Consider the following 143,075-nt stretch of genomic DNA (forward strand, 5'->3'; position numbering starts at 1 on the left):
TTAGCTGTCAAAATGTTTTCTCACTGAATTTCTACCTTTGCATGTTTTGGTTTTTTATATATAACTTGAGAGCTACGTTTTTGCATCTTCTTTCTCTTTTAAGATGGATTCTTTACTCCTCAGAACATTAAGCAATAAACAGGACAATGAAATAAAGTAGAAACAAGCTTTCAGAAGGTTGATGTGGCTCTTTGACTACTCCCTAAGGCTCCTTTATAGAAAATGCTGTTTACTAAAGTGTATTTCGGTTAAATTTGCATTTTTAAAAAGAGCACAATTTATATATTTTTGCAATTTAGACTATATTTTAATGCATTATTATTCATGCAGTTTTCTTTGTTGGATCAAATAAACCAAATATATGTGATTTTCTAAGTGGCCTGCTGTGATTTTCAGGCAAATAAGGGGCCAATTCGTAAAACAGGAAGACAAGCACTGTGATTTAGAGAAGAACCAAGTATGAAAGTATCTCAAGTGTGGGTAAAAATAGGTTATTGTGTAGAAGCCCAACAAGGGCATCACAAAAGCCCATGTCCGAAAGCTGGACTTTCCTCCCAGGGGTGTGTGTGGAGTGACTCATTGAGACATTGTGGAAAATTTCTTTTTTTCTAACACCCTTCCCACGAGGATATTCATTCATATAGAGAAGAACTGAGCACAGAGGTCCTATTCTCAAGGGAATAAATGGTGTTAATGTACCAGACTTGTGTTTTACTTGTTGTGGGGGGGGGAGGGAGGAAAAGAGAAAGAAACCTGTCTTGTTGAAAGATAAAAGCCCTCTCTACTGCTCTTCATCTGCACTTTGTATCAGTGAGTAAGATCTAACATGTGAAGTTGCTTTGAATTCTGTTCTTTGTCTTCCCCCATTTTCTTCCATCCATCCATCCTTCGAACAATATTTCAAAATATCCCTGTTCACCAAAAAGAAGAGAAATAATAACCATGCCTGACGTTCTAGGCAAACTAGATCTACCTCTTGAAAAAAGAAATTGCGACTTATCTTTATTATTGCCTAACTTGGTTCTACAGCATTGCTTATTAAAGTCTAGAATATAGTCTTGTTAAATCTTCATATTATCCATTTTGTTTACAATTAAGAGATGGGAAAAGTATATTTTAGCTAAGTTGCACTATCAGATACTTCTAAACTACAATAGATCACAACAGTCAACTTTTCCAATGTTCACATATTGCCAGAGCTAAAATAAATACATGAGAGAAGGGGGGGAAATTACCAGTATTTTTTTCAAAATCTAGAATTGCTAATTATAAAGAAATGTGAGTTACAACAAGTGGATTTTAGTCAGTGGTGGGATGCAAGAAGAAAGAAGATTATTATGTATGGTAAAGACCTTTACCATCAGTGGTAATGATATCAACCCAACTAAGATCTTGTTAACCTTGTCTCAACTTAAAAAACAAAACAAGATCTGGCTTGAGAAATATTGGGATGGGAGACCGTTAAGAAATCCCAGGAGCAAATGCTAGTCTGGAGGGTGTAAAAGGCACCTTAGTAGAAGACAGTGACAAACCTTCCCAGCATTATTACCAAAAGAAGTACATTACAAAGTCATTCACAGCTGAGTTCAACCTGGACATTCATCAACCATCTGTGAGTAGCCGCTGGATTCTAGAAACGGTTACTTCCTATAAATTGCTGTAGAGCTCTTTCCCCACTTGACTAATAATCTAAAGGCAAAGTAAAAGTGTAGATTGTCACTAAATCTGAAAGTAAGGCTAAATAATAGTTTGGCTTGAGTGTTGCATCTTACTAATGCCAAATGGTGCTATGTTTTCAAAATGCCTCACTAGCATAACTAATTATTAAGACCCCGTGGTGGCACAGTGGTTAGAATGCAGAATTGCAAGATTGACTCAACAAGGACCCAGACTGTTGGGGCTATATGCTGACTCTGCTTAGATAGTGCTGAAAAGCACTATGAAATGGCATATAGTCTAAATGCTATTGCTATTAAGGACTCTAAATACAGGTTAAACAGTAGCTTCTCCATTTTCTTTTGATGAGAGAAGGGATAATCCTCTTGATTTAAAATGGAAAATTTTCCACAGTTTTTGCAATCAGCTATAGTGAGATAATAGGTCTTGTCAAACCCGAAGACTGAATCAGATTTGGATATGTTTTCCATATTTATATCCCATAGGCCATGTTCTACAGCAGTTTCCCTAAATTAATCTCCAATTAATGGACTTCAACTCCCAGAATTCTCAGCAATGACCAAGCAAGGTGAAACATTCTGGGAGTTGAACTCTGCATATCCAGAGGGCATCCAGGTTGAAGAAGGTTGTCCCACAGGAGATAGACCTAAAAGAGCAGATGCTGGGAAATAGCAAATGCTTACATCTAACAGGCAGTGCTTGCCCCTCCACATTTCTGACTGCAATGACTTCCTGAAGAAGTGCAAGGTAGAAGTGTATCTACCTTAAATGCCATTGCAACTTCTGTGCTTTTTAATGAGCTGTTGCAAGAAAGAAGGTCAATCTGCATACCATGCCAGCAGGATCATTTCTGATTTATTTTTACATTACTGATTTGGGCATGATGTGGCAGTACAAGACACAAAAGGCACAGAACAAAAAATATGACATATATGGTTATTTACAGGTCTTATCTATAGCGTCACCATGTTGCCAATTTGGGATTTGCACATTTTCTCAAAGGTTGTCCACATAGCTTTAATCAAACTTTCAACGTGAATAAGATTGCCCATAGTAATGTTACAATCTCTTTCCAGCTTTTTAAACAACATTTAATGACAACTTTCTTCCGTGTGCTCAAATTCACCCTAATCCACCCATTTTTTAAACCCGTAACTTGCCAGCTGACTACATACAACAGTAGGACACCCTTGGAATCAATTTGGGTGATGGGTGCCCTTGAGCCAATCTGCATGTGACCATCGCTCTTAAACTCCAGAGCTGCTGTCACCACTTGATGTCAAAGGCAGCCATCCAGAGAGATCAGTGATCTGGCCCAGGATAGGGCAACTGCCAATATTCCTAATCAAATGGCAAGCAGAGACTTTTTGACCCTGATTTTGCATCCAACTCCTGAGTAGAGAGAAAGACAGTAGAAATTTGTTTAGGATTATAAATTGCTTGTAGTAAGAGGTGAGTAAAAGCCCAGAGCAAAGCTTGTTAGGATACAGTAATCTCAAACCTTGGACCCAATCAGCATGACTAATGGCCATATCAGAATTTCAGGACTTATAGGTAAAAGGCATGAAGCCACTAAACTGGTTGTTTTTCCTGCTCTGGCTGGAGTGTATCCTCCATTTCAGGCAGGAGGCCATAAACAGGATTATTAGATATCAGACATGTCTTCTCTCCCTCTATCTTGCTAAACTCCCTTTTCTTGTATCTCTTACATACACGGACAACTAGTCCGATTAAAATGGCCAAGCCAGCAGTGGCTGCAATGGTGATCCCTGCTGCTTCTCCATTTGATAGACTCCCACCAGCATCCCCACCTCTCTTCAGGTAGTGGAGCACATCCTCCGAGTTGGCCAACTTCCATCGCTGAGTCTGTGGATCCTTGATCCAGGTCTGATCTCCATTGCTGCTTGTAACGAGGATTATATCAGTAGCAAGGAAGCTGATGGCTGGCTTGTGGGTGAAGGGGGGCAGCCGGGCTTGAGGTAGAGACTTATCTGTAAAACGGCCAGCTTGGACACAGTATTCCACTTGACACCCATCGCTGATCAGAGCCAGGTGCTGGCTGAATCCTGCCGGACACCCTTTGAGGTATGAGTCATTTTCAGTCCCATTAGGCAATCTGGACAGGGGGTTTCCAATTTGGCAACTAAAGAACCCCCCAAAGGGCACCGAATGTCGCTTTCCCCTCTCATCACTACTCACACAAACTTTGAGCTGGTCAAAAAGCTTCACTGAGTAGTACCTGGATGGACAGGACTTAGCATTAGTGACAGGATTGGTACTCTTGGCACTGAAGAGCCCTCCAAAGAGAAATGCGGAGGTTTCAGGGACTGGGCCCCTTGCTGCACACCAGTAGGAGCTAAACTGCACTTTGGAGAGTGTGAAAATGTCATTGCAAATCCACTTGCAGAAGAGTTTCCAAAGAAAGCAATCTCGGTGGCAATCTAAGTGGCTGAATCCTTCCTCACGTTGTTGAGTTTGCAGTTTGACGGAGGTGTAACCCACAGGGCAGGAGAAGTCTCCAGTGAGGGGGTTCTTCTGCTCCAGGGCTTTGCAGAGCCCATCAGCATCAGGGCCTTCTAATCGAGCACACACTTGGTAGACTCCTCCAAAGGTAAAATTGGTTGCTGTCCCTTCACAAGTGCCATCATCCACGTTGGCATGGAAGTTGAAGTTGGGTGAGGCTGGATTTATGCAGCCAGGATAAGTGTTGAATGTATAATAGCGGTCAATGGCAGATTCTATAGTCTTGGATAATTTCGTCAGGATGGGGATGGGAAGTCCTGGCAAATTATTTGGGGTGATGAAGAATGGCAAAGGCAAGCCTGAACGGTCAAGAGCCACCAGCTGGTTGGTGATGCTTTCTTGCCAGGTTTTCAGGGTAATCCCAGGATAAAAAGGCAGACCCCCAAAGCTCTCCACTCTAGAACTAGTACGATTGCCTTGGTATTGCTTGTTTAAATTGTCTTCTGTGCCCACTGAAACACCCATATTAAAGTTGATGATGTTTTGGAAAGAGATACCAGCTGCAGCAGTGATAGCACTTCTCCTGGATTGACCATCTTTCAGAAAGGTAGCTTTGATATAGTCCTCCTGAACAAGGCTGGCTCCAACATCTACTCCAGTGAGAACATGAGTGCCATAGTTCAACACTAAGATTTCTGCCAAGTAGTTAGCCATTTGAGTTTTGTTTTTCTCCAGGTGGTTAGCAATGGTGACAAGCTGTTGATGGAAGCCTTCATCTAACTTTGCAGTAGGGTCCATTTTTACAGAGTACATCACATTCCTGACCTGAACTTTTGTGGACACAGACTTATCTCTCACTTGGTGAGTTTTTGCCCTGCGGAAGTCACTGGAGAACCTGCCGTTGATATGGGAAAAAGACAGCCCTGCATTGATGGAAACAGCAGTGGTACATTGATAATCCATCCAAGACTCAATGATCTCCGAGTTCATCTCCAGCAAAGTTTGTTTAAGAGCAATGGTGAAGACGTCATTGGGGATGATGTAAGCCCCATCTTTTGTAGTTTTACAGAAAGAGTAATTGAGGTTCATCACTCTACCCATATCCAAGTTCCTCAGGTTATCCCAGCCACCTCCAGGAAGAACTCCCAACATAGGACGCTTGAAGGCTTCTTGGCACTTCTGAAATCCAGTAGGAGGAGGATGCCACTCTGGTTGTTCTTGTGCACAGCATGTCCACATTATGAACATCAAGGAGAGAGAGATTGCTGTAGAAGGACTCATGGATGCAGCCGTGCAGAGGACTAACCATTTGAATGGTTTAATCTGCCTTTTTGAGTGTGGCTACCCTAGCAGGGACTTCCTTCTTATGCTAAGATTAGGAATTGAAACATGAAACAGATGATACTTCTTTGGAATTAATTCCCTCTACCCAGCTCAGAGGCAGCTGTTAATACCTTCACTTTCAAATGGAAAAAAGGCACCAAATGGAGGCTTAGAAATCCTTGTCATTTATTTATTTAAAAAGTTAGAGAAACTATTACAGGCGTAGATATAAAAAAAAAAAAACAAGAGAATTCTATTTGATCCCAGGTAGTTTCAATACCTCTAAAATTTAGTATGTTACATTTCCTGAAGCTTTTAACAGATTTCAAATGCAGACTGTTTTCTTCCTCTTTTCTTGGCTCCGTATCCCATATTCTAAGTAACTTATTTTCACAACCTCTAACCCAGTGTTTCTCAACCATGGCAACTTGAAGATGTCCAGACTTCAACTCCCCAGCATTCGCTGGCTGGGGAATTCTGGGAGTTGAAGTCCGGACATCTTCAAGTTGCCAAGGTTGAGAAACACTGCTCTAACCATATGAGAACTGACATCCGAATGCATAGATCAGTCCAGGGGTGGGTTGCTGCCAGCATTACTGCTGGTTTGCTTCATGCGCCCTTTGCATGTGCACTGCTCACTTTGTGCATGCGCCCCCCGCATGTTGCTTGCTCATGTGCAGTTGTCTATAAATTATTCTGCGCATGCACAGAACATTATAAAATGACTAAAAAAACATGCCGGCAACAGCATGGGCGACCAGGGAACCGGTTCAGGGGCATGGCCAGCCTGCCATCCCTACTGATTCAGTGACCCAGTCGCAATTTCCACTACCAGTTCACCCGAACTGGAGCAATCCACGTCTGGCTCAGCCATTCAGTTGCCTCTATTTCCTGCACATAGCAATACTAACAATAGTATTTGAAATGCAGGACAGAGAAGGTCATTGTCATGAGAGAATATGGGGAATTGAGACAAAGACCATGTTCACCCACCCCCTTTTCTCCCTCACAAAAGGATGCATGGTTGCCATTTCTTGGTGCCTAATACTTTTTTTTTAATTCACAAATTATGATAAATTAATTGACTACTGAAAAAAACGAGAAACTAAGCTGAAATGGCTAGATTTTTCAAAGGAAGGACAGTAAGGATAGATGGTGGACAAGACTCTATCGTATATGATTTCCACCTTGTGTCACAAAGCAACTCAGATCATTCACTATAATTATGAATAATTTAATTCTTCTGGCATAAACATATTTCCGAAAACTTGAATGGTAACCCCAGCTTCCTCTTCATAAAGAAGGATGTGTTGTTATTCTCCACAGACTGTTCAATGCCAAAAGTTAGAAAAATCAAAGAAATATCATGGACATTGGAAAAAATGTAGTAGCCAGAAACTCCCCGTTGAGATCTGGACCCTTACTACCCTCCCGGCCATCCGTAAAGCTACTAAGTCCTGGCTGCTCCGGCAGGCCTGGGGCTGTTGAAGTATCCAGCCCCACTTTAATTGTGTATGTTGTTGTATTTTAAATTGTTGTTTTGTCTTATTTATCCCCCTCCCCTTTTTATTGTAAGACGCCCGGAGTCCCCCGGGAGTGGGCGGCGTACAAACCCAATAAACTAAACTAACTAGTTTGGCATCTTAGCTTCTAATGTAGGTCACTTGCATCCTGCCAAATCTAAATATTTGAAACAAGGGCTGGAGATGTCTTAATTTAGATCAAGATGGCTGATTAGTCCCACTCTGTCTATATAATGATCAGTAAGGCTATAATAAGTGCTAGGCTAGGATATTTGTTCTGTATTGGTAAGCTGATGATGTACATCTAGAAGAAGATGGATGATACATGCAAACGCTAGCCCAAATGTTTCTTTCGTTTTGATTGCTTGCAAACTATTCACAGTCCCAGCACAAAATAACTTTCTATTCCACTCCCTGTTCAGTTGGAGGAAATGCTGTTCTGTTTTGATAGATGTAAACTCAGACAGACGAGAAATTCCACCATCAGCTGGAAAAGAACACATCTCAGGTCATCAGACTTTTCGATCATAAACAACATCTGTCTGAGCATCCTCCTCCTGATGTGTGCTGGCAGCAAAATGGGATGGAATGAGGGAGGAGAATCATGTGCTTTGAGTGAGATGGAGAGAATCCTGTGCACAAGGGAAACTTGAATTAAATGGCTTGGCAAACAATGAATTGTAACATAATGAGATTGCCAGATCCTGTTTTGATTTTTAAAAAAGACAAAAAAAGACATCTCCTCCCCTGAACTTTTGGTGACTTCTCCTATCTCAGCGTTGCAAGAATTTTGAGAGGCTGTTCTTCTTCCTTACCACATAGATTCTGATGGGCCAGGGTAGCTTTGCATAATGGCCCACTTTCCAACACAGTCTTAAATCGATGGCACTTGGAGCCAATAGATTTAAGGGTATTGACATCAACGCTTTGTTACTCTATTATCCTTGTGTGATGTAATCTGTGCATGCAGCAAATAGATTCACAGGCACATGCAGTGCAGCAGAGGTTCTTAACCTATTTGTGCCATAGACCCCTTCTCAGAAGTATGCCTTTAAATGCACCAAATAATATATATTGTATTACAAAAGAAACCAATTCTGCTCTCAATGCAGTTAGCAAACTTATTTTAAAAAGCAGCATATCTGCGCTACAGCTATTGCTCATATTTACACTTTACTGCAATGATAGGCAGACATTTGCCAGCTCTCCTAAAAGCAGTTCTTTGTAAAACCATTAAATCAGTTAGTAAAGTTCACAAAAAAAAAAGTGAAAATGAAGTAATTTTATTTGAGACCAAGTTTGCAGTGGCTCTGAAGTTGTGGATTTCCAACAGTAGGTCCCAGGTTAGATTATGGCATTAGAACTATCTGTTGAGACACATGGCTATTGTGTCACTTGTGAACTGACTCTTTCCATGACCTGAAGTCTGATGCAATGTGGGGCCTAACAAAGCCCATTTTGTTTTCTCATTTAGAATAAAGTGCTACTCATAGCTTTATATGGCGTCCCTTAGTCTGCCTTTTTAATATTTTCATATTCATGTTTTAATATCAAGACTTAATAAAGAGAAAAAATAAGAGCAAATACTATTCCCTTCTAGCATTGATGATGTTACGTAATTTGGTAATGAAATGTCTGCAAGAAAACTACCAAGCTCAGAGAGCACCAAGGACCCCACAGTTTTTAATAATCCTGATGTAGTCACCTGCTCTCCGCCCACGAAATTTATCCGTCTCGCTCATGCGCCACTTATGAGAGAGTGAAAAATACTTTGGCTTAATGTCATAAATTATCTCGGGATTTCAGTTCTCTTTCTATGTTTGCACCTGATCTGAGTGCACAGAGGAGACTGTGTACAAAGGTGGAAGTGAAGGCAGAAATGAAATTATAAATTAATTTCAGTTCACAGCCTAAATATGTACAGTGGATGGAGTGTTCAGTGGGAGGAAATGGGTGGGGTGGGACAATAACCTGTTCCATAAATGGCCTTTGTGTTTGCCATTTAATCCCTAATTCAATTAGAATGGGCTTTTGAGGGGGAGGGCGGTTAAACATGACATCTGCTCAGATTTTTAGAGAAGAAAAAGTTGACACCGGCTTTCAGCATTACTCATTGAACTTGTCATGTTAATTTCACAAATAAGAACAATACTTTTGTTTCCTCAGGTGTCTTTCATGACTTCCTTGTTCCCAACTTCTTCTTTTTTTTTCAGAACAAATTCAGCTGAGAAAGATTCTGAAGGGGAAATTCTGAAAGGCAGGCCAGTCCTCACAGCTGGTAACTTAAAGAGTTAGAAACATGGGTCAAACCTAATTAACAAACACAGGCACACAAGAAAAATGGCCAAATTTGGATTTTGTGAAATAAAAACCAGGAACCTTGGGGAAGCATATAAATTTATCCTGCCGAGCTAAACACTTTAGTGGAGATGCAGAGGGTTTGCAAGGCACAATAAAAAATCTTCTGATAACAGAATCAGCACCATTCTCATTTAACTTTTGTTCTGCATTCCTACGTTTTTTAGCAACTGGAAATAACATGACTCAGATTTTCCCGACATAGCAGCCTGATGTGTTGAAATACAACATCCCAATCAGCAATAAATGCAGGGTTTCTGGGAGTGCAGGCTGGTCCGTTTTTTGCCCTTTGAATTGGAGAAGGCTAATCTAGGTCACTCTGCTCTGTATGTCCTTTAAACGACAGCAGCTCTTGCTTTTTAAAAGATATCCTTCAAATGAAAGTTGAATTCTGATGTGTCCTAATATATCATTTGTATGCAACCTTCCCTTTGTTTCTTGAGTTCATTAATGAGACAAAATAACACTGTTATTTCAGTTCATTTATCAAAGAGACTTCGCAAACAAAACGAAATGTCCTGTTCCTTACTAGAAGTCTGGTGTTTTTATGGCAATGACATCTCCTGGAGAAGCAAATGTTTATTTTTGTCCTGAAGGAGGTCTAGTCTTGGGCTTATTTTCATAAATCTCTATTACAATTTTTAATAGAAATGAATAATTAGGTGGGAAATTCCAAGCATATACTTGAAATGTCTATTGGGTTGGCAACAAGGGTATATATATAGGAATTTATTTTTTGGAAAGTAGATATTGGGGGGGGGGGGTAATTTATATCCCACCTTTATTATTTTTACAAATAACTCAAAGCACATATCAACATACCTTCTTCCTCTTATTTTCCCCACAACAACCTAACCCACAACAACAACCCTGTGATGTGAGTTGAACTGAGAGAGAGTTCCTGGCCCAAAGTCACCCAGCTGGCTTTCATGTCTAAGGCAGGAGTTGAACTCATGGTTTCTTTCTTTCTAGCCTGGTGCCTTAACCAACAGATCAAACTGGCTCTATTTTATTACTGCTGTCACGAAGAGCGATGGAATGTGACCACTTATTCCAAGAAATGTATTGCCTCTGTAGCAATTCATTTGACTCTCTTCCAAAGTAATGGGTGGCAAAATGTGCAGATTTTACACAGTATGTAGCTGTCTTTGAATGATATTCAAATAAAGAAGGAAAACACCAATACAGTTCACATTTTAAGTTAAACCTACCCCATTCATGTGTTGGGAACAGATATTGTATTTTATGGAGTATAAGACACACCTTTTCCCCCTCAAAAAGAGGCTGAAAATCTGGGTGCATCTTATACAATGAATACAGCATTTTTTGCCTCCTGAAACCCCTCCCTCTTCACCAAAATGGCCGTGCATAGCCTTTAGGAGGCTTTCAGAGTGCTCCTGGGGGCTGAAGAGGGCAGAAATAAGCAGAAAACGGGCTATTTTTTGCCCCCTCCAGCCCCCAGGAGCACTCTACAGGCCTCCTAAAGGCTATGCATGGCCTTTTTTGTGACCAAAAAAAGGAGCCAATTTTTGTGAAAAATGGGCCATTTTTTGCTCATTTTGTGGGGGGCACCCCCCCCAGGAGCACTCTACAAGTCTCCTAAAGGCTATTCATGCCCCCTTTTTTAAAAAAAACGGGCCCGTTTTTGCGAGGTCTGTAGAGTGGAAAAACTTTTTTTTTTAATTTGCCTCTTCAAAATCTTGGTGAGTCTTATACTCTAAAAAATACAGTAAGTAACATCACAGCAGAACAATATTTTGTCAGGGCTTGTTTCTGACACAATTAGATACAAGTGGAAAAAGTCCCTAAATTTTGGTTCCTGTGATCTAAGGTAATTTAGGACATCAACTTTTATTTCTTTTCATGACATCTATATGATTGTTTGTTCTCTTTTATCCTGTATATTAATAACATTTCTTAATGTGGAATCTGAAGTTTGAGTACATACTTTTGATAACTCAGAAAGTCCCCGCCTTATCCAGAAGGCTAATTTTTCATGCAATGCGCTGAAATCAAAGCAAAATCAGGGTAAGCAGTGAAATATAGGATTTAGACAGGAGCAGGTCTATCCCAAGGTGAAAATAGCAGATCCTCTCTCACTATTCAAGTTTCATTTTAAATTCCTGTAAGAAATAGTGGAAGCAAATAAGAAAAAATGTGTCACATGCCGAAATCTTGGTTGGGTTTTTTCCCATATTCTTCCACAAAATATTAGGTACACTGAACTAAGGAAGACTGTATATATTTTTTTCTAACCATGTATTTACATTTCACATGAGGTAACACTTTGAAAGCATAAGCATTACTTCCTGATTAAATTTTATAGATATTATAGGTAGATATAAATAGATTGTATAGATATAAATTTGTTTGTGTGCATGGGTGTGTGTATAAAATAATGTATGTATGAAAATGGAAGTGCAGAATCCTTTGAAAAATCTATTTTGATCTTTGTTTTAGTATGGTTTTAACCTATTACAGTTGGTTGTGTAATTACACAATTTAATTCTCCAACCCCGCAGAAGTTGGGGTGACACTGAAGTCCAGTGGTGTCTTTAACCAATTTTCATGGAAGGATTCTCAGGATCAAAATCTAAAACAATTCTTTGTAGTGTAGGCTTTTTGTAGTTCAATGTTTTGATTCACTTTTAAAGTATCATGAAATTTCTTTTTTTTGCTACAGTAGATTTAACCCAAGACCCCTTCAGGAAGCTGTGTTGAGTTTGTATTCCATTTGCAGTTTTGAGATGCACCATGAGACTTTATATACATAATTTACTAAGTTAAACAAAAACTATTTGGTCTTTGTCTGGTCAAGTTTATTTTCTGTATTTTTTTAATTTTAAAAATATTTTATTGCCTCCGGTAGAAACACATGCATAAGCCTTCATTTAAGAGTCTCAACAATGATATAATATGAAAAGGTAATAAAAGAAAAAAAATCTGCCTTAAACAAACTGACCAAATTGCTCAAAAATCCCTTTCAGCACAGTCTTGTGGAATACAGACTTAAAAATTGACAAATAGCATACTATATCAACAAGCCATTGTTAAAATGAATATCTTGCTGATTGATCAATACATTCTCTCACCCATGCACAGACACATATATTGAACCAAGCCAATCAATTACAAAGAAGAAAACGGATGAGGGCTGAAAAAAGGGAGCCACTGTTGTAATGAAGTCTGCAGTTTATAGTTTGTTTCCTATAGCTCCCAAGATGAAAACAGGCACCAGGTAAATTCTAATTAGCAACTGGAAATTAAAAGAGTAACACCTTTATATTGGAAGCAAACCAGAAAATAGGAGAATGTCTTTTATTAAATATGATTTAATCCTCTTAAGAAGCTTCAAAGGGAACTTAAAAGATGCAAGACATCGCTAACTTCCATAGCAGCATGAAAGAATATGTGCGTGCCACAGATGTTATATTTACAAAAAATGGTTGGAAATTTGATAAAATATTCATAATGCCTCTCATGAGCCACATTTCTCACTTTAGAAAAGGCTTCTCATATTTTTGCACCTTCTTAGGGTAGCCTGGAAAAAATTGCTTATCTTCTTCTCCCCACAACTTTCAACTACGTAATGTCAGGCCTGCAGTCATATTCCTTTTAGGATCTTTGGCCTGCCGCACACTCTCTCTTTCTTTACTATGGTGTTTCATTAGTGGGGAATTGTGAGGGGGAATAGTAAGGAGTAGAATGTGTGTTGCCAAAATAAAACATTCCTTTCTAGAAGTCCAAGGTCATTCTTTGCCTCCGCACCTCTGCACCTAACCGGAACTAGATGGGTGAAAATGCCAGCATGGCAGAGGAAGATTGGACCATGTGATGGACTTGTGGGTGTGTGGACAAGATCATGAACTTTCAACTGGGTGGGAACCCCAGGAAGCTTTTAGATTCAGGTTTCCCGCGGATGTGTCAACATGTCTCTCTTATTAAATTGAAACTTTGATGAAAGGCTAGCTAAACCTATTTGGAACGCTGACACGTAAGAGATTCTGTTCTCAGCTATATCCAATCTAGCACTTAAGATCAGTGTTTCTCAATCTTGGCCACTTTAAGATGGGTGAACTTCAACTCCCAGGATTCCTCAGTCAACCCTGATGGCTAGAAAATTCTGAGGGTTGAATCCCACCCATGTTATAGTGACCAAGGTTGAGAAACAATCATTTAGATTGTTTAAACAATCTCATGTCATCCAGACTTTCCTTAGAATTAGAGGTCATGCTATTGTTCTGAACATCTGACACAACAATTATTTGGAGGGGTCAGGACTGGCCAAACCTCCTTAGGCATCATCTAAAGTATCCATCACTTAGTTGCACTGTCTTGAAATTCTGGGAATTTTCATTTGAACATATCTGGAAGTTTTCAAGTTAAGGAAAACAGAATGAATCACACAAACAAACCAGTTAACTCTATCTTCTATTGCTCTCTCACTGGCCCTGTGTGGCATCCTCAAGAGTTACTGGAATATTGCACAAAACTCTTGGCTGATTCACATATTTTCTAACACCGAATTCCTAGTAGTTGAATTTGGGACATCACAGCCTGAATGAGAGTCTCTTTTCTTCAGAATCCCTTAGCCTCACCCTTTGTCAATTTTCCCATGTGGGGAAAGGCCATGTTTATAAACAAGCTTTTTAGAAATGTATAAACCTAAATAAATCTGTATCAGCTTTGCTGTTGTCCCATGGTAGTAGTGATATTGCCAGCTTCCTAAGTGGACCAAGCAGGAAACACAAAATGAGCTAATTCTACCTTATTATAAAGCTACGTTAACAGAATCTTACAAGTCTGAAAGTAAAAAACTCCTGCTGTCTCTTTTTAATTCTTTTTTTTTTAACCTGATGTTAGGACAGAACCTTCCTAAGTTTCTTTCTCTGCCTGTTGTTCAGCTATAGACTCCTCTCTCTTTTATCTATGTTCCCTAAGTATCTCTTCCCCAGCTCCCAAGGTCATTCCCAAATACCGTTACATGTACCCACAAGCTCTTGCTAACTTCAGAATGATGAAAGCAATGCTGTGTTACTGTTTGCATCGTTCCCCACCATACCCCCTGCAGGCACCTCTGCAGTATGGAGTAATGGTTACACTGTTATACTTGGTCAGGGGAGACCAAGCTTCAAATCTGTCTTCAACCACAGAAGCTTCCTGGATATTTTGGGGCCAGGTTACCTTTCAGTCCAGTTTACCTCACAGGATTGTAACTGTTATCTGCAAAAAAAATGCACTGGTGAGAATGTGGCCTTGAACTACTGGAAGGAAGGTAGGGTTACATCACACCAACACCCCCCACCCCAGTGGTTGGATACGACTGGTATGCCCCAGTATGGGCGTACTGGAGCCTGTTGGGACCACCAGGTACTGTTCCGGTATGGTGCTCCAGAGGGCCCACTCACCCGCCTGCTCTCCTTACTTCTATTCTCTACCAGGGCATTTGCGCACATGCACGGGGCATACGGCACCTGTGCGATGCTGCGCCGAGCAGCTGGAGCGTCGTGGGTGGTGGGTACACATGTGTGCGCTGCACCCGTGCACATGGTGGTCCCATTGCAGCGTACCGGTTGCAGTGGGAGCCAGAACCCACCACTGTCCCACCCATAAGAATTATGATTTGGGGAGATGCCAAACTGGGTTTCAATTCTTTATTGCACTGCAAAATAAAGTCTTACAAAAGGCCAGCAATGCTTTGGCCTCATAAATCTCATTTAAACTGAAAACCAATTCAACACTTACTAAGATAAATTTGTAGAAGGAGGATCCATTTCAAGCAGCACAATATTTTTCACCCTGTACAACTTAGAAATGAATTTGAACTTAGTCCTAAAGACCAGTTTCTAAAGAAGAGAACCCTCCCCTTCCCCAGCCTTATTCTCCAAGTTGGAAGCAGTTTGGAAATACCCTTTTAGATCATCAACTAATTTGCAGAAAGTTTGGTAATTGGTGGTGGGAACAGGCTTGGGAGAATGAGAGCCAGTCCAGACAGCAGTCTGATAAAAAGAGATCAGAGTCCAACCCCCCCCCGCCCCCCAAAAAAGGTCCAGTTGTCTTTTGAAAAGCACTGTTGGGATTTTAGAAAGGTACCATCCCTAGTTTTCTGAAAAGCAAGAGGAAGGGAGGAGAGGAAGGATTTCAGACTTGCAAGATTCTGTAATCTTTTAATAACAGTAGTGTTAACGCTTATGGTTTGTACTTCTTGCTTGGACTATCTTGAAGGGCTAACAGGTTTAAAGTGCTTCCTGCATGGATCTGAAGCCACTTCTGGCGATGCTCTCTGTTGCCTTTTTCTCTCAGCAAGATACTTCTGATGCATTTGGTGCGAGACGGTTTCTAAAACAACAGCGAGGAAAACAAGGACATCCATTTCCCCTGCAAAATGTCATCCTTTGCCCAGGAGGACCACAGCTGCTTGGGTCGTCACCTCAAGCCATTCTGTAGTAAAGAGAGGTTCCTTCAGCTACAGGAAACAGGTGTTGGGCTTGTGAAAAGAAACAGCTGAGGACTTTAAAAGTAGAGAGAAGTGGGGGCTAATGGGGGGTACCTCCTGACCTGCCACAAAAAGGGGAATCACAATAAGAATATGGTTACAGATGACTTCTGCTACCTTGCCGTACACTTCCAGGCATTGTTCCCATGTCATTCAGGTGGTAGCATTGTTTGGTTGCAATGCTCCCTCTTCCCTCTTCTCTCTCTGATGTCAGCAGTCCCCACCACCACTCAGTTTCTACTGAGCAAATTCCTGCCTGAAAGTGACAATGTGTTTCAACCAGTGGTAGGTTGCCGGTGGTACGCCCCGGTACAGGCGTACTGGAGCCAGCCCAGAGCACTGGATACTGTTCCAGTACGGTGCTCCGGAGGGCCCACTTGCCTGCCCACGCTCCTTACCTGTGTTTTAAAGTTTCTGTGCTGCCATGCACGTGCATGGTGTGTACAGCGCCTGTGCGATGCTCCGCGGAGCAGCTGGAGTGTCCCGGAGGCGCTAGAATGCATGCGCACGCTGCACGTGTCCATGAGGACGCCCCCGTTCCCGTTCCAACTGTACCAGTTGGAACGGGATTTGAAATCCACTACTGGTTTCAACTGAAAACAATCCTTTCTTCAATTTGGTAATTCAAAGAAAATAAGTTTTGATCCTAAAGTTAGCTTTTCCCAACTGTTTTCTTCAGAATTATTAGGCTGCTTCCTTTAGTGCCGAGATGTCATTGGCTGTTCTCAGAACTATAGGACTTAGATCAGTGATGGCTAACCTTTTCCCCATCACATGCCCAAACCGTGGGAGGTTGGGGGGGGGTCATGCACATGTGTGTCCATGCTTATAATTTTATGCGTGCAACTTTAGGGAAGCCTCCAGAGGGCAAAAACCGGCCAAAAATGAAGACTGAAGTCAGCTGGCCTGCACGCACATGCGTGTTGGAGCTGACAGGGCAACTCCTTGTGTTCCCTAACAAATGGCTCCGCGTGCCACCTGTGGCACGCGTGCCATATGTTCGTCATCACAGACTTAGATTATGGGACTTAAAGTCCAATGTAATAGACTGAGGTGGCTTAGTGGTTAGATTGCAGTACTGCATGCTATTGCTAGCTACAGTTCAGCAGTTCAAATCTCACCAGCTCAAGGTTGACTCAGCCTTCCATCCTTCCAAGGTGGGTAAAATGGGGACCCAAATTGTTGGAGGCAATATGCTGACACTGTAAACCACTTAGAGAGGGCTGTAAAAGCACTATGAAGCAGTATATAAGTCTAAGAGCTAATGCTATCTGGAGGGCAGTACCTTGGTAATTGCAGATGTGGTCCATTAACCTTAAAATCTAGAGTGAGAGATTTTAGTTTAAGATTCTGTTCACCTCTGACATTGGTCAAATTACTCCTTTTCCAGCATCAGTGCTTGGATATATCTGTTGGTCAAACTTACCTGTGATAGAGCTGGTTTGGCGACTGTTATTCAAGATAAAAATCTGGAAACTGGCATGCTTCAGTTCCTTCAAAAATATTTCTGTATTGCTATCGGTTCATCACAGTGATTTCCTCAATGAATGGCCATCCCACTTGCTTACCACATTCCATGGGAAGAAATGTCATCCTTCATGTGTATTGTGACTTCTTTGTTTTGATCTGTCCTCCCACTGTTCAGTTTTCCTGGTTGACCCCAGATTTTAGCTACTAGTATTAGCTACTATTGCTGGAATCATCAGAAAAGAGGATAAAATACAGTACTAAATTGCATGGATTAAGTTATATTCCATTATTGCAACTTATCTAGATTCATCTCATCATGCTTAATCAGGAGCAACACCTAGCAGATCTTGAGATTAGCAGATCTCAAAAACTATCCAGAGTCAGACCTGGCTAATATTTGGATGGGATGCTACAAGGAAAAAAAATGAAACGTTAAAACAATTCTATTTAGTCTTCAGAAAAACAACCAAGCTCAGAAAGCACCCAGAATGCAACCAGTTAAAAATTGCTGTGTGAGGAAAATAAAGTTCTTAGCAATAGCAATAGCAGTTAGACTTATATACCGCTTCATAGGGCTTTCAGCCCTCTCTAAGCGGTTTACAGAGTCAGCATATTGTCCCCACAGTCTGGGTCCTCGGAAAGATGGAAGGCTGAGTCAACCTTGAGCCAGTGAGATTTGAACCGCCAAATTGCAGCTAACAGTCAGCTGAAGTGGCTGCAGTACTGCACTCTAACCACTGCGCCACTTTGGCTCAGTGCCTTCACCTTAGAGTGAGAATACCTTACCTAAGATTAGAAAGACCAGTCATTTAAAACCTATAGTCAATTATTTCTTGTATCTTACTGAAAATATATTAATATATATAAATGCAGAGCAAATTAAATGAATCAATCCCATAAGTTATTTCAGACGTTATCTCAGAAAGGGACCTCTGGTCATTAGGATCAGAACTAATTTACAGCTCTAACACCAGCCATTTCATCAGGAAGAGTAAGAAATGTTTCTAAATAGCACACATAACACTAAAGATGGATTACTCAGTGATTATTTCTTAAAATATCATCTGGGTAAGCTAAAAGGTCATTCATACAAAAAGGAGGCAAGAGAAAAAGTCAGCAATTGTGGGTTGTAAGTAGCCTACTTCCATTGTTGTTGTTGGGTGTGCATGGGTATGCACACACAATTTTTAAAATACACTGCAGTGACCTTTAGATTTTCTCAATCAATTTGGATCCCTTAGGAGAGAAGGCAATCATCAGTTCAAAGAAATCAGGGAGTTTGGGTTTTCACTGACAATGCTACAGTGAATAAATAACACTCATTTTCCATAGCTCAACTATGTATTTTGCTCTGAGGGCCCTGGGGGCGTGGGGGATGATTTTTACTTATCCACTTCTACTTCTCTGTTCCATGATGTGATGGATAACTTCCTGGCTCTTTTTCTTCCATCTTATAATTCTTCATTTTCATTTCATTACACTTTGATCTGAAGGTGCTTCAAAGACCAAATTCTTCTCTACAGAATAAGCTATCTATAGCCAAAGCCAAATTGTTCTGCTGCAATTTTCAGGGGTGACCACCTTTTATAGCTCAGACCTGATGCGCCACCTAGTGTTGTGTACCATGATTACTAACACTCCAGTGTGTGTGTGTGTGTGTGTGTGTGTGTGTGTGTGTGTGTGTGCTCCCTATCCTTCAGACAACAAAACAGGCTCACTGTTGGTTTCACTACAAAGTGTGTAAACTACCCAGTTGTATCTGTTTAAGAGATAATCCTTAGATTCTTTGCATGTGTAAAGGCTATTAGGACATAACTGCAAGTTGTACTACGGTAATAGTAACTGGCCTATTGGCACTTCTTTACAACCACATGAATGTGCTTTTCCTCTGATTCATGAGTCAAGAGGAATGTATTTAAATAGAAAGAGCACTGCCACATGGCCTACCTTTACTGCATCTCATCAAAGAGCTGGTCAGGATTGCTATATAATTGTATAGCTTAGTGCAGGATAGTTTCGGAGCAGTGACTGATAAGTTTCACCCTCTCCTTCCCGCTCTCAACAAACATGTCTGCCTCGCCCCCCTCTTAATGAAGAGGAAACTGAACCCCAATTACTATCCTGATTGTGTAAGGGGTGGAATGGGGCAGGACAGGGGTAGTATCTCCAGGAATCTTTCCCCCTGCGAGAGATTGTAGGGAGGCTGGCAAATATAAAGAATGTTCATCATAAAGAACTATAAGGTTAGAAAAAAGTTCTTGAATTGTTTAGATCAGGGGTGTTGAACCTTAACAACTTTAAGACCTGTGGACTTCAACTCCCAGGATTCTGCTGGGAAGGAAATGCTGAATTCATGCTGACTGGCGAATTTTTGGAAGTGAAGTCCACAATTCAAGTTGATGAAGCTGGACATCCTTGGTCCATATATCATAAATGGCAGCTGGGTTGAAGTTGCACAAAGTCCTGGAACTACTGATTCAAAACATTCAGAGAAACTCCACCTTAATTAATTCTATGAAACATGAGCTGGGGGTTCCTCTTGCCATTGCCAAGATTCTGCCCTTTGCTCCTAAAAACTTTTGATGACGTCCACTTGATCTTTACTGTCTTAATTATGCATGACTGTAACTTTGTTGCTTGTATCCTTATGATTTATATTGATGTTGATTGTTTCCTGATTGCTTATTTGTACCCTATGACTATCATTAAGTGCTGTACCTTCTGATTCTTGATGAATGTATCTTGTCATTTTATGTACACTGAGAGCATAGGCACCAAAGACAAATTCCTTGTGTGTCCAATCATCCTTGGCCAATAAAGAATTCTATTCTATTCTATTCTGTTCCTGTTCCTGTTCCTGTTCCTGTTCCTGTTCCTGTTCCAGTTCCAATTCCAATTCCATTTCTTATTCTATTCTATTCTATTCTATTCTGCCAGATTCTATGAAGCTTGGAAGAGCCCCTCTGAGGGCCAGTCTCCTAATACTCAAGCTAAACAGTTGCAGTATTTTCCAATTTGGTTTTGTTTTGTTTTCTGGCAGCTCAGGGTCAATATTAATTTTTTTGTATTTATGTATTGCCCGGGAATATTGATTTCCTGGAAAATGGAGAGATCAATATTCCCTTAACAAAAATACCCTGTAGTTTTTGTAATTGTCACATTGAAGCCCCCAAGAGATAGCTTTGGGGCTTTGCTGCTCCTTCTCATGCCCACTTTGGAGTTGAGCCACCTGTCTCAGTGGATACCTGTCCCAGCTTGCCTTATTGGCTTACCCCACCTGTCCATTCAGCTTGCAGTTGCCACCAACTTGGGAACCTCCTAGCAGCAGGTCTTCATCGAGCAGGCCAATCCCCCTACCTTTTCACACCTTCTGCTGCTTCTTTCAGAAAACTTTAGCATCTAAGCAGTGTTGGGCATTTGGCCCCTAAGCTGAAGTCTTTCTGATCCTGCTCTCAGAGATAAAAACCATGACATGGATTTTCAATGTTCTAGCCATAAGAGCCCTTCCTTCGGTTGGAGTATTTTTTTAAAAAAAAACATGGTGCAATTTTCAGCTCTAGAAGAAGGGATGTGCACAATGAAAGTCAGTTCTTTGGTACAATGGGGAAAGAGAGCTGCCTCATAAGTCGTGTGAAACATTTATTTTTGACAGCGCTAGTAATATTGATCTCCCAGAACACACACATTGCCATGCTCAAACCATAAAAAACAGGAAAGCTGTGTTGGTGAGGCAGTCTGAGAGCTGCAACATCAACAACCAGACTGGTAGCGCCAGCCATGAGCCTAGAAAAGTGGTCCCTGGAAGACCTACCAGGAATACATTTGTTGGCAACATTAAGAAGTATCTAGAATCTAGGTACACTCCAGCTTGCTGGGAAGCCGTAAAAATATGATTGAAAGTATTTTGCAATAGAATTTTTTGTCCATACCGCATAATCTTACTCCCAAGATGCGGCTTCCTTAATTGCTGTAGAGAAGGGAGAATTTCACCAGATACTTCTTTACTCATTTCTCCAGGGACCCCTTCACGTAAGGGGAAAAAAAATGTAAATTCTAGTAGCAAATTCACACTGTAAAGCATTCTGCAGCTCACAGTAACTTCCTCCAAATACAATCATGCGGGCACGGTTTCCATGTCCCTCTGACTAGTTTGAAAGAGATTTGCAAGGCCAGGATTCTTTCAGGAAACCACACATCTGCATTTTGTTGAGCTATCACTTGAATGGTGCAACAAAAGGAAAAATCTTTCTGCAAAAGAAAATGTAAAAAGGCATTGTGCAACATCCATGTAATGTGTTCCTTCTGCGATAATGATTTGTTATCTCTTATTTGTTAGGTTCATGTTTTGCTGCAACAAAAATTACTCTTGACACTTTATAAAATACTAAAATATTGTGACTTTCAAGATGTGCCCTTCTGTCAAGAGACAAGACTGGTGTCAACAGTGATGGACAATGGCACTGCCATTTTACTTCAGCTTCTTCTATTCCATCCAGACTCATGACAGCCTCCTAGATGAGCCATCAATTGCATCTCTATCACAGTCTGGGATAATGATACACTGTAAAGCTAGGTGTCGTGTCATGAGAATGGCTGATGGTCGGATCCTGAAAGATCTCCTGTATGGAGAATTAGTGCAGAGAAAGCACCAGAGGGAGACCACAGCTGTAATACAAGGATATCTGCTAGAGTGATTTAAAGGCCATGGGAATAGACATTAACAGCTGGTAAACCTTGACCTCTGATCATTCAGCTTGGAGGCTAAAGATGCAGCATGGCATTCTCCAATTCAAACAGACACTTCTTCATCAGGCCAAGACAAAGAGGCAGTCCCGAAACCAGTAAAATTAGGGGTGGGGCTGGGCAGGGGACAGAATGTATCTTCCCTCATTGTGGAAGGGATTGCCACTCTTGAATTGCCCTTTTTATTCACACCAGATGCTGTTTTAGGAACTCTTTCCAGAGCACGATACCATAGTCTTTCGAGACTGAAGGATGCCAATGAAAGTTAGGGGTTATTGCACATATCTTAACCATTGAATGACCTTTCCCAGTAACAGCAAATCATTGCAACATATTGCCTCCAATCTCTAAGCCGTGTAAGCAGCCCAGGAGGGTAAACGTCAATGAAAGGTCTTGTTGTGACCCAGGTTGCCTAGGCAGAGGCAGGCTTCAACAGAGACCTTTATTGTTCTGCTAATTCCCACAACAAATGGGCCAAATGCTGGTAAAGCTAAACCCCAAACATCCGTGAAGGCAAACAAAGTTCCACAAATAAAGCCAATAATCACCAGACCCAAACCACAAAGGCACAGAAGAAGTCCAAAAACAAGGTACAAGTCCACACAGCAAGGTAAGTAAGTAAGTAAGTAAGTAAGTAAGTAAGTAAGTAAGTAAGTAAGTAAGTAAGTCGTACACAAGAGTCCAGGCCCACAGAGCAAGGTCAAGAGTCTATAAGCGAGGATCAAAATCCACAGGCAGAAACACAATAACAAGGCAGAGTTTTTCCAAGGCCAGGGAAATGCATGCCAAAGCAAAATAATTGTTCCCAACAAAGACAATCTCCCCTGGTTTTTGCTTAAGTCAACCTAGCCAGGTGTTCTTGTGAGGAGAGGTAGGGCAATCTTCTCCCAAGCAGCCTCCCAGACCTCCTTTGAGCTTGCCTTCGCTCTACTCTCTGTGCCCTCGGATTGAATGGGGAAGGCAGCTGTTCATCATCAGAGAGGCTCTGCTGCCTCTCTGCACCACTGCTTGTCTGCAGCCAACCCTCTGTGTCTGTGAGGGCAGGCAATTCCCCATCTGGTCAGCCACCCTTTCCCCTAATGCCTGAGGGGCTGGGGACAACATTGTCCTCAGTCCCTGTCCTCTCCAAATATTCCAGGGGAGACATGCCATCTCCGTGGGACAATCCCGTAGGATGACCCAACTCCTCTCCCTCCTCTGAACCAGGATCCGATGGATTTACATGCCTATGCTATAGTTCCATTAAAAATTAGGAAGAGTGTCTGAGTTCCTTTCTTACAGCAGATGATCTTTGGCTGGTGTCTAATGCCTTTTTATATAAAGTTCTAAGATTATTGATTTTGCAGACTACCTTTTAACTCTCCTTGCCTTTGAAGTTACTCCAAAGTTCAATTACTTATTGTCCCTAAATATTCATTTTTCTGTGCTTCAGGAGAATAAGAGCCATAAAGGACCTTGGGTTTTCTTCTCCTCCATAATTGTGAAGCTGATTTGTTCTTGAAGGGCTAAGGTTAGAGGCAAGATTTCTCAAAACTAGAAACCTGAGCCCTTCAAAGTAGCTGTAGGAGAACTATTAGAAAAGCCCTGCAGCTCTCAGTGAGATGAATCCAAAGTAAGAGATTTAGATATGTCTATGTAGCATAAACTTTCTTTTTGATAATTTGGCTTTAATATGGATTCCTCCACCACTGTTGCAAAATATTATTTTCTAACTAACAGATAAATAGCATTTGTAAGGTTGCATCAGAGAATTTCTGTCTAGCATGTCAATAACATCAGGAAATCAAATCTTACATATACAGTAACCTTCAATTTAACAGGCGAGGGAAAGGCATCAATTACTAGGAATCTCTGTTAAATCCAGATGGAATTCTCTGCAATGCATTTTACAAATGTTATGCATATTTAAGAGAATGGGAATTTATCCTTGCATAAAATGACTAATAGTTTTTGTTTACTGCATCCAAAAACTTTCAGATCTTCTTAATTCAAACATTCTTCAGAATCCAGAAAGACAACAAATTTGCTTTTGCTTTTTAAAATGCCAGGCAAAGGCAAAAGCAAATTAAAACAAATTTAATTAAAGGAAAAGTCCAGTGAAAAAAGATTTTGTCTGATTTCAGGCTGTTTTTTAATGGGAATATCTGCAAATGAAGTGGGAGGCAGGGCCCCCAAAAATCAAGATGGTAGGTAGGTATGGCTGTGCAATTGAAGCCATGAAATGCACATTTAAACGTTTGGGAGTGGGGTTCCACTTGATGGCAACAGCAGAGGAAGACATCTTTGATTAATGTGTTTAGTAATTAGGAAGTTTTCTGATTAATGTTACTAGGAGATTAATATGTCTTTGAAGTAACAAAGCAAGCTGTCCATGAAGAATGTAGCATTTGATAATAGCTGGGTCAAGATGTTGACTTGTCAAAGATGTTGATTTGTAAAAAGAGTTTACTTGCAAACTCTTTATACCTCATTATAATGTAAAAACCATACCTCCTGAATATGTGAATGAACATTAATAAAATAATGCCAATAATATTGTGGGATGCTATGGAACATTACATGCTACATATTAGAGTTAGTATGCAGATGTATTGTGTCAGACAATACGGTGTTAACTATGAAAGAACTCATCCCAAACCCAATACAATTGAATTGTATATAAAATGATTCCTTGCCTTTCTAGAGTGCTCCGCTTCTCTGGGTGAAGTGCCTCACCTTACTTATGTACACAAATAAAGACATTTTAATCTACATTTCCAGCTCAGGTTCTGTTTGAGAAAGGCACATCTGGTTAACATTGTTAAGCCATAAACTTTTTTGACCCACCCTCTTTCCCCTTAGAAACACATCTTCCTCGTTTCCTTTTAAAACATTTTCAGATTGTAATCTTATATAATACATATTAATATGGGTTTATAAGCCTTTTCCCACCTGGATCTAACCACAGCACAAACATTCTTTGTTCACAAGCTACCATGTCCCCATGGTCATTCCTAGCCCATGAACACAAAGGGTTCAATGATCTTTAGTTGGATCAGTGTTAAAGTAAGCAACTCCATACAACTCCATCTAAAGACCATTAAAACAACATGTTCTGGAGGTTGGGTGGAGATTCAAAATCGGCAAGATGGTGGATGGCTTCATGATGCCCTATCTATGTTTAATAGTCAGAGGGGTGGGACTTGTATCCCAATCCTCCACCCACCACCTTGCTGATTCTGAACTCCCCATGAGGAGTCACTCTATGCAATAGTGGGTCAAATGGTTAAACTTTGTCACTACTACATTGCTCTGAAATCAAAGCACTGGCAGTTATTGGGAACAGCCTTGTCAATCTTGAAGAAGATTACAAGAAAATGCAAGAACTAAATATAAGTAATATTTATTGAAGAAAGTCGAAAAACAGTACTAAAAGAATATCAACAACTGGAATTAATTGCAGTAATCCTACTAATACAGACAAGGTTTAATCTTTTGTGGGGGAGGGCTTGATTTTTCATCCTATCCTACCTAACGCATTACTTGATCTCTTCATTTGGTTAGGTTTGTTTCCATCTATCCTTGGTTTTTTACAATGGTCAGATTTGTTTTCATTTGGTTTCTCAATAACTCTGAAAATTAACTCTCACCAGACTCTTGACAGAGTTGGGCTATGGATTGGCAACAAGGAGAACAAATTGCATGCTAGTATAGTTTTCTGGAGACTCAAGGAAGGGTGGAGAACAAGAAAAGGGAAGAAAAGTCCTAAGTCAGGGCATCTTGATAGGAATGCTTACTAGATGTCTGTAGAAAAATAAAATTAAAAATTCTTTTTTGGTGTTGTTGTTGTTTTTTTTTGCAAAAGCTGTCCACATCCATCACAGAGAAATATGGAGAGACTGGCAGTGGCATGTACATCATGATTTTTCTCAATTTATTTATTAAATTTATATGCTGACCGTCTCACTATTCAAAGCGACTCTGAGCATTCAAAGAGCTTTCTTGTGCCAGACAGCAAGATGCAACTGGAATCTGCATCATGACATCCCAGTGTGTGTATGCCCTTCTGACATAATCTCTTTTTGCAAAAGTTTTCTAGAACTTGGTAAAAACTGCCCTTGTCACATATGTTCATTTACTCATACGTTCATTTAAAATGTATGCACTTTTTGCATACAGAAGCCATTGTTTCTGGTCAGAGAAAAGTAATAACAAAGCACAAGTGACCTTCATCATAATCACAACTCTAGGAAGAGCATTGGGAAATAAGAATTATTTCAGACAATTATCTGAGAAGCAGGCGTAGCCACCGGCAGAACCACTTCAATAGCAGCACTTCTATGAAATGGCTCTTATGGAATGAGAATTTGAAGGGGTTTCCCCCGCACCCCCTTCACAATTCCATACCGATTTATCTGAAACAAAATACCGTGAAGCTTTTTTTTTATTTTTCCAATGCTGCAGATCTGAAGAGCTTTTAGTTAGTTCATTCTCACAGTACAGTAGTGAAATGAATAGTTCGCTGTCATAATAGTAGAAACATTTTTTTACTTGCCTCCTGGCACTTGAGTTTTCATCTTTCAAAGGAAAATGTGAGGTTGTGGATGTGCAGTTCCCTATAAGCAACCATATTTTATTTAGTTATGGCAAATACTAAACAGAACCCATCTAACAAGAAGTAAGAAAAAGGAACAATTATTTTTTCTCCTTTTTGTGGTGGGGGGGAATGACTGATTTTGTTCCTCTTTCTTTTTAAAGAACCTGTGGCAATTTGTGGTTCTAAAAAGAATGTTTGATGTTCTTTATTCATTATTCCCAGCCTTTTGAAACTAGTGGGAGTAAAAATAATTGTAAATCATCTCAAAACTGCTTTTGAAGGGTGGAAGGGGTAGAGCTAGTGCTAGTACAATATCATAGAGTTTATCACTGGAATATCTTAGCTAAGATAAATCACATGTATACATGTTATGCATATATTATATATGTAAGTTCATTTGTCAGCATCTGAATGGAGTTCTGGCAACAAGGTGCTAACCAAGACATCAGAGGTTACAAACTTGGGTATTGATTCCTATTCCCCTATTCAAGGTCTATTTCGCTTAATCACATTTTAATGGTTAACACGCCACTTTGAAGTTTTACCTTTTCTTATTTGAATGCAGTATTGCGGGCTAACTCTGCCCACAGCCAAGGGTTCGATCCATTACTGGCTCAAGGTTGACTCAGCCTTCCATCCTTCTGAGGTCAATAAAATTAGCAACCAGATAGTTTGGGGCAGTGGTGGGATTCAGCCAGTTCTCACTTATTCGGGAGAACTGGTTGTTAACTTTCTAAGCAGTTTGGAGAACCGGTTGTTGGAAGAAATCTCATTTTGTTTTTTTCCACTTTACAGGTCTGATCCTGTAAGGAAGGCAGGAAGGAAACATTCTGGTGTTGTTTCTAGCCTAATCCTTATTGCCCTGCTTACAGAAACTGCCTTTACGGTTAACCCTTAGTACATTGTAACAGCTAAGGCGAAGCGCCCATCAACCTGCGTGGCATTGAGTTGGCCACACCCACACGGTCACACGCCTACCCAGCTGGTCAGTAGGGCAGAGAACCGGTTGTTAAATTATTTGAATCCCATCACTGGTTATGGGCAATATGCTGACTCTGTAAACCTCTCAGAGAAGGCTGTAAAGCACTATGGGGCAATATATAAGTCTAAATGCTGTTGCTATTTACATTGGCACATCTGTTATGAGTCTTTTCTAGCATGGCTGCTTTTGGTATCAGGAAAGAATACTTCTGAGAGCAAACAGAAGTATGTGCCTTCTGTCTCAACATGCTTCAAATTTTATGGGTGGGGGATGTTTATCATATTATTTTATTACCTTTTGTTTGCATCACTTTTAATCATTTTTATTGCCAGGCTGCAATAAACTTGCTCATTTTCCCTGCAAAGGGTTAGGCAGCAGGCTTAGTTAATGAGTGGGAATTAAGCCCTGAGGATTTTCTCATAAGTAATATGCACCATGATTTATGAGTCATAATGCACTCTAAATTTAGACTGATTCTGACAATTCTAATATGTAGGTAGCACATTTTAATCCTAGCCTAAAGTTGCAACAATTTTCCGTGTACATTTAACTTGCAACACAGACATGTGAACCAAGTGCCTTACTGCCAGACATAAGTCTATTTCCCACAGCTCTTTGGAAAGGAGGTGTGAGGCTCTGAGCAACTGCTGCCTAAGGACATACAACATGCTCACTACGTTCCTGAAGCCATTTTGCTAGAAAATGTTTTCAGTTTTATTTCTTACTCGGCTTAAGAATTCATATATTTAATGTTCCAAGATTTTGCCTTTGACGTGACTTCATGTTCTGCCTTCTGAGCAGCGGTGGGTTTCACATTTTGTTATCACCGGTTCGTGGCCTCACGCACCCACGCATATGTCTAGCCTCAAAGACATGCCTAAATAGGACGTCAGAGAGCTGGGGCAGGTGGCCGGGGCCACCTGTGACTTCCGCTACTGATTTGGGTGAACCGGTCCGAATTGGCTGAATAACACCTCGGCTTCTGAGTTGCTTCTCAGAAAAGATGCAAGTCTTCCTTTACTCTTAAGCAGGTGTCCATAAGAATCCTACTATCTGGCCAGTTTACCAACAAAGTCAGCTTTTTAAAAAAGCCAAATACTTGACAATATAGTCCATGAGGGTTTTTCGCTTGTATGGGCCACATTGAGTAGAATTATCTTGGGTTGCTTATAAAATATATAATATTACTAATGTATATAAGTAACAAACTTCCTTCTTTATATTTTTATTTTAATCTTGTAAGGCTGCTGTCTAGAGCCATACATGACCTCCAGGCCGTGGGTTGGAAATGCCTGATGTAGTTCATTAAGTCAGCCCTGATTCTTGTTGACTGTAGGGACAAGTCCCTCCTTGGCCATACTTTTTCAGAACTGGCTTGTTAGTACCTTCCTCCTATGACTGAGAGACAGTAACTGGCCCCAAATCACCAGCTTACTCTGTGCCTAAGGCAGGATTAGAATTCAGCACCCCTCTCCCATGTTTCTAAACCAGTGCCTTTACTACCACATCAAATACTGTATTGCTTTAGAGATAAAATGCACGAAAACGAAACAAATAGCACAGTATTTGAAACTGGAAATGTATTTTGAAAGTGATATTTTAGCTCATAGGCTGTTCTGTAAAATGGTTACTTGTGCGATTTCACTATGCTTCAAAATTACCGTACATGAAAGCTTCTTGACCACCATAATTAAGCAAAAATGATGCATTTCATTCAAACAGCCAATTTGATTTGATTTGTTGAGCGATTCAAAATGCACCTGGACAATATGCAGGGATTTTATGACAGAGGGCAAGCAATTTAGCATGTTTCAGCTATAGTCAGAAGAACCAGCTTATGGTTTCTTTATTAAACTATCTTTATGAAAATGAGTATGGCCTTGACGCAAAGCACACTCTCCTAAAAAAAAAAAAGCCTGAATCCAATTTGACAGTAATTCAGAGATCATATGGCCTCATGCATAATACTTGTGGGTCAATCAGAAAATCCCTGCAGAGGAATCAGCATAGGACCTTTGAGGCAGAAAGAGCTCAAATGAAAATTCATTGAACATGACAGATTTATTTTGGAAATCAATTTATGATTTGCCCTGCAGTTGTCATTGTAGGGGATTCCAAAAGATTTGCAGAACAAGGAAAATCTCCAGATGGTTAATCTAGAGAATAGGATTAGATATATGGTAAGAGCTGGCAAAGCGATCTATTTTACTGCAAGAGAGCTGGAGAAATTCCCACCAATAGAAAGATATTGTTTGTTGAATACAAGACAGCATAGCTTCTCACCTATTATCTTTTCCTGTTTTTACTTTTTTTCAGGCTGTTTATGACTTTAGCACTGTTAATCTTTTTCAATTATCAGTAGAACTCCCTATATTTGGTTTGTCAAAGCATTTTCGCTCACAAAATATTCTGAAGTTAATTTGTAGTAATTTTCACTTCATTTGGCTTCAAACATTAAGGACATGCAGAATTTGTCATAAGCCTATTATCTTTCCCTGCAGTTGACCAATAGGACTGTAAAATACCCATTCTGCTCTGCTTTGATTGGAAGTATTGCCAAGGAAAGGGAGGGACTGTTGAATGTTGTGTGATCTCACAGCCCAAAGCTGGTTCTGCCACAGAATCCTCATATCAAAGCCAGTGGTGGGTTTCTATTTATTTTACTATTGGTTCAATTGTATGCGTATGTGCAGAAGCATCCGGGCAGGTAGGCGGAACTTCCCGCCGCTGCCACTACCGGTTCACCCGATCCGGGGTAAACCTGCAGAAAGTCACCTCTGATTGATAAGTATCCTTAATTATTTTAAATATTATTTTCAGGTAAGAATTTCACGGACATATCTTTGTAGAAATTCTGTGCCAAATCCCCTCGCTAAAAGTCTCTGAACTTAACAATTCTTTTCTGTTCTCCCCACTTTGCTTTGATCCTAATGTTCTTCTTAAGAGCCTAGCAAAGTATCTTGCACTTATCTTACACTCTGATCCTCTTGCTTTCTTTTACGTAGCTTTCCCAAACTGGTGGGGAAAAAACTCTGGTTTTTTTGAGCTACAGTCGCAGAATCTTTAGCCAGGTTTATGTTTCAGTTGTCATTCAATACATTTGTGGAGGGCCAGATAGGAAAAAATTTATGTAGTAAGCAAATAATTTCCTACAAATGAGCCTGATAGCAATAATTTAACAGAATAGCAGAGTTGGAAGGGACCTTTGAGGTATTCTAGTCCAACTCCGTGCCTTGGCAGGAAACCCTACACCATTTCAGACAAATGGTTATCCAATATCTTCTTAAAAACTTACAGTGTTGAAGCATTCACAACATCTGGAGGCAAGTTGTTCCACTGATTAATTGTTCTAACTGTCAGGAAATTTCTCCTCAGTTCTAAGTTGCTTCTCTCCTTGATTAGTTTCCACCCATTGCTTCTTGTTCTACCCTCAGGTACTTTGGAGAATAGCTTGATTCCCTCTTCTTTGTGGCAGCCCTTGAGATATTGGAACACTGCTATCATGACTCCCCTGGTCCTTCTTTTCATTAAATTAGATATACTCAGTTCCTGCAACCGTTCTTCATATGTTTTAGCCTCCAGTCCCTTAATCATCTTTGCTGCTCTTCTCTGCACTTTTTCTAGAGTCTCCATATATTTTTTACATCGTGGTGACCAATACTGAATGCAGTATTTCAAGTGTGGCCTTACCAAGGAATTGGTATTAATACTTCATGTGATCTTGACTCTATCCCTCTGTTTATGCAGTCTAGAACTGTGTTGGCTTTTTTGGCGGCTACTGCACACTGCTGGCTCATATTTAAATGGTTGTCCACTAGGGCTCCAAGATCCTTCTCACAGGTACTACTATTGAGTGAGGTACCACATATACTGTATCTGTGCATTTTGTTTTCCTTGCCTAAATGTAGTAATAACTACAATAATAACTACCTTTGTTCTGAAACAGATTAAAAATAAAAAATTTATTTTCCTATACATCGTTAAATCCCAGTGTTTCGTCAAATGTATACTAAGCAGAGAAATGTCTTCTTTCTGATCATGGAAAATGGAAAGAGGTCATCTATTTTTGTGTAAGAATGGGAGGGCTGAAGCAAACAAGTAGAAAGAAACAAGATATGAGAGAAAAATCAGGAGGAGTCTGATAGCATCTTCTCCAATTAACACATTTTATTAAAAGGCATGACCTTTTGTGAGCTATGGCTCATTTCACCGATTGCATGAAGTGGACAGACTGATGTGGAATTTAAATTGGAATGAGACAGGGAGGAGGAAGGGGGGGAAATATGAAAACAGGGTGGTTTTTTAAATTGTTTTTTTATTAATTTATAGTATGACATACAAAGAGAATACAAAAGTAAATATTAAGGAAATTAGGTAAGGAAAAGGGGGAAGTGGATAGTGAGGGAAGCAAGGGGGAAAAAGCATTGATTTCTGACTCCTTTGATGCAGTAAAATAAGGCATTAACATCTACCCTCAACTTTTTACTTTTTCATAATCATAGAAACTAGGCATTTATATAACAATTCTATCTAATCGGTAAAATCCAATATCAAAATTTCATTTTTTCCCACCTCAAGCAAAAAGTGCAGAAGTGGTTTCCAAGTAGAAATAAAAGTATTTGTATTTTTCTTCTTTAATCAAAACAGTCAGTTTAGTTATCTCTGCTAACTCCATCAGTTTTTGCAGCCATTCATCCATTGTGGGGATCTTCCATTTCCATGCCTAGAGTAGTCTTGCTGCCGTCACCATTTCTTTTCTTTAAAGCTTCCTGTGGAGAAACCCAAACACAGGGTGGTTATGTTGTTGTGGGTTGCATGTGAGACAGATTGCAAGTACATTACCAATTAACAATTATAACCTGTTAAAACCCCACTGTATTTGTGGCAACCCGCATAGATAGCCTGAAACCTTGTGATGTACGTATGTGACCCCACGGGACATTTCTGGCAGATGTTGGCACTAGAGGAAGAGCATGTGAAGACCCTCTCTAATCTTGCCATTTGATGATGCAATGGGTGTAAAAGTGGCGGCACTGTTGCAGGATTGTTCTACTGTTCCTAGTGAAAATATGCTTTAAGTCATGTGGTGAAACTCTGGCTGATCGTCAGAGCTACCTGTTCACCCAAACTAGTCCAAATTGGCTGAATACCAACTCTGGTGTATTGTGGAGCTGAACATGAGCCCACAAATGTACCACTAACATGCAAGTATAAATTATTGCCAAAGATGATGCAGTGATGGGAGAGCTAACATTGTAAAATATGTCAGATGCACATATTATGAAGCAGATAAACCAACACTTGGGAGGCAGAACCCGCCGAGAAAGCTACTGCTGGAATGGAGTGACACCAGTTTCTATATGCTATACTTCCTACCACCACAGTAACCACCCAAAACAAGCTGAGAAAGGTATTGAATGCTGCCACAGCAGTATTCATTTATTTATTTATTTATTTATTTATTTATTTTAACATTTTTTTTTGCTGCCCATCTCGTATCTAATGATTCTGGGCATTGGATGACATCTTGTGTAAAATAGTACTAGAGAAAAAATGCCATAGTCCAGTTTCACAAAGCATGCTCAATTCCATAGATCATAGCAAAAAAAAAAAAAAAAAAAAGGAATCTGGATCAAATGGAAGCTGAAATGATTCAAAATAATTGACTGTAAATTATGGTCCATAACTGGGCTACTAGCCAAAAACAGCTGAAGTTGTCAGAGTTTTAAAGTCAAGGTTAATCAAGCTTGACGGAAGCTGAGCTGTGCCTTTTCCTAGAATTGAGGACATTTCAACAGAACAGGCCTACTGGAATCTCATTAATTGATGGAAATAAGAAAGATTCCCAGGTGTTTTCTCAGCATAAATACATACATCAGGTTCACCGACAAAAGGGCGAACGACAAAACTGCACCCCACTAAACCGTGGTGACAAAACTGCGAGTTCTAAACCACGCCGACGAATGAGCGCTGAATTGCGCCGACAACAGCGCAGTGAGAGAAGTGCGCTGTAAACCTAAACCTAACCCAAAACCTAACCCTAAACCTAACGTTAACCCTAACGCTAATCCTAACCCTAAACCTAACCCTAAACGTAACGCTAACGCTAACGCTAACCCTAACCCTAACCCTAACCCTAAACCTAACCCTAACCCTAACCCTAACCCTAACTCTAAACCTAACCCTAAACCTAACCCTTACCTTAACTTAAATCGCCCTTCTGTCGACGCGCTGTTGGCGCGTTGATGACATCACAGTTTTAGCGACGCGGTTTTGTCGTGCATGCTTTTGTTGGGTCATGCATACATCATTATAACAGTTTTCGGCATATTATTTGCATCAGTGCTTCGGCAGGGAACCATAGACCAAGTGTTCCAAAACTATTTCTATGACATCACTGTCACTGCAGAAAGTAATGAGGGGCTTCTGCAAATCCTCAAGACAGCATTGCAGAGTTAGGAAGACTTCAGCTTTTGAGTCTGATGGTACAAATGTGAGTTCTTTAAATCCGAGATTCCATATTCAAGCCATACCACTAACACACAAGGCCCATGTAAGCGTGTGAACCTGGTAGCTTTTGCGTTGCACATTCTTACAGCTGCATAGAAAAAAATACAGGAAGTGATGAGTTTAGTTTAAGGAATGAAATATTTGAAAGATTATCTATATGGAAAGCTGTCCACATGACTGATCATCAGCTCCTGCTACTGTCTTCGACCCTCACAAAGGGATTCTGCTTACAACAGATGCTTATCGTAACATGTTGAACAACTTCCTTGCAGGGCAAAATGAAAATCATATGGTCAGGTAATCACCCAAATGTGGGCAGATTGCCTTTCTTACTTTCCAGATTAAACAGTTATAGAAATAATCCACATCAGATGGGTGTTAGGGTTCCAAGTAATAAATCCATTGTAAGCAAAACTCCGAGGCAGGTGAATTCCTCAAAGAATAGCTTTATTGGAAATATCATATTGGCACATATCTGGTGAAAACCAACTCTGAAAGGCCCCTTGATTTTCACCTAAATAAAAAGTAAACGTTTTTCCCTGGACCCCCAACAATAAGTCACATGGCCCAATCACTGCAGCGTCTGCTGGTCTGGTGACATCACTCCTCCTTCTCTCAGCCAGGTATGAGAATGTCCTTGGTTCCCAGGAGAAAGTCTTGAGAAAGTATTTTATTTTGACTATACAAGCCCAGCTATCTCTAATCTCCCCTCCTTATCACATGCTCCAGTGTGGCAACACTGAAGCTCCAAGATGGCTTCACCCAGGTCAGCTTCAGGGTTGACAATGGGAATTCTTTTGCCATATCATCTCTCAGGGGATCAAGAATCTTCCCATCATTGCTGAGATGATTCAGAGAGAGAGAAAAGGAGAAATCCAACTTTGTTTCATGTCTACTCAAGAAACCAGGAACACTGAAAAACAGTGAAGTTAATGGGATTTTATCAACATTGTTATGAATGTACACTTAACAGTGGTTGTATTTTGTAGGAGTTAAGAAACATCACAGCACCCAAACTGAGACCTCAAGTGTTGCAGGAGCTGTGCTGAACAACTCACAAAGGCAAAGCCACTAGGTTTCGAGTGACTAGGTTAGAAGTAGACCACCATGTTGGGCATCTTGTAATGAGTTGCTATAAAAATGGCAACATGAAGTTAACATGGTGCTGCCTTTCTTAAGTCCATAACATTTGATGGCATCCATGAACTCTATCTGCAATCCTTATCTTCCCACTAGACTGAAAGTGAATACAGATTATCAGTAGTGGGTTTGATCAGAGTAGCACTTATTCATTACTCATCGCATTGCAATAGCAATAGCAATAGCAGTAGACTTATATACCGCTTCATAGGCCTTTCAGGCCTCTCTAAGCGGTTTACAGAGAGTCAGCATATTGCCCCCAACAATCTGGGTCCTCATTTTACCCACCTCGGAAGGATGGAAGGCTGAGTCAACCCTGAGCCGGTGAGATTTGAACCACTGACCTGCATTGATCTTCTGCTCCACTCTCTGGACAGCCTTGTCTGCTGCAATTCAGCTATTTTTACTCTAAAGAGTTAAAGACGGGAACACTGTCCTTGTGGTCTGTCAGAATTACACAATTGTTGATTGTTCTCTAAATACTTGAACTCATATCCTTCCTCCTTTAATGGAAAAGATAGTGTGGTGAAGCAAGAGAATGTTGTAAAAATGACCTCAATCTGTTCCTGACCTATAATGATATTATCAATGTATTGAATTTGTGTAGATTTTTTTTTTAATTTAGACTTTTAGAATTAGAAGGTCACGACCTGAGGTTTGAATGACATGAATATTTATGGTATGGTAAAGCTAAATTAATATGGATTTTAAAAGTCATTTTATTAGATGTGCCATAGTGAGAGTATGAAATATATATAACCCCATGTTATGCCCCAAAATACCCTTATGGATCTTAGCCCTAGAAGCATATCGCAGAGGAGAAACAGCAGGCAAGGACAAATGATTGATGTAACAGGAATTATTGGAAAATCAACGAACAGAATTTAAAATTAAATCAAGTGAACAATTAATATTAGAAAGATATAAACGTGAAACTCAAAAAATTAGAATATTGTGCAAAAGTTTATTTATTTCAGGAATGCAACTTAAAAGGTGAAACTAATATATGAGATAGACTCATTACATGCAAAGCAAGATAGTTCAAGCTGTGATTTGTCATAATTGTGATGATTATGGCTTACAGCTCATGAAAACCCCAAATACACAATCTCAGAAAATTAGAATATTACATGCAATCAATAAAAGAAGGATTGTACATAGAACAATATCGGACCTCTGAAAAGTATAAGCATGCATATATACTCAGTACATGGTTTGGGCCCCTTTTGCAGCAATTACTGCCTCATTGGGGTGTGGCATGGAAGCTATCAGCCTATGGCACTGCTGAGGTGTTATGGAAGACCAGGATGCTTCAATAGCGGCCTTCAGCTCTTCTGCATTGTTCGGTCTCATGTCTCTCATCTTTCTCTTGGCAATGCCCCATAGATTCTCTATGGGGTTCAGGTCAGGCGAGTTTGCTGGCCAATCAAGCACAGTAATCCCACGGTCATTGAGCCAGGTTCTGGTGCTTTTGGCAGTGTGGGCAGGTGCCAAGTCCTGTTGGAAAATGAAGTCAGCATCCCCATAAAGCTCGTCTGTGGAAAGAAGCATGAAGTGCTCCAAAATCTCCTAGTAGACGGCTGCATTCACCCTGGACTTAATGAAGCACAGTGGACCAACACCAGCAGATGACATGGCTCCCCAAATCAACACAGACTGTGGGAAACTTCACACTGGACTTCAAGCATCTTGCAGTGTGTGCTTCTCCATTCTTCCTCCATACTCTGGGTCCTTGGTTTCCAAATGAGATGCAAAAGTTGCTCTCATCAGAAAAGAGGACTTTGGACCACTGAGCAACAGACCAGATCTGTTTTTCTTTAGCCCAGGTAAGATTCTTCTGACGTTGTTTGTTGTTTAGGAGCCGCTTGACAAGAGGAATACAACATTTGAAGCCCATGTCCAGGATCCACCTGTGTGTGGTGGCTCTTGATGCACTGACTCCAGCCTCAGTCCATTCCTTGTGAAAGTCCCCAACACTTTTGAATAGCCTTTTCCTGACAATCCTCTCCAGGCTGCGGTCATCCCTGCTGCTTGTGCACCTTTTTCTTCCACACGTTCCCCTTCCCACACATAACTTTCTATTAATGTGCTTTGATACAGCATTTTGGGAATATCCAACTTCTTTTGCAATTACCTTTTGAGCCTTTCTCTCCTTATGAAGGGTGTCAATGATGGTTTTCTGCACAACTGTCAAGTCAGCAGTCTTTTCCATGATTGTGATTCCTACTTAACCAGACTGAGAGACAATTTAAAGGCTCAGGAACCCTTTGCAGCTGTTATGGCTTAATTAGCTGATTAGAGTGGGACACTTTGAGCGTAGAATATTGCACCTTTTCACAATATTCTACTTTTCTGAGATTGTGGATTTTGGGTTTTCATGAGCTATAAACCATAATCATCACAATTATGACAAATCACAGCTTGAACTATCTTGCTTTGCATGTAACGAGTATATCTTATATATTAGCTTCATCTTTTAAGTTGCATTACTGAAATAAATGAACTTTTGCACGATATTCTAATTTTTCGAGTTTCACCTGTACATTGTCCATGGTTTTCCCGTTTACAATTATCAGAAATATTCAAAATGGTCATACTAAATACGATATTTTGGTTTAGAGCAAAGAAAGAAAGAATTTGAAGTATAATTCTGGACCGAAGATGAACAAGTAATTGCTAAAATGTATAAACTTTTGTTGATGTTTGAAACAGAGGAAAAACAAGTTAAAGAATGCATGATAGAATGGGCCAAGAATTTTGGTTATAATGTACAGATGAACCAATGGGAAAACATGTGGCTGAAAGAATTGAGATTTATATTGTATTAAGATATGAAAGAGAGTTTTGATAAAATCATGTGATGTTAGTATATTATGCCAGTTTCTCATATGGTATGGTATATGAGAAATTATCTAGAATGGATCAAGGCAGTTCAAATGTAAGTTGGAAATGTGAACAACATGAAGGGACATTTTATTATGCTTGGTAGACATGTCAAAAAGCTAAAAACAATGGACTGAAAAATGAATCAATATTTAATTGAAGCCAAAACCTTTCCTTTTAGGACTAATCAATAAACAGAAAAAAAAGCCATGGAAGATTATTTCAGGATATGATTATTACAGCATTATACGCACAGATGTGAAAAAATTCAACACAATCCACTATAGAGAAATAGTGAAATGACAGATCTTTCTGAGATGCATAGATTAATTTCTTTGATTAAGAGAAGACACCATCTATCTTTATTGGTGAATGGAAATCTCTTATGGATTTTTTGGCTAAAAATAAAGAAAGGAACTTCTGATGTATGGCTTTGATGATTGGATAGGATGGCTTATAGAAAAAGAGCATTATGATGTAACTTTAGAGAGAGAAACTAAATTATAATTCTTATAACAGCTGTGAAGAATATCAGAAGTTAATTTTTAATATTTTTTTCTTTTTTTCTATTTGTTTTCAACTTTAGAGAGGAGTGTTTTGAACTTTGATTTTTCTGGTCAGTATTGTGTGTTCAGATTTCTTTTTCAAACAAGGAAGAAGATCTTCAACCAAGATATTGTGTACACTTGCCCAACTTATGCAAATTCGGCAAATTAGTTACACAATAATATTTTTTACATACTGTTCTTCTCCCATAAATACAAGGGGAAACTTCAGCTCCTCAGGCGTTCTCCTGTTCATCTGCTGACTGACAGCTTGGGCTGCTTCTGCTCAATGAGAATGTGGTCCTGGCTATTTATCTGCACCGTTCTGGGCATCACTTCCATGCATGGTGAGTTACACTAGTTGAAAGGAGAAAAGAGGAAAGTAAGAATCTGAGAACTAAATTAACTGACAGGTAGCATTATTATTATTATTATTATTATTATTATTATTATTATTATTGTACAATTGTATCACAGTGGCCAGTTGTTTCGCCGGATTTGGCATTGGTTACTAGTCGGGCCCCACCCAGGGGCCTAGGACGTCGTAACGTATTTTCGTAATATGCGTGCAGATCCAAGCAGTGCAGCTTTTTGCATTTGACTGAAGGTGATTTTGTCAATTTTTAACTGTTTTAAATGTAATTCCAGTGCTTTTGGAATAGCACCCAGTGTGCCAATTACCACTGGAATAATAATAATAATAATAATAATAATAATAATAATAATAATAATAATTAGTAGTAGTAGTAGTAGTAATAGTAATAGTAATAGTAATAGTAGCAGTAGTAGCATTCGTCAGACTGCAAGAGAAAAATAGAAGCAGGATAAAAACAGGAAGAAGAAAGGGAGCCAATATCTATGCTGCAGTTTATTTTTATGCATTCCTATCCAGAGGTATGGGCCACAAGATTCAGGCACTGGTCTGACTTTGGGTGGAAGAATGCCTGGGATTGCAGTCTTTAAGAGTTTATAGTATCTCCTGGACAGTATCAATGCCTCCTTTTAATTATAACAAAACCCCAAAGTCCATAATGTGTAAATGTGTCCAGAAAGGGATGGCATGACCTTGGGATACAGCAACAGTCATAAGTGTGAACCAGTTGCCCAGCATTTGAATTTTGATCACATGACCATGGGAATGCTACAAAGGTCGTGTGAAAAATGGTCATAAGTCACTTTTTTCATGTGCTGTTGTAACTTTGAACAGCCACTAAATGAACTGTTGTAAGTCGAGGGCTACCTAGATTGGATTGCTGTGACTCCTCTGTAGATAAAGGCTGCAGGATTAAATAGCAATTCTTGATTGGGTGGATATAATTTATTCCATGGAGGAATCTAAGAAAGAATAAACCGGATTGTTTTAATTATATCTTAAGGCTTAAAACTAACTCCGAGTAGGAGATAACAGAGTAAAAGGGCATAGAAATACACAATTTCTGTAACAGCCCCTTCACATATCTTCTCTTCCCCATACTACTGGTAGATCGATTCCACTTGGATCATATAAATGGGGATTATATAAGGTTCCACTTGGATTGTATAAGTGGGGATGAATAAAATGAGCTGAAATATGTAGTGACCAAAACCTTGTTTTTACTTCTCTTTGGATCAGATGTCTCTGCCCAGAACTGCCTTTGTGCCCAGGGTTTGTGTGCCAGTGGCTGGGTCCAATATAAGTCTGCCTGCTACAAGGCTGTGAGGCAGCGATACAGCTGGACTGAGGCTGAGGCAAGTGATGGGGATGCACGGGGAGGGGGGGAGCAGAGCAGACCCTGGGAGCAAGAACATTTGTGACCAAACCTATGGGAGGTTCCCCCCACCCCCGACTCCTACGTTTGAATGGCTTATTATAATTAATTGTAAGAGAAAATTTACAGCCAGTTGAAGTCAACCTGAGTGACAAGAGGGAGAAGACTCAGTCAGGAATTTCTCTTGTGGCCCAGGAAAAAAATTTAATGTTTTAGCGTGTTTAGTTTTATAGTTTTAATAGGATTTTATGTGCTGTTTTAACTTTTGATTGGGAGCTACCCAGTGTTGGTTAGAAGATAAGTGGCTACATAAACATTTTCAATGAAGGAAGGAAGGAAAGAATAGTTTCTAATTATTTACCTTGTCTCAGAGCTAGTATGCTGATGGAATAGTTAGGGGTAAATACATTAATAATAAAGTCACCCAGATGTTTTTTTTTTTAAAAATCCAATGTTACATAAGAATTTCCACTGTACTTGCCTTTTCCCTTGTCTTGCCTTTGATTTATTGATTTTTTAAAAAATTATCTGGCTTCCCTTTTTAAGCAATTCTGGGTACGTTCAACAACAACATTGCCATTTGGAGCCCAACATGCCTTGCAATATAGTGGGCCAAAAGTCTATAAGCTTTGATTCTGCCTTTGCTCCCAGCTGCTTAGCCAAGAATCAAAGCTTTGCTGCGGCTCCAGTATATGCTATGGTATATTATTTTTGGCATGTTAATAAAATTGTTTTGTGTCCTCAAAGTGATTTAGTTGCTTTAAGTGAGCAAGATTTTGACCATGACCAAGAACCACAGACATGCATCTAACTCTCTTCCCATATCTTGCCAAGAATAGTTTAGTGCTTTTCCTACAGTAATGCAATTTAGGTAATCTACCATTTATGTCCCCATCTTCTCAAAGATGCAAAGTGCCATAATGCATGGTTTAGTTAGTTTTATCTAGATACGCACAAGCCAATATATTTGCATGTCACATTTTGTTTGGGATCATTGTCCTTTTCCTAGTTTCTAGTCTTATGCTAGCTATATTGCTTCTGGGAATAAATAGCAGCACTCTATAGAACACTTTAAAGGATGCAGTAGCTCAGTGGTTAAGATGCTGAGCTTGTCAATCAAAAAGGCCAGCAGTTTGGTGGTTCAAATCCCTAGAGCTGCGTAATGGAGTGAGCTCCTGTCACTTGTCCCAGCTTCTGCCAACCTATCAGTTCGAAAGCATGTAAAAATGCAAGTAGAAAAATAGGAACCACCTTTGGTGGGAAGGTAACAATGCCTTCAGCATTTAGTCATGCCGGCCTCATGACCACAGAGACGTCTTCGGACAACGCGGGCTCTTCAGCTTGGAAATAAAGATGAGTACTGCCCCCTAGAGTTGGGAATGACTAGCACATATGTGCGAGGGGAACCTTTACCTTTACCTTTATAGAACACTTTAGATTTAGTGAGCTTATAGCAACCTCCTCTTTTCTCCTCGACATGATAGCAGATGATATTTGCTTCAAGATATAACAAGCCAACCAGTCTGCCTATTGCATTTGGTGGCACCTCCTGCTTGTTCTAATCAATGGACCTTCTCCTGAAAGCATGGCACTGCCACTTAGGATTCTAAATAATCCGCTAAATGGATCTACTGAATAATTTGCTTTTGAATCAAAAATAATGATTAAAATTAGATCTATCTGCAGAATTCCGAGCAAAGGGTTAACATTTTTTTTAGCTCTTTGCTGTCCTTCACATTTTGCAGTCTGGATATGGTAGCTTTACTGAAAGATGATTTTTCAACCTGCCCCACTTTATGAATGCAGAATAGGTTTTCACTAAAGCAACAACATACAGGCTGTTCTGATATCTTCAAATGTTTGATTGAATCGCTGCATCTGGTTTCAAGCAGTTATCTTGACCTTGTAACACAGTTTTTGAGTTTTCTAGTGGCACACAAACTTATGAAAAGCTCAGTTCAAATACTTCAAAAACATATAATTACATTGATTGGAAAAGCTCGAGTGAAGTATTTGATGAGGACATTTGCATAAGGTTCTTGTGAAACTGATATTCTGGGATAGTTAAAAAGTGGATGTGCTTCACTGTGAATTCTTCTTAGATATCTTGTCAGCGTTTCACTCCGACCTCCCACTTGGCCTCCATCCATAGCACAGAAGAAAATGATTTCATTTTTCATATGATGGGCAAACCAGTGGACTACAACCGAGGAGAGGCCTACTGGATTGGTGCACATGACACCTTCAAGGTAATATTTTAATATCTTAAAAAAGGTAACACCAATGATTAATCACTTATCTGGAAAGGCATCAAGTTTTACCTCCCCCTCCCCCCACTCTCTGGGAGAACCAGTTCTTAACTTTCTAAGAGGTTCAGAGAACCGGTTGTTGGAAGAAATCTTCTTTTGTTTTTTTTTCCGCTTTACAGGGCTAATCCTGCAGGAAGGAAACATTCTGGTGTTGTTTCTAGCTTAATCTTTATTGCCCTGCTTACAGAAACTACCTCTCCGATTAACCCTTATTACATTGTAACAGCTAAGCCAAAGTGCCCATCGACCTGAGTAATGTTGAGTGGGCCACGCCCACACGGTCACATGACCACTAAGTCCCACCTACCCACCTGGTCATTAGAAGAGAGAACAGGTTGTTAAATTATTTGAATCCCACCACTGCTCAGGATAGACAACTCTTAACATGGCAAAGGGTGGCTGATTATGCTTTGCACATCCTTCTCCCAACTGATTTTTCCCATGTATTGTCCTCTCTTCAACCAATGGCCCCTCTGATTATGGGAACTGATGTCCAGCACATTTGGAGGGTACCAGATTAAAGAAAGTTGGCTCTGCACAAAACATAAAACACTTATTTTAACAAATTCTGTGTGAAAATTCCTCAGGAGGGAACCTTTGTGTGGACAGATGGTTCAAGATTTGATTTCAACTCATTTCCTTCTGAACAACCTGATGGATTGGGAGGAGAACACTATCTTGGCTCCTGGTTTATACGCAATGGTAACTTTTACATATTTACTACATGGTGTCTCACCAGGCACCTTGCTACAATTACATTTAAAAAAAATACTTGTTGAAGTAGAAAATTAACAGGTTGACTAATATAGAGCAAAGTCTTCAGCAGGAATGTCTTTAGGCCTTATTAAAATTGCACTTGGAATATAAAGTGCCTTGTGTGGGCTAGCTTTTATTCTATGTTCCTGTGTTTCCCTGAAAATAAGATCCAGTCTTATATTTTTGAGGGCTCCAAAATAAGCAATAGGGCTTATTTTGGGGCTGTCTTATTTTTTTTCCATGTATGGGAGGCCCATTTCTTCAGCTTGTTTACGGTCACAAGGGGGCAGGAGGCTGTGTGGTGCACCAGTGTCGTCACTGTGAGGCAAGGAGCTGCCCCATGTACCCCACACTGACTTACCTCAGGGCCCTGCAGCCAAGCCATCCACATTCCGGCACCTGTCTTGCCTTAAGGTGGTGGCTCCAGCAGCCTTGTCCAGTAGGACCCCGCATGGCTGTTAGCCCACTTCTGCTTGCTTGTGGCTGCGATGGAGCAGGCAAGCTGAGAAACAGTGGGACAGAGTGAGCGGGCAGGTGCAGGAGGCTCGTCTTCACGTCTCTTGGTTTTCCCATGAGCCATGCGGCATATCTGGATCCCCTGCCTTTCCCCCACCTCTGCCTTCAACTGCTGCCAGTGCCGCCATGCGAAGACTATCCTCCTGCAGTTGGTTACCTGCTCCAGCCCACAATTCTCAGCTTTCCTGCGTCCTGCATGGGGTGTCTGGATTGCCCCTGCCTCTGCCTGCTGCTTGGACAGGGAATCAACTCACATGTGCTGTGCAGGCTCCGGCTGCTCCAGATACTGTTGGTCCCTGCCCCCTTGCTTCCTTCGGTGCTGACCAGGCCCCTTCACTGATGATAACCTTAATCAGGGCTTATTTTTTGGATAGGACTTATTTTAGGAGTACATGCAAAATCAGTCTAGGGCTTATTTTTTGGGTAGGGCTTATTTTAGGGGAAACATTAGTGAGTGGCCTTACTGATTATGGCACCCCTTTTGTGAATAGGCAGATCTCAACAATAGCCTTTTTGTGTGTTGTGTTCCTCATATGCTCTCAAAATTTCAAAGGTGCCTACCTCTGGTTTAAATTATGCCCATATTACTACTCCCATAGTTATGTTGTACCACAATCTCAAAGACAGAAATTGTAAGGCTATTCACTGAACATTAGAAAGCAATTCCTGTGTAGTTTAACCAGTCTAAACCCATGATTTCATTTGTTCTCCTTTAGAAAGGATTTCGTGGAATGATTACTCCAATTCATGGAAACTCTTATCTGTTTGTAAATATTATCTAGCAAATAGGTAAGAAAATTATTTTTCTAAAAGCTGTATCTAACTTTTCCATTGTGTTAGGTGCAACACATTAACAGGAGCTGACAGCTTCCAGATGCAATTGCCATGCAGCATTTATTTGTTAAAAAAATAACTTTCACCTCTTGCAATATATTATGGGTATTCTCCTCTCACTTTATTTCCAGAAATCATTATGACAGTGAAAAATGGATGGTGAAATGTTTATTTTATTTTTCGATGTTGCTTCAATTGTTTTAAATATGATACAAAATTTCACACCATGAAAAGTTCCACCCCAAAGCTTTACACCCATTTCACATCCTCAGATTCCCATTCCTAAATGCATTAGGTTAAATTTGGCAAAAGCCTTTCCTTTCAGTGGCAGAGCCTCATTTTCCCACGAGATACACTCTCAGTGGAATCAAATATATGCAGGCAACTGTTTGCATGGAAAGAAAACCAGGTGTGCTAATGGGATGCAGATAGTTTCTCAAACTCTTAAGACTGGGTTTAATACATTGCCCTTAGCCACAGTTTAGAAACACAGTGCCTGTGTTCACACAGCATGCTAGACCAACATTATGATTCAACCATGCAGGAATTGGCTGCCTTGCAAGATACATGTTAAAAGAGTTTTAAAATCCAGCCTTTATTACTTCATAGGTAACTCAAGGTGGCACAATAACACAGCACAACTTTCCCTTCCTATCTTCTCCACAAAAAGAGGTGGGTTAGGCTAAGAGTGACTTGCCAGAAGCCACCTAGCTGGCTTTCATGCCTAAGGTGGGACTAGAACTCACGGTCTCCTGGTTTATAACTTGAAGCCTTCACTACTAGACCAGACAGGTTATTTTATGATCACACATTATGGCCACTTCCCTTCTTTTCCTACCCTTCTCTTAAGCCTGCCAGTTATTCTCATTGAGGTTTGACTTAGAGTCATATGATAAGCCAGATCCATATTCGTTCTCAAAGCAGCCTGTCTCTATAACTTAGCATAAATTCCATCTCTTTTTTTCTGCTGCAATACTAGCCAGCAATATCACCACATTCCCATCCGTTTGTGTAAAATGCTTTAAATTTTGCACTTGAGAATCAGGTTATTCATTCTGCACACTGGGGGATATTAATCTAGGAGTCATTTGCTCAAATATAGGGATGATTATTTCTAAGGATACAATTTGCATATTGCACAAAGCTGGTGTAACATATGTGTTTGTGGTTTGACTGTCAGTTTCTTTCTTTCCTAAACAGAGGATGCTCTCCTTGTTAGGAGATATGAGAGACACACATTCACAAGGTGAAAAAAGCTTATTTCTACGCTGGAGGATTATTGTGTGAAGCTTTGCTTTTCTATAGCAACTTTCTAGAGAAACCTGTTTCAGTGCAGATCAAACTATTTGTCCTATTCTGTAGGAGCAACTGGATTTTACCACTATAGAGTCTTTTTAAAATCATTTTTATTGAAATGCAAATAAAAATTGTTTCTTGCTGGTTTTATGGCTGCTCATGTTATTATTTGATTCAGGAAATTACAACAACTTTATACGGTGGACTATTGATAATCTGTTTGAAGATTAAAGTGTAAAATTATCCCAGGATTTAATACCATCTGAAATAACAGCCGTGCATATTAATTTCATCCTTTTTAATAAATAAGTAGTATCAACTACATGATTACTTGGATTCCAGTGAACTCATTGAAAGTACTTCTACAGCATTTATATAAACTAATAATTAAGTATCTAAATGAGCAAATTAACAACTGTTTATTCCATAATCCATTCCATTATTACTGAAAACCTTGATGGATGACAAATACCTTTCTTTCATGTGCAAAAAATTCAGGTAGCTTTTTGTGTCTGAAGACAACAGTGGAATCAAGAAATTCTGAAAAAAATGATTAGTACACTATTACATTGCCAAGAGGATTAACACCTTTCAGATGAAGCTTGACTCAGAGCACTCTATCCACTTGTACCCAGGACTCAGCATTACTTTTGAGAATTTCTGTGTTATTCTGTTTCTGATAAGATGCCATTCACAGGGATGACAACCTGATATACCATTTTTTAATTTTTTTAATTTTTAAAAAAATCTAAGCATCTACGTGCTCACTTGAGTACCATTAAGGCCTGGAGAACTGTAATATTTTTCTGAAAAAAGATGCACAGAATAGATCTGCTGTCTTAAAAGTATCCATTAGATGGTGATAGGTAAACTATAGTTGAATTTAACATTCTATAAGAATTCCAGCTGTTTCAAGACCATGGATAAGCTACCTATTTTCCATTGGGTTGGATTACAGCTCCCATAGTCCTCAGGCATAGTGGAGGGCCCTGTGTTGGGGAAGGCTGGACTATGGGACATGAGTAAGAAGGCAAGCAACATCTCTACCAAAGCCTTTACTTAGAAATAAGCCCTTCGGGGAGTTGCCCGAGATCTCCGCGACGGCATCAGAACTGCCAGACCTGGAATTCCTCGTGCAAAGAGATGCCACTTGCACAAATGACAAGGACTCCGAATCAGCCGTGAAGGGTGACTTATATCAAAGCAGGAAACCCACAATTTCAGGGTTTTTGTTCATCTGTCGCACATGATGATTCAGGAAATCCAATCTAATTTCTTCCTGCAGTTTGAGGTACCTTTGTTTGCTCACCTTTAAAATGCAATTGGTTTCTTTGTTTCCTGTGAATTTGGGAAAAGGCAATACTTTTCTTCACAAAAGCAAAGAGAGAAAGAGAGTGGGAGGGAGGGAGGGAGGGAGGGAGAGAGAGAGAGGGAGGGAGGGAGAGAGAGAGAGGGAGGGAGGGAGGGAGAGAGACAGAGGAAAGGAAAGGGGGAGAGGAACAGAGGGAGGGAGGAGAGAGAGAGACAGAGACAGTGAGGGAGGAAGATTCCAAATTGCCGGAAATGGGATATTGTGACAAATGAAGCTGCTCAGATAACCTAAAACACTGCTCCAAGTGTCGTCATTAATCAAATCGATTCGAAGATATCTAACGTCTTCAAATCACCCACTTGGCAGCAGCGGCTCCTCACAGCCTTCGTGCAGACATTCGGCATTAAAAGGAGGAGGAAAAAAACCACTACCAGAAGTGGGGTTCGAACCCACGCAGACTCACGTCTATTGGAACTTAAGTCCAACGCCTTAACCACTCGGCCATTCTGGTAACTCTGAAAAAGAATTGGGAAGGCTTGGGAACAAACTGACAATTCCCACCGAGCCGACCGAGCAGCAGCTGCAACTCCCTCCGCCCAAAGCTCGGCTTCCTAAGCCCCTCTGACGCGCGCGACTTGCGCTGCTCCGATGTTGCTTTAGGCGAAGACTTCACCTGCGGGCAAAGTGGCCCCGCCTAAAATGAGGAGCCAATCCCGTCGCACCCGGAAGCGTCAGCCAATACGCTCTGCGCTTCCCGAGCGGGTCTCCCCTTTCTCGGGAACGAAGCAGACACCCTCTCGGGGCGGAGAGTCTTAGTTGCAGCGACTTTAGAGGGTGGGGAGCCTCGGTGGGGATTCCTCTCCCGAAGGGGCCCTCCAGCTCCTTTTCCCTCCCGGACTCGGGGGACGGACGGACGGACGGACGAACAGACGATGGATGGATGGACAGACAGACAGATAGATGAGAGAGGGGGGCAGGCAGGCAGACAGATGATGGATGGATGGATAGACAGATAGATGAGAGAGAGGGAGAGAGAGAGAGAGAGAAGCAGACAGATGAGAGATGGATGGATGGATGGATGGACAGATAGATGAGAGAGAGGGGGGGGCAGACAGATGATAGACGATGGATGGATAGATAGATAGATAGATAGATAGATAGATAGATAGATAGATAGATAGATAGATAGATAGGTAGGTAGGTAGGTAGGTAGGTAGGTAGGTCGGTAGGTCGGTAGACAGACAGACAGACAGACAGACAGACAGACAAACAAATAGATGATAGATAGACAGACAGACAAACCATTTCATTCCGGTCCTTTCACACCGACCAATAAGCTTCTGGGACCCCTAGAGCTGATCCTTCTTGCCTCGTACCCATTCTGGCAGCAGAGCGTGTTGCGTGTGGGTTAAAGAAAAGTTGCCAGACACATCTTGAGACGGTTGAGACCAAGCCAACTTGCGGATGGTCGTCGTGGTAGTTCTGGCAGGGAGAAGTTGGCATCTTGCTCGCAACCCGTGCTCGGCCCCGTCCAAAGCTTTGGCAGCAGGGAACGCCGGCTTCAGATGTAAAGTTACCGCTCTGGTTGCATGATTTTGGTTTCCGATAAACGCTAAACATTGATTTGGGGTTTAAAAAAAAAAGTATTTCAACTTAACATTATTTCGGGATATTTTTTTTCTTTGCTGACAGCTGCTTCAGTACTGTAACTGCAGCTCTAAGCTCAAAGTAACTGCTTTGATATATGTTTCCTTTTTACATCCCAGGAAAGACGTAGGAAGTTGCACATTTAAGAGACAAAGAACAGAAAGAATTTTCAGGGCTTTGAGGCAGAGACTTCTGAAAAACCCTCAGATTTGCAAGTAATAAATTTGAGTTTTACCAGAGGCTTCCCCCCCCCCCCCGTGAATGACAAGCATGGAATGAATTACAGTTAGAATAATCTAATGATTAATAATACTAAGCACAGATTCCTTTGGAAGTAATTTTTCCAATTTTTAAAAACATTTTGGTATAAAAGTGTTTTAGTGCCAGTAAGGTTAGAAATTGGCATGAAGTTCCACGGATAAGTTCCAGAAGGGTCCCTATTTTGCTCCTGACTTGGTGTTGCTATCCTTCATCAAAAGATTCATAGAGAATGTACAACACATTTTGTCTAAAAATAGACAAAAATTCTGTTTTGGCTTTTCCAGAATTGTCATCACAAGCAAAATATTGTAATATATGAAGTCTAGCATAGTTTCAGTCTTCAGCAGAATATAATTTGCAATTATTCTTGGAATTCCATTATTAAAATCACAATTTTCTTGATGAATCTTTGCACCTTTCCACCTTCTTGATGAAATAGGTGGAGGTCCATTTTCTGGCTCTAATATTAGCATTTCCTTACACATCCTGTGAATATGCACAATTCTAATGGTACTGTGCTATTGCTAGCATTTTCCAGCTCTTGTCAATTCAAATTCAGTAATTTCAAATCTCTTAACAAAAGTATCAGAGCTGGAAAGGTTTTTGAAACTGGATGAGGCAGCCTCCCAACCTGTACCAATTTTGGGATTGCCTACCAACTTTTAAAAAGTGTTTTCAAAGAAAGATTAAAAATTGTAATTATTGCCTCTGAAGCAGTTGACTTGGGGTTCATTTACTAAATGTTCAATGTAAATTGTCAGAAATGTTCTTTATGTTCAGAATTGAAGAACGTTATGTCCAAGTTGCAGAAACTTAGTATTTCCTAATACAGTATTGCTTAACATTACAAGTTTGACCAGTTTGTATGTAGAATTGAGTATTTCAAAATTTTCCACCTTCATAAATACAATTGTGTGCAAAGGAGTCCTTTGCAGAATCCTGAGATTTTACTACTAGGTCTTGCTTGTATTTCTCCCAAAATGTGAGGAAAGTGATTTTTCTTTTGCACTGTAAATGCAGACTAATGCTTTTGAATGTAAAATTTGTGCTGTTCTTTTAAAATTTATTCTACAAATGCTTTCAAATTCTGTATCTAAAAATTGTGCTTACCAGTTCCACCGATAAAGCAGGATACATTCCCAGATTATAATGAAGTATATTTAGAGAAGTATGTGCTAGAGGCTTGAAAGTTTTTTTTCCCCTGAAAACAAATGTTCATTCACATGGAACCTTTCATATCTTTCTGGGAAAATGTTTCCCGGCTGTGCTACAAATAGGCAGCTACTGGTGTAATGGGGTCATTGATTTTGTACTTCAGCCAACAGAGGCAACCTGTGCTCAAAAAATAGAAGTGTATACCCGAGACTTAAACCACATCCAGACAGAAATGAGGTCTTGTTCTCTTTCTGGGTGTCAAATCTCCAGATTTGACTTTACTGATCACTTTACTAATCAGCCTTGATCGGTAACATTGGTTTGAAATGGATGGACTTCTAGCAGATGGCACTACTCAAGGAAGGGCCTAGAAGTAAGTTCAACTCAAGATGTTTTATCACCTGAAGCAAAGAACATGGTGTCCAGTACTTGCTGCTTAAGGGCAAAACCCAGAGGAATCAAGTTACTGCAGAAGACTCAGGGATGGGTGTGAGATATTATCTGAAGGCAAGAAGAAAAATGTAGCAACCAGGCAATACTTGAACCACACCCATGCCATTTAAAGCGTCCTAGAATTAAATACAGCAGCAGTGAGGAAAGGCACCTGAAGTACTAGTTATTTTTTTGAAACAGGAAAGACTTAACATCTTTCATGTTACACATTGGAATCAAGGAGTTTTAGAAAGGCTTCTGTCACAACGGCAGGATTTCAGCTCAGAAAACTCGCCAGTTCTAACTTGTTTTTTTAAAGAGAGAGAAACTACAAATCACGTGAAAAGAAAACAGACCTTTTTGAGTTCTAGGGTTTTACATTATCAAAATATTTTTTAAAAATCATCTGGTCCTTAGCAGTTCCTTAAAATAAAGAAAATACCTCAGATGAACAAGAACACATGACATATAACATCATTTATTCTACAAAAAGAAAGCCAAAATGGAGAAGTCATGTGTGAAAAGCTAAGTACGCCTTATGAGTCGATAGATTGTAGAACCACCATTAGCAGCAATAACACAAAGTGATTGTTTTCTATGTCTGTATCAGTCTCACATAATTGTGCAGGAATTTTGATCCACTCTTAGTTACAACATTTCTCTATACATAGCTCTCTTGAGCATTTCAATGGGGTTGAGGTCTGGACTTTGGGCCATTGCAACACCTTAAATTTTATCCCGTCATTCTGTTGTAGATTTGCTGGTGTGCTTGGGATCACTGTCCTGTTGCATGACGCAATATCGGCCAGCTTTAGCTGTCAGACAGATGGCCTCACATTTGACTCTAAAATACTTTGGTATAAACAATATTCATGATTGAGTCAATGATTGCAAGGTGGTTGCAAAACAAGCCGAAGTCATTACCCCTCCACAGCCATGATTGATGGTTGGTATGAGATGTTTGTGCCAATATGCTGTTTGTTTTTTGCCAAATGTGGCACTGTGCATTGTGGCCAAATATGTCCACCTTGCTCTCATCTGTCCAAAGGACAGTGTTCCAGAAGCCTTGTGATTTGTTCAGATGCAACTTGGTAAATCTAAGCCATGCTGCCATGCTCTTTTTAGAGAGAGGAGGCTTTCTCCTGGCAACCCTTCCAAAGAAACCATACTTGTTCAATCTTTTTTAAATTGTACTGTCATGAGTTTGCATTCAACATGCTGAGGCCTGTAGAGTCCAAGCTGTAGCTCTTGGATTTTTTTGCAATTTATCTGAGCATTGCAGTCTGAGCTTGGGATGAATGTCTTGGGACATCCACTCCTGGGAAGATTGGCAACCATCTTGAATGTTTTCCACTTGTGAATAATCTTCCTCCCTGTAGAATGATGAGCTTTAAATTGTTTGGGAATGGCCTTATAACCCTTCCCAGAACAATGGCAGCAACAATTCTTTCTCTTAAGATCATTGCTGACGTCTTTTCTCTTTGGCATTCTGATAATACACACCTCAGTGCTGGAGACCAGCAAACTCCTAAAACTTCAGCTTTTATAAAGATAATCACACTTGCTGGTGATCAGTTGATCTAAGGGCACTTAATTAACAGCACTTGGCTATGGAAGCAGTAAATATGTACTTAGTTTTTCCACACGACTTCATTTTGGCTTTCTTTTTGTAAAATAAATGACGACAATGGTGTTATATGTCATGTGTTATTGTTCATCTGAGGTTGTAGTTACATACTTTTAAGAACTGCTAAGGACCAGTTGATGATTTTTATTATGCCCTGATATATAATACCATAGAACTCAAAGAGGATGTACAGGTAACATTTCTTCTTACTCAGACAAAACAAGTGAATGAAACCATTCCACCTGCCTGTATAACTGATTTTAAACAGGCCTAATCACCCAATTGTTTTCAGGGTAAATGTAGTTAAACTCCCAATTCTTCTTAATCTTGGGTAATATATTTGTCTAATTACTTCCATTGACTCTTGATGAAAAGCAACACCTAGAGGTATCATTAGAGAAAGTTAGAGAAACTAGGTTCCTTCTTTTAGGTCCCTCCAAATGTTTCCCCCCACCAGGTGTTGATAAATAAAAGTTCACAGAATCTGTCTATTTATCTGCCATAAGTAAAGATCTTTTACACGTGAGATATTCCCCCTAGAGGCAGGCAGAAAAGGAGCAAGAGTCAATACATTTGTATGATACTGCCAGTCATTTCTCATTAAGAATTTATACCTTGAAATAGGTAAAAACTATATTGCTAAATTGATAGCTTTGGCAAAACATTAACATTTCTTTTCTTCTGTTTTTCCCTTCCCTTGTTCATTGGTTGGACCCAGTCAATAGGAGAAAGTATTCATTGTCCAAATTTCAAAGGATCCCCCTAAAATGGCCTTGCCAGCCATTTCAAGATGCATAATCTGAATGCAAAAGGAAACCCTAATTATAACGAGTCCCATCCCCCCCCTCCCCCCAGTCTGAAGAACTAATGTAAACTGGAAAAATAAGGAAAGGCAAAGGATATGATGTATGTTATTTTCAACACAGAACTCACCTGACAAATTTAAAAGTGTTAGGTGTGAGACCAAACCACCTCAAGTGTTGATACTTTACAGAAAGGCACAAATGAACCTTTGTGGATATTTCAGGTTTTATTATTTAATTTAGGGGGGTTTTTTTGAAAAAAAAAAAGACAATAATCCCCCTCCCCTCAAAACAAACCCAACCACAATAGAATCGCAAAGATAGTCTCTCTCCTGCTTTTTTTTTTTTTTTTAATAAAAAGCCCACCATTACCCCACTAAGGGAGGCCCTGGCCTTCGCCTGCTGCAGAAAAAAAGGCTTCCAATAGGGACCAAGCCACAGTGTACACACTGCATCCAAGACCCAATTTACTTCTGCTGAGCAGCATACTTGTTGGGTTGCCTCATTTCTCCCAACCAGCAAGCACCACTGTTGCCTCTTCTTCCTTACGGGCTAAAGTTGAAAAGTAGGGAGGGGAGGGGTTGTTTAAAACAAAACAAAACAAAACAAGGAGCGAAAACACAAAAGGAAGGCACCTCAAAGTGTGATCTTTAGCCAAGGGCAGGGCTGTCTTTGCCCCCGCCCCCATCCCCACCCACATGTACACCTCGCCTGGGTAGGCTCTTTACGCTTTGCCACTTCTGCTCAGTGGCAACAGCTTTTCACTCTTAGGATCTGGTTATGGCAGCTGTGACCAAACGGCCCAGACCAGTTTGGGCTGTTCCCAGTCTCCTCATTTTACAAAAGAATCAATGAATTCCTGGCTTGAACTGGCAGAGAGTCAGGAGCTTTAGGAGTGACGCCACTAAGCTCCAACTCTGCCTATGTTGAATTATCCGTTATTTTAAAAGCAAGACAATCTGTTCTTAGGTAATGGTTCCTGTATGGCATTTTCATGGATCTGGGGCCCAGTGGAAGAAAGCAGCAGAGGCTAGTGTTACCAAATAGGGGTCTAAGGAATAAAAGGAACAGAAATCAGAACAAAAATTAGATCTCTCTCTACATATATATAATATACATATAAACAGATGTGCATTAAGCCAGAAGTTGCTTTAGAACAGGGAGGCTTCTATCTTGCATCATTGCCCATCCAAGTGCACAATTTGGGAGAAGGTGCTTGGGCCTGGTGTGGAGAGTAGACCTGAAAAGGGAAAACTGCATCTTTGATTTTGCAACACCAAGTGATCAGCTAGTGATCCTCAAAGAAAAGTTGAACTCTTTGAAGATACAGCTAATCACTTTCCTATCTATGTGAACTGAGAGACACAACAGCTTTGGTTTCCATCTTTTCCCTCTATTCAATATGGTTAGGAAGTCTTCCTTGTCCTAAGGATGCTATACAGGGTTAGGGGAGAAAAAACAAGAAGCAAACCCCTCTGGTCAAAATGATAGGTCTTCCTGTTCCTTTCCAACCACCTCTGGGCAAACAAAGAGTCTTGGTCTTGCTGCTTGCCTTTGCCTTATGAAAGTTGAAAAGGGGTATAATTGATACAGCACCAGAAATCTGGAGAAGAGGGCAGGTGTCAATCCAGACGTTCTCTTCTTCCTCCCCAAACTACCTGTGTAAGTGGTGTGAGCAGGGAAGTGGAAGATGCAGTCCTCTATGCCTATTTTTCCCTAGCCATCCAGGAATCCACACACCAACTTCAGCTTCGTTCAGCTAAGGCAATCCAGCCAATCACCACTGCTGGATTCTGGTTTGGGTGATTGAGTCAAAACAATTGATTAAGACAGACAAGTCAGTGAGAAAAGCACGAGCCAAGAAGTCCCATGATCAGCTGCTTCCCTCCACTCTTCGTCCACTACCTCTTCCTGGGAAGAGACCTGCTGCTTCCAGCTCAGAAGATATCAGGGCACACGTTCCAGTCCTGTTTCTCTTTGCTTTCCCAGTAGCCTCCCCTGTACACATGGGACACCTCCTTGGTGTCAGGATCCTTCTTCCGCTCAAACCACAATGCCTTGTAGGGATCGTACGGGGTTCCTGCGCAAGGGAGGCAGCAGATGAGAAGGGTGAGAATTTTCAGACTGATGAAAAAAGGTGTTAGACAGGCTATTTCTCCTGGGAACACTAAAACTTCCTTCTTAGGGAATGGCTACTGTTTAAAGGTAATCATCATACCTCCATACAAACAGCATCTTAGCTAGCAGGACTAGAAAAGACTTTGGCCCAATATGTGGCGGAAGCACTACTAATGGGGAGCACAGAACAGCAGATCAGGCGAACCATTGCCCAGCTGTAAAAATATAAGGCAGCTTCTTAAATTCTTAAACACTCCCTAAATGGAAGAGGCCAATGGGACACTTCTTACCATCCTCTGTCGCCCTCATGGCTTCAGCTTCACGTTTTTTACGGGAAAGGCGCTGCTTCTCCTCTAAGCGCTGCTTCTCTGCATTGGCCTCATCCCAGCGCCCATTCTCCATGAGTCTTTGGTCAGGCCGAAGTCTGCTGTCAGTGGGAGCAGTACCACTTTCTGGGGCATTGAGTGTCAAAGCCAACTCTGAGAAATAATACATGTTCTCTGCATTCTTCCTGTATCAAAAAAGGAGAAAAATAATAGAAGTGGCAGCAAAGCTCATGGGTAAGGCAATGACACATATTCATTTTCTCTCTCCAACCCTTTGGTCTTTCACATGAATGCTGTTTTATTGTGTTTTATTGTCAGAAGTAACAACTGTTGATCCTGGGAAATTAGATGCATCAGTGGCCTATTGCTACTAACAGAAGGGAAACAGTGATCTGTTGATCACCCATCAAGTGAGCAATGAGAAAAGTTTTTTTAAAAAAAGCCTCTCAGATGTCTTTTAATTGCTTAATGCTTAATGAATCAGACCATTTTCACCTGGATGTCAAGATCTATAAATATGCCTACCCATAACTGACACTTGAAATGTTATTTCCATTTGAAATAAAAGTAACTGTTATGGTACATTCAATTAAAAGGTTGATGAATGAGCTTTAAAGTCTAGGGGTGGGGAAGATTTTTCAGTGCTCTCCATTCTCTGACTTACACCACTGCTAGAAAACACCCCTCTCCACAAACTTCATAATACATCAGTTATTTTAATGGTTTCTTTTGAATGTATTTGTTGAATACAGAAAACAGTCATTACATTGACTATACTGTGATGTGATTTAAATGCTATCACGGTCTACTTCTCCCCCCTCCCCCCCGCCCTTCAACCAAAATCAATTGAGTCCATAGAACGTCCTCTTTAGTCATAAGAGGAAATGTATTTGCTTCTTCCATAGCTCCCTGCAGGTACCATCCATTACTTACGGGAGTGGGTTCCTCTTCCATAACACCACCCTGCTGTCCTCTGTTTCATGTGTTCTTAGACGGCTATCACCACCATTCTCCAAGCTAGGATTCACCTTGAAGCAGTCAATCTTCTCATCCCAAGTGCCCAACAACATAAAATGCACTTTTCCTGAAGGATCCAATACCTCTCCAGTGACCTGTTATCAGGAGTTCAGGAAAATCATTGGGCAGAGTTCTACTTTTGCTACTTACCTTTTCAATAAAGGTAAACACAAATCTACATACAGGATAGAATGTGTTTGAACACTTTCCAGACTCACACATAAGCTGAAAGACACTCATCCGAGTGTTCTCCAGAATACTGAGCAGCTTGTACATACAAGAAGGATGTGTTAGCCCTGCTGCAGAAGGAGCACATTCCATGGAGCCCAATACTTTTGGAATAAGGCCCCTCTTGCTATCACACAGGCTCATCCTTATCACCCCACGATAATAAACAAAGCATGGTATTTCTTACCTTTCTTGCCACATCTCTGGAGAAGTAACTATAAGGGACAAATTTGAGAATACATCTCTCATTCGTTTTATGGTTGAGAATCTCAATTTCACCAGACTGGAAAGCAAAAGAGAGAGAGAAAGAAAGAGAGGTACATTCAAGCAGGCTCCATACTACCTATGAAAGTTTTAAAACAGTTACATAATTGTTGTAGTGGTCCTCAAAAGATGGAGGAACCAGTCTCCAAGGCTGGCTTCTAGCCATTATTCTCCAGCCATACATTTGACAGCAACAACTTCATCTCACTGAAACATCATCTTACTGTAACTCACCTGGTCAATCCATAATTTGCCCACAATGATGTTGTGTACTGTGGTGGTGACTTTTTTCCATGTATAATGATTGCCAGTTGCATGGAAGATACAATGGATGGTACCTAGAGATAGGAAAATGATACACTTAAGATGGTTCCACCATGTTTTAGACTTCTTGTTAAGGTTTGATGGAAAATATGTCATATTCCGCGTACGTACCGTGTTTCCCCGAAAATAAGACAGGGTCTTGTTTTCTTTTTACACACAAAACATGGCTTGGGCCTTATTATGAGGGGAAGGTTTATTGTTTTGGGGTTCCCGAGCGGCTGCTCTCTTGCGAGCTGGCTCCCAAAGAGCCGGGCACAGCCTCATGGCCAAAGGGCTGTGTTGTGCTGTTGTAGCAGCGCAACACAGCAGCCATGAAGCGACCACACTCACGAGCAGCCACCCGACAAACCCCCTTTCCAGCTGGGCACAGCACCATTCACTGACCTAGGGGTATTGCCAAGCCACATAAGCGCATGTTCGCCACCTCCTGGCTCCTGCGGCTTGGTGCCTTCGAAATGGCAGTGAATGGCACTCTGCATGGCTAGAGAAGGGGGGGTGAGTGAGTGGCTGTTCCGCTCTCGCTCGCGTGCCTCCCAGCCTCACAATGCCCTGGTCCAGGAGACCACCGCTGCCCCCGCATGGCTTTTTCTGTGGCTTCCAAACCAAGTCTTCTGGCAGTGGCTGCTCTGGCCGTACGCTCTATGGTTGTGGGCCAGGTGCCGGCAGAGCGTACAACCATAGAGCATACGGCCAGAGTGGCCACTGCCAGAAGACTTGCTTTGGAAGCCGCAGAAAAAGCCATTCACTGCCATTTCGAAGGCACCAAGCCACAGGAGCCAGGCGGCGGCGAACAGATGCTCAGCGGCTTGGCGATACCCCTAGGTCAGTGAATGACGCTGTGCCTGGCTGGAAAGGAGGTTTGTCGGGTGGCCCATGAGTGTGGTCGCTTCATGGCTGCTGTGTTGCGCTGCTGTGATAGCGCAACATAGCCATTCGCCCATAAGGCTGGGCCCGGCTCTTTGGGAGCCTGCTCGCAAAAGAGCAGCCACCCGGCAACCACCCTCTTCAGCTGGGCACACAGCTGCTCACCAACCTAGGGGTATCCTGAAGGCGCTAAGCAATGTGATCACTTTTGCCTCTCCCCCCCCCCCCGGTTCCTGCAGCTTTGCACCTTCAGGATACAGCTAGGTTGGTGAGCGGCGCTCTGCCTGGCCAGAGGTGGGGGGCTGTCTAGGGGGCTTATTTGAGGGGGAGGGCTTATATTTTTGCCCACCAGAAAAATGTGGCATGGCCTTATTATCAGGACATGTTGTAATTTCGGGGAAACACGGTAACTATTGGGTATGGACAGGAAAGGCTTTAATTCTTATCCTTTCTTGCTACTTGCTATTCTTTCCATGCATGTATTTTATGGGCCCTTAAAGTCTGCATATATTCTAAATATCTCCAAGAAATACATAGCACAGATTAATGCTCCCTGAATGCTACACTTAATGACAAATATTCAGTATAGAGGCTCCATCTTTCTCACATGTTTATGTCTAGTTAGGAAAAAGCTGGAAATACCAGACTTTGTACTAATATGATTATTAGGTGTTAATAGTTATATTAATTGCCTATGCCTTCCTAAAATAGCAGGCCACAAAAGGGACGGTAAGTGACCAGGACTCACCAAGTGGCATGATTGAGAGGTATTTGCCACGGAACTTGCTGGTGATTTTAATCTCCTGCCGAAGGGTCCAACCATGTCTGGAATCAGCATGATGAGCAGCAGCTGGAGGATGGTGGCTCACCTAGCAGATATGACAAATAGACAAAAAAGGCATATTCAATCCTAGAATGAAGGGTTAAGGGATATGCACCAGAAGAAGAGATGAAAAGAGATTCCAGCAATGGCTTTATTAAGTTACGAGGAATTTTCATATGAAAGTAAACTCCACTGGTGATATAGACAGACAGGCAGACAGAATTTACCATATTAATTAAGTCACTCCGATCAGCTATAATTCTGGGCAATGAATAACACAGCTGGAATACACAGTTAAGTTAACACAAAGTCCAACCAAATAAAAATAAACTATATAAGAAGCACTAGGACAGAGTCCATGTGTCTGCTGGAATAACATGGCTTTAACCTGCCTCCCAAATACAAAGAGGGAGGAGGCCATCCTCATAGCCTTGGGTAAGATCAACCAAAGAGTAGGAACCACCATTGAGAAGGCCTATCATCCCCATACTATAAACACTGAAAGTGCCAGAATTGTCATGGGATCAAGGAACAGAAAAGGAACATGCTCTTGCTTTTTACCTGTTCACAGATGGAACGATAGCCATTTTCTTCTAATCGGTCTAGCTCAAACGTTTCTCCTAAGAGAGGGTTGAATGGCTTGCTAGTGCGGAAGACAGTTGTGGAGTAGGACGATACAGTAAAAGCTGCCACGTAGCAGAGCTGCTCCAAGGAGTTCTCACATTTGGCAGCCCGGTCCAACAAATTGTGGTATTCCAAGTCTTCTGTGAGACGCTGCAGCATGGATAATGGCTCGTTGAAATTAACCTGGAAGCAGAAGAAATAGGTGCTAAGCAGGAAATCCTTTCTAGGGATAAAGGATCTGATTCAAAGCTAGTTGTATCTACCATGCCCCAATTTGTACCAAGATCCAAATCAAACTGTCTGTTGCAGAATGAAGTTTGCACAATTATCCTCCTTGGGATTACTTGGCTTTCTACCCTTTTCCACACAGCATGGGGTTTTACTCAAAAACCAGATTAAAGCCACTCACCGGCATGGGGATCTTGGAGAGTTCCTTGCCAATGCAATTCTTCATGATGCTCCATAAATTTAGGCTGTAATTTGGTTTGTGTGGAATCCGAGTTCTCTTCTCCTTCTTAGTATCCTCTCCCTGATGTTTGTACTTTGGGAGAAAAAGAAGACTATTGTAGTTATAGTCTTATAGGGAATGGATAACATGCATATCAATTCCTGAGCAAATTCCTACAATTTCCACTTCACTTTGCTGAAAGTTTAGAAGTACACTTACTCTGATGTCAAACACTCACATCTAATATATCAAAATGAAGACATCTATCCCAAAAAATGCTGCCTCTGAAGCAGTAAAATCTGCATTCCAAATAGCAAAAATATGGGGTGAGTTAAGATGTGGTCAAGATTATACTTTTTTTCCCTTGTCTTCAATAAGCTGTATCTCAAGTTATGGCTTAAATTCTTTCAAACTTACACTAGAATGAGTAATCTAGATCAGAGACAAGCAATATGACATCTCAAGTTACTTTGGATTATAATTCCTGTAAATTTTGCCACTAATCATAATTTAGATTTATGGGATTTGACAGTCAAAATACTTGGAAGCTGTTGAAGTTCCTTAGCCCTGATCTAGACCTTAAACCACAGTTAAATTTTGATCACCCAATAGAATGTAATAAAAAGCCATGTCCTTTTCCCTCCTCTCAAATAAAAAAAAAATCAAACTACCTGCTCGTCAAGACTGATGTCACTGCTGGCGCCACTGATGTTGCTGCCTGTTCGTCTAAAGGAGTTAGAAAAACAAACCATAAGAAAGAAGGAATTTTGGATGCTCCACCTGAGATGTTTTCCTGCCCCCCCCCCCAAAAAAAACTGTTCAAAAAGCAACTGGCAGAGCTACATTATGCTACTTATTTTGCCAGGGTTGGAAACCATTAAGAACACTGTCAAATATGAAACATTCATGATTCTTGTTGGCTACTAGGGCTAAAAATGTTTTAAAGTCAAAAGGGAACATAAAAGCACTATACAACTATACAATTGCAGATAACTATTTTGATTTAGCAATGTTATTTAGGAATTTGTTAAATCTTCCAAGTTTTACTTCCCACCAATTATTTATCATCTAAAATACTATATCAGCATTTATAACAAAAATGAAGAAATAGTAATAAAGCAAATTGAATGCAATTCAGAAATGTGTATCAGCTAATACAAAATGAATCAGCAAAAGTCACAAACACCTAAAACATTAATATTGGCATCTGAACATTTAATTCTTGCTGTGGACATAACTGAAACATTACATAATTTAAGATAATAAGAGCATGGGAGAATTTAAATGTCTTTACCTGTAGCAAAAAACATAGCAAGCTTCTTGGGGAAAAAGAACATTCCACAACTGGGTGGCCTCATCTGCGATTACTCTCTTGCAGAGTTACATCCTGAGCTTCTGATTGAAGGAAGACTCATCGAGAGGCCTCCACTGACATAATACACTAAACACTAGTTATCTAATCCAAGGAATGCTGTAGATGGTAACAGGCCTGAACAACTGAGTGATGATGATGCAATTGTGTAAAAGCTACTGATCACGACTTGTCTGGGTGGAGAAACCATCTACTAAAGCTGTTTATGAATTGAGTTTCAATTGATTATCTTGCCATCAATAGTGATTGGTTCCCATACCTAATATGTATCTTCCCATCTCTGGATTATCTATTCTGTTATTTCACATAGATGGTGATCTACATGACAAGCAAATCAGAATTCTATGGGGCATCACAGAGCTGAGAGACAAGTGCTTCAGCACCATCTTTTAATCATAGTCACCAGGAAGGTGTGGGGTCACTGCAATGCTATACAAATAGTCATTACTTGATGGCCACTTGTTAAGAGACTTTTCTAAGTTATGAAAGCACTGAACAAGGAAACAATCTTATTGCGGTCATCACAGCATTCCTGCAGTCATTTGATTACAATGTGGGCTGTCAACTAGCTCACAATTAGAACTGTGGCATCCTGCAGTCACGTGATTGCCATTTGTAACTTTCACTGCTTGCTTCCAAAAAGCAAAGTCAGTGGGGAAATCTGCAGGAGACACTAAATGGTGATCACATAACATCCCAGTTTAATGGCTGCATGGGATTCCCTTAATAGAGGCAACTGGAACTGTCTCAAACTGCTGTCGTAAGTTGATGTGGTCACATCTCATCATGCTTTATGACTGTGTCGCTTAACAATGGAATTGCTGGTTCCACGTGTTGTTGTTAAGCAAGGATTACCTGTACAATCTCTGTTCCCCCAATCAATCAGACTCTAAAGTCAATGGTTTTAAGGTCTCTTGAGATTATACAATGAAGCAAGTGGATCACACATGCTCTCTCTCTCTTACCCAACAATGGTCTTCTTACAAGGAAACCATGGTGATTTTTTGCAACAGAATCAGATAAAAAACTTGAATGAAAACCAGATCCACTCCAGAATGTCAGGAATTGAGTGCCTCAAGTGTTTTAGCACAATAACGTATGTAAGGTCAGTGCTTGTCAGTTGTTTTATACGCTCTCCCACTTAGATTTGCAACCACAAGAATTGGTGGGAGACAAATAGCAGTTTCTTTGAACTTTAGGTATCTTCCCCTCCAGGTTTCCAGACAAGAGAAACTAATGTGCTTTGGGCAAAAAAGAGAGCAAGAAAAAAGATAAGGGAAGGAACCATAATTCTGCAGCTAAGTGTATTCAGCAAGTTTCAAGAATGTCTATATGAATAACTTCCACATGCTTTCAGTTGAAATTCTGGCTTAGTTTTAGTAGCAGAAACATGTTTTGGTCACTGCAGATAATCACCAATATTGGCAGAAAGATTGGGAAAATATAATTCTATTCATTTTTAAAAGAATTTTAGAGGTATTCTCTAAAAGTCTTAGGGACATTCCCTAAAAGACATTATAACTGATAAGGTTTACCTTTCTTAATTTTGGGATAGGTTTTTTCCCCCCCCACAATTCAATCCAGTGCTCATATTACTTAACATTTATCTGAACTAACTGCATTTGGAATGATCTACAGTTACTGAAATGAATAACATCTGTTTTCTAAGCACATTACGCTCAATTTTTTCTTTTCATTTCGCCCAGACAGACAGAAATTTCCCTGTGTCTGAAATTTTATTTTATTTATTATTAAATTTATTTGCCACCCATCTTCTATCCAATGAAGTCAGAGATGAATCTATGAAAAAGATTGAGCTTAAACTTCAAGTCTGTAGTGGAGATCAATAAGTTAGCCTGGTTCAAAATGGCTGCCCTAGAGAAAGATACAGCTCACAGATATTCTTGGCATCTCAGGAACTTGCATAGTCATGCCTAGGTGATTTTAACATGTTTCAGAAATTTCAGATATTATAGAATTGAAATGTCAAGTGCTAATGACATAAAGTGATACTAAAATGTTACAACTATCTTAAGAAACTGTAATGGCTACCAGTTTGTTTCTACATTCAAAAGTATTAACATGGACACTGCAAAACCACAAATAATCTCAACCCTTCACATGTCAAAAAGCAGCTGATAACAGTAATAGACATGGGTTAGACCAGGCCATTAATAGATATGATGTACTAGCAGGAAGATTGGTTCATATACAGGTAATCCTTGACTTACAACAATCTGTTAAGTGACAGTTCAAAGTTACAATGTCACTGAAAAAAAGTGATTTATCAGCATTTTCCCCACTTACAACCATTGCAGTATCCCCATGGTCACGTGATCAAAATTCAACCGCCTGGCAACTGGCTCATATTTGACTCTTGCAGTGTCCTGTGGTCATGTTTTGAGATCTTCTGACAGGCAAAGTCAATGGGGAAGCCAGATTCACTTAACAACCATGTTACTAAAGTAACAATTGCAATGATTCACTTAATAACTCTGGCAAGAAAGGTTGTAAAATGGGGCAAAATTCACTTAACAAATGTCTCATTTAACAATAGACATGTTGGGCGCAATTGTGAATATCTGCATTTAAAAGCAAATTCATCATGATTCTACCGTATTCTTCTGCCATCAGCTGCCCCTAGTACATTTCTTGGACCAAATCTTATTGTTCCCTTACGGAAAAGACACACTGAGAATTATGGGTTTGGATGTCCAGTATTTCTAAAGAGTATCAGATTGGTCTAAGCTGACATACATATTTTGTTCACCCTCTTTCCTCCCACATTTTAAGAGCTCAATAATGAAAGAGCAAGACAGATAATCCTTGGCTTACAACAGTTCGGTTAGTGACTGTTTGAAGTTACAACGGCACTAAAAAAATTGCTTATGACTATTTTTCCCTTGTGACCGTTGCAGCATCCCCATGGTCATGTGATTTACATTCGGATACTTGACAACCGACTCACAGTTATGACTGTTGCAGTGTCCCAGAATCATGTGGTCACCTTTTGCAACATTCTGACAAGCAAAGTCAATGGGGAAGCCAGATTCACATAACAACTGTGTTACTAATTTAACAACTGCACTGATTCACTTATCAAATGTGGCAAGAAAAGTCGTAAAATGAGGCAAAACTCACTTAACACATTTCGCACTTAGCGATATAAATTTTGGGCTCAATTGTGGCCATAGGTGGAGGGCTACCTGCATTGCCTTTCTCTCTCACACACAAAGGTATTTAAGGAAGATGGGGAACCTGCTTTATGCACTGCATTTTGTTCACAGGGTTCTGGTTGCTCGCTATGACGAGGGTCAGGGGATAAGGGAAATACTTCCATGGATCTGGCAAAAAGCCAAAGGCTGAAGGGCTGGAACAGGAGATCACTCACTTGTGTCCCATGCTTTCGGGCATGGTGATGATCTCGGGAGCATCGAAGAACTCATTATCATCATCTTCATCGCTCATATCACCCTTTGACGAGCAACACTGATCTGTAGAAAATTACATATCAACATCATTTTTTATGAATTTAATTATCTGGGATTCTAGAACTTCAGCGGAAGATAAATGACAAGAGACGGGTTGGAAGAAGAGTTTGGCTTTTACCTTTCGAGGAATCCATGTTGCCAGGTGCATTGGCGGGTAGGACTGTAGCTCCACGGAAAGCTCTTTCCAGGTGATTGTGTTGCTTAGCCAGCTGTTCTAGGGTCTCCTCCAACCGGATACGCTGGTCACGCTCATACTGTAGAGATTTCTGCCATTTCTTGCTGTGTGTCTGGGCCAGCATTAGGAAGTCTCGACAAGCCTGAATGGAAGAAGATATGGTTAAAATCATTATGCTGCTTTCAATATCATCTTCCTAAGGTGAAAACTACATGAAATCTTGCCATGCTATTCTGGCATTAATTCCTTTTTACACTAATCTGCCTCCTCTAAAGGATGTTTACCTGAAAGAAGTCATTTTTTCTGCTTCATAATAGAGCCATCCCAGGTTAAACTATACTAGATTGCCTGTTATTACTACACTGCCAACAATGACCTCTTGTTAGGACAACACTAACTATATAAGAGCTTACTTCTGTCCATTAGAATTTATTGGACCCAATAGGTATTCAATAAATTCCCAAAGAATTCCAAAAATACTTGAACAGTTACACTCAAATAGGCACAGCTAGAATCATTTGGAAAATATTTCATATGGCTGAATGAAAATATTTCATATGGCTCCAAGATCATAAATCACTAGATCATGAAGACTAACATTGACAGAAAAGGACAGACATATAAAGAGTAAGGAGAACCCGCCAGATAATATGTTACATTCAAAAACTTGAACAGACAATTTTTATCATGCAAATTAGAAAAGTATTTTAATTTTAGTACTCCTGAATGTGAAATACCTAGATTTTAAAAAGTTTCTTTAAAAAACAGTGGAGCATTTATCAATTTGAAAAAAAGTATTCTGGATATTTGAGAACGGAGTTGCCAATGTATACAATTTTAAATATTCAGAGTCTATAATAAAGTTGTATACAGTTATGCTTGGTATGGAGAAAAAGGATAGAAACGGTATTTCTCACACATCCATGATACTAAAATCATGTGAAATTGAGTCATGAGTAATTCAAGACAGATAAAAGAAGCATTTCTTCATACAGTATAAATTTAAACGATGAAATTCATTACCATAAAAACTAGTGATGACAAATAAAGTAGATTTAAAACAGAATTAGACAAAGCCAGAGAACTTGGTTCTTAAAAGGTTGATATATGCTACTACCTTCATGACAGGAGCATCAAAGCACTTCTGGGTTGAAAGGACTGAATGGTGACACCACTATGACTTGGAAGATGCCCAGTTGGGGGCTCTTTTCATATCCCTGTTAAGTTGCCCACCAAAGTGGTACCCATCTATCCATTTGTGGCCTGCTTTCAAACTGCTAGGTTGAGAGGAGCTGGAGCATTGATTGGAGCTCAGCTAGTCCTGCAGCAGCAATTGGGTCTTGAACATGACCCTGCTGAACATCAGCCCAGCGCCCTAACCTCATAAGCCACCATGCTCCTTTTAGGTTGATGTATGATAGCTATACATTACCTAGACTAGTTTAATCTAGTAGTTAAGGCACTAAACTAGAAACTGGGAGACTGTGAGTTTTAATCCCACCATAGAAATTAAATTCAGATTCTGGGACAATCGTTCTCTCTCAGCTCAACACATTTCTCAGGGTGGTGGTTGTTGTAGGGAAAATAGGAAGGAGGCATATTAGGTATGTTTGCTTCCCCTTGAGTTATTTATAAAAACAATAAAGGCGGGATATAGACAAACAAACAAATAATGAGGCAGTAAGCTTCATCATTCCAGGTGGAGCGGAAGGATGGGGGTGAGGAAATTAAGATCTACTGAGCTCATGTCTTGCTTGCAGGCTTCTCACAGAAATCTGACTACTACAGCAACAGGACTCTGGATGAGTGACCCAGCAGCACTCATGTTTAAAAATCTCAATACAAGCATGTATGGATGCCTTATTAATTTTTGTGAAAAGAAAAATATAGCTTCCAAGATATATTGCTCTAAACACATACCAGGACCCTTCTCACCTTTTTATCTTCACATTTTGAATCCACTTTGAGATTTTTCTGCATCTCTGAGGCCAACTACAACATTCCTAAAGGGCTATTTTTCATTTTGATGCATAAAACCGTTTTGAAGTGAAAACACATATTGTAAGAATATTGTGATGTCACTCTTTCTTCAAAGATCAGAATTCCAGTCCAACACACTTGGTAGCCACAGGCAACAAGGAATTCCATAATGGACTATGAATAGCCTTTCAGAAGTGATATGCATATCACTCAGTCCATCTGCCTAGAAGATGAGGGTAGGGGAAGCCTCTGATCTCCGCAATGAAATCACAGGCCCACAGGCCGATTACAACTAATTATGTGCCATCAAGTTGTTGTCAGCTCTTTAACAATTTTTTCCATACTGACCTATCCCTAAGCTAGTCATTTGGCATTTCCAATGGTGTATTCATCACTATTGTAATTGTTATCTTCTTAATCAGAAAAGTAAATAATTATGCAAGCGGGTAAGATTTTTTTATCTCGCTACTATGCAACAACAGGAGGTTAGCCTAGAAGATTTAATTATGGCAATTTCTAGTGACTAAAAATAATACCAAATATTGTATTTATTTGATCAGGAAGAAGAGAACTCAGCTATTTAAGATTTTTTTAAATAATAAGATTCCTTTATTCAGATATATAAATTAGAATGCTGGTTTTACAGGCGTATTATTCAACCTCCCATTTTTAAATACATCTCCTTTGCACAAATGTTTTTCTCAAGGTAGTTTCTTAAAGAGTTAGAACAGCGCTAAAGAGTACTAAGGTTACCAACTGAACTGGAACCATAAAGCTGCTTTTCAGACATTAATGGGGGTTTGTTTAGCTTAACTTGTTATTTATATTTCCTTTAAGATAAGGGAGCTTGCTGCATGATGAACCCTGCCCAGAAATTTATCCCACTGTTCAGTGAAGCCAAGCCTCTCCAAGATTCTGCTGACTCTGTCATTTCTTAACCTCCCCATCCGCCTTCTATTTTCATGCCCTCATCTGATGGCAACAACCAGGAAACAAAGAGTGCAATTGTGCCGTGAACCCTAATGAAGTCTTATCCTAATTTTTCCGAAGATCCTTTTCCCCGTATTAGTTTACTCATCTCTTCTGTTTCTTCCCAGTATCTGAAAACCTGAACTTTTTCTTCTGTTTGGAATTTGATTTTAATGCCATTTTCAACTAGCCATGCGGTGGCACCACACTGAACAGCAAGCATATGGCTATTACAGGGTATTCAAAACAAACAGGTATTGTGTGTACACCAAGCCCCGTCACTCCACTCCCCAGCTAAAGGCATTTTACCAATCCACCCAAAGTCAAGGCAACTAAAAACCCAAAAGAGCAATAAAAAGAAAAGTAAATGCCACTGTGATGCTCTAACCTGAATATAAGATTATTAACTAGCCAGAGCATTTATTTGAGCTAGAGCACATTTGATGGTTTTCTCATCGCTGCATAGGCAATTACACACACACACACACACAAAACCCCACTTACATTAATCATGGCATTGGAAGTGATGCGGAAGAGCGTGGCACGTTCGTTGATTTGTTTGATCTTCTCATTGCTCTCAGCAGGTAACTTCAGAGTCTCCAGTTCACTGAGCGAGCGCTGAAGAGCTGTTCCATGTTTGGCAATCAGATCGTTACATGTGCTGAGATCCTCCACCTTGCTGGAGAGGGTGCGCAAAGTATTCTGTAGTTCTGTCTTGTCAGTTTGGGATACAGATTCTTCATCACCTGACTCATCTGTGAGGAATAAGCTGGAAATGTAGTACCACAGGAGCCTATTTCTAAACCAGACACATCTGCACATCTGGCCACTGCCTTTACAAGAACACGTGGAGGTGGTCACATAAGAAAAGGGGACAAACACTCCAACCACCTCTGTACAGATACTTAATATGATAGGGAAAAATATACCTTTCCCACGTAAGCAAAATAATGTCTATACCCTCAATAAACAAGCAAAGCAATTCTCGGCACGAATGATAAAAATAAGAAGCAATGACAGACCAGAAAAACAATAACACAAAGGTAGCAACCATAAAGACAAAAGTGTTCAAAAAGCAGAGGATCAGGAAGCTCTACGCTGCAAAGGGGACAAGGAACCTCGATTATAGAAACACCTTTGAATGTCAAATTCTGGACATAAAGTATGTTCCTTCTGTGCGCTAGTTAGGACTTCAAGAGTATATGGCCAGAGTCTGTTCAAAGACAGAAGGGTGGATTAGTTGGACCTTTGATTGTTTTTCTTAAGCTCTTCTTTAAAAAGCAAACACACCCCAGATCTTTTTTTTAAAAAAAGTTGCATCACTCTTTTTCATCCTTCTCCACAAACAGTGAGTCACAAACCAGAATGACAGTGAACTGTGAGCACAAATATTTAAAAGTAAAACACAGACACAGCATGAAAATCAATAGTACAGTACTGTGTTTGGCAAGATTTCAAATACTGTATATTACTCTCTAACCCAAGGTAATGGTCAGAAGAATTTGCTAGGTCGAGGAATTCCGGCTTGCAATCTACTACATTTTTAAATTAAGTACAATAATCTGTACAATTAATGGTCCTATTGTTGCCTTTACCTTAGACTACATGGAAAAATAAATAGTGGACTGAAAATTCAACAGAATTTTAAAGTAAAGCTAACATTGGCAACCTTCAAAGCGAACTGAAAAGATATTACTAGGCAGATGGCATTTTGCTTTGAAAGCACTGAAAATGTTGTTCTAGAAAAATCTGCCAAATACCTTGTTAGCTTTCAGAGCCAAGTTTTTAATACTCCATGAAAATGGGGGGGGGGACACCATACAGGAGCTAGTGGCACATTTTTTCATGTGTTTTCCCTTTCACTAACAGTAATTAAGTACAAAATTACAAAACTAAAGGCAAGTCAGCAAAGAATGCACCCAGCACATACCAAGAAAGGAATAAAAGTATTTTCGGAAATAGCAACATTTATATCTAGCATAATCATATAAGGAACTGAGGGTCTAAACCACAACTTCTTAATCACAAAGTTTTCTTCTATACTGGAGTAACCATTTGATACTGACATTTGGGTATTTTACCTAATCAGGTATAAAGGATTCAAGGCATTACATGAACCAAAGAGTCAATTCAATGGTATCGATAGAAAATAAGTCTAACTGGTCCTGGGAAATCTTATGCTTAAAAATAGAAACCTCAATTTTGAGAAGTATAATTTTATATTCATAATAATTCAATGTGGCCAATGGCCTCAGTATGCCCTACACACAATCCAGAGGGCATCGAGCAATTTAACTGAATGATAAACATTTGGTGTTTGGTAGAAATTCTTGCTTCAGGGAGCTGCAAGCCTGAACAGGACAAATTGGAATAACATTCATAATTCATAGCTGAGAATAAAATGGGAGATACTATCTACAAATATTTTAATTCTTGGTCACATATAGACACCATATACATGACAGCCATATACAAGATATACATGATATATTTATCTATGCATCCAACTACCCATCCTTGAAACCATAGGAGAGATTAGATATTAAAAATAATGGAGTAGGATGAAAAGGGTTTGATCAATCTCAGTTACTTTCCATTGGCAAGAGTGATAGTTCATGCAAGTTTAGGCCTACTCATTGCCCTGTTTTTCACATTACTTCTCTTGCATGTTTCCTCCACAATAAGCCTTTTAATATTCCTGCCCCTCCTCCACATCCTGCTCTATTTCTGTTGCTCTTAGCTTGTCTTTTACCTGATTCTGCCAGCATTTTAACTGCTTTTGCTTTGGCCAGCTCCAGAGCTGTGACCCAGCGCTGCCGCTCAACCTCTGAGCTAGCCTTCAAGTGGTAGGTCTGTGCCCCTCCGTTGGAAATAATGAAATTACAGGAGTCCTCCACAGTGATGTTTGCTGTGGCCAAGTTGATGGTTCCACGGCAGGTGTGTCGCATCTCTGCTTTGGATCTGTGGGCAAGGCACATAGAGAGCACAGGAGAATGAAACAGTAAAAGTATCAGCAGTTTAGTCTGAAACCAAAGAGAGAGAGAGAGAGAGAGAGAGGAAAAGCTAGCTTAAGTTTCCTTCTGGGAAAATGTGACCAGCACTTCACATTAACAGCAAGCTAGAAACATCATTAGGCTGTATCTAATTGATGTCACTCAACTAATGGAAGGCTCTGCGATCTGGAAGATATTTCTGCTGACGAGAAAGGTGAGGGAGACAATTTCATGCCCATCCATTCTGTAGTCACAACACATTATCCTCCCCTTCTGTTCTGAAAGACACCAAATCAACAAGACTAGCTGGGTAGGATGATGGTGAGAGGCTGCAAGACAAGAGGAGATCATGGAAATTCATCTCCCACCATACTCAATTAATGGATGCTCTCATTGAAAAAGTCACTCCATGGCACCAACAGAACTCCAGTTATTTCATATATATAAAACTGTTATTTTAGGCTTACTTTATAGGTTTTTTTTAAAAAAATTCATTTCTATTTCAGTTCTGCGATCAATGGGATGCGGTTCTATGGAGGGGGAGATGAGGGGAGGGGGAGATGAGGTAGGCTACCTGATGCCCTGGGGCAGTAAGTAATCTGCTACTGTTCCCACAAGAAGGAAGAAGTCTAGGGATTTCAGTGATTATAAATTGCTTAAGAATAGCTACCAGGTGTTGTGATGTTCAATAGAACTAAATAAATGAGCTGTCAATAAAAAATGGACTTCTAGTACATAAAGCAATGAGACCAGAGTAGGAGCAGAATCCTAAAGCAGCTTTGCATATGAATAGACACGGTTTAAATTATATGATTAGAAGGAAAGTGGAATTACTTTGAGCTTCCAATTATTAAGCATGATAATGTTAACACCAGCCATATTTCTTTCCCTCCCTATGTACATCTGGCTCTCTGATTTTTTAAGCACTCCTCCAATTAATTATTTGTACAGCAACTGTTTTGTGAAGTTGATCAATACTACTTACATTTTTCAAATGCACAGGTGGGAATAAAATCTGGTTTAAATTTTATGAACATATGGCAGCAACAATTCCAATTTAAAGTAATGTAGACTCTCTAGCTATCAAGTGAAATGGTGAACAATTCTCTTTTGTTTCATAGTTTTAAGAAAGGTATTGACTAGTTGTACATTTTGAAATTTTCTCTCTCATGGACAAACATGATTATATTTGTTTAATACATTCCTGGACAGTAATCCTATAGGCAGTAATTATATGATATTAATATGACTTGTATTCACCTAGTTCAAGTATCTCTCACTCAAAAAGAAAAAGGAAAAGAAAACACTCTTCCACAGATATATTTGTCCACAGAAAAACAATGAGTCACATCACACCCTTCCAGACAGTGTGAACTGGTACTGCCTAGAAATAATGTGTTAGTAGGCACTTCATATCTTTGATCATACTAGCTACATCCCCAAATTTCAGTAGTGTGTTGCTCAGTACCTCCAAAATTATTCAACCAGAATGAAGCATCTCATCTCGTCTAATGCAGCCTTTCTCAAAATGGTGTTTTCCAGAAATTTTGGCATTCTGATTTCCAAAATTTCTGGCCACACTTTCTCTGGCTATAATCCCTGGCCATTTGGGGAGTTGTAATCCCAACTCACTGGAAGAAAACAAGTTGGGAAAGGTTGGGCTAATTGCACAATCATTACACCTGGTGTAAGTACTGCGGCCAAATAACAGTGGGAATTATGATTTATATAGATTCAAATCCAGAATTATTTACAAGCTACCGTTAATAGTTTTCACAAAGTATTAAACTTCCAAGAAAGCCTACGTGGAGGTGAACACATGCAGGTGCATCAATTTTTTCTACTGAACTGCAGCAAGTTAGGTTATAAATTCAGTACTGAATTTTGTGTGCATACCCACTTTAACATAAACTTTTATGTATAGATTTATTTGTGCTTCCATTTGAGCAGTTCCATCATAAGCATCATTTGTCAAAATGCACAAAATGATGATATTTAGTTAAAACATCTTTGAAGGTCTAGATATGAACTGACTTCAGGGGAAACAAAGGTGGATTTAAGATTCCTTTGCTTTTTGCAGAGGCAATTACCATGGCAGAACAAGGAGCTTGCAAAGGATTAGGGCCTCAAAATTCGTCCCTGGATAAAAGGGAGAAACTGAAAATGCTGATAAGTACTTCATACAGATGCTCGAGACCATAAAACTGCTGTTTCCAGAAGGTTTTAGACCTCGGAGAGCTGGAAGAGACAGCTTTGCACAAGCCTTGGTGCAAAGAGATCATTGGATTTGCCCATAGTCAGCCACTTCTGAAAATGGCTTGTTAACCCTCTTTTAGAAACAAGTTATTTCACATATTAATTTTATTCTAGAAGATATATTAGTCAAAATGGGACTGCAAATGCTATCTTATATTCTTAATTTTGGATTTTTATTCTTGTTTTATTTTTTATTTTTTGTTAAATACATTTAAATAACAATAACGAGAGATGAATACACATTATAACAATCTTTTTACTAGTGGATGAAAGTATATTTTTTTCCTTTTAGTCCTCTCCCCTTTTTTTGCATACAATATAAAACACTCACAAAAAATGCTCAGGGTCTTTCCTTCTTTCCTAGCACAGAAAATTGTCCCAGGATTCCCTTAAAAAACAAAGCAAGACAAAAACCCCAGCAGATTACATCTCTTCAAATGTTCACTGTGATGCATATCAGCCACAAAACCCAGGAATGAGGAAATTTTAAATATTTCTGGGGGCAGGGGGAGAAGAGTGAGTGGATGGGAATTCCCAGCTCCAGACTAAAGGAAAGAGGGTATGAGTATTTGCTGTGGCATCCAAGGATAATAAGAGTGAAATTGAGACTAAGCATATGTTATCTAAGTGTAATCTCTCGAATGGAAATCAGTAACATATCCTAAGTACAAATACATTTACGTATTGTGTGTGTGTGTAAATATGTGTATATGAACGGATTACCTGATAATTAGATAAAATCCAACACACTAAGGAGGGACTAAGTGTGGGAAAGTCTAGTCAAACATATAATGTGCACCCATCTCTATGTATATACACACACACTGTTCCCAAGCCTTTGACAAAAGTTCCAGAGCTAATCAGCGTTTCATCAATGAGACCACCATATTTGTGAGCAAGGCTTCATTTGTCAACCATACCACAATTCCTTCCTTCCTTCAATTCTCTCAAAACTGGCTGTAGATGTTGCTGTGCTTCCACCAACCGCACATACCTTTGACGTTCACCCAACTCCTCCCCGCTCCAGCGTAAACAGAGAACAAAGTCCTCTTATATTGACCTGGTACCAGACAGAGCCATCTCTTTTCCACTGAGAAGTTGAGCAACATTGCCTGGAATATGCATAACCTACTTTGAGATGGGACACAGAAACTGCCAACAAGTATCCCTACAAATGCCACTGGCTTTCTACCTCCCCATCCCGAGTCTAGATAAAGTAACAAGGCAGGCCTCCTTCTCAGCAACTTCAGGCCACCAGAGAAATATGACCTCCGGTTGCCAGCTTTTCTTATCCACCTGAGTCTGGTTACTTTATGAATAATAAAGAGCTTGTAGTCAATAAGCAAGCGATGTCTGCCAATTAAAGGTTAGTACTTTCTAATCATGTTCCTTTCTACAGGAAGTCCTTGACTTACAACCAGTGGCATGGTGACCATTCAAAATTATGACAGACTCCCCCCCTCAAAAAAAAAATCTTTACGACCTTGATTTTGAAGTTACAATAGCTGCCTACACCCCATGATCAACAGGCTTACTTTTTTACAGTTGTTTGCAGTTGTTCTGCAGTCACGTGACTGCTATTTTCGATGGTTTTTTTAACTAGTTCCCAGGGTTTACTTCTAGTTTCTGGCAAAAAAAAACCCCACCCATTGGGGGTCACAGAGTCACAGGATTTGTTTCATGATCACCACAAAAATGCCAAAAAAATTGGGTCTGGTCACATGATGTCTCCATTTGTGACTGTAATTCTGGGCTCAGTTATGGTTATAACTGAAGCTATACATAACAGGATTTTACATGAGGATACTAGGAACTTACTGAAAAATAAATCCTGGAAGAAGGTACTCTAATGTTAATTACATACTGCTGCCAAGCTACATGATTATTTTCATGAAATCACCAGACGACCCAATCAGACACACTGGAGTTCAATGATGAAAAAGTAGAACCACTTGCAAGCCTACATTTGGTTTGGGAACAGAAAGAATCTGCTGAATATCAAAAATACAAGTATAAAGATGTTTGTATAATCTAAATCTACAATTCCAAATACAACTTAAAACCATTTGTTTAGTGACTATTCAAAGTTACAACAGCACCAAAAAAAGTGCTGTTGTAACCATTTTTTTATAACTATTTTTCACACAATCGTTGCAGCATCCCTATAGTTAAGGGATCTAAATTTAGGCACTTGGCAACTGGCATGTATTTATCATAGTTGCACTTTCCTGGTCCAATGGTTAAAGCCCCAGGCTAGAAACCAGGAGAGTGAGAGGTCAAGTCCCACTTTAGCCATGAAAGCCAGCTGGGTGACCTTGGGCCAGTCATTCTCTCAGCTGAACCCACCCCACTGGGTTGTTATTGTGTGGAAAAGAGAAGGTGAGTGTGTTGTTCCCTGCCTTGAGTTGTTTGTAAAAATAATAAACATAGGATACAAATTAAATAAAAAGAAATAAATTTGTAACCTTCCCAACTGGCTTCTGACAAGCAAAGACAATGGGGGAAGCCAGATTCACTTAACAATTGTGGACAAAAAGGTTGTAAAACAGAGCACAACTCTGTTAATAACTGTCTCACTTAGCAATGGAAATGTTGGGCTCCATTGTGGTCATAAATTGAAGACTGCCTGTTTCTACCCTAATGACATATTTAAATTTAAAGATTAGGTTTTCCTTTGATGCCTCTCTTCCCATGCAAGATCACTCATGTGAAATCTAACTGCACAAATCTATAAATATTTACTCAGATTTAAATCTCAGAGATTTATGTTGTTTCTCTGCAGATTAATTTAGAAGCATTTCCCACTGAATCCTGTGAATTTATTTACAAATAAGATTGAATATAGCCAGGCTTTATAAATTTTCTAGAATATCCATAACCAGGTTATGCTTATACTCATGGAAATATTTCTACTTGAGATGTATAAGGAATAATATTCCTATTTCATTAGTAGTGTCATAAGCATTTATAACTCAAAACTGAACCTGTTGCACAGCTCAGATAGCTGGAGGCCCTTTAAACAGCACATTAGCTACTGAGCTCAGGAGACCCTTATGTTTTAACATCTCCTGGAAAATGGTACCTTAAATATATTTAGAAGGGCATTTACAATATGCAGCATGGTTAACATACCCTGTATATAACCCCAAGTATTGATCATAAAGTCATAATTGTGTTTTTTTAAAGAAACAATTCAGTTCAATATTCTTATCATATAATGATAAGAATTAACTTATCTGCTTCTATCAAATAGAGTTTTCCTTTAAACCATGCCATTTTTAAAGAGAAAAAATGTTCCAAGACCAATAGTGCCCACCAATTTCACCACCAAAACCCCCTATTATTTTAAAGCACATTTCTATTCTGAGTTTTCTCAATAAATTTTCAGTTGCCTGGCTTAAGACTATCACACATCAACAGCCCAACAACAGTGACAACAAACTCAATGTGTATGAAAGAATAGATGAGGGGCAGATGATTCCATCTCTTCATTTCAGACTGTTTCTGAAGGTTTTCATCTACACTACAAAGCTGCTTTATAAAGTGTTTTTAAAACAGAGTGCTGTGCTTGGCAATAGAGAAAGAATTGCTAGCCACTTGGCAGCTAATAAAAGTACATTATATTATTATTTACAGATCAGTAAATTTATGAGTCTAGTTAGCAGGCTGATGTATTATTTCAAATGTCTTTATGCATTAAACCCCAAATAAAAGTGATGATGTGCAAGACTGGGTTCCAAATGGAACATCACACATAATTCAGTGGAAGAGATACTTCAAGTGGTAGTTACTCTGCATTTTAAGATAGCAACGGGTAGCAACTCTTCTCTTGTATAACAATAAGCCTGCTAGGTAAACTCAGGACAAAAAGGGAAATTAGTCTCCCATTTCAAAGGAAAACAAATTATTTAAACAAACTAGAATAACATTTATCAATACACAAATAAATCCTCTATCTTCAGAAATGCTTTTTATTTATTACAATAATCTCCTGTTTTGCCATTTAGTACAGGAACAAAGCCAAGATCAAAACGCTCCACCAAATCCAATGTCTTTTCCTTGTATTTCTGTAGAGCACAGAATAAGAGAGAGAGATTTGAAATTCTCCATCTATTTTCTAGATTGCTTCCCCTCTAATGGCAGGTCTAAATTTTCCTCTGGAGTGAGAGGATCATGTTTCTTTAGATCCTTATCCTGTCCTGCCTCCAGATAGACACATTTCCTTTTGGTGCTTCTGAGATCAAAATGACCTTGAAGAGCAGATTCCTTGAAGCAGAGAGGAGGGATTCAAAGTCAAATTTAGTATTCTGAAATTAGATTCCTCCCACCTCTGACCTGAAGGACTTGGGAGGATACAACTGTCTTTCAAATAGCAGATTATATACTTCATTAAAGTAAATAGTTTAATTTACAGAAAAAACAAACTTATTATATAGTGGCACACAAGATTGGAAAGTGAAAACTGTTGTTCATCTGCAGTGATATACATTAATATTTATATGAAACATATAGATGGGTCAGGCAGGGAGGCAACCCAGCACTCTAAATTACCATGGGTTGTTTAGAGAGACAGACAATAAATAGTGGTAAGCATTTACTTAGCAGGAAAAAAAAAACACCACTCTGAATGTCCTGAAGATAAATTAAACACAAATATACCAGAGTTTAAAGGAGAAGCAATTCAAATGGGATTGTTTCTAAAAGCAAAATCTAACAGTTTGGGATATTATATTTTTAATCCACTCCTTTTCAAAGAAGTTGAGGGGGAAGTATTCAGAAGCTTATTCTATCCCTGCACCTCAATGGTATGCATGCATGTATTTATTTTCTGTACTGCTCTTCTTCTTGGAGGACCTTATAGCAGTTTATTTCCTCCAAAACCAATAATGTGTGTAAGGGGAGTCTTAAATAAAATTAACAAAAATAACTCCAACAGCGCTCAGAGACAGAAAGTACAAAAATTAAAACAAAGCTCATTTATCAAAAAGGCCACAACAAAAGAACAGACCAACTTATAAGACAATTTGGTCCTCAACTTGTTATCTCACAATGCATGCGTGAACAAGCATGCCTTAATGGGTTTCTAAAGAAGATATAGTATTGTGGAAGTCAGCCAAACTTTCCTTCATTATCTAGGCTGTAGGTAGCGAGAAGCTGTGAATAAACTGGGTTGAAAATGTTTTTGTTTTGCCTGCACAGCCAGTCATCCGTTTCCTTTCCTTTCCATCAGCCTTTGTCCAAAGTACGTTATGCCACATCCACAGCCTCAAAAGAGCTGCGATGTGTGACATGGAGAGTTTGTGAATAACGTTTCTAAGCTACCAAAATGAATTTCTCTCCTAACTTTGACAACACCTATCTCAGAAGAGTTAATTATTCTTCTATTAGCAGCCTGGACACAGTCGCTTAGATTTCTGGAGTGAGGAGAAACAATCTAGCCACATCTAGGCCATAGCTCTGCAAAGAACTATCAATTTGCTTACAGAGGCCATTAAATATGAGTTAACTTTTCCTAACATTAGCTGCAGTGAATAATTTCCAATGTATTTAACTTTAAAAAAAACAAACCAAAACCTCTCAAAACACTGGTGAGTTGAAGGTACTGTAAATGGGTGGGGGAAACATAAAGAGGGGGAAGGAAAGAAGTGATACAACAAAATCCCCACAACTTTCTCTAACATGTTAAGGGTGGTCCCTCCAAACAACTGGCCAGACTGGATGGGATTTGGGCATCTTGGCGAGGACGTTCGGCTAAGCCAGTGGTCCCCAATGTAAGGCCCAGGCCCCACAGGGGGGCAATTTTAACCTTGTTTAAACCAAGTTAAGGGCCTTTTAGGCTTCCTCGGCGTGAATAGAGTTCACTTGTTGAGTAAAGTAAGAATTATATGTCACCGGGGGGGGGGTGGTGGTCAGAATTTTAGAGGTGCTTAGGCGAGGCATGACAACAAAAAGGTTGGGAACCTCTGGGCTAAGCAAACGAGTGGGACCCCCGTGGCTTCCAAGAAGTCGTTGGACTCCAACTACTAGCAGCCCCAACTAGCTGGTGTCCGACAGAGAGGTGCCAGATGTTGGCTTCCAATTGCGGCTGGAAGAGCACAACTGCCCACCCCCTACCCCTGCTCCGCCCCGGACACTCCTCGGGGCTGCAGCTAGTGCTGGATACCCTCCTGCCACGTGGCAAGAAAACGCAGGGCGCTGGCGAGCCTGCCTGCGGGGCGGAGGCGGCAGAAGGGCAAGAGGAGAGAAAGGCTCGGACAGACCTCACGAGGGAAAGCGGGGCAGAAGAGCCAGGCTGTGCGGGCGGAAGAGGACTCGGCCTCACCTGTAGTAGCTGAGAAGCCCATTGCTCAGCACGAACCATCGCCGCTGATACCCTTTGATGTAATTGGTCCATTTGAAAAGCCAGCCTTCCCGAGCTGCCCCGGAAGTTGAGCTCGTTGACCCGGAAGCGGAAGAAGAGCTCCCCCCTGGAGCGCTCGTCACCCCCCCAGGGGCCGGTCCCCCAGGGCCCAGTGTCCCTCCTCCGGCGTCACCTTTTCCGGCACTTGGCCCCGGCGATGGCAGCGGGGTCACGGGGCCAGGTCCGCAGGTTCCTCCTGGGCCGGTGGTTATGGGGGTCCCTGGTCCGCCAGGCGTCATCCCTGGGCCGGGTCCCGCTGTTCGCAATTCCGACATCGCACAGCCGCAGAACCGCCGCCTTCGCAAGCCCGAGCTTAAGCGCTGTCTGCTAACGGGAGCCGAGGAAGCGCCGGAGGCTGAGCGCCTCCCTCCCTCCCTCTCTCGTTCCTTCGCCCTCCACCCCCACCGCGCCACCAATGGAACGGCTACCAGCCCTCACAAGCCCGCCCTATTCTCAGAGTCATCCACTCCAGCAGCTGGAACCCCGATTGGTACTGCCTCTGGCGACTGCTATTGGTTTGCCCAAGTCGGAGGGGCGGGACTCCCTCGGTAAAGTGATCAGTTCATGCGCTCTCTCAGTTGTCCTGTTCGCTTTATTAATCGTCGGTCTTATTGGCCGCCGCCTCTGTCGTCTTTCTCTTAGGAACCAGTAGGAAGTTTGGAGGAGGGGTCTGCCATGATGTAATTGTAGAACCGGAACTCCTGGTTGGGGAGATATGCCTGGTATTTTGGCTTTCCGCAAAAATGGGAGTCTATGGAAAAGACGAAGAGAAGCTCCACATTCAGGGGGCCATCGATCTGCCTATGACTGACGAGAGGCGATGCTTGCTCCATTCCGGGAAAGTGCCATCGTCTCGCAGAGGCATCTTTAAATTCTTAAAATTCTGGCCGCAGCCTTCAGCAAGCCTTCCCGATTTTAACATTTACTTCACGTTTTAAGTTCCGTTCTTTTTCTTCGTTCACGACTGTGAACTTAACGGGCAAAGCTTCGCCCCTTTGCTGAACTGGTGTCAAACGCGGTCGTTGACGGCAAGCGGAGACTTGGATTTCAAAAGGGAAATTAATATATATATAATCCGCGGTTCCCCCAAATCTCTGTTTACGGTGCGCACCCCCCCCCCCCAAATCGAAATAGATCTCCTTCGTTTCGGTTACAGCAGGGCAGTTGAGCTCCGCATTAAAAAAAATGGAAAGCCTATAAGTATCGCGCGGAGAGGCTTGGATCTAAATATAGAGACCATTGTGCACTTCGCCGATGAACGGAGACGGTGGACGTCATCTGCTCTAATCTCCGCGTGTAATTTTTTTTTTCCTGTTGTGTGAATCTCTCTTCTTTTCAGAGAGAAAAAGAACCGCTATTGGGCATTTGGAAACTTTGCCTCTAAAACCTCCATGCTGGAAAGGCGTTGGAGTAAGAGCTGGACTTGTGTTCAAAAATAAGTCCAGCTGACAGATCACACAGAGAAAGTGGATGGAAATAGGGGAGGGGGGGCAGCAGGAGGGGACTCCCAGATCCTTATCAGGTCCTTCATGCCACAGTCCTTGCTTTTGCCTTGGGATTTATCAGCTAGTTGGCAATACTTGGGTTTCCCAAACACATCAATGGGTCTATGGGTATTTCTTGGCAAGGTTGCATAAACATCATTACAGTATTCTAAATATATCCAGCTGCCTTGTTTAAATGCGATCTTCAAGTAGCCAGTCTCACTGGCTTTCTTCACTTACGTGAAGGGGAAGGCAATTCTGGGAATGGCCATATTTGTGACATGAAAGTGGTAGTGCAGTACTGCCAACAAGGTGGCATGCATTCGTTTCACAACATAAAGACATTGTGAACTATTTTTACAGGGCAGCCTTACCCCATTTATTATATAATAGGTGGGCAGGGGGGAAGAATCCTCTTTCACTTTTCCAGGTGGAAAAGTGTATTATCATGGGTGGGCCCCACCACCAGCGCTTGCCAGCTAGTTTGAAAAATTGCTAATAGGCCTGTTGGGGGGGAAAAGAGAGTCCAGCCTAAGAGAAGGAATGTCTTTGTCCCAAAAGCAGAATATCCCTATAAAGCAAAGCATAATAACCAGAGAAGAGGAAGTATATCCACAAGAGCCTAACGTGACAATTAGCAATTGAGCAGATCCAAATGTCTGTTTGTATTATTATATCTATAACTAAAAACTCTCTTAGAAGATCAAGAATACCTTATGATGGCTTTATTATTTATTTACAATATTAATCCAATTTATTTGACTGCCCATCTCCCAAAAAATGATTAGTAGATTACAATACTCAGATAAAAATAAATATCACCGTCATCATTTTACTAGCATCATTCCTTTAGGTGCAGGGTCCGTTTTTCAGATCAATGAATGCCACCTTGCATGATCAAATGCAGATTTATTTCTGCATTTTGGCCGAGATGGTTGTAGATCCATTGGTTGCGACAACAAAGTAACCGATTAGCTTGTCACCTGGGCCTGAAGTCAGTTTGGTCTCTGTGCAGCTCAAGGCTGCCCTGGCAAGTGGGCAGCATCCAGTGGTACCACTAGAAAGAGCAGACCCCACCTCCATTCAAATAAATGATATTTTAATAGTGGTTTTCCATTTTTATAATGATTATTTTTGTGTAAATAAATAATAATTGTAAGATCAGTACTAAAAGGATATTGTCTGTTAATCAAATTTTCATGGCTGCAGTGTGGTCTAGGAATAAGATGAAGCCAATATCAGAGCAGGTCATTTAAATAAAGTGGCATAGCTTCTTGGTGCAGTTTGGAGTGTGCGAGTATGAGACAGAAGTTTACACAAGAACATTTAATAAAAAACTGTATCAAAGGGACTTTAAAAAAATCATATAAAGTTTGCAGCAGCATCAGCAGCCATGGGTCTGCTGATATTCTCACAATTTTTTGAATGGCTAGTGAGGCAAGAATTAGCATTGCTCCTTGTTCCTCTATGTGCCCAGATGCTCTTTTCTTTTTCATTTCTATTAATTTGCTTGGAAAAGATATTACCCGTATATACTCGAGTATAGGCCGACCCGAATATAAGCCGAGGCACCTAATTTTACCACAAAAACCTGGAAAAGTTATTGACTCGAGTATAAGCCTAGGGTGGGAAATGCAGCAGCTACCGGTAAATTTCAAAAATAAAAATAGATACCAATAATGTTTTTGAATATTTATTTCAAAGAAAAACAGTAAACTAGCGGTGTATTCAATGAAATACTTCACTCACCTCATGATGCTGATGTCCTGCTGTGATGATGATGTCCCGTGCAGCCGCGGGAGCGATGTCCCGCCTCCTATGACACACGGCACAGTGATTCCTATCATTGGATCACTGTACCAGAGGAGGTGGGACATCGCTATGTGGCTGCTTGCCATAACAAGGAGGAGGTGGGACATCGTTGCAGAGCGGCAGGAGGGGGAGGAAGGGGAATCGTAAGACAGCCCTGCATTACATTAGAACGTGAGGAGGGGGGATGGTGCGGTGCGCGCTGCGCGGCAAACTGACACAGAGGGAGGGGAAACTCACAGGGGCACTGGGCCATTCACGAGTGTCACCCAGCGGCATGGCCCCGCCCCTTTTTCTCCTCCATTTCGGGCAAATTTTTCACTGACTCGAGTATAAGCCGAGGCGGCTTTTTTCAGCCCAAAAAGTGGGCTGAAAAACTAGGCTTATACTCGAGTATATACAGTAAGTGGACTGGCCTACAATTTCCAGGATCTCCCCAGAGTGTCTGTTAAGCAATGGTGTCCAGTCCTCTGATATTGATCCTGATTAAATGACAAGTTGTAAATTTGTGTGAGGAGGCCAGCACTTTCCTGTTGTAACTTATTAAAGAACTCTTGGGTTGATGCCATCAGAACCCAGTGATTTCTTAGTACAGACTGTCAAGATGAGTTAACGTAACCTCTCTTGTTCTCTGTACAGTATTTGCTTTCATTGCTCCAATTTGCTTCCTGAGAAAGTCAATCTAGTTCAGGTATCTAACCTACTTCAGTAGTAAAGACACATGGGGAAGATTCAGTTCTCCGCAATGCATGTATGTTCCCTGAGGATACCTTTCATTACTTTTTTATTTATTGGCCCAGACAACTCACTTACTGCTTTTCCTGCTTCATTTATTTAAATAAGTTATTTTTATTCCCCACGTGTATAGGCATAATATGCTTTATAATATGTATTACTGTACATATAATTAATATTCCAATTATTTTTTTATTTGTTAAAATGATAGAAGGCAAAATAAGATGAGAAACAGATGGAACAAAGGAATAACTACTATAACTTTTTTTTAATGTAAGAAAACTTTCTAGTAATTCCATGTCCCTTCCATTTATGTTCCCAATCACTAAACAGAGTTTAAATATTATTTTTATATTCCCTCCCTCCCTTCCTGAGAGGGGAAATGCTCTTAGTTCAAGAGAGGATAAAGGTTGTACTCAGGGTCTTTCAATGGACATAGATGGTTCCCAAATCAACTCAGAGCCCTCAACTCCCCATTCTTCAAAATCACTCTTCTGTTATTTTATCTACACGGTAGTTCCGTGATGGCGAACCTATGGCACGCGTGCCAGAAATGGCACGCAGAGCCATCGCTGTTGCTCTTCCGGGTTCCGGCGTGCTGGCTAGCTGGTCTTCACACATGCGGGAGCATCAGAAACTGAAAGAGCAGCTTACCAATGCGCATGCGCATGCTGGGAAGATGATCTTCCAGTTTCCGGAAATGCCAAAAACACTTGGATGCGCTCCTGTTTGAAAAAAGTTAGCCAACACTGTAATAGTAGGTTTAGTTAAGAAATAAATCAACTATAATGGGTTCCACAATGTAAAAAAAAGGGGTCAGCAGAGCTTTTTAATATTGTCCAGAAAGCAAACAATTTAAGGCAACTTCCTTCAGGAAATCGAAAGCCTGATTGAAAAGGGAAGTAGAGCACAAAGAGGCAGAAAAAGATGAAGGAAGGAAGGCTAATCCATAATTAACAGAAGCATAGTTTACTAAATTAATCAAACTATGCTTCAATTAATTATGGATTAGTATATTTATTTTTATTTATTCAATTTATATAGCTGCTGAACTCACATTCATATGATAAAGCCTAGCTTGGTCTCAGAGAGAGCAACCTAAATCAGTTTAGTCTCTGAAAATCTAGCCAGCTGTAATAAGGAGGATATTGAATATATAATCAGGATAGCTTTCCAGGTCTGTATGATTATCAGCAGCTTCCTTCTGTTTTTCAGATATATTGCAACATATGCTTCTGACCACGACCAAATTGGGTTCCAACAAAAAAAAAAATCACTTTTTTTTTTTTGCAGCCAATTTCCCCTTCGGGACCATTTGTTTTTGTAACTGCCATATTTCCAAAATTAGGTTCAGGTCACGACCAAATTGGGTTGCGGCCAAAGTTATGGAACAAATTATGGTCATGACCAGATGTTCTACTGTATATGGTAGCCGCACTGAGGGGGAAAATGAAAGGCAAACATTGGTAGCCTTTTGTCACCTTGCCATTTTCCCCCGTTTCCTTATGTAGGATTCCTTAAACAATTCTTAGGTAATTCAAAGTCTAATCATGGATTCTTAAAATATGAACCATGATCTGATTAACTTAATCCAAAACTCCTTAAAAACTAAGGCTGCAACTATTCGGAGAATTAAAATTACATAAGGGATAAATTACTTACATAGCACAGCATTTATAAGAACGGTGGTCACTAACTCCAAGATAAACTTTGAAACTCAAAAAAGGGGTAAAATTCCATTGTAATTTTTTAAAAAGGAACAAAAATTGGGGTAAAACTGATGTAAGCAGTTCAGGAGAAAAGTTCCTTTACTTTCTGGTAATTAATTGACATGGTTACTAAGTGAAGCATCACATGACTGTGATGGACTTACAATGTCACTTCCCATTTGGTCAATAAGTCATTGTTAAGCAAGATTTCATGATTGTGATTTGCAGTTTTACTGCTGGCTTCACCATTGACTCTGCTTGTTGGAAGCCAGTTGTGAAGGGTGCAAATGGTGGAACATGGAATGCGGCCATAAATGCATGCTAGATTGCGGAGATACTGTGATGGTCATAAAGTTACTTTTTCAGCATTGTGGTAACTTCCATTATTAAACAGGACAGTCTTTAAGCAGCCTACATTATTACTTATGCTGTCCAAACTACCAGTTAAGCAACAGAACATTCTCTCTGTGTTTCACATAAAAGTTTTTATTCTCATCGGATTCAATGATCTGCTGTCAAGGTTTCGGGAAGAGAGGTGCAGCAATCTTCACTTTTAGCACCAAATCTGTCCCTGAATGGAGGGTATTGTTGAATCCTTTATTTTGCCAAGTTGTCCCTTGTACTATATATGACGCTCTAAATGAATATTACTCATCATTAACAATTCCAACTGCACTGTGAAAAAGAACACATCTATTGTTAGCCCATAAATTTTCAGAAATCTTCAAAATGTTGGAAAATTTTGCACAGTATAGTTAAGCTATACTTTCTCATTTCCCAGATAGTAGCATGGCCCATGTAGAAGCAATCTGTAACATTATGAGATCTTAGATATTGCTTTTAAATCCCCTCAAAGTTGCCACAAATTATTTTGATGTATTACACACGCGCACACCATTTTAATAGATCACAATTAAGGAGAGTTAATAGGCAAAATATGCTGCACTGGGACATTGATAGCAGTGCCTAAGGGAGGCAGGGAAGGTACAATGCTGTGAAGCTCAGGAAACCTGCGTGAAAATCTATTAGGAGCTGCGGAATTTCCTAGGGCAAATTCTTGGTTTAAAAGATGTTAATTTTTAATTAGCACTCCCTCCTCCCTATTAGTTTATTTGACATTACATTACAAAAGCATAAACCGAATTTAACTTCCCAGCTAGCTTTTCTTACTTTTTTGGGAAGGAGCCTCAAGTTCAAAATCAAAGGTCAGGCATCCTGCTTTAGGTCATCCTGGCTTGGCCTCTATATTTAGAATCGTTAAAGCAGCAGGTTTGGGATGGTATGCCAGTTTTATATGGGCCAATCCTTGCAGGAATTGAAAGATATCCATTTTTGGAGCCATATTCACCCCAACTTTTCTCCCGTATGGGTACCCACCATTCATCCCCCAAAATAGCTCTCAGTTGCAAACAGGCTTTCCAAATGGGTCTTTTTTTAACTTGTTTCGAACAGATTCTTACAAACAGTAGATCCCGCACCAAAGTAATTAAATAACAAGTCTTCAGTTACCGGAAGGTACATTCTCATTGCCTATTGGGAAGAAATTTAAAGAGAGTGATTTCAGTCATTGAGAAAGTACTGAACTCTCCTCTGGATAAATTCAAACAGGTATTTCACAACCTTCCTTCTATTGAAGCTGCTTGAACTGGGATTCCTGCACTGAACAAGTGCAGGATGGAATGAATGGATGACCTAAGGCAGGGGTGTCAAACTTGCAGCATCACATGACGTATCACAACTTTTCCTTCGCTAAAACAGGAGTGGGCATGACCAACACGATACATTTGGCCCATGAGCCACGGGTTTGACACCCCTGACCTAAGGGTATCTTTCCTGTGGCTCGCCTTACTGTTATATAGATCTGCTAAGAAAGCTATGGGTTATCAATGTGCCTGCTCCTTTTGGAACAATCATCCAAGAGTTCATTTCTGCTGCTCTCAATATTGGCAGCATCCTATTCCAGACATAAAAGCTCAATTGGCAGCTTGTCTGTTACATTTAGTACAGTGCAAGGTCCCGATCCAGGCTGCCATGTATATTCTTTGTCTGTTAGGGTTTCTATGTATCACTTTCAAATAAGAAAATCTAGAGGACAGGAGGAGGGTCTGTGCTTAGATAGATGATTCACTGTTTTCACAAACTAATATGGAAAGTTAGCAAGAGAAGCAATGAGCTGTGGACCATGAAGCAACCACGCTCACGAGCAGCCATCCGGCAAACCCCCATTCCAGCTGGGCACAGCGCCATTCACTGACCTAGGGGTATCGCCAAGCTGCGTGCCTGTTCGCCGCCGCCCAGCTCTCGCGGCTTGGCGCCTTTGAAATGCCAGTGAAAGGCGCTCTGCATGGCTGGAGAGGGCGATTGCACGAGCGGCTGTTCCGCTCCTGCTCGTGCGCCTCCTAGCCTCAAGATTCCCTGGCCCAGCTCTCCCCGCAAAGCCAGAGCACCTCCGCTGCTGCCGCCATCACAGCATGGCTTTTTCGGCGGCTTCCAAACCGAGTCTTCTGGCAGTAGCTGCTCTGGGTTGTGGGCCAGCTGCTGGCAGAGTGTACAGCCATAGACCGTACACCCAGAGCGGCCACTGCTGGAAGACTTGGTTTGGAAGGTGCTGAAAAAGGCATGCTGGGATGGCGGTGATGGCGGAGGTGCCCTGGCTCTGCAGGGAGAGCTGGGACAGGGCATCGTGAAGCTGGCAGGCGCGTGAGCAAGAGCGGAACAGCCGCTCATGCAACACCCCTCTCCAGCCGTACAGAGCGCCATTCACTGGCCTTTCAAAGGCACCAAGCCGCGAGACCCGGGTGGCGGCGAACAGGTGCTCACACAGCTTGGCAATACCCCTAGGTCAGTGAATGGCACTGTGCTTGGCTGGAAAGGGGGTTTGCCGGGTGGCTGCTCATGAGCGTGGTAGCTTCATGGCTGTTGTGTTGAGCTGCTGTGACAGCACAACACAGCCATTCGCCCATGAGGCTGTGCCCGGCTCTTTGGGAGGCCGCTCGCAAGAGAGCAGCCGCTCGGCAACTCCAAAACAATAAACCCTCCCCTCATAATAAGGCCCAAGTCATATTTTGTGGGTAAAAAGAAAAGAAGACCCTGAAAATAAGACCCTGTCTTATTTTCGGGAAAACACGGTAGTGTTTTCTCATTAGATCAATTTAATATTTTCAGGTATATGTTGTAGGAATCCTTAATGCACACATTAATCTTGTGTTATATTTTCCTAGCATCAGGGATATATAATTAATCTTGTCTCCCCAAACACCCTGGAGTTTGTGTAACAAGAGATGAACCAGATATACAGATAAACCACACCTATACGCTCCCCACAAGTATAGATTTTTTTTATTTACAATACCCTATAAAAATGTAAATTTAGAAATTTTCATTAATCATAACCAAACCAAAAAGTAAAAGCACAATAATAATGGACCACTTGATCGTGTATACTGAAGGAGTAACAGTGGGGGCGAGGGCTCAAGGAAGGGGTGAAATGTCCTATAGAATGTGGTTTCAAGAGGAAAATAGGGGAAGAGAATACTGTGGAGAAGCAGCCAGTTAGTAACAGGAGTTCACTGCTTAGAGGATGCCTACATGTGCAAATTGTTTTTAAAAACAGAGTAAAAATTAAAAAACCTCACCACATTCCAAAAAAATAAAAGACAACCCAGCAGTACTTAGCAATGTATGATACCAAAATTCAGTTAAGATTAATCTGCTCTAGAGGAATTCATTCCTGGTACCTTCTTGGTTAGTCTACGGGGAGATCTTGGCCAGCTTGAAGCAAGGTGCAGGTTAGAGACAAGCTTAGGTAGAAAATGAGTCTTGGGAAGACTAGACACATGTGCAAAGATGATGTTGCTTCATCACAAGGTTCAGAAAGATGACTACTTTGTAGGGAATGGGCAGCACTACAATGCGGCATCTACCACAGGAAGAGCAGAAAATAGACTCAGTGGGTCAATCAAGAGGAATTCCCATCATCTAAAAACACACTCCAACGTTATCAGAGGCACGGAAACATCAGGCCTCTCCATTTCCACAATAAAACGACACCACTACCCCTTGGCTCTGGGTTGTTAGCAGTAATACAGGAAGGGTCTCTTTTCTCTAATAGTCCATCAGTAGTGTAGTGGGCAGAGGGATCTGTGTAGGGAAGAGAAGCCATTGCAAAAGTGCTAAGGAAAAGGATGGCGGAGCTTGGGTAGAATTCAATTCAAGGGCATGCAGAAGGAAAAGCACCACCCTAACCAAGCTCAGGGCAAGAGAGCAATCTTCTGTGTTGGGCCAGAGACATAACCCTATAAGGATTTATTTGAAGAAGGCACTGCCTCCTCTTTGCCCACTAAAAGATGCTGGAGTGACAGCAATGATGGACCAGCATGACCACACTCTTGAGGCCTTCTACCGTATTCCTTGGATCAACCTGAAATAGGGAATAAAAACTGTGAGATGGGCTATAGCAATACTAGCCAGAAAGGTAAAGTTTTTTTCAGTATATAACTTCCAAGCAAAAACTGACAATCTGATTAAACAAATTTAAAAGCAGTACAGCAGAACCCATCTTTGAAATAAAGAGAATTATTTATAAATAATGTGAATAAGATTACATGTTTTCACTGCATGACCTTACAGTCTAAAAAAGACCACGAGGAGATAGGCATGAATAAAGCATGGTGAATGCCAGAAATTTGCATTACACCCTTCTACATCTCATTTTAATAAGCTAAAAATATTTTGCGAAAAACATTTCAACCTGATTCAATGCTCTGCTCATATAATGTCTTTGACATTTAATGACATTACAATTATTTGATTCGGAATACCCATGTTTCTCTTTCCCGCCTACCTATTTTCTTTTTTAAGCTTGTGTTACAGAAATACTGTGGGAGTTTTAGAAGAAGACTGTATAAACACACATAACATCTAAAGTGTCCCTCCTTTTTATATACATTATTTGCTACTTTAATAACCGCATCTTTCCCTCAGGAGCTCAAAGTGGCATATCTCCCGCCATTTTTCCCTACAACAATCCTGTGAGGTAGGTTGCACTAAGACAGAATGATCAATACCACCTTCTCCAAACCCTTCTTCACTAATATTCTTTATTTCTTGTTTCTTCCCTTATTATATGGATAACAGGACATACTTACTGCAATTTTGTCTCTAGCACATTCAGCTTTTGTTGATCAACATAGCGAGAAAAGAGGGATAAAAGATTAGAGGGAGTAGATACTGGCTTCGCCAAGACCGCCTGAGGGATTCGAAGAAACTCCCTAATTGCCATGATCATCACTTCCGTCCTGCCAAGGACAAAGTAACAATGGTTGTGAAAACAGTGAATTTTATTCAGTGTTTGATACAGAAATTAAACTGCCAACTGTGGAATTGCCATGGAAAATGTTCCATTAAGTAAGCTGGCTTTAAAAGTCTAAATAACTGCTCCTCAACCTCAACAATTTTAAAATGTGTACTCTAACTCCCAGAATTGGCTGGGAATGTTGGCTGGGAAATTCTTGGGAGTTTATATTTACGCATCTTAAAGTTGCTAAGCTGAGAAACACAAGTCTAAATGTATCCAACATACACTGTTTTAAGACTCACCACTGATTATCTTGTGTGAGTTCTGTGACAGAATCTGAACTCTGCAACTCCTCTCCTCGACTTAAGACCAAGTATAGCAAAGAGAGGCCAAACTAAAGAATGGGGAAAACAAAACAACAACAAAATTACATCTGCATACTGCAAAGCAAGTCACGTATTGACACTCTCCCATGTCCCAAAAAAGAAAGTATCCTAGCTTACTGCCTGGAAAAATGCGGGTTTGTTGCTGACCATAATCATTTTGTGACCTTGAAAGATTGCCTACTTTTGCACCAAAGCAATTCTCAATTACAGTCAAAAGAAAACTAGAGTGATAAAAAGCATGCAAAGCAGTCAGGCATCTCAAGAATTACCTCATAATATAGGGAGGGAAAGCGATACCACCTCAAGAGCTTCATTGAACAGGTGGTACAAAAGCATTCCTATGCTAACAACTATAACCAAGCTACATTACAGACTAAGTGTCATAGATTGTCTTCCCTTCATTCCTCAAAGTCATTTCTGGGAGAGGGAAAACTCTGAAATTAGCATGATTCCCTATTTCAGAGCAGCAGAAGTGAAAGAACCACATTAGCTTCTAATATAGGTAGTCCTTGACTTATGACCATCTGAAATTATGACTGCCCCCCAAAAGGGGACTTACAACCCGGATTTGAGATTCCAATGATTTGGTCCAGTGCACAGTCACATGAGTGAACTTCAAGCCCTCGGCATTTATGGTCATTTGCAGAATCACAGGTTCACATGACTTGATGGTATTGCTGCACATTGGTACTTATTTCTGGTTTTTGTCAAAATATGTCTATAGTGAACAATTAGTTCACTTAATGACCATGGTGTTTGCTTAATGACCATGGATTTCCTTAATAACTACCGCAAAAATGGTCATACAGTTGGATTGGTTCACTTGACAGTTACAACGTATGACTGTAATAGGCAGGCTCCATTACAGTCACATGTTGAGTATTACCTATACATCCTGAAAAGAAGTAGCACCCTAAACTGGAACCATCAGGCAGGTACAGAGGAAGCAAAATAAGAATTAGAAACCTTGTTCTGGAGAACTGCTGTGAGGTGGAGGTTGGCAGCTGTGGTCACTGTTGCACTGTGAGGTAGGTTCATTAGCTGTTGTAGGATGCTGGTAACAGTTCCCAATGGAAGATGATAAAGAACAAGGGAAAAGGGCCTCAAGAGGCAGGGAAGCACCTAAAGGAGGTTACATTAAAAAACACATGTTACTTAGACATGACACGCACCTCACAAAGAGATGGCGGGGACAAATCTAGAGTACCACACCAATTTCTAAATTTTTCAATCTAGTAGAAATTATGGCACATTTTTATTTGCTAAACAAGAGTAAATAATTTCAGTGGAAGAAGTTACTGGAAAAGAAAAGGGGGAAGGAGAACTAAACTACCGTATTTTTCGGAGTATAAGACGCTCTGAAGTATAAGACACACCTAGCTTTTGGGGGGGGGGGGGGAGAAACAAAGGAAAAATATCTGCCTCCCAGCAATTTGCCTCCTTGCAACAAACAGCAAACAGGACAGACAATATACACTGTCTGTAGTGTTATATTTCAGACTATACTTGTACAGATGCTGTTAAAATTGATGTGCTTTCTGGAAGTATAGTTATTCTCTGCTATTTAAAAGAAGATACAATAGCACAGGGCCTCTTCAGATCAAGCATTTATTTTAAAAAGCTTCTTCATTTTGTTAAGTTGTCTAGAACAATAATAAAGCAGTCTTTTAAAAAAAAGTCTAATAATTTGAACATTTTATAGGCATTTATAGTTATTGACTTTCCTCCTTGCAGCAAACAGCCTGATTAGCACAAGAAAAAAAAATCTGCCTCTGCCTCCCAGCAATTTGCCTAGTGAAGCAAACAGCAAGTTTCATTTTCAGTTTCTCCCGATCAGCCTCTTGTTTGCTGCAAGGAGGTAAATTGCTGGGAGGCAGAGGCCAAAGGGTTGGGGCCAGTGGGTGTGTGGAGCTACATAAGACGCACCCAAGTTTTCATCCTCTTTTAGGGGGAAAAAGAGTGTGTCTACTCCGAAAAATACAGTATATTACATATGGAATTAAATTACAGCAAGGCTATTAAGTTTGAAACCAATTAATTAATGAATCTTGTCACTTTCATAAGCAGCTATCTATTGACTAGAGTCTTTCTGGATTAAATGAACTCAAATACTCAAAAGTTTTAATACCATATTTTACTATAAATATTCTAGGTATCTTCATTCAAATAATGAACCTTTATTTCCATATATGTATTATATAACAGAGAAACATCTGAGTAACAACAAATCGAAAATATAGACTGTTTCTTTTCCTTTCTCAAGAGAATACATTAAAGTATACAAAGGAATTTCTGAATGCTAAAATTCAGGATTATGAATTACACAATGGTGTCCTTTAAATGTTTCAGACAAAACTTTCAATGACACCATTCCTCTGCAAACTAGATTAGTCTCAACCCTGCTGGCCTTCCACAAGACCTGGCTTTTCTCTCAGATACAGGGGTCAGAAAATGATTGAGATCATAAGTTGTGTGAATTTGCTGTCTGACTGATTATCTTCTGCATACTTTTTTCTCATTAGTTTTGTATTTTGTTTCAATGTTTTTATTGTGCTAGCCACCCACAACTGCTTTATGTGAGGCGGGTGCCATAGCAACAACAACAATGATGATGATAATAATAATAATATTTTGTCTTCAGGTTTCATTTACCTCATCTTGAGCATCTTTCTTGATTAGAAAGGGCAAATTCCTGGCTGTTGCCATTAGTATCTCAGCTGCTTGTTCACTGGACAAGAAAGGTAGGATCCGTGCAACTAGATGTTTTCCTTTACGTATACACATAATCTGCACAAAAGGGTCATCACTAAGTCTGATGGAAGAGGATATATAACTTTCAGTTAGAAACCAAACATGTAAATGGTCTGTATATTTTCCAAGTAAAGCAGATTTCATGATCTTGGAATAACTTTTGAATTTACAGCTTTACCACCAGCATGAAATTTATGCCATGAAATTTATGTTTTTTAATCATAAATGTATGGATCTATGCCAAACCATCCTGAAATATATAACAGAGTGATATGTAAATGATTTTATTCTGGGCTGCTTGTCTGATTTGATGTTTTTATCTGTTTCTATTTTCTTTCTAGTTTTGTACACTGACCAGAGTCCATTGGAGTTGGGTAGCTAATAAATTCAAATAAATAAACTTTCACTGGGAGTTGTACTAGCTATATTAATGTCAAATGTCATTTTTTTTGCTTGTACTATCTTAAACTGACCTAGCAATTAAGTGATTTGGAAGGTACATTCAGCTCTCTTTTGAGAAGCAAGGGACAAACTGGGAGAAGTTGTTACAATTGTTGTGACAGCAGCATTAAGCATAGGTCCCAAAATAATAGTAGTAAGGCATGGTGGAAAGGGGAAAACAAATCCCAAAATTACTTATTTTTGTACTTTCTGATACAAGAAATCTCTTACTAAACATTAGAGAGGAATTCAAAACAGCATTTTCTTTATTGAACTGTTAGTATTCTACCAGGTAGTTTCTTACCTTTCTTGATTGGGCACCTTTCCCCTCAGATTGTCATACATGTCACAGATTTTCTGCTTTCTCTCCTCCATCAAGGCCAACCTGTCCCCCTCCAAGCTCAAAAGGTAGCGCCTCTCATAGTCTTCTACATCCAAGAGGAGGCTATATGTCTAGATACCAACATACAGATTTTAGGCATGTCATCTAACATTTCAACACTTCCAAAATTTGAAAATGGTTTTGAACCGATGAATCAAGTCCATGCTTTATTGACAGTATGTATGGACAGATTTCTGATTTAAACAGGCAAGCATCTGGCTTGGTAAACTAGTCTATTTGTTTAAGCTCATTTCACTTATTTGGAAACAGCATTATAAGAACAAAGTTAATGCAATAATTGTGGTTAATTTTGGTTAAGCTACTGGAAGAATGCCCTTCAAGGAGACTACTGTTGAAACCGTAGCTTAATTCAAGTCAGTACTCCTGTTGTTTTGTACTATGGAACTGATTTCAATTAATCTGCTATTACCAGCAGGATTATCAGTAATTATTTTTAATCTGAAGATGGATGAGGAATTAATGCCAAACTCACTTTTTCAATAGTGAAGAGAGTCTGGCGCCTTTTATCTCGAACCTGCTTCTCCTTAGTTTCCTAAGGAAGAGAAAGAAATTACAGCTGAATGGACATATATTATTCAGAAAATTTCTCTCCCACAACCTGAGAAGAAAATTCCAAAATTTCCCTCTCATAGTTGAAAGGAAAAACATGAAATAGTAAAACAAAAGTTCCAGTCAAGGACAAAGTAATTATCACAAGAGGAACTTACATCTTCCTCTCCTCTTAAAGTCACGATAGCATCTATCATTTTGCGGGGATTGTTCACACTGGATACGGTCAGCTTCCCAAGTGAGCCCTCAAACTGCACTGCAAGAACAGAAGAGAAACAATGCAGATGAGTCTGATGAGTCAAAACTGTTTGTCTGAAACTCTGTGATCTTTACATACTCTTTGGACATCTAGTCCAGTGATGGCTAACCTTTTTGTCATCGTATGCCAAAATGCAATGTACGTGTGACCTCACCCATGTCCCGCCCCCTGCCCTCACAATCCCCCGCATGCATGTGCAACCCCCCAGCGCATGCATGTGTGACCCCCCCCCCCAGTGATCTCCCACCCTCAATTTTTGGCTTCCAGGTTGGTGCAGGTGACTTTCCAGGCCGGTACAAGTGACTTTCCAGGTCCAAAACGGGGCGTGGGGGCGCTGCGCAAGGCCCAAAATGCAATGCGAGTGCTCCCACCCCCACATACGCAGCAGACTCAAAGACCAGCTGGCTGGCGCAAGGCGCACACATATGCACGGTGGAGCTGGGTTGGGGCAATGGCTGGCGTGCCATAGGTTCTAGTCTTTCTGCAAGTTAGATAATAAAGCCAAGTATGGACAAGAGCCGAGGTGGCGCAGTGGTTAAATGCAGCACTGCAGGCTACTTCAGCTGACTGCAATTCTGCAGTTTGGCTGTTCAAATCTCACCGGCTCAGGATTGACTCAGCCTTCCATCCTTCCGAGGTGGGTAAAATGAGGACCCGGATTGTTGTTGGGGGCAATATGCTGACTCTGTAAACCGCTTAGAGAGGGCTGAAAGCCCTATGAAGCGGTATATAAGTCTAACTATTGCTATTGCTATTGCTCTGTTTTGACTTGCCTAAGAGCTCACATCTGTCTACCCCTACAAAATGTTTCTATTCCTTGGTGTGCATATGGTTGCTTTCCTTTACGTCCTCTACAGTATTATGCTAAATCTATTGCAGTAGAATTGTAGAACTGCTGTACATGGGAGTAAAATTAAACATCATGTATGCGCATGTGGGGAGGAATATTTTCCCTGAATATAGGAAGCAAAGAAAATACTAAGAAGCACATCTTTCCAATGGATGAATTTTCTAGTTGCAGATTCTTAATTACCTTAGTTATGATATCTCAATCCCCCTCCATTCCATTCATGCACATCTATATTTTGTCTCCCACGTACTGCATATATAGAGCAGCCTCTTCCTATACAACAGAAACTTACCGGGTTTATAGGCATGCTCTAGTTTCGCCACTTGTGGGGTGATTAGTTTTGTACGCTCTTTTTTAGGACCGTCGCCATGCATCTCCTCAGCTGCAGACAATTTTTCTAGTTTCTGAAAATAGTTCTAAAGCATCAAAAAGTTGGTTAGAAGCCAGCTTGAGCAGCATGAGCTTGACATATTTTAGAACAAAATAAAAATCCACTATCCCACCCAAACAATAAAGATAGACAGAAACTTTGTATAAATGACCTGCAAAGAGAAGAGGAATATAAGGAGAATGTGATAATTCCCTTCCACCTCCCCCCACTGCATCTGTTTTGTCACTCTCTATCTATCAAGCACCCTTCAGATGCTACTGCCTGCATCTTCCATGAAGCATAACCAGGGACTACAGAATGAACAGTCACTTGTTCAAATAGGTGGAATACCAACCTGATAGTAGAAGTCATCCAAATAGGGATCAGTGCTTTGCAGCTGCATCATTTGGATCTTGGATACCCAATCTTTCTCCCGTTGCAGCATAAGATTAGCATAAGGGTCCTTCCTGATCTGCTCTTGGTGGTTATTTCGGTGGTTCCCTCGGTCCCCTGCTGACCCATTTAGATTCCTGTGTTGACTAAAAGAAATGCAACATAATCTGGCAAAATGTAATTAACAGCTGTATTCTGTATCTTTTGAAAAAAATACTTTGGAACAATGGCATGCGACTTACAGTTGCAAGAAAAAGTATGTGAACCCCTTGAGATTATGTGGAGTTTTGCATGAATTGGTCATAAAATGTGCTCTGAACTTCATCTAAGTCACAACAATAGAAAAACACAGTCTGCTGAAAATAACACTACACAAACATTAGATGTTGCCATGGTTTAATTGAACATAACATGTAAACATTCACAGTGCAGGGAGGAAAAAGTATGTGAGCCCCTAGCCTAATGACTTCTTCAAGAGCTAATTGGAGCCAGGAGTGAGCAACCTAGACTCCAATCAGTGTGATGATATTGGATGTGTTGCTGACAGCTGTCCTGCCCTTTAAAACACACACCTGTTTTGGGTTTACTGGTTTCAAGAAGCACTGTCTGATGTGAACCATGCCTCACAGAAAAGAGCTCTCAGAAGACCTATGATCAAGAATTGTTGACTTGCATGAAGCTGGAAATGATTACAAAAGTATCTCCAAAAGCCTTGATGTTCATGTGTCCACGGTAAGACAGACTGTCTACAAATGGAGAAAGTTTAGCACTGTTGCTACTCTCCCTAGGTGTGATCGTCCTGTAAAAATGACTGCAAGAGCACAGCGCCGAATGCTTCATGAGGTAAAGAAGAATCCTAGAGTGTCAGCTAAAGACCTACAGAAATCTCTGGCACATGCTAACATTTTTGTTGACACATTTACAACAAGGAAAACATTAAACAAGAATGGAGTACATGGGAGAACACCACGGAGGAAGCCATTGCCGTCCAAAAAAAATATTGCAGCATGTTTGAAATTTGCAAAAGAGCACCTGGATGTTCCACAGCACTACTGGTAAAATATACTGTGGACAGATGAAACCAATATTGAGTTGTTTGGGAAAAAAACACACAACACTATGTCTGGAGAAAAAAAGGCACAGCACACCAATATCAAACCTCATCCCCACTGTAAAACATGGCGGAGGGAGCATCATGGTTTGGGTTTGCTTTGCTGCCTCAGGGCCTGGACGGATTGTTGTTATTGATGGGAAAATGAATTCCAGAGTTTATGAAGACATTTTGCAGGAAAACGTACGACCATCTGTCTGCCAACTGAAGCTCTGCAGAGGATGGGTGATGCAACAGGACAATGACCCAAAGCATACAAATAATTCAACAAAACAATGGCTTCAACAGCACAGAATACACCTTCTGGAGTGACCCAGTCAGAGTCCTGACCTAAACCCAATTGAAATGTTGTGGCATGACCTTAAGAGAGCGATTCATACCAGACATCCCAAGAATATTGCTACAATGAAACAGTTTTGTGAAGAGGAATGGTGCAAAATTACTCCAGATCGTTGTGCAGGTCTGATCTGCAACTACAGGAAGGTTTGGTTGTGGTTATTACTGCCAAAGAGGGTCAACCAGTTATTAAGTCCAACGGTTCACATACTTTTTCCTCCTGCACTGTGAATGTTTACATGTTATGTTCAATTAAACCATGGCAACATCTAATGTTTGTGTAGTATTATTTTCAGCAGACTGTGCTTTTCTATTGTTGTGACTTAGATGAAGTTCAGAGCACATTTTATGACCAATTCATGCAAAACTCCACGTAATCCCAAGGATTTTCACATACTTTTTCTTGCAACTGTATAAAGCACAAGTCCATCCTAAGCAGAGCAAACCCCTTTTAAGCAAATTTCTGCAGCTGTCGTGAAAGACAGCTCCAGATAAGTATAACATTACAATGTAATTTCAATCAATAACATGTTTTGATAGGGCAAACTATCAAAGGCTGACTACTACTTTCAGTGAATAGGGCAATGAAGAAACAGAAGTGTAAATGGCAGATAGGGGGACAGGTATCCAGTGCAGATATTTTCTCAAGAATGCATGAAAAGCCTTGTTGAAAAGAGCTAACCATACGTCAAGTCCAAAGGTTCACTGCTTGCTCTATAGAAATGCAGAAGAGGGAATACACTTCCCCGTCTGTTCTTCTTGTCTAGTCAGCAGATGCTTTGCTTATGGAAATTCAATTTTAGCCATTATGGCTAATAACTAACAAAAGTCTACAGATTGGTCTAATACAATACTCTGGATTTTCTCTCTCCCTGCAATATATTTCTGAAATTTTCATAGAGCTTTTAAAGAGATTATTCATTTTCCCATAGTGCTTCTGCCTCCAGCCCATTCCCATTCTGGAATTCTTGATTTATATGTTCTCTAAGCACAATCATGTTACTGCGCAAGTCGCTTGGACAAACACAAAAATGGGTTATCTTGATGCAAAGCACATGGAGCTCTGACCTCACCGTTTGCACCGTGAAAGCAATTAGACTCTCCTTTATCTTCATGAAAGCAAAGAAGCGTATTGGCTACTCACTTCCTGTTCTGCTGCTGTCTCTGGTGCAAGAGTCGTCGATGTTGTGGATGAAGGTGAGTTGTATCCGGCCTGAACATCTGTGGCCGAGGCCTGGAAAATAAAGATCCTCCTCAGAAAGGGCCACGGAGTGTTCACAAACACAACTCAGTATGTTGAAAGGAGGGTGGAGAAGGTTACCGTAAATTCTGCAGGTGAGCTCCAGGACATGTGGAGTGGTGTTGTGATGGTGGCGTAGCTGGTGCCCCAAAAAAGGCACGAAAGCCACCGGCTGGAGGCATCATCTGTCCTACTCGGCCCTGGAGCAGTTTTGGATTCATGGGTGCAAGAGGGCTGCCAACAAGACCAGAGACCCGTGCAAACTGGCTGGGAGACATCCTCCCTGCCTACAGAGTGGGAGAGGGAAGCAGAAGCATCAGATCTTCAACCACCCATACAGACTTGTTTATAGCTCCGCTGTTCCTGAATGCATGAATCAGGAAGTGATAGAGACACAAGCGACAAATGCAAAGAGGAAGAACTTGTATAGCAGAAGTGAAGGTCCCAGCGGGATGAAGGGAAGAAAGCTGCATGTAAGAAAGGAAGAGAAACAAGGGACAAAAAAGAAACAGGGCCAAGATAGACAATGAATCTGATTTAATTTAAACATACAATTAGCAAATTCAGGGTTTCATGCATCTTTGGGATTTTAGGTTTCGCTCCTCATGCAGAAAATGCTGCACCCATTAATAATGGAAATGAGAAGGAGTAGTAGGCTGATGCTTACCTGTGCTCCTCCTAGTAGCTGTGCCCTCTGAAGGTGGGTAAGAACAGGAGTAACATTAGGAGGGAACGGATGGCCTAAGAGGGAGTTGTTCTGGTAAAGAAATGGAATACTTGAATTCTTAAGGTAAAATTTAGTTTGCTTCTATATACATTCAGAAGGAGAAAGGAAAATGCAAAACTAGAAATGCTTGAACAATCATAGAGAAGCAGAAATACTACTTATCATTTGTACATAAAGTATCCAGAATAATTACGTTAAAATACCGAATTAATTTGGACAGCACCAAAATGAACATGTAATTAATTTTTTTTTAAATATCTTGTATGTATAGCAACTATTTCTATCATACAGATATGATAAAGAAAGAGGAAAGTGAAAGAGGGAGGCTAAGCAATTCAATATAAAAGGCAATATTTTTTAACAACAGAATGCCATACTTCATTGAATGGCCAATAAGATCTGTAGATCACAAACTCCTGAAGGGCTAAGTATGGTTTACAGCCACTAGCACGGAGTTAATGCTGAAACCAACAGTTTCATTGTGAGAGACCTGAAAGTCTTTATAAATTGTATAAAAATAAAAGGATATGATTATTTTCAATATTCCTTATTTGCAAAATGAAAAGCTAAAGTCATATGTCCATCTTTCCAAAACTAATAGCTTTCAGAAGTGTTAGGATTACATTAATTTCCAAAAGTCCCACTCTTCTTGAAGCCCCCAGGTTATGGAAGTCAGAAATGTAGGGAGATTGCTCTGGGAGTTTCCTTTCATTGACATGGTCTCTGCTGTTCATAGAGAATTAAATTTGCTCAAGATCAGAAATTATTATTTCCAAAAAGGGCAGGCTGATAATAGAATTTATGACAAATCACCTTCAGGAACATTAGAAGGATCAAGTGATCCAGGAGGAAAGGGGAAGCAAGACTAATAATTATCAAAGGCCAACTCAACATACAAAACAAATGAGGCAAGACTACCGTTACATTGCAGAGCTGGTTTGGAGACATCCTCTCATTGAAGGGACTTGGATAACGTTGCTGAATTGGGACTCTGATGTGGACAGGCTTCGGACATAGGATCTGTTGAACAGAAAGGAGAAGAAAGTAGAGTAAGCATTCATGGCAAGTTGTTTAAGGCTCACCCACCAAATGCTTCTGCCAGTTCCAAGTTTAATTCCCAGATACCAAGCCACTTTCACAATGGAAATAGGACTGGAAAGTTCAGGTTGACATTGACACCATGTCAATTTGACAGCTGGCCAAAAAGAAATACATTCTCTACTGAAGGAGAGCTAGCATTCAGGGGATGCTATCGCTTATTACATTGCATTCTACTTTATTCTGTCCCTTTAAGCATCCTCTACCGTAGGTCCATGCACCTTTATTGTAGAGGGGGCAAACAATACCTGTTGGTTGAAGTTGGGCATGGTGGGCTGCTTAGGAGGTGTCCCAATAGGAACAGCCCTAACAGGAGGACTGCCAATAACTGGGGAGCATGATCGCCTGGTAGAGCTCGCTCTGAGACATCTTGCTCCTCTTCCCGGGACTGCGAAGGCCTCTGTGGTAGGGCATATTCAGCACAGATACGGAGGGCACTTCCTGAAGAGGAGAGAATCACATCTGGCATTCCCTTTAAATATTGCTTAATCAATATCTTTCTCAAGTAGCATTTAGACTGGTGGCTATCAAACAGTAAACAGAAGTATTTTTTTTTTGTGGCAAGCAAGAACTAGCAATGGAGGAGAAACATTCTGTTAAATAAACATAGTACCTGCAGTTTTAGATACTAGATAGTGAAAAACATGGGATCCCTTTTCATCCGTGTCAACAGTTCTTTAGAGAAAGAGAGAGGGGGAGAGGGAGAAAGCGATTGCAGAGGGGGGGAAGCAGGGAATGATAAATTCCGCCTCTAATTTAGAAGAATGACTCAGTAAGCAGGAGCAGAAAGGCTAGCAGGTACTGACAAGCAGTCGTTCTACCTTCTTCCTTCTCGATACATTAGATCTCACTCCCATAATTCTCTGTCAGCTAACTGAATGGGGACCAAGTTGGGAAAGGAAGGTACAAACTATCCAGCGTGAAATTGATTTAATCCTCATTAAAGGGTCGTTCAATTTCTGATAACTAATTTTGTCTAATCTAAGTTTTAAAAATTCTACATTTTTTTAATAGGTAGTCCTTAACTTAAGCCTATTATTTTAGCTTTAGGTAGTGACATTTGTTAAGTGGCCACACCACGTGACCACAACTGGTTTTACAACGTTTTTGGTGGTGGTTGCCCAAAGATCCTAGCAGAAGTAGTCCTCGACTTACTACCAAATTGAGCCCAAAATTTCTGTTGCTAAGCAAGACAGCTGATAAATGAGTTTTGCCCTAATTTATACCCTTTCTGGCCACAACTGTTAAGTGAATCACTGCAGTTGTTAAGTTTGTAACACAGTCATTAAGTAAATTTGGCTTCCACATTGCCTGTCCTTGGAGGTCACAGAAGACGATCACATGACCCTGGGACACTGCAACCCTCATAAATATGCCAGTTGCCAAGCAGCTGAATGTAACTTTGGACAATCACTAAGCGAAGGCCTGTAAGTCAAGGATGATGATTTTGGGGAAGGGGAGGAATTCATAAATTGTGGTCACGTGACTGTGGGATGCTGCAAACGGTTGCAAATTGGGCTAGCTGCCAAGTGCCCAAATGTGGTCACATGAGCACAGCAGAAAGGGATGCAGATGTTGGAACTTCAAATCCACGTCGTAAATCCTTTTTTTTCAAGGCCTGTCGTACCTTCTAATGGTCACTAAGTGACCAATCGTATGTTGACAACTACCCGTAATTTATTTTTGCAGAAAATTTTAGATAATCTATTAAAATGCTTTAATTTTACTCTGATTAAGCACAAACATCAAAGGTTCCAAAACATTGAGCAAGAGTTGCACTCCAAAGTCTCTAGCTGCTCCACCTGGACTATCAATAGATGAAACAAAGAGATAAGATATGGTGTGTTATTAATGATTTTTAGGGCACTTTGTTCCTTTTGCAAAACTTCAGTAACAGAGATTTCTTTCTATCCTTTGGCCATCCCGTTATGATAGCAACCTTTTTGGTTAAAAACAGATCCTTTATCAGCTACACGGCTCCTACATAGCTCCTTGAACATTATGTAAGAATGAATAGGGAAAGACAATAGCTGACAGGAGAAACTAATATTCTTGATGATTAAGAAACACAATAAAAAGAACACTGAACCTGAGTGAGGAGTGGTCCTCTAATGCGCCTCAAAACTGAGGGTCCATCCCAGATGCTTGAATTGAGACCACCTGGCTGCTGGGAAGAAGGAAACAAAAAATTAGTGAAATGGCTTTATTGGTACTACATGAACCAGTAAACATTAGATCCTATTTCTCCCCCATCATTTTCATCACTCGCTGCATACCTGTATCAGAGGCCGAGTCTGCACAGCCTGCATAATGGCTGGATCTTCCAATTCATTATCAATCACCATTTTGCTAAGCCTCTCTGCCAGGTTTTCCTCATGATCACCCAACAGGTCCATCTCATCCGTAACTCTGTGATCCACCTGCTCTGTTGAGGAAGCAGGCTTTTCTTCCAGCTCAGCCAATCTTTCGTGCGCTTCCTGCCAGTCATCGTCTACAAAGCAATGACACAAACAGCATTTCCCTCACATTTCTCCCATGCAGTATTCCTTCACGCCTCATGTTATGCCTTTATCTCCCAGGCAGAAGATCATCTCCTTGGAATAGAGAGGGGCTTCCCCAGAACATCTACATTCAGCAGTGAACATAGAACCAATTTAAAAGTTACTCCATGGAGAAGACATGACACTGATTACCTTAATTATGATATTACATGTATGGGCAGAAGGTATTAGAGAATCTCAGTCATATAAATAGAAAGTCAGGTTATATTAACTATATGAACTCACCAATTGCGCCAGCTCCAAATGTGTCATCGTTGAATTGATCGATATCCTCATCTTCCTCAGCCAAATTATGAAAGGCTTCTTCATCTTCATCTAAAGGGCAGTCCTCAAGGGACTTAAAATAAAGAAAATTTTAGCGATTTTAGCCCACTTCTACAGTAATCCAAAAATATTATTCTAGAAAAAAGTCTAGAAATCTGTTTCCCCCCAAAACAAAACAAAACTAGAACCCCAATATCTATAATTTCACAAGTTAATAGCTTATCTCTGAACTTCCAAAGAACATGCGGCTATCACCTGATAATTTATAATCAAGAATAACTAGGAATGAACTTAGTGGAAAAAAATATCTAAATTCATACTGCCTTTACCTCCACAACTGGCGGCTACTTCCAGGCAGCCTTTTCCAACCTGGTACTTTCCATGTGTTGAGCTATAGCTCCATCATCCCCAGCCAGCATAGCAAACCTTACAGGATTGAGATTATAGGATCTGTTATTGGGGAAGGCTGCCTTATTTTGCAGATTAGGAAGAAATGGTATTTCACAAGAGGTGAATGATTTGTAGTTCCTTGGGTAAAATATTTTGCCAAGATACTGATTTACATACCACATTAGGTCAAAACAGGACACATTAAGGCATTGTATGACATATGGGCCCTATCACTGTTTTATCCTTTTTAATTTCATTATACCTTCAGAACTGCAACTTTACTAAGTATATTTCACTCTTTCTTATGCTCTAATATTGCACCATCAATTCCTAATATGCATACAGAAATAAAATCTTGGTGAGTACCATGAAGTTAGTATGTCTGTATATGTGTTTCTCCATATGTATATATGCATGGAGCACATCTTCTAGAACAATAATGGCAAATACTGCGCAGAGAAACTTCATAGCTTTTCCTGCTTGGAAAATAATTTGGTCTTATATCACAATTTAGAAGAGTATATGACAGGGCAGCTGAACTACATCTCCCAGCAAAGTCAATGCTCAGATATAGTGGGAGCTATCAGTCAACAACACTTAGACAGATCCCCAGTTCCTAGATAATTTGAGTTCTGGAAAACTGACTGGGTTTACATGTTATGCTAACGTTGGTTGGATTCACACAAAAACATTTTTAATCATAATTCAAAAAGGACATTACAAGTTAATCCAACAAAGCTAAAATCAAAGAAACCATATTATGGCTTGGCTTGGCATGATGCATGAAATCCAGATACTGCATTACAACACAAGCCTCTTCCTTCTGATGTTAAAAATTTCTTGCTCCTTGTCAGAAACTCATGATGCCATACATAGGGTTCCTTTCTCCAATTTCTGACACACCATCCCTGTAGGATAAATTGGGCTGAAGAACAGTGACTGGCTCAAACTCATGCTGCGACTTCCCATGGCTGAGTAAGAACCTGAATATGAGTTTCTCTGTCCCAAGGCCAGTATCTTAACTGCCATATTGAACATAAAATTCATATATCATACTAAATAACAAACTGGATTCACATTTTTTACTAGCCACAATGTTGTTTGTTTGGGTTTGAATTAACATCGCTTACGACCCAAAACAATTATGGTTTACTATCATAATATATAATTTAGCACAATGTGCAAAGCCTGTCAACTATGGCTTCTTCAAGCCATTATTAAATAAACTATATTTCAGCACAATGCATCAATGAAACCAATTCTGAATGACTAACTTGATGGTTGGATACCACCTCTTCCAAAATACTTTGTTCTCCCCAGCAGAATCATTCTATATAAAATTGTAATTTAATATCTGTATGCTTCCTCTTCCTTTTTAGCATGGCACATCTGTTTCATTCAGTGAATGACTGCAATCATGACCCAATTCAAGATATATTTAGATTAAATATATATTTTAGTTTCAAATCATAACAATCTTCTCCTCCCAACAGAAAATGAAAATGATAATTTATCCATAGTGCGTACACAAATTTAAATTATGACAAGGAACAAATCATGAAAAAAGCAATTACCTCACATGTACTTTTATGTTCTCAACTCAATTAACTGCCCTATTAAATCCTAAACTATTATATCTTTTAGGAGTTAAGTATAGTTTAAATGCACATGTTAACATATAACAAACAGTTCTTCTTTTGCTTTATCCTGGATACCAGAATCAGCCTGATTGCAGGATAGAGCACAATAATGAAATTAAGTGTGCGCGCCCATGTGTGTGTAGTACACACACATGGGCTTGAAGAAGCCATAGTTGACAGGCTTTGCACATTGTGCTAAATTATATATTATGATAGTAAGCATTTATGTAAAGTCTGCTTTAAAAGCAGAATAAAGTTAATTTGCAAAAACTTGTCTTTCTTCAAATAAAAGTAGTTATTTATCACATTGCCAATATTATTTATTCTGCAAGTTTTCCTTACATTATCTATCAAAACCTGTTTAGATCTTTGGACTTAAATGTAACCCACTGCTTTATTTCTCATTATGTATATAATATATATAAAAGTAATGTTTTGTTGCAGAAAAGCTAGGGAGGAGAGAGAAGTAATGATGGAATGGAAAAAGAATGCAATTTCATTTTCTTACTTAAAGGGATCGATTTTATTAATGCCACCAGTCTACAGTACCTTCAACTACTCCTTATAGTAACTATTTCTTCAACTACACAGACGGATAAAAGAGTGAAAGTGTAAAAACAAGGGTGTGATTACACACATTCATCTCCTTGTTTTTACAGTCATTGTTACAAGTACAAAATGCTTAATGGAATTTTAAGCATAATTGTTAAGTTAAGGGATCATGAGTTCATGTTCTTAGACTGATCTGGGAAAATTGTACCTGAATCACCTCAAAGTTTGAGCCACTTCAGTAATTTTAGAAATACAGACTAAGCATAATGTGATTTACTATGATTTAGTGAGTTATACGAACCCAGCTATACATTTACAGTGAAAGCCTGAAGCCAGAGTCACATATGGGCACCTCCACACTACATTACCAAAAACTAGTCATTTCTCATAATTTTAAAATAGTAAGCAAACAATAAACTGTAGCCATGATTCCAAAACTAGTGGCATAGCACTTTGGGGTGCCACAGGATACTTTGAATTTTTGAAACATACATTTCTAAAGCTGGATTTTGGATAGTCTTTGGCCTAGGGGTGAAAAAAATTAGAGAGACTAAGAGTGTGTAAATGAGAAAGTTTTGAATTTTCTAAAGCATAGGATAAACCTTTCATAGGTACACACACACACACACACACACACAAAACCATGGGGAAAGCCATCCTCTCTAAATGTATAGGTAACAATGAAAATGCTGAATCTACTGTGACTGCTGTCTCTCACAAATGTTATCTTTTCCATCTTATAGTTTAGTACGGGGCCCCCACCTTTGGGTGCCAGGGATCGGTTCTGTGGAGAAGTTTTTCCATGGATCAGAAGGGGTGTGGTTGCATATGCTGCCTGCATGCCACAGATTGGGCTTCACTTGTTTGTGTGAATGGGTTTCTGGCATTTCGGGGACTGGTGCCGGTTCACAGACCAGGGCTGAGGGATCCCTGGTTTAGTACATTGTGCTAAACAGCCTTCTGTTCATCAGTTCTTCAAACATGAGTTAGTATATGATCCCAGGTGTAGAGTTGGTTATGGGGAAGACTAAAGTTGAGGTAAAATGGAGATTGTGTTACATGGAGCTTAGCTCATTAAATTGCTCAGAGAAAACAGCATCATATAATATTTTTGTATCTTCAACAGTCATGTTTGACCCACCAAACAAAATTCTAGCATCCTAGCATGCCTATGCCCTATAGTATTTGGATTACAACTCCTAGTCTTTTCAGCTAGTATTGGTGATGCTGACTAGGAACTCTGATGGCTATAGGTTCATGTGGAGGTCATCAGGTTAGAAAAGCTTACTGCACTTATATTTTCCTGCAGGTCTGAATCTTATAAACAGCATTAAGTTAAATGCTGAGAATAAGAGGAATCTATTCTATTGTCTCAAAATCAATCCTAACCTCCACAGGCAACATCCAAATGAAAACTGAGATCAAAACAATAATGGAATTATCAACTAATGTCTATTTCTTCTTTTAAAAAATCCATTTTCATACTCATCTTTGCAGACAAAAGATTACTTCCACACGGCTGTTAAAAGCATCATTCTTAAGCAACATTTATAATTTTGATTACTGAACTTTCCAAGGCACCGGCTAGTTGCATACCTTCCCTTATAAGAGTTACTCTTTACCTCCAAATTTCCCAATCCCTAGATTTGTGTCCCGCGAACCAAACCTCCTCGTTCCCTTGCCTTCCAATCCTGAAGTACCATGTCACAGAGATATTAATTTACATGGATTACATCTAGCTAGGTTTCCCTTTCGGCAATTTTCTTCCCTGCGAAAAGGAATATAACTGATTCACGCCGGGGTCTCTAATTCAGCTCCACGTGTTTTCAAAGATACCAGCCCCTGGAGAATACAAGGAAAAAGGGGCGATCCTTAAAAGGCCCTGGGCAGCCAAAGAAGCTCCGGCACAGCTCGAAATAAATTATTATTATTATTATTATTTTGGTGCGGCAAAGTGGCTGCCGAGAGTCGGAGGAAGAGGCCAGCCTTCTTCCGCAAAGCATCGGCCGCCCTACAAGTCATCTCTGCCTTTGCCGCCTTGCGAGGAGACCGGAACTTGGATGAAGCAAAGAAAGACCAAGAGGAGCCCGATCCTCCCCCCCCTCACTCCCCACCCCCGAGATCTGCTCCACTTGGCCAAGCCGGGCTAAATGCCCCCCCCCGGCGTGCAGAGGGGGTGGGGAACCTCCCGCTGGTAGATGGAGCCTCCGCTCCGCAAATGCCGGGGAGCTCCCGCGGCGGGTCAAAGGTCACCGCAAGGGTGGTCCCTGGCCGCCTTCCCTTCCCGACGGAGGAGGCCCCGCCTGCGCGGGAGACCGGCAGCCTCCGCCGCGCGCTGCCGTCACCTTCTCACCTGGTAGCGGAACATGGTTGCGGGGCGCGGGGGTCTCCCCCTCCCCCGCTGCCCGGGAGGCTCCGCGCGGACCCTGCTCTTCCCCGGGAACCCCGCCCCCCTGGTACGTGCTCCGCGTCTTGACGTATCACCTAAAGTCCACCACACAGATTTCCTCTTGCGTAGATGGATTCGGCGCGCATGCGTGCTTATGGACGCCGTTCCACCCGCTCTCGCTATTGAAAAAGAAAATGTGTCCCCCCCCCCCTCCCGCACCTCGTCAGGGGGAGTGCCGCCTTAAAGGGGCAGGCGATGGGTTCTGTACCGGAAGCGCGCTTTCCCCGGCTATATATGGAAAGCCTTCGAATCATTTGTTGCTGCTGCGGAGCGGATCATACTGCATTGAAGTTTCTTTAGGGCTGTTTTCAAAATGTAGAATGTGATTTGACCTGGCTGTAATACCTGTTGGGAAGAACATAAAACAGCGAGGTCTTTTTCTGGGCTTCTGCGGCTTCCTTCCGCAGTAACCGGCACACAGTCTATCCCAATCCCCACCCCAACCCCGCTTTTGAATTAAGATATTCCCAACCAGTAATATAGAATCTCAAAAGTTTGCTCAAAATCGGATCCGAATCAGCTGCCCGGCCATAAGTAATGTCATAGAAACAGAAAACAAGAAAAAACACCCCCCCCTTTTTTTTACTATTCTTCCTCTCACTTGGGTGAGACTGACATATATCTTGCTAATTTCCCCCTGATATCTTTCTTTCTTTCTTTTTAAAGAAAGATTCAGTTTGACACCCTGTCAAAGGAGTTTGGAGGAGAAAGAAAAAAGCCTTTCACCATGCCCCTGAGCGGACTTGTAAAAACAACCAGAAAGGCCCACTGGTCCAGCTGTTTCCAACATGGAAGGCATCCCAGTTAGCCCAGGACAAATAGTTGGGGAGGGCAATAACCATTGAGGGGAGAAGAGGAGGAGGTTGTGTACAATAGGTTTAGTTTATTGATTAGTTCATAGGCCATATCAAAATACAGAGTTGTGTCATGGGTATAAAGGAAGCATAGCAGGTGGATTAGACCAGTGTTTTTCAACCACTGTGCCGTGGCACACTAGTGTGCCGTGACATAGTGTAAGGTGTGCCGTGGGAAAAAACACCCGCCTATAGTCAATATAGGCACAGAGTTAAAAAATTTTAACATTTTCTAATGGTGGTGTGCCTTGTGATTTTTTTCATGAAAAAAGTGTGCCTTTGCACAAAAAAGGTTGAAAAAACACTGGATTAGACAACGTGACTTGAGCCAGTGCAAGCCAAAAACACAACTTTTGATGTGTGTAGCAGAAAAAATATGAGCCAAGGTTCTCTTTCCAATGGACTTGGATGAATAGAGGGCAGTGAGTGTTTCTGCTTTCCAGAAATGATTCATAGTCAGTATTATCACTGGAGCAACCTGGCCATGCAGATGACTGAAATTAAATAAAGGAAAAATGCAATATATTTAAATGAAAGTGGTTTGATCTTATGGAATGGTATTGATTTGATGAATAGTTATAATGATAAATATACTTCCTTTTTAAAAATGTATGGTTATACATATTGATTAGGAATGGTGTCATCCAAGTTGTAGTGGATGCATATGGAAGTAGAAATAATAGTGATAATTGTATGTTATGTCCCAATGAATGTTGATAATGGAAAAATTAAATATAAATTTGGGGAGAAAATAATTGCACCCAGCCACCATTTAGCCATGCTGAATTACAAATATTAAAATTGCAGCCAGGATTTGAGGGTACCAAGACAGGGAAGGCTGATATAAAGTTAATAATGTGATATATTATTTAAACAAATATTTAAAATTTTGTCAGTCCCTGTTCCTCAGTATCTAAGAGAGAAGTTACTGATAAACATCAAGTAAATAATATAACCGTATTAAAACTTCTATGAATATAGAGATAAATATAGAGAAAGTAGAAGAAAGGAAAAAAGTATCAGCAGACATTAATACATTACTATTCATGAGAAAAAATTGTTATAATTTCATAATTTGTTTACTGTTATGACTCAGCAGCAGTCTTCTGTGAGTCTTTCGGGATGCAAGATTAATTATGCAGCTGGGGCTTGTTAGGGGATATTCTGGGGCTAAAAGGACAGATGGTGCCACGCCATGGTTGCAGGAGTCAACATTCCTTGGTTCGTACAACATTGATTGATCATCAGTCGTGGTTATGTAAGGTACACTTGGAAAAGTGCTTTGTTTTCTGTAACCCTGATTCAAGGATACACTTGGAGAAATGCATTGCGTTGTAAGAGTTTTTGTTTTGTATTCTGTTATCTAGTCAGAGGACTGTATTTATGTTATTTTGGGCTCGCAGCCAGTCTGAGTTGAGAACTGATAAAGAGAGTTCCTTTTAAGTTTGTCTGCCTGCCGTTTGTTAATGAGCGGAGAAGGGGGGGACAGAACAGATTGACTCCTGCCTGACATGCCTTCATTTCCGTAATTATGGAAGAATTAATGGCTGAAAATAGACTAATGGCACAACAAATCGCAATGTTGTCGGACCAAATTCAACAGTTGCAGAGAGCTGCAATACCCCACGCCCCCCAGCCAAGGAGGAAGTGCCCAGTAGCCATGCCAGATAAATATGATGAGAGTCTGGCCATGTTTGCCGCGTTTCTGGGACAATGCCAGCTGTTCCTGAGTTTGAGAGCAGAGGACTTTCCCACTGACCGGACGAAGGTGGGATTCATTATCAGTTTGCTCTCAGGCACAGCTGCCCGTTGGCTACCCCCTTGTTAGTTCAGCAGAGCCCTTTGTTGGATGACTTTCAGGGCTTTTGCCAGTACTTCAAACGAATGTTTGAAGATCCTTTCAGGATCTTCATGGCCTTTCAGCTTCGACGGGCCTTGGAGGAAGCTAGCTATCTTGACCCCTTCCAGTCCGGCTTCAGACCTGGTTACAGCACAGAAACCGCTTTGGTCGCATTGACCGATGATCTCTGGAGGGCCAGAGATGGAGGCTATGCGTCCATCCTGGTTCTCCTTGACCTCTCAGCGGCTTTCGATACCATCGACCATGGTATCCTTCTGCGACGACTGGCGGGAGGTGGGAGTGGGAGGCACTGTTCTGCGGTGGTTCTCCTCCTACCTCTCGGACAGGTCGCAGTCGGTGTTAGTCGGGGGGCAGAGATCGTCCCTGAGGCCCCTAACATGTGGGGTACCCCAGGGTTCGGTCTTATCCCCCCTACTATTTAACATATACATGAAACCGCTGGGCGAGATCATTCGGAGGCACGGGATAAAATACCATCAATATGCGGACGATACGCAATTGTATCTGTCCGCCCCGTGCCAACTCAATGAAGCGGTGGACGTGATGAACCAGGGTCTGGAGGCCGTTAAGGACTGGATGAGTGCTAACAAACTGGTGCTCAACCCGGATAAAACCGAGTGGCTGTTGTGTTTCCCCCCCAATAATTTGGCTAATACACCAACGCTTAGGCTGGGGGGTCAAATTTTATACCCCTCAGATAGGGTCCGCAACTTAGGAGTCCTCCTGGATCCACAGCTGACTTTTGACCACCAGCTGTCAGCTGTGACCAGGGGGGCATTTGCCCAGGTTCGCCTGGTCCGCCAGTTGCGGCCCTACCTAGATCGGGGGGCCCTCACAACAGTCACTCGAGCCCTTGTGATCTCCAGACTGGAATACTGCAATGGGCTCTACATGGGGCTGCCCCTGAAGTGCATCCGGCGACTACAGCTAGTCCAAATGCAGCCGCGCGAGTGATAGTGGGCGCACCTCGGTTCGCCACGTTACACCTGTCCTCCGCGAGCTGCACTGGCTACCTGTTGGTCTCTCGGGTGCGCTTCAGGATACTAATGACCACCTTAAAGCACTCCATGGTAGTGGATCTGGGTACTTGAGAGACCGCCTTCTGCCGATTACCTCCCTAAACCGACCAATTAGATCGCACAGACTAGGCCTCCTCCGAATTCCATCAGCTGGTCAATGCCGACTGGCGACCACACGGAGGAGAGCCTTCTCTGCTGCTGCCCCGACCCTATGGAACGAGCTCCCCATGGAGATCCGCACCCTCACCACGATCCAGACCTTCCGCGCAGCCCTCAAGATCTGGCTCTCCCAGCAGGCCTGGGAATAGGTTTCCAATCACCCGCCCGAGTGTTTGATTGCTGAATGAAAGTTGTGTTTTATCATTTTCTTTTGTTCACTAATTGTTTGTTTTGACCTTGCACTTCCCTCCCCTGTGGTTGTAAGCCGCCCTGAGTCCCCTCAGGGAAAAGGGCGGCATATAAATCCCAATAAACCTTAAACCTTAATCCGATCAAGGAGGAAACATCTGCTAGAAGTCTAAAGTCACTGCAGTAGGGAGTAGTTCATTGCAGGACTATGTGACTGAATTCAGGCTACGTAGCCAGGATTCCACGTGGAATGAACCAGCTCTAATGGATACGTTCCAGGATGGATTGTCTGAGGCCTTGCAGGATGAACTGGCGAGGGTGGACAGGCAACCAATGTTCGACGCGTTGGTCCACCTGTGCCTCCGGATAGACGCCCAGCTGCAGAGGCGAAGGCCTTGCCGTGTATTCCAGGAGACCACCAGCATGCCGGTTCAGCAAGGGACTGCAGTGGACTGGAGGAGCCCATGGAGTTGGGTGCTGTCAGACCTCGAGTGTCACGGACAGAGATGGACAGACGACGTGCGGAGGGATTGTGCTTCTACTGTGGGGATCTTGGACACCTGGCAGGGAGCTGCCCCAAGAAGAACAGAAGGGTTGCACGGACTGCAGCCGTCCCTCAGCAACGCACTATCATGTTGGATAACCAACACATTGGTGCGGCCGTGATACCCCATTCACACAAGATAGCGTGCGTTCGGGGGGGTGGAGTCCCAGGGTGGATGCCCTGCCGAGTAAGTAGAGAACTCTGACCCTGCGAACTCGCTTCCACCTCAGACTGTTCTACCCGTTGCATCCTGCGCTGCCGTTTGTCATCCCATGAGCATGCAGTCTCTGATATGGGATGCGCAGTGGGGTGATGACTGGGTGGAGCGACAAAAGGCGGAAGTGGGGCCGGCGTCCCCATGGACTTTGGAAGGGGATCTTTTGAAGTGTCGGGGTTGGCTCTATGTTCCCGTAGGGCACATCCATTGACGGGTGCTCGCGCAGATTCATTGCTCGTCTGCATCAAGACATTGGGGGTTTGTTCTGATGTTGCGCCTGGCCTCCCGTCAATTTTGGTGGCCCCATCTGAAAAATGACATGCGGAGGTGCGTGAAGTCATGTGCCCAGTGTCATTGGGCCAGGTCTACAGGGAGAACTCCGCCGAGATTCCAGCCTTTGTCGACTCCGGTCCCCGCAGCACTGGACTTTGTCTCTAGGTTCCCAGTGGGGTACCAGTGTCTTGGACCGTGTTCTGGGGAGGCCGTCACAACCCTTCCGGGCCGCACCCCAATCATTGAAACCGGGGGAAGAGCTCTGCGGGAGGGGATTGCGTGGTGGCTCGGCAGGAGTCAGTAGAGCTGCCGTCAACCTCTGACGGAAGGGGGGTTGGTGGGTCGGCCTTGTAGAGGGTGAAGGACCCTGGACAGGGTGTTAAGGCTCGGCCAAAGCTGGTAGAGGTACAATCAACCTCCAACGGTAGGGGGGCTGGTGGGTCGGCCTTGCAGAGGGTGGAGGACCCTGGACAGGGTGTTAAGGCTCAGCCGAAGCAGGTAGGGGTGCCATCAACCTCCAACGGTAGGGGGGCTTGTGGGTCAGCCTTGCAGAGGGTGGAGGACCCTGGACAGGGTGTTAAGGCTCGGCCAAAGCTGGTAGAGGTGCCATCAACCTCCGACGGTAGGGGGGCTGGTGGGTCGGCCTTGCAGAGGGTGGAGGACCCTGGACAGGGTGTTAAGGCTCAGCCGAAGCTGGTAGAGCTGCAATCAACCTCCAATGGTAGGGGGGCTGGTGGGTCGGCCTTGCGGAAGGTGGATGACCCTGGACAGGGTGTCGACGCCGTGAAGGTTGGAAGGAAACATGGTGGCCACCGGATACCTAAGGAGTTCCGATTCAAGGGGGCTATGCCTCCAGAGGTTTGGGATTCATGAAAAGGCACCAAGGAAATGGGTGCGGGTCATCTTGTGGACACGTCATTCCAACCGCATCCAGACCATCGGAACCCGGGGAAAGGGCCCTGCGGTGGGGGATAGTGTTGTGACTCAGCAGCAGTCTTCTATGAGTCTTTTCGGGATGCAAGATTAATTATGCAGCTGGGGCTCGTTAGGGGATATTCTGGGGCTAAAAGGACGGATGGTGCCACGCCCTGGTTGCAGGAGTCAACGCTCCTTGGTTCGTACAACATTGATTGATCATCAGTCGTGGTTTATGTAAGATACACTTGGAAAAGTGCTTTGTTTTCTGTAACCCTGATTCAAGGATACACTTGGAGAAGTGCATTGTGTTGTAAGAGTTTTTGTTTTGTATTCTGTTATCTAGTCAGAGACTGTATTATGTTATTTTTGGGCTTGCAGCCAGTCTGAGTCGAGAACTGATAAAGAGAGTTCCTTTTAAGTTTGTCTGCCTGCTGTTTGTTAACGAGCGGAGAAGGGGGGACAGAACAGTTTACTATGTTATAAATCCAATTTATACATTCAAAAGAAAACATTGTTTAAATACTTATATTACCCTTAAATTGTTATGGGTGTTTTTACACACACACACACACACACACACACACACACACACAAACACACAAGAGTATCCGTCCGTCCATCCATCCATCCATCCATCCATCCATCCATCCATCATCCATCCATCCATCCATCCATCTATCTATCTATCTATCTATCTATCTATCTATCTATTGTTCCTGAAGTATATTCAGGAAATGGGAACAGTTTTCTGTCCAGTGCATCTTGATGAAATTATCCATTAGTGTGTGCCTTATAAGCAATAATGTGCTGGTACATTGATTAGTATGAAACTATATGTGCATTACTAGAAGCAGGACTTTTACCAATCTAAGTATGCACAAAGAGGCATCGTCTGGATATTTGGGCATGCAGAATGAGCATGTGAAGATAATGTACTGTAAATTAAATAATCTGAGATTCAATTATAATTGGTATAGGTCAGGACTCATTATGCATTTGAATATTCAAAACCTGCTATGATTTACAAGTCAATTTATTTTACGTTTAGTAGCTTAACTACTAGAGACATAAATCAGGGCTATGGACAGAAACTCATGAATTACATCAACAACCTGAATTTAAAAAAACAAATAGCTTTTTTGTATGTCAATACTGTATCATTTCTTTGATCCTTTTAAAAACCCATTGTGACATTTTAAAGCTTCCTAGTTTATAAGATACAATGAAAAATAAGTTCTTTAACAAATCAAATTATTCATTGTTTATACTTACTGACTTAAAGTATGAAGATTAGTGAATCAAAATGAAATATTCCACTAGAGGGCAGTGAAGTTAAATAAAAATCAAAACACTACCAATTACAAAAAGCAAATGTAACTTCAGCACATTCTCCATTTCCTGCTGTGGCCATGAACATGCCCCTGTAACATTTTATATACCAATTCTCATGAATCTTTCTTTGTTTATATTGATGAAAGAAATGTCCTTCTGAGTTTAGCTCCAAGTGGGGAAAAAGACACTGGAGACATGGAGGCTGCTTGGAAAGATGGTTTATTGTTGGACAGGGCCACATGGCTTGAGCCCTGAACAGAAAAGGTGATCACATGCTTCAATGTTGGTGGAGAAGAAGAGAAGGGCCGAGGGAGGGGCTTGCTAGCTTTTTATAACCTGTTCAGTCCCACCTCTCTGTTTCCTGTTACTGTGTAAGAAATGTATTCTGATTGATTGTCAGACTCCCATAGGGCCATTCAGGGGCAACATTCTGGGCTGTGTTTTGAATCCAGGTTTCGTTGAGTTCTCAAATGCCATGTGGTCAGTTGAGTAAAGGGCCAATATTATCATGCCTTTACTCCCATCCTCTCTGGGGCTGCAGTGGAGAAGTCTTTATTATGTAAAAGGGACTAGCTTGGCCTTCTAATGGCCCATTAACAGTGGGGATGGGCAGGAAGCTACAGGCAACTATTCTGTCTTTTAAAACATGTTTCTTTCTTTTCATGTCCAGAGAAATATTCTGCCTTTTCAATATTTCCTAGGATATTTCATTTTTCTGGGAGAGGGCTGGATGATAACTTCCACAATAGGAAGTTAAAACTACCCCTCTCTAGAAAAATGAAATATCCTGGAAATATTGAAAAGGCAGACTATTATATTTCCTGGATAAGAATGGAAAAACATGTTTTTAGGCAGGAAACAGACTCACCCTTAATAGTCCCCACCTTTGTCAATGGGCCATTAAAAGGCATGAGCCAGTCTATTCTGCATAAAAAAGATCTCCCTCTCCTCTTCAGCTCCAGGGTGATGAGATTAAGGCATGGTAGCATTAGCCCTTTACCCATCTCACCACAGGGCACCTGGGAAGAAGCAATGCTCAACCAAACCTGACTCAAAGCATGGCCCCATGGGAGTCTGACAACCAATCAGAATACAAGATCAAGATCAAAGGCCAGAGAGAGCATAAAACTGGGGACTTTCAGCATCTCGGTCATCTTTTTCTTCTTCACCCAACATCTTAAAGCATGTGATCACCCTTTTCCCCAGGACCTCAAACCATGTGGTCCTGTCCCCCATTAAAACCATCTTTCCAAGCAGCCTCCATGTTTCCAGTGTCTTGGAACTGAACCTAGAAGGACATTTCTTCCAACAGTTTCTATCATGAAGAACTTGTAGCTAAGGTATGGTGGCTTGGAATTTCTTAAACTGTTCAAGTGGTGAACCCATATTTTCAATCTTCCCTTAACACCATTTCTGCTGTGGAAACTATTGGCCATGCTTCCTCAATACGGTCATTGATGGTGCAGTAATGGCTGGGACCTGTCCAACTCCAAAGGGCACATTTAGGCTGCCAGGAATATGCCTTTTTTTGTGCCTCTGATCACTAAACATTTTGGTTTTGGCTGCAGGTCAGATTACACCCCTGCCTTCCACAGATAATTGTCTGTGTAATACATGATCAGCACTTTTCAACATGTTTGTTAGGTGTTATGCAGGCTTCTTATACTCACCAGATACTTCCCAACTCTTTCCAAACCCCTCCTGCATTTGCAGCCCACCCACTGAGCTATTGGTGGGGGGGAGTTTAGCACTTTTTCAAAAGAGTGCTAGACTCCCATTCATAGCCTGATATAAGCACATTAGGGAGAATGACTGGTGGTTGCATGAGAGAGCGATTCCAGAGAATCCACCAATCACTTTTCTTAATTTGTGCTTAAATTTATAAGGATACTACCACTTGCCAGCCAGGTTACTGCCTCCAATTTTCCCCACAACAAACCTATGAGAGGGTTGGGCTGAGAGAGAGTGATTGGCAGAAAATCACCCAGCTGGCATCATATCTAAGGCAGAACTAGAACTCACAGTCTCCTGGTTTCTAGCCTGGAGCCTTAACCAGTATATATTCTGCTTATGTTGGCAGTTATGGAAAACACCACTTCTGTGTACAGATCATTCCAAAGGCCCTCTGGAAGAGCCATGTTTTTATCTCTTCCAAAGGGCTATGAGGCTAGAGGTCATGCATGCTCATGGAGCAAGCTATTCCAGAGGAGGAGACTGCTGCACAGAATGCTTAACAGATGGACAATATGGAAGTGCATCTTATTCCAGATTGGGGTTAGAGTTGCTAATGTCCTCCTGCCCATTGCGTTCACCTGTTTTTCAATCAGGAGCTGTGAGTTCAAGTACCCTCACATTACCAATTGTTTTTTTTTTCCAAGGCAGCAAAGTAAATTTAGAGTCAGGAATGATGCAGCTAATAAGCAAATGTTCAGTTAGTACAACAAAAATGAATTAAACTGAGGTCTGTGAAAGAAAGCTATAGGAAAGCTCATCATATTTCTAGAGGTTGCAGGTAAGGAAACACCCACTTACAACAAAGGCTAGTACTCTGCTTTATTGATATAGGAGGAAATAACATTTTGAAAGCCTGACGGAATATTTCTTCCTTATAAAAACAGTCAAAGCAGGCCATGCTTGAGGTCTTCCCCACCCTCTCCTATCTTTCAAGGCTCAGCTGATGTTTATGAAATGAGTGCTGCATGCATTCTTCAAGGCTATGATTCCAGTTAGCCTTGGACATCCTGATCTGTCCAGGACAAATGAATAAATCTCTCCTAGACTAATATCTCTTATCTGCTTTGTTTGTTTTTCATTTTTTTCTTTTCCTCTTAAGTTTAGCTTACTTATCCACTATAATGCATTATTTTAATTTGTAGAGTTTCTCAGTCATCCAAAGGTGGTTTTTCAGGAGGCAACTGGGCTTTCTTATTTTTTGCTTTAAAGATGTTTCACTTCTCATCCACAATGCTTCTACGGCTCTGGCAGGATAGAGGGCAATGGAAGATTTATTTTAATTACGGAAAGGTTTTATTCCATTGTTTTAACTACACTACTCATCTAACCTCTGCAATTGAAGGTGTTGATAATCACCAGAAAGCACCTCCGGGCACAGCGTTTTTCGGATCGCTTTTCTTCCACTGTTTCTGCCTGTCTTGTAGATACAATCATGTTCCTGGTTCCCACCTATTAAGCAGTGCCACCTGACAGGATGCAGAAAGTGTACTTTCTCTGGAATGCTTCCTGTCCTCTGGAATAGGATCCTCCCCTGAGATATTTGTTCATTTAAATATTTATCATTTATACAGCTGCCCATCTCGCACAAGTGACTTTGGGCGGCTTACAAGATTAAGAACAATCCTGACTCTGCTGTCCTTTAAATAAGCTTTGAAGACCAGGCTTTTCCTCCAGGCTCTGGATTATGTGGGGTGTGTGCCTGCTTGAATGGGATTGTGTTAATATGGCTGAGGTTTTCAATATTCCTTTGGCATAATGCTTTTTTTTAATCAACTGGCTGTTGAGTTGTTGTGAGTTGGGTGGCTGTATAAATTATAAGTAAGAATGACTTTCTAATTTCCTCTCGGTGGCTCTGCCCATGTGCTGTTGCTGGATGACCTGGAACCCTGCACTTAAAATAGACTATTCCTGACCTTGAGACTTATCTCTTCAAACTCTCTTGCAAAAGTAAGCTCTTGGGAATGAATGTAAATCTGGCGGTGAGGAAGGAAAATAGATGAACTTAACACTTAGAGGAAAAATGTCAGTTCAGTCCTGAGAAAGTAGAAAGTGGGAGAAAGAAACGGAAAATAACCCTGCCTTGATTATTTTTGATATTAATAAACTCTGACAGAAATTCAGACAGGCTTTCAAGATTCTGTTAATCCAGCTCTAGCTCTACAACAATAAAGAATCCATGCTGTTTTGATTTCTTGATATTGTCCACTTCCGACAGGTCTCACATCTGTTGTTTTACACAAACAGCTTTTGAGTTTGCACTAATCTGCTCTGTGTCACTTCATTGAAAGAATTACCATTGCAATAAATATATTGAGCTTGTTTTTAAAATGTATTTTCCTTGGTTTATATTAGTCTTTATCTTTGTAAGCTTTAATAAAATTACATTGGAGAGAGAGAGAGAGGAGGGGAGGGAGGGAGGGAGGAGGGAGAGGAGAGAGAGAGAGAGAGAGAGAGATTTACCTAGTTAAAACATTTGTTTTACAGGGAAAATATAAAGTAATAGACAGAAAACTGTCTGTCTATTTATCCCCTTCCTTTGTTTATTGTAAGCCGCCCGGAGTCCTTCGGGAGTGGGCGGCATACAAGACCAATAAAATACAAATACAAATACAAATAAAACAACAGTGAGATTGTTTGCTATGCCCCTACCTGACTATTTTAAACAAATAAACAAATATTGATGTTGCAGTAGGGGCTATTTTGTTAAAAGCTGCAGTAAAAGCACTGATCTTGCTTTTCTGTGCCTATCATTTGAGCAAGTTAGATACATCTGAACATCACCAATTATTAATAAACTTTGCCAGTAAAAATGTAATCTTTGAAACCTGAAGGAAAACCTCAGCACTTCAAAGTATAGGAAAACAATCATGACTGAAAATAAAATGAAAAGAATAAAGCAATCAGAAAGAAGTGAAATGCCATTGGTCATTGGAAAAGCATTAGGCTGCCACCAGTCAATGATCGAAACAATTTTAAAGGACACTGGAGAACTGACCAATGAAGACTTTAGGGAACTGTAACAGTGGATGATAGCATTTAAAGAAGAAGACAGGACCTTAAAACTCTAGAACCACAAACGATTTTGATGAAAGAGTTAAATGAAGCCTTTCATCTCATCGAATCAGGAATGGCAGAGCAAGATCTCAATACAAAGAGATTCACCAAAGTTTACTATATAGTTATCAAGGACCTCAGCTCTATAAGGTCATTTATGATGAGAAAGAAAAGCTGTATACAAACCTGTCTTGATGCCAACTTCAAGTAATTGGGTCCAGTAGTAGCAATAGCTCTACCACTAGCACTTAGACTTATCCTGCTTCACAGTACTTTACAGCCCTCTGTAAGTGGTTTACAGAGTCAGCGTAGTTCCCACAACAATCTGGGTCCTAATTTTACAGATCTTGGAAGAATGGAAGGCTGAGTCAACTTTGAGCCACTCAGAATCGAACTCCTGGAGTGAGCAGTGAGTTAGCCCTGCAATACTGCATTCTAACCACTGTGCCACCACGGTTCTTGTAACCTTTCTTCTCCAGCAATAGAATCAACTCTGACTTTCTAGCACCAGGTTCATCCTCTCCAACATCAGGTCCATCCTCTCTGGCTCTAAGTTTATCCTCTCCAGGATCTGATCCATCCTCTTTGATATCAGGTCCATCCTCTTCAGCACCAGTCCCATGTGTAGTGGAATCTGGCACTGAGTTATGAGAGAAAGGAATAAAGAGACACATCAACCTTGAATCATTTCTATGTAGGAAGAGACACAGAATGGATCCCGCCTAATTTTTCACAGCACTTATCAGATAGTTATGCAGGCTGTGTTCTAGTCTGGAAAGATACTGTATATTAGGTGAACAGCAATAAAGCAACTACTTGAGGAATTACTTTTGTGGTTCATAGTTTCCTGCATCTTACATCATCCTCTTCACCATCAGGCCCATCCTCTCTAGCACCCCAGGTCCATCCAGTCCAATATCAAATCCATCTTCTCCAATACTGGGTGCCTGTATCTGCAATCAAAACAACCCTTAAAGAAGATGGACAGTTGATACTTGGTACATTTCTTCATTGTGTCCATGAAAATCTATCTGATATTCCATAGATCCTTGCTAATACCTTGACACATTGTGACAAGATCCAGGATGAGCCAGAGGTATGAGGTAGCCCACATTATTAACTTGTAGAAAGCTTCAAAGTCTCGATAGGAAAGGATGTGAGACTGCAGAATAGCCCTGTCTCTGCATTTTCCTCTGCAGTTCCCTGCATGGGAAAACGCAGAGAATGTTAATTTGTCAATATATATACTGTACCCCCTGAAGAGTAAATCCTCAGAGCAGCAGGAGGAGTGCTTGGGAGAAGGTAGTGTTAGGAATCAGTCTGATTCTTCAGATTTAGAAATCGAAGAGTTTAGTCAGACTGAATTTCAGCCTCCATCACAGGAATTAGCTGAAGAGATTGTATCTGAGGAGAACCAAATGCAGGCTGAGTAAGCTGATCTAGATCCTGAACCAAATAGCAGTAGACTTATATACCGCTTCATAGGCCTTTCAGGCCTCTCTAAGCGGTTTACAGAGAGTCAGCATATTGCCCCCAACAATCTGGGTCCTCATTTTACCCACCTCGGAAGGATGGAAGGCTGAGTCAACCCTGAGCCAGTGAGATTTGAACCGCTGTCCTGCTGATCTAGCAGTAGCCTGCAGTGCTGCATTTAACCACTGCGCCACCTTGGCTCAAAGAAGATCTCGAGCTCAGGAATACGTCACAAATTATAAAGAGAAGAGCAAAGGAAGTCAAGCATCTACTTAAAAGAAAGAAGCATGACTCAGCCAATAAATTATAAAATTCTAATTCTAATGCAGCAATTCTAATTTCCCATCTATGATTATGCTTTCATAGTGTTGCATTGGTACCTGGGTACTCAACTGCTTTGAAACTCATTTGGTACTCAACACATTTCAATATGAAAATTTTGTCCTAGTACTCATCGTTTGTTTGATATTCAACACACAAGATAGACTTTGTCAGTGTCGGCTGCTTTGTGACTCAGTACATCATTCCTTATGGGAAAAAAAGCGTTTGGTACAGCATCTTTGGTACTCATTATGCCTCTCAAAACCAATTATCAATGAGCACTGAGGTACCACTGTATTTGGTTACCTGAAAATGGACTGGAAATGGACTATTCAATCATTGTTCTGAACCTGAAATTCATCTTTCTGGGCTTCATTTTTTACAAAAGGTTTGTGCCTGTTTTCCATGCAGAGCAATATGCAGTACAGGTAGTCCTTGACTTACAATACAATTGAACCCACAAATGCTGTTGCTAAGCAAGACAGTTGTGGTGAGCTTTGCCCCATTTTATGACTTTTCTTGCCACTGTTGTTAAGTGAATCACTGCAGTTGTTAGTAAAGTCTACAGCAGTGTTTCTCAACCTTGGCGACTTTAAGTCCTGTGGACTTCAACTCCCAGAATTCCCTAGCCAACTGGCGCCAAGGTTGAGAAACACTGGTCTACAGCAATATATCCAGAAAAGATTGTGGAGAAAATAAAAGAGCTACAGTTACGGAGTCCTCTGAACTGAACCTACAAGCCTAGATTCAGACCTGCCTCAGTCAGAAACTGAATGGCCACCCTAGTGGATGACCCATAGGTGATTTGTGTAGAAGCAACATGATCTTCTTTTTCTCATAGCTCTCTTGGAGGCTTTTGATTTTGTCACCCTCAGTATCCTTCTGTACTGCTTGCAATACAGAAGATGCACCAAGATTTTTTTAAATATTTTTTTAATTTTTAATTTAAAACAAATACAACATCATTCTTTACATGCTACAGAAAGTGTATCAGTTGGTTACAAAAAGACTTTTGTGCATCTCTTCCACAGTCAACAAACATAATTCATATTAACTTAAGTATTTTAGCTCAATATTTCATACACGTCACCATCATCATATCTCCATTTTCATTTGACTATAATTGTTTAAGCGTCCATCATAAATATACCAAAATTTAATACATAACCACATACTGGCCTTTCAATTACTATTTCTAAATCCTCCACTAGCACTAAATCCTTATGTCTGATTTTAGCTAGACATCCATAATATTTAATAACAAAGTTTTCTAATCCTCCTTTCCAAATCACTATTTAAAGTTTACATCCAGTTTCCTTGTTATACCCATATCTATATATATGTTCTTATCCCTCTTTTATTTGACTATATCCTACTTCATAACATTTTCCCCCTAATAATCAAACCTTTAATTGTATCTAACTTAGTTCTTTTTTCTTTTCTATTTATTATTATATTATACAATTGTATCACAGCGGCCAGTTGTTTCGCTGGATTTGGCATTGGTTACTAGTCGGGCCCCACCCAGGGGCCTAGGACGTCGTAACGTATTTTCGTAATATGCGTGCAGATCCAAGCAGTGCGGCGTTTTACATTTGACTGATGGTGATTTTGTCAATTTTTAACTGTTTTAAATGTAATTCCAGTGCTTTTGGAATAGCACCCAGTGTGCCAATTACCACTGGAATTACCACTGCTGGTTTGTGCTATAGTCGTTGAATTTCAATTTTTAAGTCCTGGTATTTTGCGATTTTTCATGTTCGTTCTCAGCGACCCTGCTATCACCTGGTATTGCGATGTCTATGATTGTGACCTTATTTTTCTCAACCAATGTGATGTCTGGTGTATTATGCGATAGTATTTTGTCTGTGTGTATGCGAAAATCCCACAAGATCTTGACCATCTGATTTCGGTGACTTTTCAGGCTGATGTTCCCACCAGTTTGTTGCTGTTTTAATATTATAATTTTTGCACAAATTCCAATGGATCATTTGTGCTACTGAATTGTGCCGCAATTTATAATCAGTCTGCGCAATTTTTTTACAGCAGCTGAGTATGTGATCAACAGTTTCATCAGCTTCTTTGCAAAGTCTGCATTTGGCATCATCAGAGGATTTTTCGATTTTGGCCTTGATGGCATTTGTGCGGATAGCTTGTTCTTGCGCAGCCAGGATTAGTGACTCTGTTTCTTTCTTTAATGTACCTGTTGTTAACCATAACCAAGTTTGTTCACTGTCCACTTTATCTTTTATTTTTTCCAGAAATTGGCCATGCAGTGCTTTGTTCTGCCAACTCTCCATTCTTGATTTTATCACATCTTTTCTGTATTCTTGTTTCGTCTGTTGGGCCTTCAGTAGATTTTTGTTCTTTACTTCGATTAATAGATGTTCTTGACTTTCTTTTAATAATCAGCCAGTGCATGTTTTTCTTCTTCAACTGTTTGCTTCACTTGTAATAATCCTCTGCCACCTGATTTTCGGGGCAGATAGTCTATCAGTATCACCACGTGGATGTAAACTGTAGTGCATTGTCATTAGTTTCCTGGTTTTTTCGGTCCAAAAGGTCCAAATCAGCTTGTGTCCAGTTAACTATGCCAGCTGTGTATCTTATAACTGGTATTGCCCAGGTATTTATGGCCTTGATTGTATTTCCACCATTCAATTTAGATTTCAAATTTTCCTAACTCTGTTGGTGTACTCTCGTCTGACAATAGTTTTTACTTCTCCATGCTTGATGTTATCCAACTGCAGAATGCCTAAGTATTTGTAGGCTTCATTTTCTTTGCATTTAATTAGTTGGCCATTGGGCATTTCAATTCCCTCAGATGCAGTGATTTTGCCCCTTTTTATGGATACAGTGGCACATTTTTCCATGCCAAACTGCATTGAAATATCGATGCTGAATACTCGGACTGTATTTGTTAATGATTGGATTTCTATTTCTGACTTTCCATAGAGTTTCAAATCATCCATATTAGTAAATGCGAAATTTTTTCAGCTTTTTTGGCTGTTTGGTAGCCTAATTTCTTTTTTTTAAGATTACTGATAGTGGGATCATTGCGATGATGAAGAGAAGAGGTGAAAGTGAATCACCCTGGAAAATTCCTCGCTTGATGTTAACCATTCCGTAGCTCTCATTCCCTACTGCCAACTCAGTTCTCCATTGTTTCATTGCCTTTTCAGTAAAGGATGTAATATTTTGCTAATGCCAGTTGTTTCTAAGCATTTTATGATCCAACTATGTGGCAGTGAGTCAAATGCCTTTTGTAATCAATCCAGACCATATTCAAGTTCGTTTTTGTTCTTACAATTTTCTAATATCATTTTATCAATTAGAAGCTGATCTTTTGTGCCCCTGCTCCTTCTTTTGTTGCCTTTTTGCTCTACTGGCAAGATGTTGTTTGTTTCCAAATAATCCATCATGTTATCTGCAATAATGCCTCTGAGTAATTTGAAGGTTGTTGGCAAGCATGTTATTGGTCTATAGTTTTCAGGTGTTGTTCCTTTAGTTGGATCTTTCTGAATCAAGTATGTTTTTCCGTTGTCAACCATTCATCAATTGGCCCTTTTGTAAAATTTCATTCAGTTGCCTGGCCAATATTGCATGTAAACTGGTCAGATATTTGAGCCAGAAACCATGTAATTGGTCCTTTCCAGGTGATGTCCAATTCTTTACCTTTTTAACTCGATTTTTGACCATCTCAGTTGTTATTTCTAATACTGCATTTGTTTGTTGCCAATGCTTTTCTCAAAGTCATGTATCCACTTTGCTTCCTTGTTGTAGTCCTTTGCATTTTCCCACAATTCTTTCCAGAATTCATATTTATTATTATTATTATTATTATTATTATTATTATTATTATATTATTATTGTATAATCCAAAGGGATTGCTAATCTTCTTTACATGGGTACCATTCAATATTCATATCCAATTATTATCAGTTATTTATTTAAGCTATATCTATTGTCAATAAATTTCACTAAGTGTAGCTAATTTTAAATTACCGTATTTCACGACTATAAGCCACACTGAAAATCCTAAAATTTGATCAAAACCCGGCAGTGCGGCTTATAACCCGGTGCGCTTTATATATGGAGCAGTTTCCCTCCCCAGCGCCCAGGCTTTCTCCTCAGTTCCTGCCTGTTCCTGCCTCCCGTTCCTTCCACCGTCTGAGCAGTTTCCCCCCCAACGCCCAGGCTTTCCCCTCAGTTCCTGCCTGTTCCTGCCTCCCGTTCCTTCCACCGTCTGAGCAGTTTCCCTCCCCAGCGCCCAGGCTTTCTCCTCAGTTCCTGCCTGTTCCTGCCTCCCGTTCCTTCCACCGTCTGAGCAGTTTCCCTCCCCAGCGCCCAGGCTTTCCCTCAGTTCCTGCCTGTTCCTGCCTCCCGTTCCTTCCACCGTCTGAGCAGTTTCCCTCCCCAGCCCCAGGCTTTCCCCTCAGTTCCTGCCTGTTCCTGCCTCCCGTTCCTTCCACCTCTGAGCAGTTTCCCTCCCCAGCGCCCAGGCTTTCCCTCAGTTCCTGCCTGTTCCTGCCTCCCGTTCCTTCCACCTCTGAGCAGTTTCCCTCCCCAGCGCCCAGGCTTTCCCTCAGTTCCTGCCTGTTCCTGCCTCCCGTTCCTTCCACCGTCTGAGCAGTTTCCCTCCCCAGCGCCCGCCATTCTCCCCTCATCCTTTCCTTCCTCCGTTCCTCCTCCCGTCCTCATTCCCCCCGCGCAGCACCCCCAGGCCCAGGCTTTCTCCTCCTCAGTTCCTGCCTGTTCCTGCCTCCCGTTCCTTCCACCGTCTGAGCAGTTTCCCTCCCCAGCGCCCAGGCTTTCCCCTCAGTTTCCTGCCTGTTCCTGCCTCCCGTTCCTTCCACCGTCTGAGCAGTTTCCCTCCCAGCGCCCAGGCTTTCCCCTCAGTTCCTGCCTGTTCCTGCCTCCCGTTCCTTCCACCCTCTGAGCAGTTTCCCTCCCCAGCGCCCAGGCTTTCTCCTCAGTTCCTGCTGTTCCTGCCTCCCGTTCCTTCCACCGTCTGAGCAGTTTCCCTCCCCAGCGCCCAGGCTTTCCCTCAGTTCCTGCCTGTTCCTGCCTCCCGTTCCTTCCACCGTCTGAGCAGTTTCCCTCCCCAGCGCCGGCTTTCCCTCAGTTCCTGCCTGTTCCTGCCTCCCGTTCCTTCCACCCTCTGAGCAGTTTCCCTCCCCAGCGCCCAGGCTTTCCCAGTTCCTGCCTGTTCCTGCCTCCCGTTCCTTCCACCCTCTGAGCAGTTTCCCTCCCCAGCGCCCAGGCTTTCCCCTCAGTTCCTGCCTGTTCCTGCCTCCCGTTCCTTCCACCGTTGAGCAGTTTCCCTCCCCACGCCCAGGCTTTCCCCTCAGTTCCTGCCTGTTCCTGCCTCCGTTCCTTCCCCTCTGAGCAGTTTCCCTCCCAGCGCCCAGGCTTTCTCCTCAGTTCCTGCCTGTTCCTGCCTCCCGTTCCTTCCACCGTCTGAGCAGTTTCCCTCCCCAGCGCCCAGGCTTTCCCCTCAGTTCCTGCCTGTTCCTGCCTCCCGTTCCTTCACCCTCTGAGCAGTTTCCCTCCCCAGCGCCCAGGCTTTCTTCTCCGATTGGTTTTAATGGGGAGGTCCGATGGAATAGCGCTTAATGGGAGAAGGATTAATAGTTTCTCGGGTTCAAGCTGCGGATTCTAACTTTCACAAAGGGAACTAAAGCTGAGCAGGTAATTGCTTTATTAAAGTCGATTCAGTTCGTGGGAGATATTTGGTGCGCTTCTTTGAAAATCTCCCTCCCAATTCTGCCCAACGCCTCCCCGACCTTACTGGAGGAACGGTGCGGGGGGGGGGGGTGTATCATGTAGTGCGGAGTCTGAGGAGTGGCAGATGTTGCGATTTCGTTAGTAATTTTTTTGTTTGCGCGCGCGGATGAATGTTGCAAAAAAAAGTGCGGCTTATAACCGGTGCGCTTATATATGAAAAAAGTTTGAAAAATTAACGTTAACTGATACTGCGGCTTATAACCCGGTGCGGCTTATGGTCGTGAAAATACGGTATATTCTTCTATCAATCTGTATCTTTCCAATAGCAAAACAGTCTCATATCTTCTGCCATTTGTGGTGCCAGCCCTCTAATCATCTTCTTGATCAGCTTTGTATAGACTCCTCTTAGCAACTCCTTGCTTATAAGATCTCTCATGTGATCTTGATGCCCTCTTTCTGTTTCCTTATTCAGCTTATCTTTGATTGTCAGCAGTGTTATCAATGCTTTGCTAATAGAATTTCTCTCTTTAAATCCATAGATTCTTTGGTTTTTTTTTCTTCTTCTGTATCTTGCCCTCTGGAATAAATTTCCTCTCCATTTAATTCCTCTTTCAGTATTCCATTCTTTCCAATTTCAGAGACAAACCAATCACCATCAATATCAGCAGGTTTAATTTCTTTATATTCATTTTCCACTTCAATTTTGGGTTTTAACCACCGCATTTTGCATTTGATAGACATTCTCAATTTCTTCATCATATTTTGTTGTTATGTGCTCTATCTTCCATTTCTCTATTCTTTCATATGTATTTGATAATTTCTGTATTTCTGAAAGTATCTTTTGCAAACTTGAGATTTCTGTTTTCTTTTGAAATTGTGCCATTCTAACAAACACAGCTGCTCTAGCTTGGAAGGTTAAAAAAAAAAAAAATAGATTCCCAAAGAACATTTGTTTTCACTTTTCTCTGATTAAAAATATACTTCAAAGGAACATCTGTGTGCTTCCCTTCTTATCACTCTCTGTAGCCAAGCAGTGAAACCTTGTAGTGCCAAGTCAAAAAATCAGTGGAGAAAAAAAAGTGTTCCATTTTCAATCCACAAATCCTCCCAGCCTCCGAGCAGGAGTAATACCGTTGCAAATCTAATTTCTTTGTATCTTTTTGTATTTCAAGTTAGAAAAAAGAGTCCAATATTAAATGAGTTAGAAAAATACCAAGAGCAATGAAAGAGGAAAACTTTAGTCCATAGGTTACAGAGAACGATAAAGGAAAAAATAGAAGAAGAAAACTAAATCCGTCCGTTTCAAAAGGCTTGCATAAATTTCATCCATGAAGATAGCATTTGAAAAGTAAGATAACCACTGTCCAAAACCATTCCAAATTTAATTCCGCGGTTGAGTCTTCTGTTCTCCAATTTAGATTAATTTTAAGTTTTTATAGGCAGTCTCTTTTTAAAACAGTAAAAATTCCTCACCAGCTGGAAACACTTTCTCTTTCTGTATCCTTCTGTTTGGAACCGCCCTGACTTCATCAGCCTTGGCTGGATTTTTGTCGCCGGCTTGAAGAACTTCTCTGCTTCTTTCAGGGACTTTGCGATGTCCCTGAGGTCAGCAAGACTTATTCTTCCTGTTCACCGTCTCTTCGGGACGGTTTAGGTTCGATTGGACCACCCAGCAGTCTCGGAGCATCGAGACCACACGTCCATATTGTCGCGATGTTGGCTCCTCCTCTCAAGATGCACCAAGATTTTGAAGAGGCAAATTTTAAAAGTTTTTGCACTCTGCAGACCTTCCCAAAATGGCCCGTTTTTCGTGAAAACAGACCCGTTCCCAGCCCCCAGGAGCACACTATAAGCCCTAAAGGCTATGCACAGCCATTTTGGTGAAGGGGTGGAGTTTCGGGAGGCAAAAAAATGCTGTATTCAGTGTATAAGACACACCCAGATTTTCAGCCTCTCTTTGAAGGAAAAAGGGGCATCTTATACTCCAAAGAATGTGATATATACTGCTTTCTAAAGCCTGATTTAGACATACCAACGCTGCACAACAGGGAAACATGTCCATCAGTCAGAGATGGTTGCATAGCTGTTGCATTTATAATTTTGTGAATGTTAATGTTCTGGCTAGGGGGCGAATCAGAGATGGGTTGCCGCTGGTTCGGCTGAACCAGTAGTGGAATTCAGGCCTGGGCCGCAGAACAGCAGCAACCTAGGCCTGAGCATATTTCTCAATGTCTCATACAGGGAATATAATATTCTGCCTTTTTAATATTTCTCAAATATTTCATTCTCCTAGGAGTGAGGTAGGTGCTAACTTTCTAAGCTAGAAGCATGGGGTTTGCTCTTTATTTTATAAAGTAGTTTGCCCTGAGAGTTTTGGTGAGGGTGTTGCTTTATCCTTGTCAGTTGTTTATTGCTTGTTTATCTGAGCTGGTAGTAAAAAAAAAAAAAACCCACAAAAGCAACATTTAAAGACCATTCACATGAACCAGAAGGATGGATGGAACCGGATTCCCATATTGGCAGTTTTTTGCCTTAAAGAGCAGGGATTTGAAGTGCTGGCTTGAAAAGCCTCACAAAGGGAGGTTGATCTGGGGAGAGACCCTCATCCTCTGATAAATTTGAATCCCTGCGTATTTCCCCCTCCTCCTCATCAGAGAGAGAAGACCTGCTCGGAGACCTATCTACATGAGCAGTTGACTGGGCCGAAGTCTGTGGACTGCCCTGTCCCTTCTGTGGACCCTGTTTTGTTCGGAGGAGCGTGGGGAATCCCGCTGTTGAAGCCCCACTGCAATGCCCTGTCTTATGGCCTCTGAAATGATTGCTGCAATATTGGGCAGCTGTGGTTCCACCCTCTGCGATGTTCAAGGGACTGGTGAAGGAGAAGCAGAGATTGGCACCCCAGGCTATGGAATGGAGGACAATCCCCAGAAGAAGGGGAATCCAACTCCAGAGCTTCAGGGGTGGAAAGAGGGAGATGCTCCTCAAGCTTGGAATCAAAAGATCAGAACACCTCTCTACCAATAATCAACACACAGATAAACAGGGATTAATTCCGGGATTAACATCAGACAAGAATCAGACAAAGAAGTAAATATCCTAACATCCTAAGGAATTGCCAACATTTCCACACTTTCTTTCTATGCATCAATAAGTCTTTCCTATATGTGAGGCTCTGTTTATAGTATAATGGGATGTAAGACTAACCTTGGGAGGCAGGAAAGGTTGCAGCCAAGACAATGGCCTGATAAGAGATTCAAGGAGTCCAAAAGATATTGGAGTGGGAAAAAATGTCTGAGAAAGAAGGGACTGTACCTAATATTCTGGAACAGGGGTGTCAAACTCAAGGCCCATGGGCCAGATTGGCCCGTGGAGTTTTTAAATCGGTCCGACTGGTCCTCCCTGGAAATATCAAAGGACCAGCCAGCGGTGACTATGCTGGTGAAAACAAGCCATGGGGGCGCACGTGCCCCCCCTGCAGCCTGTTTTTATCCTCCATGGCCTCTGCCAGCCGAATATGGGCCCCATGGAGGTCCCATCCAGCCTCCATGCGCAGCCCATTTTGGCCCATTTTCAGACTCCCTGGCCTCCAGAAACACTCTGTTGGCCAAAAACGGGATGGGCGGAGGCCCCATGAGGCCTCCACGGGCCTTGCGGGGCCTCCATGTGTTTCATTTTGGCTGGCAAAGTGCTGCAGGAAGCAGGCCAGGCCAAAAATGGGGCACAGAGGGGTCAGCAGGGAACTGCAGAAGGCATCTGTCCTGTCCCCTCCCTCCACTCACCCCCGGCCCACAGAGAATGACAGTGCTGATCTAGCCCTTGAAGAAATCCAGTTTGACACCCCTGCTCTAGAAAGTAAAGGCAGGGGAATGGGAATACTCTCAGACTTGCAAGACTCTGTCAAAATCAGAGAGAGGGAGGGAGGGAGGGGGAGGGAGGGAGGGAGGGAGAGGAAAGGGAGATGGGGAGGGAGGGAGGGAAATTGATTGATTGATTTGTGGCCTGTGCCAGACCTTTGAGGGTCCCTCGCTCACCTGAGGTCCCCTAATATCTATCATACTATCCCTGAAATCTCTGGATTTTGGCTCATCTCATCTCTAGGGATTGGCTGAAGAGGTTGCTGGTGAAAGATGTCATCTCTCTTCTGCCTGTGGAAGGGAATGCCTTTGCAGAAATGGAGCTCAAGTCAACAGCAGTTTCTGAAAGCACTGTATAACTTTAACAGTTTCTCAGATCAAATTGGAGTCAATATGTCAATACTTCAAGATAGACCAGACTAGGAAATCAAAGTTATGCATGTTAATAGATTTATTGTAATGTATACGGGAGCAGAACTTTCCAAGTCTGACTATGCTTGCCACTCTCTCCCTTTATCTCTATTAAGACTAGGGAATATCAATTCTTTTTCAAATTACATTTCTGCTTGGATCCAAACTGGTACAGCAATACAGTTTCTGTATTGCTTTGCTGCCATCCTGCATCTGCCATGCTTGCCCATGGCCAACTTCTATCTGCTGTATCAGGTTGAAAGTGTTTGGTTCCTATGGGATGTTTACAAATGGATCCATCCATTCTGTTTCCAAGCATTCCATAGGTACCCAACCCCTTTTTGCCCAGATGGAGAACTGAAGCAGACTGGAAGCTGTGTTTCCTTGCAAAAGGGACACTTAAAAACAGAGCAGATGGCTTTTCATTTTTGTGGGTGAAAAGTCTTCTGGTGATGGTAGAAAGGAATTGAGGCAGGGAGGGATGACACAAGCACAGCAAACATTTTCATGCTTGGAATGGAACTTCTTGAGGTTCATGATCTCATGAGAGTTCAGGCACCCAGTCTCTGCAAATGTGAATAGGCACCTGAACTCACAGGATATTAATGGCACCAAGAAGCTTCCATCAACTCTCCTCTCCCTCAAAGGCACAGAAACCGCAACAGAGAGGAGACAGATCTTGTAAGGTAAGTAAGTCCAGTGCGGCACGATGGGAGGGGCAGGGAATTGTGCAGAGGTGGGTTTCAAATTTTTTTAGAACCTCTTCTGTAGGTGTGATTTGCTTTGTGGGTGGCTTGCCGGCCATTTGACCTAGTGGGAGTGGCTTGGCAGTCATGTGACTGGGTGGGCATGGCCCATTTGTAAAATGTGGTGAAACTCACTTAACAACACTCTTGCTTAGCAACCAAAATGTTGGCTCAGAAACTCTGGCATTGAAGTGTGTAAGTCTTAAAGCTGTCAAGTTACAAGACCCTTGCACCCCTAATCCTTAGGAAAAAAACCCTAGGGGTGTTCAAACTTGATAGCTTTAAGACTTGTGGACTTCAATTCCCAGAATTCCTCCTCCAATCATGTTGGCTCAGGAACTCTGGCATTGAAGCATGCAAGTCTTAAAGCTGTCAAGTTACAAGACCCTTGCACCCCTAACCCCAGTGACGTACGGTGAAGCTTCTGGCTGGTGAGGCAAAAAGAAAGAAAGCGGCTTCCCCCTCCCCCCCTCCACAGCCGGCTTCTCTGGAGTGGAGGGGGGGTGATAGAAGCAGAGTGGATCCTCTTGCCGCTGCGGGCCTGAGCCTGCAGCAGCAAGAGGATCCGCTCCGCTTCTATTGCCCCCCCTCTGCTCCAGAGAAGCCGGCTGCGAGAGAGTCTCCATGAGCCCGCTTCCTCCCCGGACTTTCCGACAATAGAGGACAGCATTCCGCTCCCGCCACTTTCTCCCAGAGCTCCGGCAGGCCTTGCGGAGTGCCAAAAGGGGAGGGGGCCTCTTGGAAAAAAACCCCACCCCTCTTCGCCGTTTCCTCCTGGGGCTGCTGGGAGACGGAACCAGGGCTGTAAACACCCCACCCCCACCCCTCTTCGCCTTTCGCCTCCGCGGTTCCTCCTCGCTCCCCACCTCCTCCATCCCCAAGTCTGTGTCCGCCAGGCATCTCGCGTTTATGCCCGCCATAAACGCGAGACGCCTGGCGGACACAGCGAGGGGGCGGAGGAGGCGGAGGGGGGCGAGGTGGCAGCCGGCGAAGAAAGGAGAGGGGAGGAGGAAAGGAAGAGGGGAGCAGGATGGGGGGAGAGGGCTGCCCCTCTCTTCTCAAACAAACAAGGCTCCCCTCCCTGCGTCTGCTCCTTCCCTCTCTTCAAGCAAACTCTCTCTCAAATTGAGAGAGTTTGTTTGAGTGAAGTTAAGAAGAAACACACACACACCAGACACACAGAGACAATAAAAACAAATGACAATTACTTAAATTACAAATAAATTGAATTCCTCCCCCCTGCCCCCTCCCTCTGACCAACATACCTTCCAGCTTCCGTCTAGCTAGGCTCCAGGGCCAGGCAGGCTAGGATAGTGGCTCCTAGAGCCACCACGTGCCCTCTGCAGGAGGAGGCCCGAGAATTATCGGCCTCATTTGCATACTAATTTTTTGCTTTTTAACCCTTGGTTAACCCTTAAAAGGCAAAAAAATCCTTATGCAAAGGAGGCCCCGAGTTCTCTGGCCTCCTCCTATACTTAAACACTATGTACACTCCAAATCACTATGAGTTGAAGTCTGGTAGCAACTAGCTTGGCCTTAATTATTTAGAAAAAAATCTTTAAAATTCCTTCCTTTTCCTGAGGAGACTGGTGAGATCCCGCCTCCCCTGCCTCTAGTGAGTGCACGTCCCTGCCTAACCCTTTAGAAAAAAAACCCCAAGGGTGTTCAAACTTGACAGCTTTAAGACTTGTGGACTTCAACTCCCAGAATTCCTCCTCTCGCTCTTCATCTTGATGATGTTCGGGCGGGGGGAGGGAGCTGGAATCGGTTCTAAACGGCACTGTAGATTTGTGGAACCTCTTCTATAGAAGAGGTTAGAACTGGCAGGAGGTTAGAACTGGAGAAGAAATAGGGGGAATGTTGCAGACCTCTGCAGATGTTCGTAAGGGTGAATAACTGCTAAGGTGCTGCAACATTCGTAATTTCAGGACTTGCTCATAAACACTAGGGGGCGCTTATCTCGTAACTTCAAACAAGCACTAACTCAGGGATTATCTGTAATTACATTCCTGAAGAAAGCTTTCTTTTAAAGTGAGGTTATGTCCATGGCTGGCTGGGGAATTCTGAGAGTTGAAGACCACAAGTCTTAAAGTTGCTAAGATTGGAGACCTCTGGTCTCAGACTCCTGTGGCTAGAAGTAGGGCGATCTGTTGGAGTTGGGCAAGGGCACATCTTCAGCAAGGTGTCCCTAGATATGGAATTAATGATTCCTTGTGATAATGTTCTGAGCCTATCCCTCAAGTGGATATTTTTGTAAAAAGTGTGAGAGTTGAGAGTGACAATGCTTTGAGAGAGTAGCAAAATTGGATAATAGGAAACATTGGCAGCTAGGAGTTGATTCACCCTGTTGAAAAAACAAAGAACTGCATCTTTGTGATTTAATTTCTTCATTTCTATCTTGCACCCAATCATGCTGCACAGTGTACATGGGAAGTGAAAATGACACCAGACTGTCCTATTTCTACTTTCATCCTTTTCAACTTCCCAGAGTGTTTGTTGATTTTTGTTTTTTTTCCTAGCTTTGTTCCTGCCAAGTCTTTTGGTAAATTCTGCTGTTTTACTCAGTGTGCACAGTGGACACTCCCTCCACACCCCATGTATTTTTTTCTTGTCAAGCTTGGCCATGCTGGAAATGGTCTGTTCTTTTGCCCTTGCTCCCCTTACCCTGACCAACCTCCTCTCTGCAAAGAAACCCTTCATCTCCTTGCCTGGGTGTGGCACCCAGATGTTTTTCTTCATCTTCTTGGGAAGCAGTGACTGTGTCTTGCTATCCATCATGGCATATGACCGCTATGTGCCACCCTCTGCACTTTTATGAGCTGGAAGGTGCGCACTGTCCTTGTAGCTGAGACCTTCACCATGTGCTGCTTGTTTGGCATGCAGATCACTATCTTGATATTACACCTCCCATTCTGTGGCAACCATGAGATCAATCACTTTTCTGTGACTTCCTGGCTGTCTTAAAACTAGCCTGTGGGGATACCTCATGCTCCACCAAGCCACATTCTTCATCATCTGCACCATTGTCCTGACTATTCCATTTCTCCTAGTCTTGATCTCTTACACCTTCATTGTGATGGCCATCTTGCGAATTAGCCTACTTCCGGGTCGGCAGCGGGCTTTCTCAACTTGTTCCTCTCACTTGATGGTTGTCATTATGCAGTACAGCTGTGGTGGCTTAGTATACCTGCGGCCTCGTTACTCAGCAGAGGAAGGTGAGGTGGTGTCTATATTCTATACCTTTGGCACACCTGTATTAAACCCCCTGATCTATACCATGCGGAACAGGGAATTAAAAGATGCACTGACCAAAATCCTTAGAAAGAATCTTTCGTTCAAATGAAGGGTGTAGCAATCCCAACTAGCACCACCATGTGGTAAAAGCAAGATGTGGCAGAAAATAAAAATAAAACAATGTATGGGACTGAAAGATTTATTCAAGGTTTATACAGATAATATTTCCAGTCAAATGAATGTTCAATAACCATAACTATTGTATACAAACATATTAGAATGATGAGAGTTTTTATGTAAATTGCAAGTGAAGACTATTGTGAGAAAGCACAAAAGTTTTGGAATCAATCGACACACTGTAAGTAATTGGAGAAGGATTTATATTTGTGTTTATGTTTGTATGTTTTATGTTTGTTTAAAAATAAAAAACTTTTATTAAAAAAACAAATTGCATGTGCCTTTTACTCCTGCCCATGAGGCACAACAGGTGGCCTTATTGTCTTGAATGAGAGGAACCTTATTTTTGTAATGGTCCCAGGCTGTTTGCTTTTTGCTAGAGCTGGCCCTCCCTTTGTGTGCTGAAGGACTCTTTTGAGTTCTCCTTCAGGCACCCAATGATTACCACCTGCCTTGAGGATAGATAGAATTTGCTGCTCTGCCTTGAATCACAAAAGTCACAACTACCCACTTAGATAGTTGCCTTAATCCTGCCTGATCTGTGAGAAGGGGAACCCAAGAAGACCTGGGCCCCAAATCCCTACACTTTCTCTATTGTTTACATCCTTCCATCTTTCCTCTCAGGTTTGCTTGCTAATGCAGTCGGGAAGGACACCATCTTATAGTTTCTATCCTAGACAGCAGCCTACTAAAACATTCCATTTTTGTTCCTGATATTTGGTCATGTTAAACTTTTCTTTCTTGCTTGCTGGGGTCAGATTTTCTATTTTTTGACATTTCAATAGACAGATTTTTAAACTACTGTTGTAGCCCTGTCTTAGATCCCAAACTGAGTGTGCTTTAGATCTGGGCAGTTGCCGAGGAATGGCCTAACAGATGGAAAGTGGTACAAAACAACTGGTAGGATAAGAATACACACTTTTAGAGTTCAGGACATTTGGGGTGAGATCAGGGAGGCCCAAAGTGAAGCCCCACTTGACATAGAATTCAGTGGGTGACTGGCCCATTTTACCTCTGTCCAATGAGGAGAAAATAAATTATGGAGAGATTCTGCTGTATACTCTCAAGTTTCCTCAAAAAAGATAGGGCAAGATAGGTCTAGAATTACATTTTTTCTTAGCATGTTTCCTTAAAAAATCCAGCTTGAGAAGCTGTGTGTCATGCAGGCATTTGGAAGGCTGAATTGCTCTTGAAAGAGTCTGTATGGTACATAAGCGGGAAGGAATATTTAACCACAAATGTACTAGACAATCATGAATAAGCCACTGTTGCTCATCTCCCAGCCTGAGGGAGACAATATGAGCCTGTCTTATGAGGCTACTGTATGATGTACTGGAAAGTTAAATCTGATCCCGCCCAAATGCTAAAAACATGTTTATGCTTAATAATCCTAAAAAAGTTAAAAGGGAAAAGCACAGCTGTACCATTTCAGAGGGCTATCGGTGTTGATTGGCAGGGAAATGGATAGGATGGCAGGCAGCTAAAATGGCTTTTCTACACCCCCCCCCGCCCAACTGTACAAAGTCTATTTGTCAGCTAGCAATGGAATGCTGATCTTCAGGATTCCCAGGATCACTCTTGGAAATAGGTAGTGCTCTCTAATACAATGGATTTTTGCTTTATGTAGTGTTTGTGCTGGCGGGGGAGGGCAGGAGTTAAGATTTTAAATATCCTCTAAGGCAGGGGTATCTAACTCGATTTCATTGAGGGCCGCCTAGTATACTATAGCATGTCATCAAGAATTTTGTTGAATACTGTTTGATACCACGAACACTGAAGTCTGGCTTATGGGTCTCCCATAACTTTTCCACAGGTGGGAATGGATGTTGGGATCCTTGCTGCAGCTGCTAACAAAAAAAGAAGAAGTTGGAAGCAACTTTATTTGATTGTCATTACTAAAAATTGAATAGTAAAAATGGCTTGGATCTTATTACTTTCAAATTTATTTATTTCTCAAATTTAAATGGCTACACTCAACTCATAGAATGTGACTTTGGGCAGCATACACCAATCCAATAAAAACAGTAAATAAATATGACAACCATTATTTAAAACCATTATATAATAATTATTACAAAGAATTAGAAAGTTTAAAAGCAGAGCTAAAGCAGGAGAAGAAAATAATGGAAGGATGTTAATAATAAGGGAGCCATCATATGAGTTCTGGAACGAACTCCCCGTGGAGATTCGGACCCTCACCACCCTCCAGTCCTTCCGCGCCGCTTTAAAGATCTGGCTGTCCCGGCTGGCCTGGGGTTAAGATTCTAACCCCACCCGAATTGTGTGACTGTTGTGTTTTCTTTTTAATATGTTGTATTGTCTTCATATTGGAAAATTGTTTGTCCTTCCCCCTCCCTTTTTGAACTGTGAGCCGCCCTGAGTCCCCCCAGGGAAAGGGCGGCATACAAATAAAGGGAAATGAAATGAAATGAAGTTCACCTGTCCCCTCAGATGTTGGGAGGCCAACCTTATTTTTGGGGACAGAAAATTGCATAATATGGGCAGCACAGCAGAAAAGCCCCACTGCTTAGACTAAATCTTATAAATTATAAATAACATTGGGTTTCTTTTCATGAGGGAAAGTTATAAACCCACAGTGCTTTAAGTGGGACACAATATGCTTATGTGTTATAAATGAGACAATATCTTATGATGAAATAACTAAACAATCAAAGGGATAAATATCACATGTATAATGCTGAAAAAGGAAGCAAAAACGATCAAGAAGCTTTATGTAATTCAAACAGTTTAATATTACTCAACTGTCACAGAGAAGAGGGGAATCAACTTATTCTCCAAAACACCAGAGGCAGAACAAGAAGTAATGGGTGAAAGTTTGTCAAGGAGAGATCCTATCTAGAAGTAAGGAAAAATTTCCTGACAGTGAGAACAATTAATCAGTGGAATAGCTTGCTTCCTGGAGTTCTGGGTGCTCCATCATTGGAGGTTTTCAGTTAAAGTGCTGGCTGTGGGTCCGTTGTTGTTTTATGTTGTAACGGCCTGGGTGGTGGGTGGGGCTCATTTGTTTACCAGGGCTGGTTTCCAGATGTCTGGTAGGTGGGAAGTTTATTCATGTGGTGGGGGTGTTTCTCTATTATGGAAGCTATGGAAATAGAGAAACACCCCCACAACATGAATAAATGTGACAAATGAGCACCACCCACCACCCAGGCTGCTACAACACAAAACAACAACGGACCCACAGCCAGCACCAATCAGCACCAATCTAACAATCATGATACAGCCACACATCCAATCAATCCACTTACTGAAACAAAGCCAGCACTCCACACACCCCACCAAGATTTATAGAAAGACGGCAGCTCCGGCCACGCTTTAAGCCAAAAATGACTCCTCTCTATTTAGCTGCAGGGTCCCCACTTCTTTAAGCAAGGAGAAATTCCAGGACAGGATTCAATTTTAGAGACCTGGAGAGGGGGGGGAGTTAATGGGCTGGTGTCCCTTACTCCCTCTTTTAAAAACATTTTTCATACACAATTACCCACAGTCCAATTTGATATGATGTATCTATGTATAGTTTTGGTATATTTAAATCATACAGTTTTGCTACTCAACAGTTTTCATGGAAAGTTTGCAAGCCGAATGATGTCAGTATGTACTTATGGTTCCACCACAAAACCGCGATGCCCTTATCCGCGCCGACATAAGTGCGGAGGCAAATCCGCGGCGTCCGAAGCGCTAAGAAAAAAACGACCCTACCGCCGCGACAACAGCGCGGTGACAGAAGGGCGTTCTACATGCTTCGTTGTTTGCCTCCAAAGGTAGCCCTCCTCCTCCAGCTGACAGCGGCAGCGGTCATGGGGCAAAGCGGGCTGCCCAGCAGCAGCAGCCCGCGGGAAGGGTCCAGCTCAGCCAGGGGGCAGCAGGAAGCGGAGGAGGACGGAGCGGGGCGGCGGCTGAGGCTCCCGGGCCGGCGAAGCGGGCTTGCCCGGCGGAGGCAGGCTGCCCCTCTTCCTCAACAACATCTCCTTGGATGGGCGGCCTCCGCCACCGGTGCCTCCCCTGGAGGAAGAGGCAGGGCGGGCGGTGGCAGCGGCTGAGGCTCTCCCGGGGCCGGCGAAGCGGGCTTGCCCGGTGGCGGCGCCGCCCATCCAAGGAGATGTTGTGAGGAAGAAGAGGGCGGCCTGCCTCTGCCGGGCAAGCCCGCTTCGCCGGCCCGGGAGAGCTTCAGCCGCCGCCGCTGCTGCGTCCTCCTCCGGCGCCAGCGTCGGCGGCCCTGCTTGGGCCCCCCGCGGGCTTCCTGCTGCCCCCCGTGGCCCCGTGCCCGCTGCCGCTGTCAGCTGGAGGAGGAGGGCTACCTTTGGAGGCAAAGAACGAAGCATGTAGAACGCCCTTCTGTCTCCGCACTGTTGTCCCCGCGGTGATGACGCGCGGTGATGACGTCGCGACTTTAGCGACACGATTTAATCTCCGCTATTTTGCGCAGCGCGGTTTTGTCGTGCCACGTGTACTTATATATAGCATTATTCACTCTTCCTTTTCTAGATGGCTGCTTCTTTGCTCTCCCATGACATTTTTCAACTGAAGAGCAGATGCACTACAGGTAGTCCTCGACTTACAACCACAACTGAGCCCCAAATTTCTGCTGCTAAGTGAGACATTTGCTAAGCGAATTTTGCCCCATTTTGACCACCTTTCTTGCCACACATTAAGTGAATCGCTGCAGTAAAGTTAGTAACACGGTTGTTAAATGAATCTGGCTTCCCCCTCGACTTTGCTTGTCATAAGATCACAGAAGGGGATCACATGACCCAGGGACACTGCAACCCTCATAAATATCAATCCGTGGTCCAGCATCTGAATTTTGATCACGTAACCATGGGGATGCTGCAAGAGTTGCAACTGTGAAAAAACCATCAGAAGTCACTTTTTTTTTCAGTGCTGTTGTAACTTTTGAACAGTCATTAAACAAACAGTTGTAAGTCGAGGACTATCTGTATCTCCAATTCTGGCAAATTTCTTAAGAAGTTCTGCTGTTTCCTCTATTACAGAGAGGAAACATTGGCCTGGGCCAACCTCAGCGTGAAAGGCAGTTGGTGCCATGCTTCTTTCCTTGGGCTCCGGAAATTACTACATAGGTCAGGGGTGCCCAGACTT

General features: G+C 41.4%; 4 protein-coding genes and 1 non-coding gene across 5 annotated transcripts; 1 reads left to right on the forward strand and 4 right to left on the reverse strand.

Moving 5' to 3' along the window:
• Positions 1–2,516: 2,516 nt before the first annotated feature.
• On the reverse strand, positions 2,517–5,448 carry MPEG1 (macrophage expressed 1). Its single transcript, XM_032209455.1, has one exon. It carries the CDS (start codon positions 5,419–5,421, stop codon positions 3,250–3,252), a length of 2,172 nt encoding a protein of 723 aa, XP_032065346.1. The 5' UTR covers positions 5,422–5,448; the 3' UTR covers positions 2,517–3,249.
• A 33,473-nt stretch (positions 5,449–38,921) lies between these two features.
• On the forward strand, positions 38,922–46,292 carry LOC116503193 (struthiocalcin-2-like). The gene is made up of 6 exons (XM_032209445.1): positions 38,922–39,036; positions 40,302–40,417; positions 42,540–42,686; positions 43,334–43,448; positions 44,735–44,807; positions 46,053–46,292. The coding sequence occupies exons 1-6, from the start codon at positions 38,979–38,981 to the stop codon at positions 46,069–46,071; spliced, it is 528 nt and encodes a 175-aa protein (XP_032065336.1). The 5' UTR covers positions 38,922–38,978; the 3' UTR covers positions 46,072–46,292.
• Positions 46,293–47,888: 1,596 nt separating this feature from the next.
• On the reverse strand, positions 47,889–47,971 carry TRNAL-UAA. Its single transcript has one exon. It is a non-coding gene; the product is annotated as a tRNA-Leu (tRNA).
• A 5,750-nt stretch (positions 47,972–53,721) lies between these two features.
• On the reverse strand, positions 53,722–80,468 carry OSBP (oxysterol binding protein). Its single transcript, XM_032219287.1, has 14 exons — positions 79,980–80,468; positions 71,161–71,369; positions 68,913–69,163; positions 65,403–65,601; positions 65,185–65,287; positions 61,093–61,147; positions 60,383–60,514; positions 59,911–60,156; positions 59,275–59,395; positions 57,573–57,676; positions 57,262–57,357; positions 56,763–56,941; positions 55,794–56,014; positions 53,722–55,465 (listed from the first exon to the last, which is right to left on the reverse strand). Exons 1-14 carry the CDS (start codon positions 80,330–80,332, stop codon positions 55,323–55,325), a joined length of 2,412 nt encoding a protein of 803 aa, XP_032075178.1. The 5' UTR covers positions 80,333–80,468; the 3' UTR covers positions 53,722–55,322.
• An 8,648-nt stretch (positions 80,469–89,116) lies between these two features.
• PATL1 (PAT1 homolog 1, processing body mRNA decay factor) lies at positions 89,117–109,906 on the reverse strand. Its single transcript, XM_032219299.1, is given in 21 exon segments — positions 89,117–90,214; positions 90,942–91,091; positions 91,393–91,484; positions 92,443–92,598; positions 94,129–94,288; positions 94,973–95,121; positions 95,544–95,603; positions 95,779–95,876; positions 97,022–97,145; positions 97,455–97,638; positions 100,084–100,173; positions 100,261–100,466; positions 100,847–100,936; positions 101,825–101,926; positions 102,253–102,350; positions 102,353–102,424; positions 102,427–102,445; positions 104,094–104,171; positions 104,281–104,495; positions 104,791–104,902; positions 109,765–109,906. Coding segments are annotated over 21 exon segments (2,292 nt in total). The 5' UTR covers positions 109,780–109,906; the 3' UTR covers positions 89,117–90,192.
• Positions 109,907–143,075: the final 33,169 nt, after the last annotated feature.

Source organism: Thamnophis elegans, chromosome 1, assembly GCF_009769535.1.
Source record: "Thamnophis elegans isolate rThaEle1 chromosome 1, rThaEle1.pri, whole genome shotgun sequence".
Classification (NCBI taxonomy): Eukaryota; Metazoa; Chordata; class Lepidosauria; order Squamata; family Colubridae; genus Thamnophis; species Thamnophis elegans.

Bases quoted from the DNA above. Each gene is read 5' to 3' on its own strand.
- MPEG1 (XM_032209455.1), bottom strand. From the start codon at position 5,421: ATGAGTCCTTCTACAGCAATCTCTCTCTCCTTGATGTTCATAATGTGG.
- LOC116503193 (XM_032209445.1), top strand. From the start codon at position 38,979: ATGAGAATGTGGTCCTGGCTATTTATCTGCACCGTTCTGGGCATCACT. The intron at 40,418-42,539 runs GCAAGTGATGGG...AATTCTTCTTAG, and splicing joins ACAGCTGGACTGAGGCTGAG to ATATCTTGTCAGCGTTTCAC. The intron at 42,687-43,333 runs GTAATATTTTAA...AAAATTCCTCAG, and splicing joins GTGCACATGACACCTTCAAG to GAGGGAACCTTTGTGTGGAC.
- OSBP (XM_032219287.1), bottom strand. From the start codon at position 80,332: ATGTCGGAATTGCGAACAGCGGGACCCGGCCCAGGGATGACGCCTGGC. The intron at 71,370-79,979 runs GTGAGGCCGAGT...CCTTGCCCACAG, and splicing joins GGGCTTCTCAGCTACTACAG to ATCCAAAGCAGAGATGCGAC. The intron at 56,015-56,762 runs GTAAGTAATGGA...TTTTTGATACAG, and splicing joins TGGAAGAGGAACCCACTCCC to GAAGAATGCAGAGAACATGT.